The sequence below is a fragment of the Anomaloglossus baeobatrachus genome, chromosome 2 (assembly GCF_048569485.1).
Source record: "Anomaloglossus baeobatrachus isolate aAnoBae1 chromosome 2, aAnoBae1.hap1, whole genome shotgun sequence".
Taxonomy (NCBI): domain Eukaryota; kingdom Metazoa; phylum Chordata; class Amphibia; order Anura; family Aromobatidae; genus Anomaloglossus; species Anomaloglossus baeobatrachus.
This window is the reverse complement of record NC_134354.1, coordinates 659,664,809-659,808,987: the sequence shown is the minus strand read 5'-3', so window position 1 is coordinate 659,808,987 and position 144,179 is coordinate 659,664,809.

The window sequence follows — 144,179 nt, the reverse complement described above, 5'->3', positions numbered from 1 at the left end:
TTCTTCCCCTGGGTCAGCCAAGGGACGGGAAAGGCACGTGTATTTTTGAGAGTGCTTCATGCAAAGCATCTTTTTCTTTTTCAAAAGGGGGGGTCAACCGATGCCAGTCAAGTGGGGTGTGTGTGGCCCAGTTAGTGGCAACGAGGGAGACTGTGGTTGGAGTCCCCTCGCTGTGTCTCTAAAAGAACCAAGATGAACAAGTCATGGCTCTCAGAGGACTTTTCTTCCCCTGGGTCAGCCAGGGGACGGGAAAGGCACGTGTATTTTTGAGAGTGCTTCATGCAAAGCATCTTTTTCTTTTTCAAAAGGGGGCTCAACCCATGCCAGTCAAGTGGGGTGTGTGTGGCCCAGTTAGTGGAAACGAGGGAGACTGTGGTTGGAGTCCCCTCGCTGTGTTTCTAAAAGACCCAAAATGAACAAATCATGGCTCTCAGAGGACTTTTCTTCCCCTGGGTCAGCCAGGGGACGGGAAAGGCATGTGTATTTTTGAGAGTGCTTCATGCAAAGCATCTTTTTCTTTTTCAAAAGGGGGGGGCAACCGATGCCAGTCAAGTGGGGTGTGTGTGGCCCAGTTAGTGGCAACGAGGGAGACTGTGGTTGGAGTCCCCTCGCTGTGTCTCTAAAAGAACCAAGATGAGCAAGTCATGGCTCTCAGAGGACTTTTCTTCCCCTGGGTCAGCCAGGGGACGGGAAAGGCACGTGTATTTTTGAGAGTGCTTCATGCAAAGCATCTTTTTCTTTTTCAAAAGGGGGCTCAACCCATGCCAGTCAAGTGGGGTGTGTGTGGCCCAGTTAGTGGAAACGAGGGAGACTGTGGTTGGAGTCCCCTCGCTGTGTCTCTAAAAGAACCAAGATGAACAAGTCATGGCTCTCAGAGGACTTTTCTTCCCCTGGGTCAGCCAGGGGACGGGAAAGGCACGCGTATTTTTGAGAGTGCTTCATGCAAAGCATCTTTTTCATTTTGAAAAGGGGCATCAACTGATGTCATTCAAGAGGGGTGTGTGTGGCCCATTTAGTGGCAACGAGGGAGACTGTGGTTGGAGTCCCCTCGCTGTGTCTCTAAAAGAACCAAGATGAACAAGTCATGGCTCTCAGAGGACTTTTCTTCCCCTGGGTCAGCCAGGGGACGGGAAAGGCACGTGTATTTTTGAGAGTGCTTCATGCAAAGCATCTTTTTCTTTTTCAAAAGGGGGCTCAACCCATGCCAGTCAAGTGGGGTGTGTGTGGCCCAGTTAGTGGAAATGAGGGAGACTGTGGTTGGAGTCCCCTCGCTGTGTCTCTAAAAGAACCAAGATGAACAAGTCATGGCTCTCAGAGGACTTTTCTTCCCCTGGGTCAGCCAGGGGACGGGAAAGGCACGCGTATTTTTGAGAGTGCTTCATGCAAAGCATCTTTTTCATTTTGAAAAGGGGCATCAACTGATGTCATTCAAGAGGGGTGTGTGTGGCCCATTTAGTGGCAACGAGGGAGACTGTGGTTGGAGTCCCCTCGCTGTGTCTCTAAAAGAACCAAGATGAACAAGTCATGGCTCTCAGAGGACTTTTCTTCCCCTGGGTCAGCCAGGGGACGGGAAAGGCACGTGTATTTTTGAGAGTGCTTCATGCAAAGCATCTTTTTCTTTTTCAAAAGGGGGCTCAACCCATGCCAGTCAAGTGGGGTGTGTGTGGCCCAGTTAGTGGAAACGAGGGAGACTGTGGTTGGAGTCCCCTCGCTGTGTCTCTAAAAGAACCAAGATGAACAAGTCATGGCTCTCAGAGGACTTTTCTTCCCCTGGGTCAGCCAGGGGACGGGAAAGGCACGCGTATTTTTGAGAGTGCTTCATGCAAAGCATCTTTTTCATTTTGAAAAGGGGCATCAACTGATGTCATTCAAGAGGGGTGTGTGTGGCCCATTTAGTGGCAACGAGGGAGACTGTGGTTGGAGTCCCCTCGCTGTGTCTCTAAAAGAACCAAGATGAACAAGTCATGGCTCTCAGAGGACTTTTCTTCCCCTGGGTCAGCCAGGGGACGGGAAAGGCACGTGTATTTTTGAGAGTGCTTCATGCAAAGCATCTTTTTCTTTTTCAAAAGGGGGCTCAACCCATGCCAGTCAAGTGGGGTGTGTGTGGCCCAGTTAGTGGAAACGAGGGAGACTGTGGTTGGAGTCCCCTCGCTGTGTCGCTAAAAGAACCAAGATGAACAAGTCATGGCTCTCAGAGGACTTTTCTTCCCCTGGGTCAGCCAGGGGACGGGAAAGGCACGCGTATTTTTGAGAGTGCTTCATGCATAGCATCTTTTTCATTTTGAAAAGGGGCATCAACTGATGTCATTCAAGAGGGGTGTGTGTGGCCCATTTAGTGGCAACGAGGGAGACTGTGGTTGGAGTCCCCTCGCTGTGTCTCTAAAAGAACCAAGATGAACAAGTCATGGCTCTCAGAGGACTTTTCTTCCCCTGGGTCAGCCAGGGGACGGGAAAGGCACGTGTATTTTTGAGAGTGCTTCATGCAAAGCATCTTTTTCTTTTTCAAAAGGGGGCTCAACCCATGCCAGTCAAGTGGGGTGTGTGTGGCCCAGTTAGTGGAAACGAGGGAGACTGTGGTTGGAGTCCCCTCGCTGTGTTTTTAAAAGACCCAAAATGAACAAATCATGGCTCTCAGAGGACTTTTCTTCCCCTGGGTCAGCCAGGGGACGGGAAAGGCACGTGTATTTTTGAGAGTGCTTCATGCAAAGCATCTTTTTCTTTTTCAAAAGGGGGCTCAACCCATGCCAGTCAAGTGGGGTGTGTGTGGCCCAGTTAGTGGAAACGAGGGAGACTGTGGTTGGAGTCCCCTCGCTGTGTTTCTAAAAGACCCAAAATGAACAAATCATGGCTCTCAGAGGACTTTTCTTCCCCTGGGTCAGCCAGGGGACGGGAAAGGCACGTGTATTTTTGAGAGTGCTTCATGCAAAGCATCTTTTTCTTTTTCAAAAGGGGGCTCAACCCATGCCAGTCAAGTGGGGTGTGTGTGTGGCCCAGTTAGTGGAAACGAGGGAGACTGTGGTTGGAGTCCCCTCGCTGTGTTTCTAAAAGACCCAAAATGAACAAATCATGGCTCTCAGAGGACTTTTCTTCCCCTGGGTCAGCCAGGGGACGGGAAAGGCACGTGTATTTTTGAGAGTGCTTCATGCAAAGCATCTTTTTCTTTTTCAAAAGGGGGGGTCAACCGATGCCAGTCAAGTGGGGTGTGTGTGGCCCAGTTAGTGGCAACGAGGGAGACTGTGGTTGGAGTCCCCTCGCTGTGTCTCTAAAAGAACCAAGATGAACAAGTCATGGCTCTCAGAGGACTTTTCTTCCCCTGGGTCAGCCAGGGGACGGGAAAGGCACGTGTATTTTTGAGAGTGCTTCATGCAAAGCATCTTTTTCTTTTTCAAAAGGGGGCTCAACCCATGCCAGTCAAGTAGGGTGTGTGTGGCCCAGTTAGTGGAAACGAGGGAGACTGTGGTTGGAGTCCCCTCGCTGTGTTTCTAAAAGAACCAAAATGAACAAATCATGGCTCTCAGAGGACTTTTCTTCCCCTGGGTCAGCCAGGGGACGGGAAAGGCACGCGTATTTTTGAGAGTGCTTCATGCAAAGCATCTTTTTCTTTTTCAAAAGGGGGCTCAACCCATGCCAGTCAAGTGGGGTGTGTGTGGCCCAGTTAGTGGAAACGAGGGAGACTGTGGTTGGAGTCCCCTCGCTGTGTTTCTAAAAGACCCAAAATGAACAAATCATGGCTCTCAGAGGACTTTTCTTCCCCTGGGTCAGCCAGGGGACGGGAAAGGCACGTGTATTTTTGAGAGTGCTTCATGCAAAGCATCTTTTTCTTTTTCAAAAGGGGGGGTCAACCGATGCCAGTCAAGTGGGGTGTGTGTGGCCCAGTTAGTGGCAACGAGGGAGACTGTGGTTGGAGTCCCCTCGCTGTGTCTCTAAAAGAACCAAGATGAACAAGTCATGGCTCTCAGAGGACTTTTCTTCCCCTGGGTCAGCCAGGGGACGGGAAAGGCACGTGTATTTTTGAGAGTGCTTCATGCAAAGCATCTTTTTCTTTTTCAAAAGGGGGCTCAACCCATGCCAGTCAAGTGGGGTGTGTGTGGCCCAGTTAGTGGAAACAAGGGAGACTGTGGTTGGAGTCCCCTCGCTGTGTTTCTAAAAGACCCAAAATGAACAAATCATGGCTCTCAGAGGACTTTTCTTCCCCTGGGTCAGCCAGGGGACGGGAAAGGCATGTGTATTTTTGAGAGTGCTTCATGCAAAGCATCTTTTTCTTTTTCAAAAGGGGGGGTCAACCGATGCCAGTCAAGTGGGGTGTGTGTGGCCCAGTTAGTGGCAACGAGGGAGACTGTGGTTGGAGTCCCCTCGCTGTGTCTCTAAAAGAACCAAGATGAGCAAGTCATGGCTCTCAGAGGACTTTTCTTCCCCTGGGTCAGCCAGGGGACGGGAAAGGCACGTGTATTTTTGAGAGTGCTTCATGCAAAGCATCTTTTTCTTTTTCAAAAGGGGGCTCAACCTATGCCAGTCAAGTGGGGTGTGTGTGGCCCAGTTAGTGGAAACGAGGGAGACTGTGGTTGGAGTCCCCTCGCTGTGTCTCTAAAAGAACCAAGATGAACAAGTCATGGCTCTCAGAGGACTTTTCTTCCCCTGGGTCAGCCAGGGGACGGGAAAGGCACGCGTATTTTTGAGAGTGCTTCATGCAAAGCATCTTTTTCATTTTGAAAAGGGGCATCAACTGATGTCATTCAAGAGGGGTGTGTGTGGCCCATTTAGTGGCAACGAGGGAGACTGTGGTTGGAGTCCCCTCGCTGTGTCTCTAAAAGAACCAAGATGAACAAGTCATGGCTCTCAGAGGACTTTTCTTCCCCTGGGTCAGCCAGGGGACGGGAAAGGCACGTGTATTTTTGAGAGTGCTTCATGCAAAGCATCTTTTTCTTTTTCAAAAGGGGGCTCAACCCATGCCAGTCAAGTGGGGTGTGTGTGGCCCAGTTAGTGGAAACGAGGGAGACTGTGGTTGGAGTCCCCTCGCTGTGTCTCTAAAAGAACCAAGATGAACAAGTCATGGCTCTCAGAGGACTTTTCTTCCCCTGGGTCAGCCAGGGGACGGGAAAGGCACGCGTATTTTTGAGAGTGCTTCATGCAAAGCATCTTTTTCATTTTGAAAAGGGGCATCAACTGATGTCATTCAAGAGGGGTGTGTGTGGCCCATTTAGTGGCAACGAGGGAGACTGTGGTTGGCGTCCCCTCGCTGTGTCTCTAAAAGAACCAAGATGAACAAGTCATGGCTCTCAGAGGACTTTTCTTCCCCTGGGTCAGCCAGGGGACGGGAAAGGCACGTGTATTTTTGAGAGTGCCTCATGCAAAGCATCTTTTTCTTTTTCAAAAGGGGGCTCAACCCATGCCAGTCAAGTGGGGTGTGTGTGGCCCAGTTAGTGGAAACGAGGGAGACTGTGGTTGGAGTCCCCTCGCTGTGTCTCTAAAAGAACCAAGATGAACAAGTCATGGCTCTCAGAGGACTTTTCTTCCCCTGGGTCAGCCAGGGGACGGGAAAGGCACGCGTATTTTTGAGAGTGCTTCATGCAAAGCATCTTTTTCATTTTGAAAAGGGGCATCAACTGATGTCATTCAAGAGGGGTGTGTGTGGCCCATTTAGTGGCAACGAGGGAGACTGTGGTTGGAGTCCCCTCGCTGTGTCTCTAAAAGAACCAAGATGAACAAGTCATGGCTCTCAGAGGACTTTTCTTCCCCTGGGTCAGCCAGGGGACGGGAAAGGCACGTGTATTTTTGAGAGTGCTTCATGCAAAGCATCTTTTTCTTTTTCAAAAGGGGGCTCAACCCATGCCAGTCAAGTGGGGTGTGTGTGGCCCAGTTAGTGGAAACGAGGGAGACTGTGGTTGGAGTCCCCTCGCTGTGTCTCTAAAAGAACCAAGATGAACAAGTCATGGCTCTCAGAGGACTTTTCTTCCCCTGGGTCAGCCAGGGGACGGGAAAGGCACGCGTATTTTTGAGAGTGCTTCATGCAAAGCATCTTTTTCATTTTGAAAAGGGGCATCAACTGATGTCATTCAAGAGGGGTGTGTGTGGCCCATTTAGTGGCAACGAGGGAGACTGTGGTTGGAGTCCCCTCGCTGTGTCTCTAAAAGAACCAAGATGAACAAGTCATGGCTCTCAGAGGACTTTTCTTCCCCTGGGTCAGCCAGGGACGGGAAAGGCACGTGTATTTTTGAGAGTGCTTCATGCAAAGCATCTTTTTCTTTTTCAAAAGGGGGCTCAACCCATGCCAGTCAAGTGGGGTGTGTGTGGCCCAGTTAGTGGAAACGAGGGAGACTGTGGTTGGAGTCCCCTCGCTGTGTTTTACATGCTTTTAGAAGGGCATGACATGGCTTGGAGGTTGACTTTCATCATCTGCAAACTGTTGGCTACCAAAATGCTGCCTTTCCAACAACTGTGGTTATAGACAATGAGGAACATACTGATGAAGATGGGACGCAGATACCCGATTGGGATGACAACTTAAATATTCGGTCAGGGCAAGAAGAGGCTCGGTCTGAGGGGGAGGGGAGTGCAAACACAACAATTGATGATGAAGTCCTAGATCACACCTACTGTCAACCCACAGTCAGACACTCGAGGAGGTCAACAGAGGCGGTGGAGGAGGATGCAACCGACGTCGAAGTAACCTTGCGCCTTCCTGGACACAGTCGGAGCACTGGTAGCACGTCTACAACTGCATCCTCAGCCACCACTCTGCCTCTGAGCATTATTCGGGGTGGATCAACAGGTCGCATGGCCTCTAAGCCTTGCCTAGCCTGGTCCTTTTTTGACATAAAAAAAGATCGCCCTAATTATGTGATCTGTAACATTTGGCATGGTTATCTTAGTAGAGGTCAAAACCTCAGCAGTTTGACAACTTCTTCCATGAATCGTCACATGAATAAATATCATATGGCCTGGTGGGAAGCTCACCGTGCTGCAATGCGGCCTAGCGGAGCCAACCATCCACCGCCTGCCCCTTCCAGTGCATCCGCGCGCTCGTCATCTTCTAGGACTGTGGGGACAGCTGTCACACCTGTTTTTCCACCCACAACTTCCACCACTGTAACCACAACAGGCAGTTTGCTTGTTAGGTCGTCAGTTGGTTTGGAAGGGGAAACAAGTGATTGTGTACAGCTCTCTCAAACATCGATAGCACCAACGTTGGATGAAGGCAACATCATGTCTCCGCCTGCACTTTCCTCACAAACCTGCATTTTTCCAGGGACACCCTACTGAACACCGTCTACACACAGCAGCCAGATCTCTGTCCCTCAGATGTGGTCAAATAAAAGGCCACTTCCTCCGACCCATGACAAAGCTAAGAGGTTGACTCTATCCCTCTGTAAGCTGTTGGCTACAGAAATGCTGCCTTTCCGCCTAGTGGACACACAGGATTTTAGAGACCTTATGTCTGTCGCTGTGCCCCAGTACCAGATGCCTATTCGCCACTACTTCTCTAAGAAAGGTGTGCCCGCGCTACACCAGCATGTTGCACACAACATCACCGCTTCCTTGAGAAACTCTGTGTGTGAACGGGTGCATTTCACCACCAATACTTTGACCAGTAAGCATGGACAGGGACGTTACATGTCGCTGACTGGCCACTGGGTAACTATGGTGATAGATGGTGAAGGGTCTGCTGCACAAGTCTTGCCGTCCCCACGACTTGTGTGTCAATCCTCTGTCTGTCCAAGTTCCGCCACTGCTTCTGCATCCTCCACCTCATCTGGGTCCTCCACCTCCGCCCCAAGCCTGCCTGGTCAGGCCACCAGCGTTCTCACTGCGCAGAAGGAATCACGCAACCCTCATTACTATGCTGGCAGCAGAGCGCAACGGCATCAGGCGGTCTTTAGCTTGACATGTCTTGGGAATAAGAGTCACACAGCTGAGGAGTTGTGGTCAGCTCTGCGGTCCGAGTTTAATAAATGGTTGTCTCCACTCAACCTGCAGCCTGGTAAGGCCGTGTGCGACAATGCTGCAAACCTGGGTGCGGCCCTTCGCCTGGGCAAGGTGACACACGTACCTTGTATGGCTCACGTGTTGAACCTTGTCATCCAGCAATTTTTAACACACTATCCCGGCCTAGATGGCCTTCTGAACAGGGCACGAAAACTGTCTGCTCACTTCTGCCGTTCAAGCGCCGCAGCTGAGGGACTTGCATCGCTCCAGAAGTCTTTCGGCCTGCCGGTTCATCGCCTGAAATGCGATGTGGCGACACGCTGGAATTCAACTCTCCACATGTTACAGCGACTGTGGCAGCACCGCAGAGCCATCGTGCAATACGTCATGACGTATAGCCTGGGCCAACGAGATGCAGAGGTGGGGCAGATCACCCTGATGGAGTGGTCTCAGATCAAGGACCTATGCACCCTTCTGCACAGTTTCGACATAGCGACGAATATGTTTAGCGCTGACAATGCCATTATCATCATGACGATTCCAGTCATTTACATGCTGGAGCACACGCTAAACACTATTCGGAGTCAGGGGGTGGGACAACAGGAAGGGGAGGAACTACAGGAGGATTCATATGCGCAAGACACAACAACATCACCAAGGTCCAGACGTTCATCATCACCAACGCGGCAGGCATGGGACCATGGGGGACAGGGATCAACAAGGGCGCATGGTAGCAGGCGAGATGTTGAGGAAGGTGCAGGAGGACATGAAGATATGGAGGACGAACTGTCCATGGACATGGAAGACTCAGCAGATGAGGGGGAGCTTGGTCAAATTTCAGTTGAAAGAGGTTGGGGGGAGATGTCAGAGGAAGAAAGAACGGTTAGCACCTCTATGCCACAAACACAGCGCGTACTTGGTCCGCATGGCTGCGCAAGACATATGAGTGCCTTCTTGTTGCACTACCTCCAACATGACCCTCGTATTGTCAAAATTAGAAGTGATGATGACTACTAGCTTGCCACACTATTAGATCCCCGGTACAAGTCCAAATTTTGTGACATAATTCCACCCATAGAAAGGGACGCACGTATGCATGAGTATCAGCAGAAGCTGTTACTCGATCTTAGCTCGGCTTTTCCACCAAACAACCGTGCAGGTGAAGGGAGTGATTCTTCCAGTTGTAACTTGACAAACATGGGACGGCCTCGTCATCTTCAACAGTCTACCCGTACCAGTAGGACCGGATCTGGTGCTGGTAACAGCAATTTTATGGAATCTTTTAATAATTTTTTTAGACCCTCCTTTGCAAGGCCACCAGAGACAACAAGTCTGACACATAGTCAACGGATGGAGAGGATGATACAGGAGTATCTCCAAATGAACATCGATGCAATGACTTTTCAAATGGAGCCTTGCTCCTTTTGGGCTTCAAATCTAGAAAAATGTCCAGAGCTCTCCAGTTACGCCTTGAAGATTTTGTCGTGTCCAGCTGCCAGCGTTGTCTCTGAACGTGTCTTCAGTGCTGCTGGGTGTGTGCTGACAGATAAGCGCACGCGTCTGTCCAGTGACAATGTGGACAGACTGACGTTCATCAAAATGAACAAGTCATGGATCCACAAGGAATTTACTACCCCTGTGTCATCCTGGGGAGAGTAAATGCTTGTGGATTTGGAATGTGCTTGATGCAAATCAAAACATCCTGTTTGCAACTAGGTCACAAGTGCTGCCACTGAATGGGTGGGTGTGTGTGGGGCACAATTTTTGGAAAAAAGGGAGGCTCCGCTTGGAGTAACCCTTGCTTGCTGTGTTTTTTAAAAATGATACAAGATGAACAGATCTGAAGGCAAGATGAAGGCAACATCATGTCTCCGCCTGCACTTTCCTCACAAACCTGCATTTTTCCAGGGACACCCTACTCAACACCGTCTACAGACAGCAGCCAGATCTCTGTCCCTCAGATGTGGACAAATAAAAGGCCATTTCCTGCTACCCATGACAAAGCTAAGAGGTTGACTTTATCCCTCTGTAAGCTCTTGGCTACGGAAATGCTGCCTTTCCGCATGTTGGACACACAGGATTTTAGATACCTTATGTCTGTCACTGTGCCCCAGTACCAGATGCCTAGTCGCCACTACTTCTCTAAGAAAGGTGTGCCTGCGCTACACCAGCATGTCGCACACAACATCACCGCTTCCTTGAGAAACTCTGTGTGTGAACAGGTGCATTTCACCACCGATACTTGGACCAGTAAGCATGGATAAGAACGTTACATGTCGCTGACTGGGCACTGGCAAACTATGGTGAGAGATGGAGAAGGGTCTGCTGTACAAGTCTTGCCGTCCCCACGAGTTGTTTCAATCCTTGTTCTGTATGTAGAAGTTAATACACTGCTTCTGCCTCTTCAACCTCGTGTGGGTCCTCCACCTTGGCGCAAACCCTGTGTGGTCAGGCCACCCTTCCAAGCAACTGCGCACAAGGACTACCACACACCTCCTTACTATGCTGGCAGCAGAGCTCAATGCCATCAGGCGGTCAAAGTTTTACTTTGAAATGTATGGGAAATGTGAGTCACACCGCTATTCCAGAGAATAGGAGTCAGGCAGGGTCAAAACATTAATTGAGGAACAGGAACAGAATGGGACGGCCAGGACTTAATCAGAAAACAAGCAGAGGTGAAATGCGGATCGGCCAACAAGGTACATAAACAGCAAGCAGGAAAAGTAGTCAGGTAACAAGCACACAAAATCATAAAACTGAACTGGGGGTAAAATTAACCAGAGGTTCATAGCTATGTCTGGCAGTGGTCTGCAGACAGGATGGGCATAAAAAAGGGTGTGGTGTCTTCCCATTGGTTGTAGCTGAATGATGGTATTTCATCTGTGAGATACCCACCAGCTACATTCAGCCAGAGATTCTGCATCTGTCAAGGTAATGCAGCCCAGTGGGTGAGCATAACCTGCGTCCACCTGCGCCGCTGGCATGGACTCCTCTCCCATCATCAGCACTATTCATGAAAGGAACACGTTGTAACCTGGCGACCGTAGTACAAATTGACGGAGCGGACTCCGTTGGTGACTTAACAGCCGTGTGCGGCAATGATGCAAACCTGGCTGCGGGCCATCGTCAGGGCAATGTGACACACGTGCCTTGTATGGCTCACGTGTTGAACCTAATTCTGCAGCAATTTTTAAAACACCATCACGGCCTACATGGCCTTGTGCAGCGGGCACGCTCGCTATGTGCTCACTTCCATCGTGCGTACACAGCAGCTCAACAACTTTCGTCGCTACAGAAGTCTTTAGGTCTGGTGGTTAAATGCCTGAAATGCGATGTGCCCACACGCAGGAATTTGAATCTGCACATGTTGCAGCATGTGTGGCAGCACCGCAGAGCCCTGCTGAAATACGGTATGACATATAGCCTGGGATAACTTGATCAAGAGGTGGTGCAGATCACGCTGCTGGAGTGGTGTCAGATCAAGGACCTATGCACCCTGCTACACAGTTCACAAATGTCGACGAAGATGTTTAGCACTGGCAATGTCATTCTCAGCGTGACAATTCTGGTCATCTACATGATGGAGCACACTGTAATTATTATTCAGAGTCAGGTGTTGGGACAAGAGGAAGGGGAGGAAGTACAGGAGGAGTCATATGCGGAAGGGATAACAAGATCTACGAGGTCCAGATGGTCAGCGGCACCTATGCGGCAGTCATGGTGAGGGAGAGGGATTAACAAGGGCGCATAGTATCAGCAAAAAGTGTGGATGAAAGTGCAGGAGCCCATGAAGAAATGGAGGACGAACTGGCGATGGGCATGGAAGACTCAGCAGATGAGTGAGAGCTTGCTCACATTTCGGTTGTGCGAGGTTGTTGAGAGGGCAGAGGAAGGATGCACAATTCTCACCTCTCTGCCACCAACACACCAAGGACTTGGTCCTCCTGGATGCACAAGACACATGAGCGCCTTCTTGCTGCACTACCTACATAACCCTCGGATTGTATGAATTTGAAGTAATCCTGAATACTGGGTTGCCACACTGTTAGATCCCCGGTACAAGACAAAATTTGGCGAACTAATTCCTGCCATAGAAATAGACGCACGTATACAGGAGTATCTGCAGAATGTGGTACGCAATCTTAGATCTACTTTTTCACTAAACACCAGTGGTGCACAGAGTGAATCTCAACGCTTTGTCATGGATAGGAGGAAATGGTCTTTTACTTGTCCACATCGGAGGGACCGAGGGATGGCTGCTGTGCTGAGATGGCGTTGAGTACGGTGTCCCTGCACAGTTGCACTTTTGGTCATATCCCAAAATGAGTTGAAAAAGGACAGATGCTGTTAGAAAGGGGAACAGGTGTGTTGGAAAGGGGAAAAAAGTTTTGGTCCGTGGATTTGGTGGTTAAGCAACTGTAACATTTGCTGAAGAAACAACATCTGTTACAGTGGGACTGGCAGATTTGGATAAAGTGGTATATAATCTGTGACCGCTATATAACGAAAATTAATAAGAAAAGAAAGAGAAAGGTATATATCCCCATCAGCAGTCAGTGTCCACCGTACTCCCAGTTGGAAAAGGAGAGGTTGGCAACTTGAAGTTTTGGTGGAGGATACAGAGCTGTGTGGCTATGAAACTAATAGTAGCCTGAACCGAGTTAGACGCCATTCGGATCTGGAGACTGTGAGCCCTGTTAGCGTCACAGGGTCCACATGCCCACCCAGCCCAGGAACTCCCTGTTAACAACACAGGGGCCATTGAGTACGCTGACCGTGTGCGTAGGGGCCACACCTGTGGACAGCAGGCGCATCAGCAGCAGCAGGCCTGTTAATGCCACTGGGCTGCACAAGCAGGACTGTTAGGACAGGAGCTGGTCTTAACCGTTCTGCGTTACCAACTGTGGGGGTGGCCTGCATCCACCACCCTATCCCTGCCTACCTCTGGCCTAAAGCCGCAATGGGTTCAACACATGGAGGTGTGCTCTTTCGGAGCATAATAGAAGACTGCGCACCTCCTTGTTGGCTCCAGCCCCTTTTATAACCTGGGTCCGCCCCAAACCAGGGTGAACCACAATGCACCTCCTGGAGACAAAAGTAGAGTGACACGTCATGAGTGGCATAACTAGCGTCCTATTTGGAAACGCAACTTCAATGATGACCTCATGGCTGCCATGACCCAAACACCTCACCAGTCATCGTCTGACCATCAATAATGCGGTGACAAGTCATAGGTGTGGGCCTCTGCAAGCCATTTGGGAGGACACCTGATGCCCTGTGGTCTATATGGGACCCCCACATCAGTGCCAGGGCCAAAGAGTTCATTACCGGACCTAGTCTCTGATGCAGGAAGTGCCTGAGCATGCTCAGTAGCATGAAATACAGTCTCTGAAAAAAGACTATCAGCTTTAGCATGGTGTCTAGGCACAAAACAGGACTTAGACCCGGCACGTAATGCAAGCACCTGTGCAAAGAGGCTTTTCACACTTAGTGTGGGAGCATGCGCTGTATCCCGAAAAGAAGACTTAGCGTCAGGAATAACACAGTCAGGCTGAGCATACTCACTACGCGAAACACTGTAATTAGGCTGCAGCTGGGGTACATCGGCACACGCATGCGCACTAGCTGCCTCTCCACACTTAGACGTGGAGGGGAAATTTGTCTTGGAGATGCTGTCTATGAACAGAAGGAAAAGCTAAAGGAAGCCTGACTTTCTATCCCTCCGAATTATGAAATGCAGCAATGAATTCCATGAGTTTGCTATAACATTAGCGTAGCAAAATGTGCATGAGGGTGTGATGTAGAGGTGCTAGAAATAGCTTGTCACCAGTGGGGCACTAATGGAATACAACAGCCAGTTCTATGATGCCACTAAATGGCAGTATTTTGTGCTATCATTATAGCTTATTAAAAACAGAGCAGGAGGTTGTCATGCAGAGGTGCTGCACATAGATTTGCAGTAGTGTGAATAGACAAAAGTACAATAGCCACGTTTAGGATGCCACTAGGTACACTGAGTGTTTGCTAGTATAATGGCTGAGTTTAAAAAAGTTAGAGTGTGCAATGCAGGCAGACGTGCTGCAAATAACGTTCCAATACTGTGAATAGACAAAAGTACAATAGCCACGTTTAGGATACAACTAGGTACACTGAGTGTTTGCTAGTATAATGGCTGAGTTTAAAAAAGTTAGAGTGTGCAATGCAGGCAGACGTGCTGCAAATATCGTTCCAATACTGTGAATAGACAAAAGTACAATAGCCACGTTTAGGATACAACTAGGTACAGTGAGTGTTTGCTAGTATAATGGCTGAGTTTAAAAAAGTTTGAGTGTGCAATGCAGGCAGATGTGCTGCAAATAACGTTCCAATACTGTGAATTGACAAAAGTACAATAGCCACGTTTAGGATACAACTAGGTACACTGAGTGTTTGCTAGTATAATGGCTGAGTTTAAAAAAGTTAGAGTGTGCAATGCAGGCAGACGTGCTGCAAATATCGTTCCAATACTGTGAATTGACAAAAGTACAATAGCCACTGTGAGGTAAATCCGGAGATATGACGATAAATCATGATATTCAAGTTATGTCAGGAAGCCCTCTCCTGGTGTCACCCCCCCTTTCCTTCACACAACTTGTTTAGCAACCCCTCCCATGGCCATCTCCTGTGATATGGAAATTAGGTGATGTGGGAACAAAGGACACAGGATGACTCCCTGCCGTCACCCTGTAACAAGAGTTGTATCTCATTATAAGGCTCTGGAACTAGCCAGACAGAGCGACTCCAGTAAAAAATGGTTCATATCTCGCAAGCCATATTTCCGATAAATACGGCAACCATAAAAATGGTGTTTTCGCATGCGGACGATGCTGGCACACCTTTTTTATGGGAGCGGGAGCTTGGGAAATACCCCAGGCGTGATATCAGCCAATGTGGAACTAGTAGACAAGTCATGAAACCTCTCATTCTGTAGCTAAATTCATAACTGTCACAATGAGAGCATTGGCGTCCGCCTACGACGCTCCCAGGCCAAGTTATGGCCATATTCCATGTTGTGGATTTTGTCCATAACTCCAGCCAGGGGTGGAGCAGTGCTCCCTCTGAGGTCACGAAGGTAGGAGGGGACCTGGATTTGTCCAGGTTGATAACCCTACTTCGGCCATTTTCCAGTGTTCTTTCGCTGGGGGTCACGTGTAGGAAACATCTGTGGGAGTTCCTGGAAACCTGGTCTACAGCGCCCCCCTGTGGCCAGACGCACAAGGTAACTGATTGAATTGCATACCTGTTTGAAAACCATGCTTTATCTGTAACTGTACTCTGACATATGTATATTCTGTAGATTCCCTATTGTATATATTGTAGTTTCTAGTGTGCTTTAGGCTGATTAAATTATATAATTAATCTTGGGCTGTTCTGTTATCTCGATCTTGAATCCCACGTCCGTGTGTTCGGCTAATAGTTACCGTGAAGCGGTTGGTGGCAGCGAGTTGTGCCAAGGATTATTGTGGGGAGGCCAGTGAGATTCGGGAAGATATTATATATTCCGCCCGCGGAGGTCGGGGGAATATATACCCTACTCTCACCGGGGACCCTTCAATAATCGGCATAAGTAGTATAGCGGCCTCCTTGCTTATTGTCGGGCAATTCCATAATTGGCCTGACTATAAGAGGGGCGCTAGAGAGCGCGTCACGTGCTCTGTCTGTCGGTCGGGAGGTATAAAGGAGGGGTGACCCCCACTTGTTACCCCCCGATTGTGACGTACTGGTAGCCAGCGCGGGGGATTTCTGAGTGACCCCCCCGGTGGTTTGTGACATATTGGTGGCAAGCGGTGGGATCGAGATAATAGTGTGTGTGAGTGTGAGACCCATACTCCCAGACACTAAAGACTGCCTGCAGCAGCTGTGGCTGCTGGGGTCTTCAGACTAGCTCAACACTAGAGTGTCAGAGTGCAGATACTGTAAGGTGTGTGGAGGCATCAGGTGTCAGTTCTGTGTCAGTGACCAAAAGTCTGCAAGAATGGCTGATGGCACCAGGAGCAGAGCTAGGCAACTGGCCAATGCTAAAGCAGGAGCCGAAGAGAGGGAGGACGGTGCTGTGGACAGTAATGAGGAGGTTGCCCACGAGTCCTCCAGGAGCTCGACGCCAGAAAACAGCTCTGCAGAGGACATTGCACAACCTGGCACTGCTGGACAAGATGAGGAGCAGCTCACCCAAGGGTCCTCAACGAGCCAGATGCCAGCCCTCCGCTCTGCAATGGACAGTGAATCACCAGGCTCCGCAGCGGGCCGCAGATCACCACGTGCCATTCCACCGAGCCTGGGAGGCTCGGATAGCCTTCTTCAAATGGCTATGGCCCTTCTCCAGGCTGGAGACCAGGAGGGCTACAAGGGACTCCTGGCAGAGCGCAGGGCAGAGCGGCAGGCAGCGCGTGACGCTGAGGCTGCGGAGCGGCAAGCAGTGCGTGAGGCTGCGGAGCGGCAGGCAGCACGTGAAGAGCGACAGCAACAGGCCGAGCGTGACTACCAGCTGCAGCTAGCTCAGCTCCGGCCCTCATCAGCCACACGTGACCTTCAAGACACCAAACTTCCAAAGGTCCGTGTTGAGGACTTTCCCGTGCTGGAGAAGGATGGAGACTTGGACTCTTTCTTGACTGCTTTTGAACGGACTTGCTTGCAGCACCATCTGGACAAGGACCAGTGGGCCAAATACCTGACCCCCCGTTTAAGGGGTAAGGCCCTGGAAATCCTTGGGGACTTGCCTGCTGAGGCAGATCAGGGCTACGACACCATCAAGCGGGCCCTGATCCAACAGTACAACCTCACTCCAGAGTCCTACCGCAAGAAGTTCCGGAGCCTACAGAAGGGACCAAAGGACTCCTGGGCTGACCACCGGCGGGCACTTGCCCGAGCTGCCGACCACTGGACCCAAGGCCTGCAGCTTTCCACCGGACCGGAGATCCTGGACTTGTTCATCACGGAGCAACTCTTGTGGAACTGCCCTGAGGATCTCCGCCAGTTCATCCGAGACCAGAAGCCAAAGGGGTCCACGGCTACAGCTGCCCTGGCCGATGACTACACCAACAATCGGGCTCCTGAAGCCAGGAGAGCAGCCACCAGCAGCACCTGGAGAGGGGGTAAGATGAATTCTGCGACTGCCCCACCTGCCCCTAGACTGCAGGGGGTGTCCCCCTCAACTCCCCTCTCCAGGCCCGTGGCAGAACCAAGACGGTGCCACCAGTGCAACTTACCTGGACACTTCAAGGCCATGTGCCCTCAGCGTCCCAAGGCCCCGTCCCCGTCCCAAGGGCCGCCCAAGGTGTATTGTGTGGGTGGGGGTGGTGGTAGGTCCCTGGACAGCTTCCAACCTGTCACCGTCGGCCGGTCTGTGACCATGGGACTGCGAGACAGCGCCTCGGAGGTGACTCTGGTGCGGCCTGAGATGGTGTCCCCCCAAGACTTGATCCCTGGAAAAACCCTCGCTGTCTCCGGGATTGGAGGCATTGACCCGGCGCTGCCTGTTGCTGACATTTATGTGGACTGGGGCGCAGGGCGAGGGGTGAGGGAGGTGGGGGTAACTGATCGGATCCCCGCAAACGTGCTACTTGGGACAGATTTGGGGCAGATAACCTCCCAGTTTGGGCCCCAACCAAGGGCTGAACCTTCAGCCAGTACTGACATGCCTCCGGACAATGTTAATGTGTTATCTATGAATGATGTAAGGGAGGAGGGAGTGAACTCTGATATTTCTGCTTGCACAGACACCATAGACACACACACAGCTGCAGCTGTGACAGGGGAGGGGGTCAGAGAAAGGTGTGACAATGCCTCTACAAGTAACCAGCCTGTGAGCTGGGATCTGTTGCCCTCTGCAGGGATAAGCAGAGAGCAGGGTGCTGCAGGGGGAGGACCAGTGTGTGGGGTGGGGGCTACCACAGCAAATGTGGGGTCCCCAGAGATTTCACAGCGGGGTTCTGTTGCTGCAGGAGGGGAACAGGCAGGTGAGATTGGGGCCGGTCCAGGAGCGGAAGTGCTCCCAGGTAAGATCTCGGTGCATGGTTCCCCCACAACCGGGGTGTCAGGAAGCCAGGTAGGTCTGCCTGAACCGGCGACTTGGTCAGGAACGGAGGAGGAGCAGGCACGACCCACGGTCGCAGCGGCTGTGGCCGCTGTCACCCGCAGTGGGAGTGCTGGAAGCCAAGGGGCCTCCCGGAGGTCCGATAGCTCTTCCCCTTCTGACCAAGTGGCAGCCGAGTCAGGTGGAGGCCAGGACACAGGTCCCGGGGTACTGACCGAAGATGTGACAGTCTCGTCGATTCTGGCCACATCTAGTCAGGGGTTTCAGGCAGCGTTAGAAGCTGACGACAGCCTGAAAGCTCTTAAGGAGCAGGCGGCCCAGCCTCCCTCGGACTCGGACCCGGAGCGAGTGGTCTGGGACCAAGGACGGCTGTACCGGGCCACGGTCCAGCAGGGTTCACCGGAGGCGTGGCCCAGGGACCGACAGTTGGTGGTACCCTATCCGTTCCGGACGGAGTTGTTGCGGATCGCACATGAGATTCCGATGGCCGGACACCTAGGGATCGCTAAGACCAAGGCCAGGTTAAACCAGCATTTCTACTGGCCAAAAATGGGGGCCGATGTGGCTGCCTACTGCCGTTCGTGTGAAACCTGTCAGAGAGTGGGGAAGGCGGGGCCACGCCCCAAAGCCCCACTGGTATCTCTGCCAATCATCGATGAGCCTTTCAGGAGGGTGGCTGTGGATCTGGTCGGCCCGCTGGCCATCCCCAGCAGCTCCGGGAAACGCTTCATACTGACGGTAGTGGACTATGCCACCCGGTACCCAGAAGCAGTGGCCTTGTCGTCCATTCGGGCTGACAAGGTGGCCACCGCATTGCTGGAGATTTTCTCCCGAGTGGGTTTTCCCCAGGAAATGCTCACTGACCGGGGGACCCAATTCATGTCCCAGCTGATGGAGGCCCTCTGTAAGCAAGTCCAGGTGCGACATCTGGTGGCCAGCCCGTACCATCCACAGACTAATGGCCTGTGCGAGCGGTTCAATGGCACCTTAAAGCAGATGCTTAAGATGTTGGTCGACTCCCATGGGCGTGACTGGGAGCGGTATCTCCCACACCTGTTATTTGCTTACCGGGAGGTTCCACAGGCCTCAACAGGATTCTCACCGTTTGAGCTCCTGTACGGGCGACGTGTGCGGGGCCCCCTGGCTCTGGTGAAAGAGGCTTGGGAAGGGGATTTGGCCACCCCTGGAGTGTCGGTTATCGAGTATGTCATGCGCTTCCGGGACAAAATGCAGGCCTTGACGCAACTGGTACACGACAATATGGCTCAAGCCCAGGCCGATCAGAAGCGTTGGTACGACCAGAACGCTTGTGAGAGGACCTACCAAGTGGGTCAAGAGGTGTGGGTACTGGTCCCCGTACCACAGGACAAGCTTCAGGCAGCCTGGGAAGGCCCATACCTCGTGTACCAGCAGCTCAACCCTGTGACGTACCTGGTCACCCTGGACCCTGCCCGTGGAAGGCGGAAGCCCTTCCATGTGAACATGATGAAGGCACATCATGAGCGGGAGGCATGTGCGCTCCCCGTGTGCAACCTGCCCGAGGAGGGAGAAGCGGAAACCCTCTTGGATATGCTAGCCCAGGTTAGGGCAGGCGGATCCATTGAGGATGTGGAGGTTGGCCACCAGCTCTTGGAAGACCAACGGTCCCAGCTGTGGGCCACCCTCCTCCCCTTCCGGGGGTTGTTTACCAACCAGCCCGGAAGGACTGACTTGGCTGTCCATCACGTGGACACTGGGGATCATCCCCCGATCCGGCGTTCAGCATATCGGGTCTCCCTGGAGGTGCAGCAACACATGCGCCAGGAGATTGACGAGATGCTGAAGCTGGGGGTGATCCAGGCATCCAACAGCGCTTGGGCCTCGCCTGTAGTCCTCGTCCCTAAGAAGGACCGAACCACGCGGTTCTGCGTGGACTACAGGGGGCTCAATGCTGTCACGGTCGCCGATGCGTACCCAATGCCACGCATCGATGACCTGCTCGATCAGTTGGCCGGGGCTCAGTACCTGACCATCATGGACCTGAGCCGGGGATATTGGCAGATCCCCCTGACTCGCAAGGCCAGGGAACGCTCTGCCTTTATTACCCCATTTGGACTGTACGAGTCCACGGTGATGCCATTCGGGATGAGGAATGCCCCTGCCACTTTCCAGCGGATGGTCAACACCCTGCTCAAGGGACTTGAAGGGTACGCGGCCGCGTACCTGGATGACATTGCCGTCTTCAGTCCCACCTGGGAAGATCACCTAGAGCATCTAGCACAGGTGCTCAGGCGGGTCCACCGGGCAGGTTTGACCATCAAGCCGGGCAAGTGTCAGCTGGCCATGAGCGAGGTCCAGTACCTCGGTCACCGGGTAGGCGGGGGAACACTGAAGCCCGAGCCTGAGAAAGTGGAGGCCATCGCATCCTGGCCCACCCCCAGGACCAAGAAGCAGGTGATGTCCTTCTTGGGGACCGCTGGGTACTATAGGAGGTTTGTTCCATGCTATAGTAGCCTGGCAAAGCCCCTGACGGACCTCACCAAGAAGAAGCTGCCCTCTGCAGTCGATTGGACAATGGACTGCGAGACAGCCTTCCGGGCCCTAAAGGACGCCCTGTCCAGCCCGCCCGTGCTACAGGCAGCCGACTTCACGCGGCCGTTTGTAGTACAGACCGACGCCAGTGACTTCGGCCTCGGTGCGGTGCTCAGCCAGGTGGACTCTGCGAGCCAAGAGCACCCAGTCTTGTACCTGAGCAGGAAGCTGTTACCGAGGGAAGTGGCCTATGCCACAATGGAGAAGGAGTGCCTGGCCATAGTGTGGGCCCTGCAGCGTCTGCAACCCTATCTATACGGGCGCCACTTCATCGTGGAGACGGACCACAACCCCCTCAGCTGGTTGCACACCGTCTCTGGGACGAATGGGCGACTGTTGCGATGGAGCCTTGCGCTCCAGCAATACAACTTCACCATTCGCCACAAAAGGGGCCGTGACCACGGTAACGCAGACGGGCAGCCCCGACAAGGAGAGGTCGCGGACGGGCGCACGGGGGAACACCGGAGTGTGCTGCCCCCTAGCGCCCTCAAAAGGGGGGAGGTGTGAGGTAAATCCGGAGATATGACGATAAATCATGATATTCAAGTTATGTCAGGAAGCCCTCTCCTGGTGTCACCCCCCCTTTCCTTCACACAACTTGTTTAGCAACCCCTCCCATGGCCATCTCCTGTGATATGGAAATTAGGTGATGTGGGAACAAAGGACACAGGATGACTCCCTGCCGTCACCCTGTAACAAGAGTTGTATCTCATTATAAGGCTCTGGAACTAGCCAGACAGAACGACTCCAGTAAAAAATGGTTCATATCTCGCAAGCCATATTTCCGATAAATACGGCAACCATAAAAATGGTGTTTTCGCATGCGGACGATGCTGGCACACCTTTTTTATGGGAGCGGGAGCTTGGGAAATTCCCCAGGCGTGATATCAGCCAATGTGGAACTAGTAGACAAGTCATGAAACCTCTCATTCTATAGCTAAATTCATAACTGTCACAATGAGAGCATTGGCGTCCGCCTACGACGCTCCCAGGCCAAGTTATGGCCATATTCCATGTTGTGGATTTTGTCCATAACTCCAGCCAGGGGTGGAGCAGTGCTCCCTCTGAGGTCACGAAGGTAGGAGGGGACCTGGATTTGTCCAGGTTGATAACCCTACTTCGGCCATTTTCCAGTGTTCTTTCGCTGGGGGTCACGTGTAGGAAACATCTGTGGGAGTTCCTGGAAACCTGGTCTACAGCGCCCCCCTGTGGCCAGACGCACAAGGTAACTGATTGAATTGCATACCTGTTTGAAAACCATGCTTTATCTGTAACTGTACTCTGACATATGTATATTCTGTAGATTCCCTATTGTATATATTGTAGTTTCTAGTGTGCTTTAGGCTGATTAAATTATATAATTAATCTTGGGCTGTTCTGTTATCTCGATCTTGAATCCCACGTCCGTGTGTTCGGCTAATAGTTACCGTGAAGCGGTTGGTGGCAGCGAGTTGTGCCAAGGATTATTGTGGGGAGGCCAGTGAGATTCGGGAAGATATTATATATTCCGCCCGCGGAGGTCGGGGGAATATATACCCTACTCTCACCGGGGACCCTTCAATAATCGGCATAAGTAGTATAGCGGCCTCCTTGCTTATTGTCGGGCAATTCCATAATTGGCCTGACTATAAGAGGGGCGCTAGAGAGCGCGTCACGTGCTCTGTCTGTCGGTCGGGAGGTATAAAGGAGGGGTGACCCCCACTTGTTACCCCCCGATTGTGACGTACTGGTAGCCAGCGCGGGGGATTTCTGAGTGACCCCCCCGGTGGTTTGTGACAGCCACGTTTAAGATACAACTAGGTACACTGAGTGTTTGCTAGTATAATGGCTGAGTTTAAAAAAGTTTGAGTGTGCAATGCAGGCAGATGTGCTGCAAATAACGTTCCAATACTGTGAATTGACAAAAGTACAATAGCCACGTTTAGGATACAACTAGGTACAGTGAGTGTTTGCTAGTATAATGGCTGAGTTTAAAAAAGTTTGAGTGTGCAGTGCAGGCAGATGTGCTGCAAATAACGTTCCAATACTGTGAATTGACAAAAGTACAATAGCCACGTTTAGGATACAACTAGGTACACTGAGTGTTTGCTAGTATAATGGCTGAGTTTAAAAAAGTTTGAGTGTGCAATGCAGGCAGACGTGCTGCAAATAACGTTCCAATACTGTGAATAGACAAAAGTACAATAGCCACGTTTAGGATACAACTAGGTACAGTGAGTGTTTGCTAGTATAATGGCTGAGTTTAAAAAAGTTTGAGTGTGCAATACAGGCAGATGTGCTGCAAATAACGTTCCAATACTGTGAATTGACAAAAGTACAATAGCCACGTTTAGGATGCCACTAGGTACACTGAGTGTTTGCTAGTATAATGGCTGAGTTTAAAAAAGTTTGAGTGTGCAATGCAGGCAGACGTGCTGCAAATATCGTTCCAATACTGTGAATTGACAAAAGTACAATAGCCACGTTTAGGATGCCACTAGGTACACTGAGTGTTTGCTAGTATAATGGCTGAGATTAAAAAAGTTAGAGTGTGCAATGCAGGCAGATGTGCTGCAAATAACGTTCCAATACTGTGAATAGACAAAAGTACAATAGCCACGTTTAGGATACAACTAGGTACACTGAGTGTTTGCTAGTATAATGGCTGAGTTTAAAAAAGTTAGAGTGTGCAATGCAGGCAGACGTGCTGCAAATATCATTCCAATACTGTGAATAGACAAAAGTACAATAGCCACGTTTAGGATACAACTAGGTACACTGAGTGTTTGCTAGTATAATGACTGAGTTTAAAAAAGTTTGAGTGTGCAATGCAGGCAGATGTGCTGCAAATAACGTTCCAATACTGTGAATTGACAAAAGTACAATAGCCACGTTTAGGATACAACTAGGTACACTGAGTGTTTGCTAGTATAATGGCTGAGTTTAAAAAAGTTAGAGTGTGCAATGCAGGCAGACGTGCTGCAAATATCGTTCCAATACTGTGAATTGACAAAAGTACAATAGCCACGTTTAGGATACAACTAGGTACAGTGAGTGTTTGCTAGTATAATGGCTGAGTTTAAAAAAGTTTGAGTGTGCAATGCAGGCAGATGTGCTGCAAATATCGTTCCAATACTGTGAATTGACAAAAGTACAATAGCCACGTTTAGGATACAACTAGGTACACTGAGTTTTGCTAGTATAATGGCTGAGTTTAAAAAAGTTAGAGTGTGCAATGCAGGCAGACGTGCTGCAAATATCGTTCCAATACTGTGAATAGACAAAAGTACAATAGCCACGTTTAGGATACAACTAGGTACACTGAGTGTTTGCTAGTATAATGGCTGAGTTTAAAAAAGTTTGAGTGTGCAATGCAGGCAGACGTGCTGCAAATAATGTTCCAATACTGTGAATAGACAAAAGTACAATAGCCACGTTTAGGATACAACTAGGTACAGTGAGTGTTTGCTAGTATAATGGCTGAGTTTAAAAAAGTTTGAGTGTGCAATGCAGGCAGATGTGCTGCAAATATCGTTCCAATACTGTGAATTGACAAAAGTACAATAGCCACGTTTAGGATGCCACTAGGTACACTGAGTGTTTGCTAGTATAATGGCTGAGTTTAAAAAAGTTTGAGTGTGCAATGCAGGCAGATGTGCTGCAAATAACGTTCCAATACTGTGAATTGACAAAAGTACAATAGCCACGTTTAGGATACAACTAGGTACAGTGAGTGTTTGCTAGTATAATGGCTGAGTTTAAAAAAGTTTGAGTGTGCAATGCAGGCAGATGTGCTGCAAATAACGTTCCAATACTGTGAATTGACAAAAGTACAATAGCCACGTTTAGGATACAACTAGGTACAGTGAGTGTTTGCTAGTATAATGGCTGAGTTTAAAAAAGTTTGAGTGTGCAATGCAGGCAGACGTGCTGCAAATAACGTTCCAATACTGTGAATTGACAAAAGTACAATAGCCACGTTTAGGATACAACTAGGTACACTGAGTGTTTGCTAGTATAATGGCTGAGTTTAAAAAAGTTTGAGTGTGCAATGCAGGCAGACGTGCTGCAAATAACGTTCCAATACTGTGAATTGACAAAAGTACAATAGCCACGTTTAGGATACAACTAGGTACAGTGAGTGTTTGCTAGTATAATGACTGAGTTTAAAAAAGTTTGAGTGTGCAATGCAGGCAGATGTGCTGCAAATATCGTTCCAATACTGTGAATTGACAAAAGTACAATAGCCACGTTTAGGATGCCACTAGGTACACTGAGTGTTTGCTAGTATAATGCCTGAGTTTAAAAAAGTTAGAGTGTGCAATGCAGGCAGACGTGCTGCAAATAACGTTCCAATACTGTGAATTGACAAAAGTACAGTAGCCACGTTTAGGATACAACTAGGTACAGTGAGTGTTTGCTAGTATAATGGCTGAGTTTAAAAAAGTTTGAGTGTGCAATGCAGGCAGATGTGCTGCAAATAACGTTCCAATACTGTGAATTGACAAAAGTACAATAGCCACGTTTAGGATACAACTAGGTACACTGAGTGTTTGCTAGTATAATGGCTGAGTTTAAAAAAGTTTGAGTGTGCAATGCAGGCAGACGTGCTGCAAATAACGTTCCAATACTGTGAATAGACAAAAGTACAATAGCCACGTTTAGGATACAACTAGGTACAGTGAGTGTTTGCTAGTATAATGGCTGAGTTTAAAAAAGTTAGAGTGTGCAATGCAGGCAGACGTGCTCTGCAAATGTCTTTGCACTAGTGGGACTATAGCAAAGTCCAATAGCCACGTTTAGGATGCCACTAGGTACACTGAGTGTTTGCTAGTATAATGGCTTAGTTTAAAAAAGTTTGAGTGTGCAATGCAGGCAGACGTGCTCTGCAAATGTCTTTGCACTAGTGGGACTATAGCAAAGTCCAATAGCCACGTTTAGGATGCCACTAGGTACACTGAGTGTTTGCTAGTAAAATTGCTTAGTTTAAAAAAGTTTGAGTGTGCAATGCAGGCAGACGTGCTCTGCAAATGTCTTTGCACTAGTGGGACTATAGCAAAGTCCAATAGCCACGTTTAGGATGCCACTAGGTACACTGAGTGTTTGCTAGTATAATGGCTTAGTTTAAAAAAGTTTGAGTGTGCAATGCAGGCAGACGTGCTATGCAAATGTCTTTGCACTAGTGGGACTATAGCAAAGTCCAATAGCCACGTTTAGGATGCCACTAGGTACACTGAGTGTTTGCTAGTAAAATTGCTTAGTTTAAAAAAGTTTGAGTGTGCAATGCAGGCAGACGTGCTCTGCAAATGTCTTTGCACTAGTGGGACTATAGCAAAGTCCAATAGCCACGTTTAGGATGCCACTAGGTACACTGAGTGTTTGCTAGTATAATGGCTTAGTTTAAAAAAGTTTGAGTGTGCAATGCAGGCAGACGTGCTCTGCAAATGTCTTTGCACTAGTGGGACTATAGCAAAGTCCAATAGCCACGTTTAGGATGCCACTAGGTACACTGAGTGTTTGCTAGTAAAATTGCTTAGTTTAAAAAAGTTTGAGTGTGCAATGCAGGCAGACGTGCTCTGCAAATGTCTTTGCACTAGTAGGACTATAGCAAAGTCCAATAGCCACGTTTAGGATGCCACTAGGTACACTGAGTGTTTAGGCCCCGTCACACACAGAGATAAATCTTTGGAAGATCTGTGGTTGTAGTGAAATCATGGACATATTGTTCCATTTGTACACAGCCACAAACCTGGCACTGATTGTCCACAATTTCACTGCAACCACAGATCTGCCGCAGATTTATCTCTGTGTGTGACAGGGCCTTTAGCTAGTAAAATTGCTTAGTTTAAAAAAGTTTGAGTGTGCAATGCAGGCAGACGTGCTCTGCAAATGTCTTTGCACTAGTGGGACTATAGCAAAGTCCAATAGCCACGTTTAGGATGCCACTAGGTACACTGAGTGTTTGCTAGTATAATGGCTTAGTTAAAAAGAGTTGGAGTCTGCAATGCAGGCAGACGTGCTCTGCAAATGTCTTTGCACTAGTGGGACTATAGCAAAGTCCAATAGCCACGTTTAGGATGCCACTAGGTACACTGAGTGTTTGCTAGTATAATGGCTTAGTTTAAAAAAGTTTGAGTGTGCAATGCAGGCAGACGTGCTCTGCAAATGTCTTTGCACTAGTGGGACTATAGCAAAGTCCAATAGCCACGTTTAGGATGCCACTAGGTACACTGAGTGTTTGCTAGTAAAATTGCTTAGTTTAAAAAAGTTTGAGTGTGCAATGCAGGCAGACGTGCTCTGCAAATGTCTTTGCACTAGTGGGACTATAGCAAAGTCCAATAGCCACGTTTAGGATGCCACTAGGTACACTGAGTGTTTGCTAGTATAATGGCTTAGTTAAAAAGAGTTGGAGTCTGCAATGCAGGCAGACGTGCTCTGCAAATGTCTTTGCACTAGTGGGACTATAGCAAAGTCCAATAGCCACGTTTAGGATGCCACTAGGTACACTGAGTGTTTGCTAGTATAATGGCTTAGTTTAAAAAAGTTTGAGTGTGCAATGCAGGCAGACGTGCTCTGCAAATGTCTTTGCACTAGTGGGACTATAGCAAAGTCCAATAGCCACGTTTAGGATGCCACTAGGTACACTGAGTGTTTGCTAGTAAAATTGCTTAGTTTAAAAAAGTTTGAGTGTGCAATGCAGGCAGACGTGCTCTGCAAATGTCTTTGCACTAGTGGGACTATAGCAAAGTCCAATAGCCACAGATAGGATGCCACTAGGTACACTGAGTGTTTGCTAGTATAATGGCTTAGTTATAATGAGTTGGAGTGTGCAGAGGACAAGAGGGTACAGTGGCAGGATTGTGGTGCTCTGGGTAGAGGAATGGAAGCCTGCCTTTCTATTCCCTCCTAATGGTGAAATGCAGGGAGGAAATCCCTGACCTTGGCTACACAGACACTGTTGCTGTTTTCAGGACCTGTCACCTATGGCTCTCTGACCCTGCCGGTTTGAGCCCTTAAAAGGACTGCTATAAAGTGCTCTCCCTAAGCTGTCTAACGCTGTGTATGCAGCGCATACAGCTGTATCGGCTATAGGACTCAGGAGGACGGAGCTGCGACAGTGATGTCTGACATCAAAGACGCAGAAGGCAGATAATGGCGTCCTGGAAGAAAATGTCCGGTTTTATAATGCAGGGACATGTGACATGGACATCCTATCACACATGCCGTTGCTTCTCTGGCTCAAAGTCCACTTAGCTGTGTGTGTGTCTGGGATTGGCTGACATGCTGACCCGCCCCACAAGACGCGCGCGCTTAGGGAAGGAAGACAAGAAAAAAAAAAAAAAAATGGCGATCGCCATTATACAAACAGCAGTGATCTGAAGGCGCTGTTCACGCACACTATACACTGAAATGTCATAATAGTGTGATTCACAGAGTGACTTACACTATTACAGCAGAAACCAAGCTAGGATTTTGCTGTTTTTTTGCTGCTAGAACCGTTCTCGAACGTTTCTAGAACTATCGAGCTTTTGCAAAAAGCTCGAGTTCTAGTTCGATCTAGAACAGGCCCCAAAATCACTCGAGCCTAGAACTGGAGAACCACGAACCACGAACCGCGCTCAACTCTAGTTAGGAGCTGGGCTCCTCAGTTACTAGGTGGCAGACGTTGGTCTGGGCCTGGTAGAAGCTGGAACCCTGGTCGCAGGGGATTGTGTCAAGGGGCACAGAACTGCCGAGCAGGGCAGCCAGCAGCCTTGAGCCACCTCCGGGCAGGGGCAAGGGCACAGCGGGATACGTGGACCCTAGGCTGGGAAGTAGCTTCAAGCATCCTGGTAATTTACCCGAAGAGGGCAAAGACTTCATGATTCGTCCTCCAACCGCTCCAAAATTGGGGTACTAGCGCAACGAGGGGGATAGGACTTTCCCAATACACAGTACAGAAAATCCCAAGCGTGAACCCTGAGAGCAAGTGTGGCGCCCTGGACTAGCCAGGTTGTCACAGATAACACACAAACACCCCCACCCCCATTAGACACCAGCCAAACACAAAACCCTTGTTGCCTCCCTCCAGTGTCTGATGTCCACACCAGGTGGGGCGGAGCCAAGCGGTTGGCCCCACCCACCGAGGAGTTCACAGGCCTGGAGGCGGGAAAAAATTCAGTTTAGTCCAGGAGGTGGAAGTGAGAGGAGTAAACACTTGGTGTCTGGGTTTGTGGCCCAGGCACTGACAGCAAGGTTGGCAGACGGTGGTGGCTGTCTGCAAAAGTGGTGAAGCAACGCGGAACCAGAGGACAGGGGTCGGGCGTTGGCCCGCCGGTACCGACCGGGGAGCGAAGTGAAGCCAGCACACACAGGCAGGGCCATCGGACCCCGAAAAGGCTTGGAGCCGCTGACAATAGTCAAATCCGAATTGTGACCGGAACCCCAGGGGTTTCCTAACAACCAAAGACCCGATAGAAGGCAACCGCCCACACCTTGAGGGTATACAGCTACCGCCTAAGGCTAGAGACCCAAGGGCCAGCGCCTGTGGGCAAACGGGCTCCTCCGGCATCCATACACCGGGGAGCGGACTACCGTTGGGGATCCATAGTAGTCAAACGAGAACATCAAGGTGCAGGGAAAGACAGCCGCCATCACCTGTCCGGGGAGAGACACTGCAGTCGGCTGCGGGACCCATCCAACCAGCCGTTTGGTTTACCGAAGACTTTGTGCATGTCTTACTGAGTGAGTACACCCGTGCCATCCGGCAGCGCGCCGCGCTGTCCCTGCAACCCTGCACCTCACCAACCCTGCCTCCCCGTCACATCATCGGGCCCCGGGACCACCGACCCCTACCCACGGAGGGGGAAAACAACATCCCAGCTGCTCCCTACCATTGCTCCCGGGATCCCCGTCACCAGCAGCGGTGGTGCCCATCTTCACCTCGACCCGTGGGTGGCGTCACGGACTAAATCCCCCAAACCAACCACCCCTTTCACTCATGGGCGAGGAGCGCCTCTCGAGTCCCTGGATCCGGCCCACTGCTCGAGCCACCGAGCAGCAACAGCAATACCAGCGCCGGACCCGAGCGTTAGCGAGTGCGCAGCAGCGGCGGCGTCCTCCCCGCCCGCGACACAAGCTCAGTCAATTAGCCATACAGGAGAGCAAGACCTGACTAGTTTCACACTACAGGGGCCAACCAGTAAAGACTGTGCCAAGGAAAAGGTCACAGGCTAAAAAGCAACACCATCGGACAAGGGATCCCAGCGTGCTCCCTCCCTGCAACAGCGGTGCTAAGAATTCCAGTTTACAAGTTGTCGGTGTCAGCGTTATTGGACTGAGTGAGTACGCAGTGACCCTTTCCTCCCCAACGGAGCTCCCCTCTCACCATCACCAAGCCCTACCCACGGAGGGGTTAAACACCTAGCTGCCATACCATCGCCACCGGGCGCTCACCACAGCAGCGGTGGTCTTACACTTTACCACACACCGTGGGTGGCGTCACGAACTCTAACAATAAAACCCCTTCTAAGTACCCCTCTTTTATTTCGGGTGTCCGCGCGGCCCCTCCCGGGTCTGGAGGTCCCTCGAGCCACCGCGGATCCGGATCCGAGCAGCAGCCCAGCTGCTGGCGCTGTGGCGGTACAATATATTCTTTAAAGGGAATTGTCACCTGGATTTTAACACCTAATTTGAGAGAAGCATAAAGTAGAGACAGAGATTCTGATTCCAGTGATGTGTCACTTACAGGGCTGCTTAGTATAGTTTTGATAAAATCACTGATTCATCATCAGTAGATCATCATTAGAGGAATATTTGGCATGCTGCCTGTTCAAGAGCTCTGTATAACTGTGAGATCTACAGCAGAGAAAACATGGATTTTATCAAAATGACAGCAAACAGCTCAGTAAGTGACACATCGCTGGAATCAGCGTCTCTGTTTCTACATTATGCTGTGCTCAGATGGAGGAGCAAAAACCTAGTGTCAGATTCCCTTTAAATTGGAAATCCAGATTTTCAAAATAAATCCCACCAGTGAATGGTTATGTCCTGAGTTTCGTTCATTAACCAATGTTTGAGAAAAGCATCATCAAGAATTTTGGATATAAATAAGCCCCACAGGTAGATATGGCTACCACTAGAGTTTGTCAGCATTATATTTCGCTTATGCACATTCACGGTGGGGGAGGGAGTATAAAATAGAATCGGTCAAACAAACATTTGGCCAACAACTATCTAACATCTATGGCCATTTTAAAGACTGATGAATCTTTAACAATGATGAGTAAATATATTTGAGTGAAATTGAGTTTTACTAAAATATTACAATTGTTTGGTAATTCGTTTTCACGCAGATTCAGCAAAATGGCAGGTAATGGACACTTCTCTGAAAGGTAAATGAAAGTTAAAAAAGTTACAAAAGTTAAAAAAATTAAATAAAAACATACTCTTGTTAATGGTAATGCTCTGGCTCCCCTGCTCCTTACCTTCACTCGTCCAGTCATCGTTGCATCCTTAGGGTATGTGCGCACGTTGCTTTTTATCTGCTTTTTACCTGCTTTTTTGCTGCTTTTTCTTCTGCGCTGTTTAATGCCAAAATGGATGTGTTCTTCTATTCAAGCAAAGTCTATGGGAATTTGGGTTTCTTGTTCACACTATGTTGTTCAAAATGCTGCCTTTTTGTGGCAGAACTTTGGTCAAAAACTCAGCTTTGCAGTGCAAAACCCAAATGGCAAAAACAATTGACATGTTGCTTCTTTGAAAAGCTGAGTTTTTGACCAAAGTTCTGCCACAAAAAGGCAGCATTTTGAACAACATAGTGTGAACAAGAAACCCAAATTCCCATAGACTTTGCTTGAATAGAAGAACACATCCATTTTGGCATTAAACAGCGCAGAAGAAAAAGCAGCAAAAAAGCAGGTAAAAAGCAGGTAAAAAGCAACGTGCGCACATACCCTAACAGTCACCATGAGCATTGAAGCTCCTGGTTCTGCTCCTGTGCATTGAATGTCACGGCATACTATATGATGTAGTCACCTTTTGCACACTTTCTCAGATCCCTCCCAAGCCTAATCAGAGCCTTAGGCGGGCTTTGCACACTTCGACATCGCAGGCGCGATGTCGGTGGGGTCAAATTGAAAGTGACGCACATCCGGCATCGCAGGCGACATCGTAGTGTGTAAAGCCTAGATGATACGATTGACGAGCGCAAAAGCGTCGTTATCGTATCATCGGTGCAGCGTCGGCGTAATCCATAATTACGCTGACGCGACGGTCCGATGTTGTTCCTCGTTTCTGTGGCAGCACATATCGCTGTGTGTGAAGCCACAGGAGCGAGGAACATCTCCTACTGGCGTCACCGCGGCTTCCGTAGGATATGCGGAAGGAAGGAGGTGGGCGGGATGTTTACATCCCGCTCATCTCCGCCTCTCCGCACCTATTGGCCGCCTGCCGTGTGACGTCACAGTGACGCCATACGACCCGCCCCCTTAATAAGGAGGCAGGTCGCCGGCCAGAGCGACGCCCAAGGACAGGTGAGTGCATGTGAAGCTGCCGTAGCGATAATGTTCGCTACGGCAGCTATCACAAGGATATCGCAGTTGCGACGGGGGCGGGGACTATCACGCTCGGCATCGCAGCATCAGCTTGCGATGTCGCAGCGTGCAAAGCCGCCCTTACTGGAAACCAACCATAAGGATTTTCATATATGAAGTAAAGCCAGTGCTATACTGGAGCTATGATGCTGAATGTAAGGAAACCTTTTGTTCTGAGATTGGATGTTTTATTTCAGAAATATGTGCAAGTAAAGTTACAGCAATACACTGCTATTTGATTGACAAGTGCAACAGGAAGGGAATATGTGGGTCAGGTCTTGCTATCTATTCCCGCCCCTGAAGATCAGTCGGGTGATGATGAGAAGGCACTGAAGAGTTGACCAGTGAGGCGACTATACATTTTTTTGGGTTTTTTTACACCTGCTCTGGGGGTAGGCCTGTATGGACATTAAATTCACAAATTACATCACAGCAAATGGAATTTCCCGGGAAAATCTGTGCAAACAGGTAAATTCGAATTTTGCCTGATCTGCTCATCTCTAGTCTCTAATTATACGGTAATGTGAGGTTTTGCCATTGGTATGGATGCAACCATTTCGATTAAAGTTATAGATACAGTAGATTATTACCAATACACCATATTCCTCCCTGATAAACAGCCCCACATTCCATTATTAGGCAAAATATACACATTTCTGTCAGCGCACCATAGTCCTGCCCTCAAGCAGTGATTGCTATATTTAGCTGTCACCAATACTTCCAGTGTTGAATATGAAAAAATATATTTTATTCATGATGTGCAATTTTTTTCACACTCTTTGGCAGAATATAATCTTGTCTCTATAAAAGCCATTTCTTGTTTGCTTATTCTTTTGCCAAAGGCGTCTGATTCTAATTTCTTCACCTAAGTTATAAGAAAAAATTACATTTCTATAAAGGAAGCCACGATGTACACAAGACTGTGATTAACCAGTTTGACACTGAATGAATAGTTTATCCAGTCAACTAAGTTGATGACAAATAAACTTCTTGGTGCTTAGTTAAGAATAAAGGTCATTTTTACGTATGGGGTAAATCAAATGTTATCACTTGGTATAGAATCATTAACGTTAAAAACTACATTCAATTTATTTAACAATATTAATGAGATTTAAAAGGCTATTTTCAAAATCGCTGCGGGGTCCATCTGCTGGGACCCTGAGACATCCTGAGATTGGGAGATTGGATCCTGAGAACAGCGTTCTGCGCTGGTTTCTTGAATGGAACACAGGTGAGCATCCTAACCATTCATTGTCTATGGAATTGCCGGAGAAAGCTGATAGCGGTACTCTACAATTTTGGGTAGCGTCACGGAAAATGATTGGAATTCAGGTTGAACCTGTGACCTCCGCTCCAACAAAACGGAGTTTTAGAGCCCTATATTTGGAGATTGAGAGACCAGAACTCAGCATTGCTCTCCCGTGATTTGCAATTTAGCCATCTTATCTAAAAGAGTTGCAATTCCCCAATTTAGTTGTGGTGAAAAAAGTAATTTATTGTTATCTTCGGTACCACTACATTTTTCACCACAACTACATCGGATTTTTCCCTTTTTTGCAGGGACTCTAAAGAGAACCAATCACCAGAATTTTCATATATACGCTAAAGCCAGTGCTATACTGGCACTATCAGGATGATTCTATACATACCTGTAGTGGTCAGCTCAAATGTTTATGTTTTGAAATCGATAAAGTAAAGTTTATAAAATGAGCTCCTTGTTGAGTGACAGTTGCACTGGAGCAGATAATATATTCATAGTTATCCCCTCCCCCTGTTAGAATTAGCATAAGTATTATACAAACCATTCACTTTGTCTGTTGCAGGACCTGTGTGAGGTCCTACCCATCTGACCAGAAGGGGCGGGGTCTCAGCTAACAAAGCTGGATACCAGGTCACATGGGTATGCCCTCACACAGGTCCTGCAACAAAGTGAATTGTTTGTATAATACTTATGCTAATTCTAACAGGGGGAGGGGATAACTATGAATATATTACCTGCTCCATTGCAGCTGTCACTCAAGCAGCTGCTGATTTTTTTAAACTTTACCTTCTTGGAATTGAAAGCCTAAACATTCGAGCTCACCACTACAGGTATGTATAGAATCAGCCTGATAGTGCCAGTATAGCACTGGCTTTAGATTATTTACGAAAATCCTGGTGATTGGTTCCATTTAAGGTCATCAGGGAGGATTTTTTGTGCCCTGTACTGAGGACGGTGCTATCTTTTGGTTACATATACATTTATCTGATAGCAATTAGCTTGACAGTGTAAAATCTTATAAGAAAATAAGTATAGCATGTGAACATTCTATTCAAAAGTGATTAGCAAGAAACAGTTTGATAACTACATTGGAGACTGGAGCCAGAGAACGGCCGCAGAAAGTATATGAACGTCCAAAATAATTACAGTGCTTAGTGGTTAACTTTATAAAAATAGTGTATATACAAATATACTATATACGTATAATTTTTTTTCTTAGGTTATCCACTGAATAAGGTAGACTTATGTGTATAAAAACCCATGTGCATTTAGAGTGTTTATGGCATATCTGTGCTAGTATTTTTGGGGTTTTACACTATATGGATTTTTACAATTAATATTCCAGGAGTTATGTTATTAGGACATCATAAAACTTATCAGAAGTAGTCTTGTCTACAATGGAACAGCGTCAATACAGAATTAAGGATGATCATTCCCACAGCTGTCCCCAACTCTTCCCTACTCTTGTTACATGGCAATAGCCTATACACAGTTTTCCCCATATTTAAATTAATTTATATCAACAAAGAAATAGTATTCACAGAAAATGTAGATAACATAATGCCTCTTTCCAGTGCCCACTTGTGTGTACCTCTAAATGCCGCATTAAACATTTTTAATAAGATATATATATATATATATATATATATATATATATATATATATATAAAAGCCCCCTGAGTAGACAAGAGATATGACAAATGTAGGTAGAATATATCTTTGTATCGTGTTAGCCAGTAGAGATAAAAAAATTGTTTAAAAGAACTGAGAGTCCTCAGTGGTTGATACCTTTTAATAGCTAACTGAAAAGATGGTAATAATAGCAAGCTTTCCAGACTACTCAGGTCTCTTCATCAGGCTCAGCAAAGGCTCTGTCACACACAGAGAAAAATCTGCGGCAGATCTGTGGTTGCAGTGAAATTTTGGACAATCAGTGCCAGGTTTGTGGCTGTGTACAAATGGAACAATATGTCCATGATTTCACTGCAGCCACAGATCTGCCAAAGATTTATCTCTGTTTGTGACGGGGCCTTAACCGATACTGAGACTGATGAAGACACCCGAGTAGTCTCGAAAGCTTCCTATTATCACCATCTTTTCAGTTTGCCATTAAAAGGTACCAACCACTGACTTTCAGTTCTTTTAAACAATTTTTTTATGAGAAATGTAGTCATACATTAAAAAAATTGCATCAACCTTGGTCAAGGAGCAGTGATGTATCCACTTTATGGCATGCATAATAATATATGTCCATAAAATAAAGTATATACAGTACAGTACTACACAATAGTTTATTAAAAAAAAAAAATCTACAGTGAAATCTTTGCGATAACCACCCAAACTCCATCGGTAAGTGATTTTGATTCTATTCATTCAGTAGTGTGTGATCTTTGGATATTCACCAGGCCAGTTCTCGCCATGTTTCCCTGTGTTTATGGCTTGTTTTAATTGCTCGATGTTCAGTCCCGTGTTATTCTTGATGTATTCAGTCTTCGATCTTCATGGTTTCCTTTTACCATTGACCATTCCAAGTATCATCTAATTTTTTTTTATAAATTCACACTCATCACATGTCCATAATAGGTAATGATGGTCATACCTTCCAGGGGCAACTCTGGGGTTATATGATTAAGAACATCTTTGTTGGAGATCCTAGCTGTTCATGGGATTTCTAGAGGATTTCTCCAGCAACACAGGCATCAAATAATCATTTTTTCTTCTATTTACAGTTATGACTGCTGTCAATATCTCACACCTATTGGTAAGTAGGGGGTGATATTCTCAAACATATCGTATCGTGGAACTGAAAATCTGTTGCATGAAAATTTGTCTGGATACGAGTTGGTTTTCTCAAATAGGTTGATGTTTGTTGAAGTTTCACTGTATATGTGCTATACCACATATGTACATAAAGAGTAAATTATGAATACATCCAGCATTAGAACATTCTGTATCCAATGGAACCATCTGGATCGATTTATACAATCTTCTTAAATGTCATATATTGTAATTGACGACAAATGTGTTGTTGCCACACATTGAAAGTCTGTAAATTTTCATGTTAACTTTAGATTTAACCTCTTAATTGACCTCATAATAGTAACTCGAAAATTAATATGAAAGAAAAAAATGGAAAAACATCAATCTAGATTACTTTTTAAAACACTTCCTAAATTGGCAAATATTTCATTTCCTTGTGCATGGCATGCAATTAACCTGACAGCAAAACATCTTACGACAAAATGAGCATGTTAATATTCCATTCAGAAGTGATTAGAAAGAAACAGGTTTGATAACTGCGCTGGAAAATGAAGTCAGGAGATGACTGCAGAAAATATAAACGTCCAAAATGATGGCGCAGTCTGTGATGAGGTAATTGTGAGTTGCCTTTGGCTGATTGCTAACCACAATTACTAAGTTATAATGGCCCACTTCACTCAGTGTTGAGCTTTATTAAAAATGTTAGAACTTATCGAACCCAGTCAATCTCGGGCCTCAGTGGACATTTGCCATGCCTATAGGCATCATCACCGTGGTCAGTGATTTTGCTCCTGTGGTAACTCGCTTCACTGTAAACAAAGACTGATAGAGTGTGATATCTGGTGTAAATTATAGTAAATCAGATGGGAAGTGAATGAACCAGCCGCCTCATAAATATCACCAACATTTATTTTTCAAAAAGAGTCAAAAATAGCAAAAAAGAAAAAAAGACAAATTTTGGAGCTGTATTCTAGCACTAATCCTATGTGTCCCTAATGCTTTCTGTGAAGAAAACTAAACGTTTTCTGATTTTATGCAAACAAAACTCACAATTAAACAAGGTTTAAAAGATATCTCACCATTGTTATTATCTCTGACTAAGGGGTACTTTGCACGCTGCGACATCCCAAGCCGATGCTGCGATGTCGAGCGCGATAGTCCCCGCTCCCGTCGCAGATGCGATATCTTGTGATTGCTAGCGTAGCGAACATTATCGCTACGCCAGCTTCATATGCGCTCACCTGCCCTGCGACGTCGCTCTGGCCAGCGATCCGCCTCCATCCTAAGGGGGCGGGTCGTGCGGCGTCAGAGCAACGTCATACGGCAGGCGGCCAATAGCAGCGGAGGGGCGGAGATGAGCAGGATGTAAACATCCCGCCCACCTCATTCCTTCCGCATTGCAGCCGGGACGCAGGTAGGAGATGTTCCTCGCTCCTGTGGCTTCATACACAGCGATGTGTGCGGCCGCAGGAACGAGAAACAACATCGTACCTGTCGCTGCACCAGCATTATGGAAATGTCGGACCCTACATCGATGATACGATAACGACGCTTTTGCGCTCGTTAATCGTATCAAAAAGGATTTGCACACTACGATATCGACTGCGACGCCGGATGTTCGTCACTTTCGATTTGACCCCACCGACATCGCACCTGCGATGTCGTAGTGTGCAAAGTACCCCTAACAGTGACATGATTCTTGATTACATATAGTTGTATGTCAGTTGTTATAGGTTTTCATTATCTAAATAAGGCCCCCTTCACACGTCAGTGATTCTGGTACGTATGTTACAGTTTTTATATGTACCAGAATCACGGACATATGCAGACTCATTAAACTCAATGGGTCATTACACACATCAGTGATTTTTCACTGACCGCGTCTCCGTGCGGCGTACACGCGTGTCCATGATTTTCACACAGAGACATGTCCATTTTTTCTGGCATCACTGATGTCATACGGAACACATTTATGCACTGCACAGCCGACCCAGAAGTAGCTGCAGATGGGAGACAGCTGCAGCTGGACAAAGGAGAGCCGGAGATTCAGCATCACGGAGAGCAGGAGTGTGGACAGGTGAGTTTGGAATACCTGATCTCCATGTGTTATCACTGATCATGGATCACGGATAGCGCATGGAGAACACATGTGTGCCGTGAATCATGGCACATGGAGGGACATAAGCGTTTTCAACACGTCAGTGAAAAACATCTGTGTTTTTCACTGGCGTGTGAAAGAGGCCTAAGGGTATGTGCGCACGTTGCTTTTTACCTGCTTTTTACCTGCTTTTTTGCTGCTTTTTCTTCTGCGCTGTTTAATGCCAAAATGGATGTGTTCTTCTATTCAAGCAAAGTCTATGGGAATTTGGGTTTCTTGTTCACACTATGTTGTTCAAAATGCTGCCTTTTTGTGGCAGAACTTTGGTCAAAAACTCAGCTTTGCAGTGCAAAACCCAAATGGCAAAAACAATTGACATGTTGCTTCTTTGAAAAGCTGAGTAAACTTTATGTGGTGAATAATGAAACAATTCCACTCACCTATGAGTGTTGTACTACAGGTACAACACTGTCTGTTAGAACTGACAGAGAGATCCAGGTTACCCCTTGGCTGGCCGACACAGATCCTGCTGAGGATGATCACACAGCAGCCTTAGATTTCACTGCTGCTGGTACTCAGAGCTCCTGCAATCCTCCTGTTTGGGTCAGCGTCTCACTCCTGAATCAGTTAAGAGGAATTCCGTTCCCACAGAGCCAGGCTAATCTGATGTTTAAGTCAATGTAATTAGATTTCCTAAAGGCCCCGTCACACTAAGCAACATCGCTAGCAACATCGCTAGCAACATCGCTGCTAACGAACAACTTTTGTGACGTAGCAGCGATGTTGCTAGTGATGTCGCTGTGTGTGACATCCAGCAACAACCTGGCCCCTGCTGTGAGGTCGTTGGTTGTTGCTGAATGTCCTGGGCCATTTTTTAGTTGTTGCTGTTGTAAGGGGTGGGCAGACCCCTTACAAGGAAGCACAGGTTTTCTCTGAAGTGGTTAATGCTGTCCCCATAGAAACTGTACAGGAGGGAGGAGGAGCCGGCAGCTTAGGGGGAAAGGAAGTGTGTGCTGAAGGCAGTTGTGTCCGGGACAGGAGAGAAGAAACAGCCAGGGGCAGAGTGTGGAGCTGAGTGGGCAGAAAGAAAGAAAGAAAGAAGGGAGCTGGAAGAACAGGGAAGCCGGAGAGAAAAGGAGCGGGCGGAACCTCATAGTGCGAAGCAGTCCCGGTGTGGGTCCGGGCTGTGGGTAGCCATAAGTGGGAGCCAGGTGAAGTAGAGTAGCCGGGCACATCCCCACTGGAGGAGACGTCAGGGCAGGCTTTCCCCAGCTAAGAAAAGAACGTGAAGTCATCTGTAACTGCCGGTTTTTGGAAAGAGTTGTGAAATAAAGAATGTCTTTTATTTGCATCGAACCATGCCTGGAGAGTGTTTATACGTCGGACGACATCTGCACCACCACACTCTGCCCCACCAAGACATCTCCCGTCCCGATAGTGACGGCGGAGCCAGGGGTAAGCCTGACAGAAGGGGCCACGACTACAAGCCCAGAGGCGCCCCTGGCACCCCGTTACACTGTCCCGCTGTGAAGCACAGATCGCTGTGTGTGACAGCGAGACAGCAACAACTAAATGTGCAGGCAGCAGGAGCCGGCTTCTGCGGACACTGGTAACCACAGTAAACATCGGGTAACCAAGAAGCCCTGTCCTTGGTTACCCGATATTTACCTTTGTTACCAGCCTCCGCCGCTCTCACTGTCAGTGCCAGCTCTGTGCACATGTAGCTGCAGGACATATCGGGTTAATTAACCCAATGTGTGCTGTAGCTAGGAGAGCAGGGAGCCAGCGCTAAGCATTGTGCGCTGCTCCCTGCTCTGTGCACATGTAGCTGCAGTACACATCGGGTAATTAACCCGATGTGTGCTGTAACTAGGAGAGCAGGGAGCCAGCGCTCAGTGTGCGCTGCTCCCTGCTCTCTGCACGTGTAGCTCCGTGCGCTGGTAACCAAGGTAAATATCGGGTTGGTTACCCGATATTTACCTTAGTTACCAAGCGCAGCATCTTCCACGCGGCGCTGGGGGCTGGTCACTGGTTGCTGGTGAGCTCACCAGCAACTCGTGTAGCGACGCTCCAGCGATCCCTGCCAGGTCAGGTTGCTGGTGGGATCGCTGGAGCGTCGCAGTGTGACATCTCACCAGCAACCTCCTAGCAACTTACCAGCGATCCCTATCGTTGTTTGGATCGCTGGTAAGTTGCTTAGTGTGACTGGACCTTAAGGCTGAAGCTGCGGCACCCCGTGGACTCCCAAAGGAGAGATAAGGTATTCAAAGAAGAAGAAAAAAAGCCACAGTATAAAGGGCGCTGCTCACAAAGGAGATAGGAGATAAATAGTGAAGATTTATTTGAGCTACAACGCGTTTCAGGGATACAATAAAACAATAATAATTTCCCCCTAGCATATGCTACCTGAGGAAGGGGGAAATTATTATTGTTTTATTGTATCCCTGAAACGCGTTGTAGCTCAAATAAATCTTCACTATTTATCTCCTATCTCCTTTGTGAGCAGCGCCCTTTATACCGTGGCTTTTTTTCTTCTTCTTTGTATACTCATAACAAGTAACTCAGCAAAAAGGGGGGGAGCCAGCACTGCTTGAGAATGGCATGAAAAGAATTAAAGGGGAAAATTCACATATTATTCCAACTGCACTATAATGCAAAATGAGATATTTAGCAAATAATTGATCAATTTTTTTAGCCACCCCTGCCATGTCACGGCAAATCTCGATAGGGGGGTTTTACTCTATATTTAATATATATATTGGGCCATGCTGCCTCCTAAATTCATTAAAAGCAGAACCATATTAAAGCAACACATATGCCTGTAAAATTTCAGAAACTGCTCCCATGTTTTCAAGGAAAGGCAACTACGAATAAAGGCAATCCAGGTCCCAGCATGTGCAGTGAACACCACACATGCTGGGACAATGTCAGAACTGGCTCTCACAGTGCCAGACCAGGGTCCATGAATTTTCAGTTATTTATTTTTTACAAAATTTTAAAATAAGCAATAAATTTCATTCAACTTCACAATTGTGTCCCCCTTGTTGTTGATTCTTCACCACAGCATTAACATTTTTATCTTTATGTTTGAAGCCTGAAATGTGGGAAAAGGTTTGAAATTCAAAGGGGCGAATATGTAGTGGCCCGGTCCAGATTGTGTCTGTTTCTTTAAGTACATACACTTATATGTAATATTATGGTATATGTTATAAGTAAAGCATTTTTCATTTGTTGTGTTCTAACACCATCTACTGGTGAAAACTGTAAGAATCTGAAGTGTTCATTGGGTGTTATTGTCGCGGGCGGAGGAGGGGACGCCGCGATCTCCCACTGCTCGGGTCCGGCTGCCGCTGCGGCTGCTGCGGCCTGCTGCTGCTGCTCGGTGGCTCGAGCGATGGGCCGGATCCCGGGGACTCGAGCGGCGCTCCTCGTCCGTGAGTGAAAGGGGATTGGGATTTGGGATAGTTTATTGTCCGTGACGCCACCCACGGTTGTGGTGATTTGTTGACACCACCGCTGCTCTGAATGGGGATCCCGGGGACTGATGACAGGGAGCAGCAAAGTTGTTGGTTCTCCCCTCCGTGGGTAGGGGGGTTGTTGTCCCGGGGCCCAGTGATGAGCTGTGTGATGCAGGGCTTGGTGGGGTGCAGGGACGCGGGGGCAGCGCTGTGCCTTGCGGCACTGTGGTACTCACTCAGCCTGAGATGATGACACAGTTCTTGGTAAAACACACGGCTGGAAAGACGGTTCCCACGGACTGCTGCACTTGCTTTCCCCAGTAGTTGACGGTGACGGTCCCTTTTCCTGCACCTAAGTTGATGATGGTTGCGATGGGTTCCCACCGGTAACCCGCTCCCCGGCTTGGATATGGGCCGGAGGAGCCCTACTTTGCCCGTAGGCGCTGGCCCTGAGAAACTGGTGCCCTGGTGGTGGCGGTGTTTCTCTGTAACGGTTGGACTGTTGCCTTCAATCGGGACTTGCTTGTTGGGAGACCCAGAGGTCCCCTTCACTAACGGATTTGGCAAATTCACGGCGACTCCTAGCCTTGCCGGGATTCGAAAGGCCCCTGCCACTGGTGCTGACTGTTCTTCGTATACCGCTCCGGTACCACCGGGCCACCACCCGTCCGTGGTCCTTCCAGCAACCTCCAAACAGTCACCCCTGCAGACAGTCACCGCCGTCTGCTGACCTTGCTGTCTCAGTCTGGGGCACACACCCAGACCAGCTTCAGGCTGTCTTAACTGTCACTTTCCCTTTCTTCAGCTCCTCTCCTTAGCTCCTCTACCACTTCCTTCTACTTCTTCCTCCTAAACTGCACTGCCTGGTTCTCCCGCCTCCAGGGCTGTGAACTCCTCGGTGGGCGCAGCCAACCACCTGGCCCACCCCCTGGTGTGGACACCAGCCCCAGGAGGAAGGCAACAAGGATTTTAGGTTAGCCTTGGTGTTCCTAACTGGGGTGTAGGGTGTGGTGGTGTTATGACCTGTGACCCCTGGCTTGCCCAGGGCGTCACATTCCCCCTTAGCAAAATGCAGACCGTCTGCGGGCTGCCCGTCCAACACCGGTTTTATTTTCTGTAAATATATAAAAAGGTAAACATAATACAACTTATGACATCATCCCACATCGGGAGGTTCGGTACTTAAACGTTGCAAACGGTAACATTAAAACGGTTGCGGCTGCCGCTCTCCCACCCAAGTAACCTGGCCCTGATGCTGCCCCTAAAACCCAGGCAGCACCCCTTGACCCCAGTCCTGAACCTGTTACCCGAGCGGGATCTGTCCTTCCCCTCCAGAGGGTAGCCACCGGTTCCTGTGGTGGCTGGTCCCCAGCCTGCTCCACTGCGGGCCCTCCCTCCAGCCTGCCTCTCCGGAGGCGGTTACGGTTAGCTGCAACAACAGATTTTTATTTACAACCCACTTAACGTTTGTGGTTGCCCTGCAGGTTCACGGGCTTGTCCATAGGAGTTCCTATGCAAACAACTTTTCAAGCGGTCCCCACGGGGACAACGGTGCCGGCAACGGCCGGTTTCCAATCACGGTAGACAATCAGGTAAATCTTCGGTTATCATTCTCATTTTTGCAAAACTTTTTCAAACACACTTTAAACACACATGTTTTCTTGTGGTCCCAACGGGGACGGTGCAACGGTGCTCCGCTGCTCCGCTGCCCTTACTGTGCATTTTCGTCCTCCTCATCCGGCTCTGGCTGGAAGAACATGGGCACCAGCCCCTCCAGCGCATAGCAAGCGCGGCGAGGAAGGACCGCCCGATACCCGTTGTTTCCACTCCGGGGGATGTAAGTGGCCTCCGTGCCCTGCAGAGCGACGACTCCTTCATCTTCCTCCGAAACGGGCTCGGTGTAAGGGCCGGAATCACTATCGCCCGTCTCTGCACCAGGCGGGTTGCCGCCAGCTGCCGCAGCTTCCAGGCTTGCCACTCTCCCGGCCACTGTCACGAAGGGGTGTACGCCCGACGGGCCAGGCGCAGCGCGGTGCACGGGCAAGGAGGACAGAGGTGGCATGGGGGCCAGGGGTAGACCGGGTCCCTCAGCCGCAGCGGCCGGTCCCTCGGGGACATACGGGCGTGGGTCACTCACCAGCTCCTCCATCATGGCCTCCATTCCATACACTCGTGCAACTGCAGCTGCATCCTCCACCTCCGCGGTCCACTGTTCCATCAGCCGGCAGATCTGGTTCCGGTAGTGTCGGCAGATCCCTGCCGTCCGGGCCCTCAGCCATGCCGCTGTCCCGGGCACTGGTTCGGTAGCCTCTGCGTAGCTAGGGGGAGCGGACATTCTTTTCAGGGGGTCGGCGGATCGTGGGGTTCCAGCGTCCTTATCTGTATAGCCGCGGCTACATGCGACCAGTCGCCATTTCGTCCCCCTCAGCCTCTTTCCGGCCCCTCCTCTATCGGGGCGGGGTTTTGGCCTTCGCGCCTCTACTACTCGAGAAGACGCTCGAGCGGGAACTTTTCGCGCCAAAGATGGCGACTTCTGAAATTTTCCGGACGGATATCTCCTGCGGTCACAAGGCGCACCTCTACCCAACGGCAGAGCGGTAAGATCCAGATCGTGACGCCAAGTTGTCGCGGGCGGAGGAGGGGACGCCGTGCTCTCCCACTGCTCGGATCCGGCTGCCGCTGCGGCTGCTGCGGCCTGCTGCTGCTGCTCGGTGGCTCGAGCGATGGGCCGGATCCCGGGGACTCGAGCGGCGCTCCTCGCCCGTGAGTGAAAGGGGATTGGGATTTGGGATAGTTTATTGTCCGTGACGCCACCCACGGTTGTGGTGATTTGTTGATATCACCGCTGCTCTGTGTGGGGATCCCGGGGACTGATGACAGGGAGCAGCAAAGTTGTTGGTTCTCCCCTCCGTGGGTAGGGGGGGTTGTTGTCCCGGGGCCCAGTGATGAGGTGCGTGATGCAGGGCTTGGTGGGGTGCAGGGACGCGGGGGCAGCGCTGTGCCTTGCGGCACTGTGGTACTCACTCAGCCTGAGACGATGACACAGTTCTCGGTAAAACACACGGCTGGAAAGACGGTTCCCACGGACGGCTGCACTTGCTTTCCCCAGTAGTTGATGGTGACGGTCCCTTTTCCTGCACCTAAGATGATGATGGTTGCGATGGGTTCCCACCGGTAATCCGCTCCCCGGCTTGGATATGGGCCAGAGGAGCCCTACTTTGCCCGCAGGCGCTGGCCCTGAGAAACTGGTGCCCTGGCGGTGGCGGTGTTTCTCTGTAATGGTTGGACTGTTGCCTTCAATCGGGACTTGCTTGTTGGGAGACCCAGAGGTCCCCTTCACTAACGGAATTGGCAAATTCACGGCGACTCCTAGCCTTGCCGGGATCTGAAAGGCCCCTGCCACTGGTGCTGACTGTTCTTCGTATACCGCTCCGGTACCGCCGGGCCACCACCCGTCCGCGGTCCTTCCAGCAACCTCCAAACAGTCACCCCTGCAGACAGTCACCGCCGTCTGCTGACCTTGCTGTCTCAGTTCGGGGCACACACCCGGACCAGCTTCAGGCTGTCTTAACTGTCACTTTCCCTTTCTTCAGCTCCTCTCCTTAGCTCCTCTACCACTTCCTTCTACTTCTTCCTCCTAAACTGCACTGCCTGGTTCTCCCGCCTCCAGGGCTGTGAACTCCTCGGTGGGCGGAGCCAACCGCCTGGCCCACCCCCTGGTGTGGACATCAGCCCCTGGAGGAAGGCAACAAGGATTTTAGGTTAGCCTTGGTGTTCCTAACTGGGGTGTCGGGTGTGGTGGTGTTATGACCTGTGACCCCTGGCTTGCCCAGGGCGTCACATTATCCTATTGGCTAGCTTTTGGTCACATGGCTGAATAGGTGGGGCTATTCTTTAGCCTCTGTCTGGAAAGAACTGGAATGAGCTGGTTCTGGCGGAGTCTCCTCTGAGGGAAGACATTATGTGGAGAATCTCTTCACCACAAGACTCCTACTAGGCCTGAGGCCTAGAATTTCATAATTTCCTGATTTTTACAGCCAATATGCTGAAGGCTTCCTATCCTGAATCCTCACTGGCCAGATATACATTGTGCATCTCTTCAGACAGTTGGGCATACTGAGTATATACCAGACCCTACTGCATGTAGATTGGGGAAGTTTGAGGGTCTCCCACCCCACTGCAATATTAGTGGCTTGGATTCCATTGTCCACGCACCAGCCGTCTGGTCCCCGTAGCGCGCTGGGCAACTGTCTTCATTTGCTTACAAGTACTGCACGTGTCTGAACTAGCAGTGAAATTAACCCCAGGACTCCAGGTCTGTACAATCCTATCATATCTACCCTCTAAACTCAAGAGACTCTGAACGTAAAGCATACCAGTATTAATTCTGAAACAAATCGTGCACTTAAAGCTCCAGTACCCTAATTGCACTTCAGCATTCAACTCCAAGCTGTATTTGCCGTGGCCTACCCACAAGAGACTGTGAAACATATATTCCGTATTGATTTGCTTTGTTCCTGCTATATTAAAGCAACTGTTATCCCCAAGACCGTGTCTGTGGACTGTCCATCAGCTGTGGATACTGTGGGGGTGGATAGCAGGGAACATCTGGGCCCTTACAAAGGTCGAATTACAGGATCATTCTTCTGTGCCTATCTTCTCTTACTGCACTACAAGTCTCAGCATTGCTCATTAACTTCTATCCTGCCAGTGAATACTGCCAAAGACTGTTTCCTGTTTCGTGCTGGGGTTAACAGCACCTGCACCAGCTCTTCTACTCTGCTGCTTTTCAGGTTACTCAAATATGTGCAAATCCTCATTCACCGCAGTGCTATATTCAAGAGGGGGAGCCTTCCATCTCAGAGACTGTGTTGGTGCATAACAGTGAATCCCTTAAAGCTACAGTGTTATCATTATTCTTAAAGAGACAGTACTTGCATCATCACCAAAATGTCTGAACCTCTTCATAATGGCCAGGCCGAGTCTGTTAACTCTCTATCATCATCCTCATCAGCTAGTGCTCTAGTGGAACGGGCTAATGCCACCAACCCAGTTCCAGCCCCTGTCATGGCTACCGGCATGCCATTCTTCATTGGAACCTCTAGTCTCCCAAGCTACAGAGGAGATCCTCATACACTTGCTGGGTTCAAAGAAAAGATGATGCATACTCTTGAACTTTTCTCACTTTCTCCCCATCAGCAGGTACAACTTCTCCTGGGACAGCTTGATGGACCAGCTGCTGAGGAAGTCCGTTCCTGGCCATCTACTGAGAAAACCAATGTAGAACAGATCCTTACCCACCTGATCAAAGAATTTGAACACCAATCACCCACCGAGGTTCGTCTCAAATTTTACAACAGACGTCAAGGGACCAGGTGAGACTCATAGGGACTACGCACTAGCCCTTCAATCTGCATACAGGGCCTTACAGCAAATAGACACTATAGATCCTGCTGCTGCAGAAAACATAATCACCGACAGATTCATAGAAGGTGTGGACTCCAGGCTAGTACAAAGTCAACTCCACATGCTAGTGTGGCACCCTAGGACCTGGTCGCCACAACAGCATTGCCCCTACAAAGGGTTAATGCTGAGCCTGGAGGTAATTGGGGGAATCATTGGCCAGTAAGTTCAACATCCAACGCAGTTTCTCCCTCAGGCCAGCAGGGGGAGCTCTGAACCTGGAGTTCCAGGGAGCATTCCTCAAGTCTGACCTGAGGGAGGAGTTAGTGTTCAGTCTGTGAGGAGAGAGCAGAGAGAGCAGACGCAGAGTGTGCTGTCCTGTGGAACTGGGGCCTGGAGCTGGAATAGCTTGGCTCAGTGAAACAGGATTTGCAGAGAGGCACAGAAGAGACTTAGACATCGGAGTCTGTGGTTGCCAGGGTGTAAAATCCTTCCCTGGTAGCCGAATCCGGGGGGCAGGAGAGCTGCAAGCCCCCTGGCCCATAAGCAATCTGAAGGTACAGCTGCATCCCAAGAGCCCAGTGTGGACTCCAGCAGAGAAGCACCCGAGAGGGCCTGCGCAGCCTACCACACAGAAAACTGGACGAACCACCGGTCCCAGCAGCAAGAGGGCCATTGCTAAATTCAGAGTGCAGGGTCCTGTAGAAGAAAAGAAAGAGCAGGGAGTAGGCCTCATACTCAACTGGCCAAAGAGATCACCCCCAGGCACTTCCAGGCCGGCCGGATCATCTTTACCACCTGTGACGGTCTCCCAGGACTAAACTGTTGGCAAGTAAAAGAGGAGAAGGTAAAGAGACTACTGTTTGTGCCTGTTTCTTTCACTGCCCTGTCGGCCCTGCACCGTATTATTCACACAACATCACCATAGACTTCCATCACACCATAGACTCTTACGAGCACCAACTGTTGCCCTGGGGCACCGCTCCACCTGTGGGGAGCAGGACCATCCAAGCTGCCATTCCACCAGCCCCGGAGGCCCCATACAGCAGCGGCGGCTTAATAGCCGCAAACCACAGGAGGCGTCACGAATATAAACTTTAATCACCCCCAATACTGAAGCCATATTAATTGACTCCACCAGGGTACGGAGTCAGGCTCCGCCACCACTGACGACCCCCGGACTAGTCTGGCCCGGCACCGGGTGTCCCATAGCCCTGGGGTGGGCGAGTCAACTTTGGCGTCACGAACAGGATAACGTGCCCGGCGCCCACCGGGTACTGTGCGCCTTTGAAAAGACTGTGTGTTTTACTGAAAATTGCCGCCGCCATTAGCACTGCTGAGCGCAGGAAGAAGGGGGGCGTGCCCGAAAAAGAGCGCGAAGGGAGCGCGCCATCAGAGCGGAGGGTCGTTAACCCCGGGCTACCTAGAAGAGATTTTGAAAGGTGAACGGAGCCTGGTAAGGTTCACTAAGGGGGAGGAAGATGTCCGACACAGAGGGAGAGCAGGTGGCTGCCATAGCCGGGATGCCGCAGCACCGGCCCAAGTAATCCCAGTCGCCGTTGCCCCAGCCCCCGCTGTAGCGCCGGTAATGCCGATCACAATGCCGTACATCCCGGGAGCAGAATGGCTGCCGCAGTACTCCGGGGAGTCACATACCCTGAGCGACTTCAGAGAAAGGCTGCACAGCTTGTTTAGAGTGTATCCTCTGACTGAGAGCCAGAAGGTGGGCATATTAATGGGGCAGCTAGCCGGCACGGCCCATCGTGAAGTGAAGTCCTGGCCTGACACAGATAAAGGGACCGCAACCCATATACTGGCTAAGTTAAAGAGTACTTTTGACACCCGCACTGCGGCAGAAATGAAGATGAGATTCTTTGGGTGCAAACAACGGGCCACAGACAGCATATGGGACTATGCCTTAAACTTGCAGGAGGCCCTGAGAACAGTTAAACAGGTGGACCCAGAGAGTACGTGAAGAAGACAAGCTCCTAACTGAGCAGTTTATAGAAGGGCTCCTGTGAGACACCCACAGGACCCAGCTGCGTATCATGGTCCTGCAGAACCCTGCTCTGGACTTTGCAAAGTTTAAGGACCAGGCCATTCGGGTACTGAGGGAATCTACACCAAATGACCCAGTACCCCTCCGGCCACTTGCTATCACGTACCCGGAGGTATTGCCTGCAACACGAGCTGCTGCAGGGCTGAGGCGCAGTCCCTGGATAAAGATCCCGCTGCCGAGCTCAGACAACAGGTCCAGGAGCTGACCAAGACTGTGGCTGCCCTTGCAAAGACCGTGCAGTCTCTACAAGTGACCCCATCGCCTGCAAGAATAGAGTTGGCCTCCAGTCCAGATGACGTCCCGTGGATGCGGCAAAGGAGGATTCCGCCGACCCGAGGAAAAGACACAGACCGGTATGATTCAACTGGACAACCGATCTGCCGCCGCTGCAGCCAGGCGGGCCACATTGCAAGACACTGTCCTTTAAATGGGCCGAACCTGGGGCCAGGAGCCAACCCCCAGGTGTAAGGAAGCCCGGCTCAACTCCCAGTCGCAGCAAGTATGTGGGAGGATGACCGGTCCTTCCTATTGTGCTGGATGGGATCCCTTTGAATTCCCTCCTGGATACGGGGTCCCAGGTAACAACCATCCCTTATAAACTGTACAAACGATATTGGGCTGATTCAGACATTGACCATGGCCCAGATGATGATTTAACAATTGTGGCCAGTAATGGTCAGCCCTTGCCTCAAATTGGGTATAAGGAAGTAACCATTAAAGTGGGGCGGGTAGAATTGCCATATCAGGAGATGATAATTGTAGATATTGATCGCAAAGAATCTAACCCACTGCTAACCATTGGTGCAAATGTGATTGAAAATTGTCTTGCCGAAGTGATAATTTTGTTGCAGCAGGCATCCGAAAATGCCAGCTCCGGGCAGCAGCATGCCCTACAGAGGGAGATCAGAGCCCTGATGAGAAGGCAGCAGGTAGAGCTGGCCGGAGGAGAAATTGGCAGTGTAAGGGTAAGTGACCCTCTCCCCATTGCAATTCCCCCAAAAAGTGAAATGTTGATATGGTGTCGGGCAGCAATAGGCCTCATGGGTCAAGATTACCAGGCCCTGGTGGAACCTGTGTATTCAGACAGTAGGCCTGGAGTCCTGATAGCCAGAGGGGTAGCAGACGTCCGCAAGGGAAGAGTGCCCGTCCGCGTCCTGAATTGTAGGGAGGAGGAAGCCAAATTGCCCCGGTACGCCACTGTAGCAAAACTGTACACTGTCAGTAACAATACCATCAAAGCAGTGGAACCCTTGATCCCGTCCGACTAGGCGGAAGACAATGGCTCCAAGGGACAGCTGGAGTACTGGTGCCAAAAATTACATGTGGACATCAACTCCACCCCCTCACACCAAAAGCATGGGGTTTACCGGGTGGTACAGGAATACGAGCGGGTCTTCAGCAAACACCCCCTAGATTTTGGGCAGGTAAAAGTGGTTAAACATCAAATCCCCACTGGTGACCATCATCCCATTAAAGAGAGATACTGCACTGTACCCCCAGCACAGTATCAGCGTGCCAAAGAAATGTTATGGGAAATGAAGGAGGCTGGGGTTATCAGAGATAGTTGTAGCCCCTGGGCAGCTCCACTAGTGCTCGTAAAGAAAAAAGATGGTACAATGAGAATGTGCGTAGATTACAGACAAATTAACCGCATTACACATAAAGATGCTTATCCACTACCCAGAATAGAAGAGTCACTAACAGCCTTAAAATCAGCTAATTATTTCTCCACCCTGGATCTCACCAGTGGGTATTGGCAGGTTCCCATGGCAGAGGCGAACAAGGAGAAGACTGCATTCACGACACCAATGGGCCTCTGCGAGTACAATTGTATGCCGTTCGGGCTCTGCAACGCCCCAGGGACATTTCAGAGATTGATGGAGTGCTGCTTGGGCCATTACAACTTTGAAACCGTGCTATTGTACCTGGATGACGTCATAGTCGACTCCAAGACCTACGAAGACCACCTGAGGCACTTAGCAGAAGTGTTTGAGTCCTTGTCGGCATATGGTCTGAAGATAAAGCCGTCCAAATTTCACCTCTTGAAGCCAAAGGTACAGTACCTGGGTCATGTCGTCAGCGCAGAAGGTGTGGCACCTGATCCAGAGAAAGTCACAGTAATCAAGGACTGGCCAAGACACACCACGGTAAAGGAGGTGCGGCAGTTCCTTGGGCTGGTGGGCTACTACCGAAGGTTCATTGATGGTTTCACAAAGATAGCAGCGCCTCTTTAAGATCTCCTGGTGGGCCAGCCAAAGAAGGCTAAGAAGCAAAGCCCTCCATTTGAATGGAACAGCCAAATAGAAACATCTTTTGTCCGGCTGAAAGGGGCTCTCACGGGAGAAGAAATTCTGGCCTACCCTGACTACAGCCAGCCGTTTGTACTGTACACAGACGCCAGCAATGTGGGACTGGGAGCAGTTCTGTCCCAGGTGCAGGAAGGCAGAGAGAAGGTGATAGCTTATGCCAGTAGGAAGCTTCGTCCCACAGAAAGGAATCCAGAAAACTACAGTTCCTTCAAGCTGGAGTTCCTCACTATTGTTTGGGCAGTGACTGAACGCTTCAAGCACTATCTGGCATCGGCCAAGTTCACCATCTTCACAGACAACAATCCGTTGACACATCGTTCAACAGCCAAGCTAGGTGCGTTGGAGCAGCGATGGATGGCCCGGCTGTCTAACTTTGACTTTACCATCAAGTACCAGGCTGGCAAGAAGAATAACAATGCTGATGCGCTGTCCAGAATGCCTCACTTACCCGAGTCTGGAGAAGACCTGGATGAACTCGAAGAGATAGAGTTACCAGCTTTCCATCACCAAGGTGTCTCCCAGTGTGAGCATGCTGTAGGAGGGAAGCGCTCGAGCCAGCACGAGGTCTCGGTCAACCCATTACTCCACCGTAATTGGGAAGAGACACAGAACGGTGACCCGGCCGTGCGATTGGTCAAAGAAAAGCTAGCACAAGCTGAGACCCATCTCGGTCCAGATGCTCCACAAGAAGCCCAGCAGCTGTGGAAGGAGAGGGGACGACTGTTCACCTACCAAGGCAAGCTATGCAAGAGATATGTCAACTGGCGAACAAATGAACTCGTCTGGCAGATAGTGGTCCCACAGAGGGATGCTCCAATGGTCCTAGCAGCTTACCATGATAAAGCAGGACACTTCGGGTGGAAGAAGTTGGAGACCCTACTCCGCGATCGGTTCTACTGGGTGCACATGAGAAAGGCAGTTGAGAAGTGGTGCAGAGACTGTGGTCAATGTAACCTGAGGCGGAATGATGATACCAGCCAGAGGTCTCCCCTACAGCCAATTGTCACGAAGCAGCCCCTAGAGTTGGTGGCCCTGGACCACGTGAAACTAACACCAAGCCGGTCAGGCTATGTCTACGCCCTCACCATTGTGGACCATTACTCTCGTTTCCTGGTAGTAGTGCCTGTGAAAGACCAGACAGACAGAACAGCAGCTAGAGCATTTCAGGCATACTTTTGTCGACCTCACGGTTATCCTGAAAGGGTACTGACTGATCAAGGTCCTGCATTCGAGGCAGAAGTGTTTCAAGAGTTCTGTAACATGTACGGCTGTAAGAAAATCAGAACAACAGCGTACCACCCCCAAACCAATGGATTGTGCGAGAAGATGAACCATGTGGTTATTGATATGCTCAAGACTCTACCTCTAGAAGAAAGAAACCAATGGCCAGAGAAGTTACCAGATCTAGTGGACTTGTACAATAATATCCCAGTAAACTCGACCAACTGCAGCCCTGCTTACTTGATGCGAGCAAGACCTGGCAAGTTACCTGTAGACTTTGAGATGGGAACTGTGTCACCTGAAGCGGTTCAAGAGATAGAGGATTGGGATACAGAGCGACAACAGCAGTACCGGAAAGTTCAGGAATGCGTAGAAAAGAGCCTGTCCCAAGCAAGAATGAGACAAGAAAAGAACTACAATCAAATAGCCCCAGCAACTCCCTTAGCACCTGGAGAACAGGTCCTCAAGAAAAAGCGGAGGGCGCATAAATTAGATGATCAGTGGGAGAATGAACCCTACACCATTATTCCCTCCAACTTTGACAATAGTAAAGTATGTCTCATAAGCAAAGATGAAGGCAAGACCTATCAAGCAGTTTCTAGAGACCGCCTGAAAGCGTGCCCTGAACGGTGCAAAATCCAAAAGGAAGTAGAGGAAGTACAAGAAAGTCCCCAAATTCAAGAAAAAGAGGAAGAGATGATCCAAACAATACTTGGAAAATTCCCCAAAACTTGGACCCGAATAAATAATGCTATAGTGGTACCAGTCTTGACGTTCCCGCAATTGGTTGAGCCAGAAACAGAAGAGGTTCCAGATCCACCTAAGGAACTGTCCGTCCCAACACAAGATGACACGCCAGCAGTGGAACAGGAGAATCAACCCCCTGCCAGTGGTGAACCTGTTGTACCCTTGGCGAATCTCAGACCACGTAGGCAACCATCACGCATACCTATCAGGGTTAGGCCTACCAGTAGCACTGAGGTAGTGCATACACCAAGTAGTCGAGGACAAACACCATAGCTACGCAGGTCCCAATGCAGCACTCGGGGACAGCCCCCTCCAAGGTATAGAGAGTAAAAAGAAAAAGTACCTATTAGAATGTATATAGTTATTTAAAATGTCTGTAATGTTGTGTATAAAATACTTTTTTATTTAAATGATTAAGTATGTGGACAACTGGGTCACTGGACTATGAGTGGCCAAAAACTTCAATTGTTTATTGGTTGCACCTACTGTGCTCTTCACCCCTGAAGAAAAAACCCGTCTGGCGTGCATGGAGTGGGGTCATCAATGCTCTGACGCACGCCCATAGCCTACGTTGGGGGTTTTATCGCGGCGGGTCCCCCATGGAGCAGTGTATTGAACACCCGGCAGGGAGCCACACTGGACTCTTATAGTATTGTTTAAGTTTGTAACGTTTAAGAAAATGTGCCTCCCATAATGGGTTGAAATGTTCTAACATGTTATGTCTTTGTTTTTGTTTCTTCAGTCCGGGAGTACTGATTTTAACTAAGGGGGAGTGTGGCGCCCCAGGACCTGGTCGCCACAACAGCATTGCCCCTCCAAAGGGTTAATGCTGAGCCTGGAGGTAATTGGGGGAATCATTGGCCAGTAAGTTCAACATCCAACGCAGTTTCTCCCTCAGGCCAGCAGGGGGAGCTCTGAACCTGGAGTTCCAGGGAGCATTCCTCAAGTCTGACCTGAGGGAGGAGTTAGTGTTCAGTCTGTGAGGAGAGAGCAGAGAGAGCAGACGCAGAGTGTGCTGTCCTGTGGAACTGGGGCCTGGAGCTGGAATAGCTTGGCCCATTGAAACAGGATTTGCAGAGAGGCACAGAAGAGACTTAGACATCGGAGTCTGTGGTTGCCAGGGTGTAAAATACTTCCCTGGTAGCCGAATCGGGAGGGCAGGAGAGCTGCAAGCCCCCTGGCCCATAAGCAATCTGAAGGTACAGCTGCATCCCAAGGGCCCGGTGTGGACTCCAGCAGAGAAGCACCCGAGAGGGCTTGCGCAGCCTACCACACAGAAAACTGGATGAACCACCGGTCCCAGCAGCAAGAGGGCCATTGCTAAATTCAGAGTGCAGGGTCCTGTAGAAGAAAAGAAAGAGCAGGGAGTAGGCCTCATACTCAACTGGCCAAAGAGATCACCCCCAGGCACTTCCAGGCCGGCCGGATCATCTTTACTACCTGTGACGGTCTCCCAGGACTAAACTGTTGGCAAGTAAAAGAGGAGAAGGTAAAGAGACTACTGTTTGTGCCTGTTTCTTTCACTGCCCTGTCGGCCCTGCACCGTATTATTCACACAACATCACCATAGACTTCCATCACACCATAGACTCTTACGAGCACCAACTGTTGCCCTGGGGCATCGCTCCACCTGTGGGGAGCAGGACCATCCAAGCTGCCATTCCACCAGCCCCGGAGGCCCCATACAGCAGCGGCGGCTTAATAGCCACAAACCACAGGTGGCGTCACGAATATAAACTTTAATCACCCCCAATACTGAAGCCATATTAATTGACTCCACCAGGGTACGGAGTCAGGCCCCGCCACCACTGACAACCCCCGGACTAGTCTGGCCCGGCACCGGGTGTCCCATAGCCCTGGGGTGGGCGAGTCACTAGCAGCACAAAATCCAAACATGACTTTCTTAGACTTTAAAGCTCTAGCCCTGCGAGTAGTGGGTACTGACTCACCTTATACCAGCTATGTTTTTGCGCCTCGTTCCTCAGACCTTGCTGCTGGAACTTCTACTGTATCTCCTCTTTCACCTGTTTCCCATATGCAGGCCACACAGTCTGTGCAAGCCCCTACTCTCATTCATGCACCTCCTACCACGGATGCACTTGTCCAAGTCCTTGAATCCATATGCCAAGCCTTAAAGGAGCTAAAAGTCCAACCCCCAGCATCATGTGAATCATCTGTAAATCGGACGTTGTCCCAAGAGCCACATTCTAGTAGGTCAAGTCCTGATAGGCCCCCTCCTGGAACACCTCCATCTGGTGATTGTGTGTACTGTACTAATTGTGAGCGTCTTGGACACTACAAGTATCAATGTTATAAGTTAAACGGGACACCCCCGAGGCCAAGGGCCATCCCTCGGGAGGTGAATACAAGGGCCCAAAGGGACAATCACAATGGATTTCCCGGTTCATCTCCAAATGCCCGTATATAACCATATGGATATACCTCTAGAAGCTTTAGTGGACACTGGTTCACAAGTCACCACAATTGAGCGACGAGCCTTTGAAAAGAATTGGGACTTTGATGTCCTGAATCCATTGGGTAAAGCAAAGTTAGGCTTACTTGCAAGTAATGGTCAACCTATTTCCCAGCTAGGCTACTGGGAACCCACAATACAAATTGGTGATCGCAAGGTCAAGGTGTAATTGTTACTGAGGCTGAGGGAGATACAACAGCAGTAGTGTTAGGCATGAATGTCATTCGCCATGTGTTTACTGAATTGCTCGCTGCCTTGCATGCTTCTCTCCCTTCTGCTTCCTCCCCTTACAGGCAAGCTGTTTAGCGGACTATCAAAGTGCTCTGTGCCCAACAGAAGTTTGCCAACAGTAAAAGTGAGATCTGCCGTGTTCGAATCACCGATGCACGACCAGTTACCCTCTCAGCCAACAGCGAGACTCTAGTCTGGTGTCGAGCTCGACCAGGAATTGACAATGAGGACTATGTAGCTCTTCTTGACTCCATCCAGATTGAAGGACAGCCCCTGGTAAAAGCTGCCAGAAGTATTGTCACCGTCTCAAACAGTAGAGTACCAGTACGGCTAGTCAACCTAAGTGATATTCCCATCGAGCTATACAAGTTTAATTCAGTTGCTCAACTGTATAGTCTTGATCCAGAAGACATCATAGATGAAGAGACACTTGCTCATCAAAAGTCATTAAAAGCCACTCCCAAAGGCTCTAATACACCCACTACCTTCTGGTGGAATGAACTTAATGTCGGAGATGCTAACACTCCTATCGAATACATCAATGGTGTAACTAAACTTGCTAAGCGACACAGCCAAGCTTTCAGCAAACACCCCCTTGACTTCGGCAAGACTACTCTGATCCAGCACAAGATCAACACAGGTGATCATTCCCCTATCAAAGAAAGACACCGTCCAGTACCTCCTGCTAACTATCAACAAGTAAAGAAGCTGTTAAAAGAGATGAAAGATTCTGAAGTCATCCGAGAAAGTCAAAGCCCATGGGCTGCACCCATCGTCCTGGTGAAGAAAAAGGATGGTAACATCAGATTTTGTGTCGACTACCGAAAGTTGAATAATGTTACACACAAAGATGCCTATCCTCTTCCACGGATTGAAGAATCCATCACCGCTCTTGGCTCAGCTGCATAATTCTCCACTCTTGATTTAACCAGCGGTTACTGGCAAGTACCCATGGCTCCTAAGGATAGACAGAAGACAGCTTTCACCACCCCAATGGGACTCTTTGAGTTTAACGGTATGCCGTTTGGGTTATGCAACGCCCCTGCTACATTTCAGCGACTCATGGAAAGATGTCTTGGTCACCTCAACTTCCAGAGCGTTCTGTCATATATTGATGATGTTGTCATATACTCTCGCACTTATGAAGACCACCTATGCCACCTTGCAGAAGTATTCCAGGTACTTATTGAACATGGCCTGAAACTAAAACCGTCAAAGTGTCATCTGCTCAAGCCGAAAGTCAACTACCTGGGTCATGTTGTAAGTGCCGAAGGTATCCAGCCTGACCCTGAAAAGATCTCAGCTGTGAACAATTGGAACACCCCAAGAACCGTTAAAGAAATCAGAAGTTTCCTAGGTTTTGCGGGCTACTACCGCCGCTTCATACCTTATTTTGTGCAAATAGCAGACCCCTTACAGGGCTCCTACGAGGTTGCCCTAGAGAAAACTACGACAGAAGACTTCCAATTAATTGGTCTGAGTGACAAGAAACTGCCTTTCAGATGTTGAAAAGTCTATTGACTTCACCTCCAATTCTGGCGTACCCTGACTACCATCATCCTTTCCGTGTCTACACGGATGCCAGCCACCAAGGCCTCGGAGCGGTACTATCACAAGTCCAGGGTGACAAAGAGAGAGTCATTGCATATGCCAGCTGAAGCTTGAGAGGTGCAGAGAAAAACGATAGCAATTACAGTTCGTTCAAGTTAGAGCTGCTAGCTCTTGTGTGGGCAGTCACAGAGAAGTTCAAAGATTACCTCGCTGCTACACCCTTCACAGTTTACACGGACAATAATCCTCTCGCTCATCTCAATCCTGCACTGCTAGGTGCTCTTGAACAGAGATAGGCTTCAAGATTAGCGAATTTCTGCTTTGATATTAAGTGTCGCAGTGGCAAGATCAACATCAATGCTGATATGTTATCCCGTTTGCCCGAAGGAGAAGAGCCTCCTGAGGAAGATCTGTGGGAAGATGTTGAGATGCCTCCCTTCTATCAAAGGTTTGCTACACAAAATGCTGTTGCTGCTACACAAACTGATGATGTTTCTCCACAGAAACCTGACCTATTCCAAGATCCATCGAGATGGAAAACTCTTCAAAATGAGTCTCGTGTCCTAGGTGAGATCTATGATTACCTGACTACTGGGAGAATACCTGTCAGACGACGCAGAAGATGTCCTGATGTTGAGCTTAATCATCTCTGGAGACAGCGCAAAAGACTCTTCATTCAAAAAGGCTTGATCCTGCGCAATACCTTAGACCCGGTTTCAGGTGAAAGGCTACATCAGATTCTAATCCCACGGCGAGATGCCAGAATTGTTCTTGATGCCTACCACGACCAGTCTGGGCACTTTGGCGTGCACAAAACTGAAGCCACCATACGCCAACGCTTCTATTGGATTGGGATGCGGTCAGACATAGAAAATTGGTGTAGTGAATGTACAGCTTGCAACCTCACCAAAGCCGGTAAGAAAGATGCCAGAGCTCCTCTTCATCCAATCCATTCTCAGAAACCAAACGAGCTAGTCGCTCTTGATCATGTGAAGCTAGCACCAACTCGTTCAGGCTACATGTATGCCTTAACCATGGTGGATCACTATACTAAGTGGGTTGCTGTTGTGCCAGTAAAAGACCTTATAGCTCGGACTACAGCTATCACCTTCTACCGTGAATATGTGAGACATTACGGTTTGCCCTGAAGCAGTCCTCACAGATCGTGGATATGCCTTTGAGTCACAATTATTTCAAGAACTCTGCCAATTCCATGAGTGCAAAAAGCTGAGAACAACCGCCTATCATCCCCAAGGGAATGGCCTTTGTGAGAAAGTCAACCAGACCTTCATCAATATGCTGCGAACAGCATCTGTTACCAAACAAGCTGAATGGCCTCAATTGCTTGACGAGTTAGTGGAAATCTACAACAATACTGTCCACTGTTCTACAGGGTACTCGCCATATTATCTGATGTTTGGAAGACAAGGTCAGCTCCCAAAAGATCGTTCTCTTGGAATCCAAGTCCCTGACATGATCAATCCCCTGCCAAAAACTGATTGGGTCTCAGAGCATCAGCGAAGAATACACGAAGCCCATCAGATTGTTGATTACCGCATGGGTGAAGCTCACCGTCAACAAGAAGAGAGCTACAATCAAAGAGCTAATGCTTCCTCACTTCAAGTTGGAGACAAGGTATGGCTAAAGAAGTACTACCGTACAGGAATACTCGACTCACTCTGGGAAACAGAGCCATACACAGTTACAGCTATCCCATATCCTGAGTCAGATATCTATGAAGTGAATAAACCCGGAATGGCCCCACAGACAGTGCACAGGAACCACATGAAGCTATGCACCAAAGAGGATCTACTGGTGATGTCATCACCTCCTCCACAAGTCTTGCCGGTCTACACACCAATTCCTGCAATGGAAACACCAGCCAGACAACCTACTGTGGAAGAGTCCCTCTACAACACTCAATTTATCCTTCCATGCTATCAATATGTCCCCATCTCGGTTCCTGCTCCAGTTGCTGCTCCTCTGCCAACTTCACCTGAGCCAGCAAACCATATCTTTCCTGCTCAAGAGGAAGATCAAGTGTTGAGGCGTTCAGAGTGAAGCACAAAAGGAACACTTCCAGCCCACTACAGAGACTAAAAGGTCATATCCTTTTCCATGAGTATATAATCTTGTGTTTATTTATTTAGCTGGATGGTCAGTTTAGTAATGTTTAAGCCTCTGCACCTGGGTAATACCAAGCACCTTGTTTATTATTTGCACAATTTTCTGTATACAGCCATGGACTTATGGACTGGACCACTAAAGTGCCTTTCCAGAGCCTTTCATATGGACGATAGTATATTGCGGAAAGAGACTCTATCTCATATTGGCACTACCACATTCATGTTTTGCATTTGTTCATTGCCTATTGTTCTTCCGTCTGGCTGCATATTCTTGCCTTATTGTTACTGTGCCTTAAATATATATTTCCTTCCTTTCTTAGCAGTCCTCCACTCGCACAATCGCAGAGGACGGCTCACCTTCAGAGGGGGAGTATGTAGTGGCCCGGTCCAGATTGTGCCTGTTTCTTTAAGTACATTCACTTATATGTAATATTATGGTATATGTTATAAGTAAAGCATTTTTCATTTGTTGTGTTCTAACACCATCTACTGGTGAAAACTGTAAGAATCTGAAGTGTTTATTGGGTGTTATCCTATTGGCTAGCTCTTGGTCACATGGCTGAATAGGTGGGGCTATTCTCCAGCCTCTGTCTGGAAAGAACTGGAATGAGCTGGTTCTGGGAGAGTCTCCTCTGAGGGAAGACATTATGTGGAGAATCTCTTCACCACAAGACTCCTACTAGGCCTGAGGCCTAGAATTTCATCATTTCCTGATTTTTACAGCCAATATGCTGAAGGCTTCCTATCCTGAATCCTCACTGGCCAGATATACATTGTGCATCTCTTCAGACAGTAGGGCATACTGAGTATATACCAGACACTACTGCATGTAGATTGGGGAAGTTTGAGGGTCTCCCACCCCACTGCAATATTAGTGGCTTGGATTCCATTGTCCACGCACCAGCCGGCCGGTCCCCGTAGCGCGCTGGGCAACTGTCTTCATTTGCTTACAAGTACTGCACTAGCAGTGAAATTAACCCCAGGACTCCAGGTCTGTACAATCTTATCATATCTACCCTCTAAACTCAAGAGACTCTGAACCTAAAGCATACCAGTTTTAATTCTGAAACAAATCATGCACTTAAAGCTCCAGTACCCTAATTGCACTTTAGCATTCAACTCCAAGCTGTATTTGCCATGGCCTACCCACGAGAGACTGTGAAACATATATTCCGTATTGATTTGCTTTGTTCCTGCTATATTAAAGCAACTGTTATCCCCAAGACTGTGTCTGTGGACTGTCCATCAGCTGTGGATACTGTGTGGGGGTGGATAGCAGGGAACATCTGGGCCCTTACAAATACTTTCGCAAGGCACTGTAAATATTAAATATAGAGTAGGACTGCCCCCTATTGAGATTTGCCGTGATGTGGCAGAGGTGGCTCAAAAAATTGATCAATTATTTGCTAAAAATCTCATTTTGCATTATAGTACAGTTGGAATAATATGTGAATTTTCATTTTTAATTGTTTGCATGCCATTCTCAAGCAGTGCTGGCTCCCCACCTTTCTGTTGTTTATTGGTCCGGTTGCTGACCCCCACCATGACGTGCACGCCTGGTTTGGTTTGAAAATTCCTTCTGCTTCTATCAAAATTATATATTGGTGGCTGTTCACATTCAACCACATCCCCCTTGTCAACATGCTTTGTTAATTAAGCACCTTATACTTGGACCTGTTCCGCCTTCATGCATGGACTCTGGTCTGGCATTGTGAGGGCCAGTTCTGACATTGTCCCGGCGTGTGTGGCGTTCGCTGCACATGCTTGGACCTGGATTGCTTTCATTCACAGTTGCCTTTCCTTGAAAACATGGATGTGGTTTCTGAAATGTTACAGGTATATGTGTTGCTTCAATATGGTTCTGCATTTAATGAATTTAGAAGGCCAAATGGCACAATGTAAATATTAAATATAGAGTAGGACCCCCCTATTGAGATTTGCCATGATGTGGCAGGGGTGGCTCAAAAAACTGATCAATTATTTGCTAAAAATCTCATTTTGTATTATAGTACAGTTGGAATAATATGTGAATTTTCACTTTTAATTGTTTTATTCATTCCAAATAGCGTGTGCAATGCAAGTCAATGAGGAAAAACTCAGAAAGTAACGAATAACTCAAATGCCGCACTATTCATGCGAGGAGCAAATAGTGTGGAATTCGGGTTGCTCATTACATTGCGAGTATTCCCCATTGACTTTTGGATTATTATCCTGTGCTTTACGCTGAGCACTTATATCGGGGTTTCCATCTACATCTCCCAATAACATGATTCAGATGAAAAACCCGAGGGATCCATTCACTATAATGATGCAGCAGAGTTCCTCTAGACTGTGTATGCTCTCTGTTCAGTTTTATCCTTCTTTTCAGATGCACAAAAAACTGTTGTACCTTTTATGCATGCTTAAAAATAAGGACGCCATGAAATCATAGCACAAAGAGTCCAGATTGACTCCATCTCCCTCATTATAGGGAATGGGAATCTTCCATCAGAGGTTCTGTCTGAATCACATATTTCACAGATTTATACGTAATCTCCAGTGTAAGCACTCAGTGTAGAGCACTCAGTGTAGAGCACAGGATAAATGTGAGCTGAGCCTTACTGCGATCTTTGGGAGGAAGAATGAACAAATCAACAACAGGTCAAGACTAGTGATGAGCGAGCATGCTTGTAACTACTCGGTACTCGCACGAGTATCGCTGTACTCGGGCTGCTCGGCGGGGACCGAGTAATCTCGCGATACTCGTGCTGTACTCGTGGTCTTCATCCCTGCATGTTGGCGCTCTTTTGAGAGCCAGCCCTCATGCAGGGATTGGCTGGCAGACCACTGCAATGCCACAGCCCTGTTAGTTGTGGAATTGCAGTGATTGGCCGGCCTGCACAGCGTGACCGAGCCTTTATACCGGCCGGCGCGCTGTGCTCTGCTCACAGCTATCCAGACAGTGAGTGCAGGGAGAGTGTCGCTGATTCAGGGAAAGCTTTGCGGCCCTTTATAGCTTTTTCAGTTGCAGGGCTGCAAACAGTGTGACCAAAAGTCCTTCTCAGGACTATTCTAGTTGTATACAGGCAGGCAGGGTATAGCCAGGTCGGAGTAAAGTAGCAGAGTCCTTCTCAGGACTATTGTTGCTATATACAGGCAGGGTATAGCCAGGTCTGAATACAGGCTAGTGACCAGAAGAGTCCTTGTCAGGACTATTGTACCAGTATACAGGCAGGCAGGGTATATATAGCCATTCCTAGTGGTGACCGTATACCAGCCTTCATCATATCTGGGGCTGGTGTACACAGTGTAAAACAGTCCAGATAGTGTCTGACTTGTCTGTAATTGTCGCTCCCCAAAAAAACCTGTTAGGTTCTTATTGCGTCCGTGCTTGGTTTTTAAAACCGCACGTGTGTGCCTGTCGGTGGCAGCGTACAGGTGCACTTGTGTGCAATTTCCACAAACTTTGATATAACGCACAAGTAGTGAATATACACGTCAGCAGTGCACAGCATTGCAAAATGCACAAGGGCATTGGCAAGGAACAAGGAAGTGGACGTGATGGTGGTGCAGGCAGAGGCCGAGGTCGTGGGCAAGCTCTAATTTCGCCACAACAAAGGGCCACATCTAGTCGCTCGCACGTCCTGTCCCAAATTCTTGGGGACCGCAGCAGTACACCGCTCTTGAACCAAGACCAGTGTCAACAGGTTGTTAGTTGGATAGCAGATAATGCTTCCAGTCAGATTGGCACCACCACAAACACTCTGTCTTCCACACGGTCAAGTGTCAGTAGCCGTGATACTGCACCGCACATTTCTGAACCTGATCCTCCTTCCTACCACCAGGCTGAGTACACGTCCTCCTCGGACATTAATGATCCCACACTTGGACACTCGGAAGAGCTGTTCACGTTTACATTCACACATTCTGGCCTCTCGCCAACTCATATTGAAGTGGGTCATGAGGAGATCGTCTGTACAGATGGCCAAATATTTGAGCAGCCACGTTCTCACGAAGTTGGCAACGTGTCTCAACAAGTGGTGGACGATGATGAGACACAATTGTCAGGAAGTCAGGAGGAGGAGCAGGGTGCAGAAGAGGAAGACGACGTGGTGGATGATCCAGTAACTGACCCAACCTGGCAGGAGGATATGCAGAGCGAGGACAGCAGTGCACAGGGGGAGGGAGGCATAGCATCACAACAGGCAGTAAGAAGCAGGGTGGTGGCCCCAGGCAGAAGTCAGGCAACCGTTCCCCGGAACAACACGACGACACAAGGTGCCTGTACAAATGTTAGGTCTTCCCGAGTCTGGCAGTTTTTTAAGTTGGATCCAGATGATTCAAAAAAGGCCATTTGCAATACCTGCCGTGCCAGCATCAGCAGGGGTACCAAAACTAGCAGCCTGACCACCACCAGCATGATCAGGCACATGTCAGCCAAGCACCCGACTTTGTGGGAAGTACAACAGAGTCGAGGAGCAGTGCTTGCTGATGTCACTGCTACGTCTTCGCTGGTTGTGCATGCGAGCCAATCCCCTGTCCATGCTGCCTGCGAACAAGCCTCCTCCACTCCTGCACCTGCAGTTGCCTACGCAGAAAGAACACCATCATCAAGCACGTCCTTGTCCCAGCGCAGCGTTCAGTTATCCATTCAGCAAACCTTTGAACGCAGGCGCAAATACACTGCCAACACCCCACATGCCACAGTTCTAAATGCTAACATTTCGCGACTGCTTGCGCTGGAAATGTTGCCTTTTAGGCTGGTGGAGACAGAAGCATTCCGTGACCTGATGGCGGCAGCTGTCCCACGTTACTCGGTCCCCAGCCGCCACTATTTCTCCCGGTGTGCCGTCCCCGCGTTGCATAACCACGTGTCACAAAACATCACACGTGCCCTGAACAACGCTGTTTCACCCAAGGTCCACCTAACCACAGACACGTGGACAAGTGCCTGTGGGCAAGGCCGCTACATCTCGTTGACGGCACACTGGGTTAATATTGTGGAAGCTGGGACCCAGTCTGAGCGAGGGACGGAACACGTCCTTCCCACACCAAGGTTTGCAGGCCCTACCTCAGTCAGTGTTTCACCCACACTCTACAGCTCCGGAATGTCATGCTCTTCAGCCTCCTCCTCCTCCTGCGCATCCTCATCCACTGTACCCTCCACACCAGTCACAAGCTGGAAGCACTGCAGCACTGCCTCGGCGAAGCGGCAACAGGCTGTGCTGAAGCTAATCTGCATAGGTGACAAACCCCACAATGCAGAAGAGCTGTGGACAGCTCTGAAACAGCAGGCAGATCACTGGCTCACACCTCTGAACCTAAAGCCAGGAAAGGTCGTGTGTGACAATGGCCGGAACCTGGTGGCGGCTTTGAGGCGAGGCCAGCTGACACATGTTCCATGCGTGGCCCATGTGCTCAACCTCGTGGTTCAGCGGTTTCTAAAGTCATACCCAGAGCTGTCTGATCTGCTGGTAAAAGTTCGCCGCCTGTCTGCACATTTTCGAAAGTCACCTACTGCTTCAGCCGGCCTTGCCGGCTTTCAGCGCAGTTTGCATCTTCCGGCTCACAGACTGGTGTGTGATGTCCCCACGCGTTGGAATTCAACTCTGCACATGTTGGTCAGGATATGTGAGCAGAAGAGGGCAGTTGTTGAGTACCTGCATCACCTAAGCCGTCGGGAAATGGTTCAAATTCCACACATAACACCTGAGGAGTGGAGATGGATGTCAGACCTATGTACCATCCTCCAAAACTTTGAGGACTCCACCAAGATGGTGAGTGGTGATGACGCCATTATTAGCGTCACCATATTGCTACTCTGCCTTCTAAAACGGTCTCTGCTGAAAAACAAACATGATGCATTGCAGGCGGAGCGCGATGAGTTGCAGCAAGAAACAGTAGTGGGTGTGGGTGATGATAACACACAGCCCAGCCTCGTCTCATCACAACGTGCAGTGGAGGACTATGACGAGGAGGAGGATGAAGACATGGAGCAACTCTCCGGCCAAATTGAGGATATGACATGCACACCAGTCATATCCTCGGTTCAGCGTGGCTGGCCAGAGGACAGGGTAGATGAGGAGGAGGAGGAGGAGGACAGCATGTTCAGTCATCTTGTTGGTCAGGCTACTGAAGTCCTGGCTGTTAAGAGTCTGGCGCACATGGCTGACTTTATGGTAAGCTGCCTGTCTCGTGACCCTCGCGTTAAGAACATCTTGGCCGACAATCATTACTGGTTGGTAACACTGTTAGACCCACGCTACAAGGAGAACTTTTTGTCTCTTATTCCCGTGGAGGAGAGGTCAACCAAAATGCAGCAGTTCCGGAAGGCCATAGTCACGGAAGTAGGCAAAGTATTCCCCTCACAAAACGCTAGCGGCATAGGTCAGGAATCAGTGGACAACCGAGGCGTACAGCCGAGAGAGGCACAAGTCCAATCCGCCAGAGGTAGGGGAACAGTCTTTAAGATGTGGGACAGTTTTCTCAGCCCCTCATGTACCACAGCCCCTGAGGTGCGGGGTAGTGCCACAAGAAATCCTAAGTTTGCCCAGATGCTGAAGGAGTACCTTGCAGATCGAACAACTGTACTCCGACATTCCTCTGTGCCTTACAATTATTGGGTATCCAAGCTGGACACGTGGCATGAATTGGCTCTCTACGCCTTGGAAGTCCTGGCCTGCCCTGCTGCTAGCGTTTTGTCAGAGCGTGTTTTTAGTGCCGCAGGTGGAATCATTACAGATAAACGCACCCGCCTGTCAACTGAAAATGCTGACAGGCTGACTCTGATCAAGATGAACAAGGGTTGGATTGGGCCAGACTTCACCACACCACCAGCAAATGAGAGCGGAATTTAAAGTTTGCCATGTACCTCCACTCACCCATGGGTACACACTTCTGGACTTTGGATAATCGCTGGACTGCTCCTCCTTCTCCTCATGCGCCACCATGATGATGACCGTTACAAATTGCAATACTTAGGCCTTTGTTTCAGGTATACCCCCAGTGGTAAATTTTTTCGCCCATTCTTTGCAGAATGGACATTACAACGACAGGAGACCCGCTCCTTTGCAATGGGAACAATGTTTTGAGGCCCTCATGCACGTCTCTATCCAGGGACAACGTGGAGCCTCCCAATTTTTGGCTGCCCTGCCTAAGGGCTATACTATAATACACCCACTTCCTGACAATGGACACTTAATGTTTTGAGGCCCTCATGCACGTCTCTACCCAGGGACAACGTGGAGCCTCCCAATTTTTGGCTGCCCTGCCTAAGGGCTATACTATAATACACCCACTTCCTGACAATGGACACTTAATGTTTTGAGGCCCTCATGCACGTCTCTACCCAGGGACAACGTGGAGCCTCCCAATTTTTGGCTGCCCTGCCTAAGGGCTATACTATAATACATCCACTTCCTGACAATGGACACTTAATGTTTTGAGGCCCTCATGCACGTCTCTACCCAGGGACAACGTGGAGCCTCCCAATTTTTGGCTGCCCTGCCTAAGGGCTATACTACAATAGACCCACTTCCTTCCAATGGGCACTTCACGTTTACAGGCCCTCATGCACGTCTCTACCCAGGGACAACGTGGAGCCTCCCAATTTTTGGCTGCCCTGCCTAAGGGCTATACTATAATACACCCACTTCCTGACAATGGACACTTCAGGTTTACAGGCCCTCATGCACGTCTCTACCCAGGGACAACGTGGAGCCTCCCAATTTTTGGCTGCCCTGCCTAAGGGCTATACTACAATAGACCCACTTCCTTCCAATGGGCACTTCAGGTTTACAGGCCCTCATGCACGTCTCTACCCAGGGACAACGTGGAGCCTCCCAATTTTTGGCTGCCCTGCCAAAGGGCTATACTATAATACACCCACTTCCTTCCAATGGGCACTTCAGGTTTACAGGCCCTCATGCACGTCTCTATGCAGGGGCATTGGTGAACCTCACAATTTTGGACTGCCCTGGCAAAGGAAAATACTACAAAGACTCACTTCCTCAAAATGGGCACATTAGACTCAAGAGGCCTTCATGTACGTCTCTTCTCAGGGACATCGGAGTGCCACACAATGTTTTCACGTAAAATCTTTCATGTATTAATCTCAAAAAGTAACATACACCAGCTCTATCTCACTATTGGGTATGTGCCCTTAACATTTCTGCCATGAAAAATCATTTTGGGGTCATTTTGGAAGGTTTTCTGGTGAGTCCGTAAAAATGGCGTGAAACGCGGACAAAATTGTTCACAGCTGTGACTTTTGAGTGATAAATGCTTCAAGGGGTCTTCCCCATGCTGTTGCCATGTCATTTGAGCACTCTTCTGAGACTTTTGTGCCATTTTTAGGGTTTCTCCATGCTGCCGGGGGGTCATTTCACAAAAATACTCGGGTCTCCCATAGGATAACATTGGGCTCGTTGCTCGGGCCGAGTACACGAGTATCTTGGGAGGCTCGGCCCGAGCTTCGAGCACCCGAGCTTTTTAGTACTCGCTCATCACTAGTCAAGACTCATTAATTATTTTTTTTTTACATCGCTCACCTTGCGGTATAAGTGATTAGACTGCTTTATTTTTCAGGTCAGTGCAATTAAAGCGATACCAAATTTATATTTTTTTTAGGTTTTGCTACTATCACATATTAAAAAGACGCTTTTTTTATTTACAAAAAAATAGTTTCTGCATAGCCATATTTTAAGAGACATAATTTTTCTACATTGCTGCTGACAGTCATATGAGGGCTTTTTTTTGCGGGCCATTTTTAATCACCTTCTATTTCGATATTTGGGAGGCAGAATAAACAAAAATAAGCAATTAAGTAATTGTGTTTTTTTTTTATTTTGATTGTGTTCCCTATATAGGAAAATTGATAAAACCGCTTTATTCTTCGGGTCAGTACGGTTACAGTGATACCACATTTATATCGCTTTTTACATTTTGCCACTTCTACACAATAAAAACTATTTTACAAAAAAAAATAATTGTTTTTGCATTGCTTTATTATGAAAGCTGAAGTTTATATATTTGTCTTTCGACAGAGCTGAGTGGGGCTTTGTTTTTTGCTGTAAAAGTTCCTTGGATTTGAGGTGTCTAGAGTCATTGACTCCTGGTTGGTTCGTCATTCCCTGCAGTTTCTGGTGCACTGGCAGGGTTATGGTCTTTAGGAAGAACTTGGGTGCCAGCATCAGACATTCATGTAGAGCCCCTTGTCAGGGCTTTTCAATGTAGCATCCATGCCATGTTCTTTTTCCGGGGAATAACAAATGTCAATTTAGTGCCCATACATTTTGCTCCAATATATTGCAGTGCTCCCATGCATTGTGTCCAGCTCCTCTTTCGGTAGACACATACCACGTAAAATTTTGAGTTTGCTGCCCTACTACAATAATGGCACACACAAGATTGCTAACTGCAGTTTAAGCACAAGGGGCTCAAAAAGAGCAGTTTATTTAGATTTGAGAACACAGACGTCACTTGTTTTTTTGGGGGGATGGGAGCCATATCGCTTTTCCAGAGTGTTTGTTCTACCAGCATGGGAGCCCTGATATTTCCAGTGACAGATGATGCACCTGAGTGAAGGCTGGTTTTGTGGGGGTTAGTTAAAGGTTTTATTGGTAACATGCTGGGGTAGAGAATATTTTTTGTTTGCTTTCAGTATAAAACTGGGATCACATTTTTGTGTTCTGAGCACTAATGTGGGGTTTCCATGTAAATCCTTAAAAAATGGGATTCAGACGAAACCCTTGACGGAACCACTCACTCTAATGAGGCACAGGAAGACACTTTGGACTCCATTTGGCATCTGTTTCGATGGTGTCCATCTTTTTAGGCAAGTACAGAACTGTGTTCGTCCATATTTGTGGGCTAAAAAGACGCCTATAATTATGGGACACTGCCGGAAAAGAGAACAGACGGAGTAAAAAGTGTCTCCATCTGCTTCATTACAATGAATGGTTCTAACAGGGGCTCTGTCTGAATTGTGTTTTTTGGGATTTACAGGGAAACCCCTACGTAATTGCTTAGCGGACAGCGCAAGATAAATATCAGATGAGCCTTATTCAGATTTCTGTGACGTAGAATGCAGAAATAGACAGCAGTACAAAAATAGTTCTTATTTTTATTTTGGTGCCGTTCAACGTACGGTATTATTGATAGGACGGATTTATTCTGGTGGTTGGTGCGATTATAGTGAAAACAGATTTATATAGATTTTTTTTGTTTTATTTCTATTACACTGTAAAAATGCTCTTTTATAATAGATAATTTTTTCCATTGTAATATTCTGAGAGCTGTAACTTTTTTATTTTTTGGCAAACAGGACTGTATGAGGGCTTATTGTCACATGGTGTTCAGCTCTAAACTCACCAGGTGTCATGGTGACTTCTGAGCTGATCACACTCCAGAGTCTGACATGCTACCTAGTGCTTAGTCAAACTTGGGCGTTGACCTGTTGTGTGCTTACTAATGATCAGTCTAGCAGGAGTTAATTTCTGATGATTTGTGGATTACTGCTAGGGTCACAGGTTACTGGAGATCTATCGCAGCCGCCTCCGCCCTTTAAAAGATGGTAGAGTCTTTTCCTCTAAGCCAATTTTAGCTTAATTTGTGAATACTGGTCCTTGTGCTATGGTTAGCTAGTTCTGTTGATCTCCTGTGCGTTACTTGGTGTGCTGTGGAAATATCATTGTTGTTTTTTATTTTCTCCCTGTTTCTTTATTTCCCCCTGAGCACATATTGTCTTACCTCTGTGACTTAGTAATTGAGTTTGAGTTTTGTTTTTACCCTATTTGTGTGGGATAAACCACTCATCTCCCGGGCCCTCTCCAGGGGTGGGGGAGAGGGGTTATAGACCAGGGATATTCAGGAGCTAGGTTTAGGAAGGAGGCCCAAACATTGTCCCCACTAGATATATCTTTGGGAACTAGGACAGCAAGGCTCCTACTAGCCCTATGGCCAATATAGACACTAGAGTTGAGCGCGGTTCGCGGTTCGAGGTTCTCCAGTTCGCGGCTCGAGTGATTTTGGGGGCTGTTCTAGATCGAACTAGAACTCGAGCTTTTTTGCTAAAGCTCGATAGTTCTAGATACGTTCGAGAACGGTTCTAGCAGCAAAAAAAAAACTCTGTGACTCACACTATTATGACATTTCAGTGTATAGTGTGCGGGAACAGCGCATTCAGATCACTGCTGTATGTATAATGGCGATCGCCATTTTTTTTGTTTTTTCCTTGTCTTCCTTCCCTAAGCGCGCGCGTGTAGTGGGGCGGGCCAGCATGTCAGCCAATCCCAGACACACACACAGCTAAGTGGACTTTTAGCCAGAGAAGCAACGGCATGTGTGATAGGATGTCCATGTCACATGTCCCTGCATTATAAAACCGGACATTTTCCTCCAGCACGCCATTATCTGCCTTCTGCGTCCTTGGTGTCAGACATCACTGGCGCAGCTCCTATCGCCGATACTGCTGTATACGCTCCATACACAGCGCTGGTCAGCTTAGGGATAGCACTTTCTATCAGTCCTTTTAAGGGCTCATACCGGCAGGGTCAGAGCCATAGGTGACAGAGTTTAAAACAGAGTTTAACAGCTACACAAGATGACAGCGTCTGTGTAGCTAAGGTCAGGGATTTCGTCACTGCATCTCCCCATTAGGAGGGATAGAAAAGCAGGCTTCCTTTCCTCTACCCAGAGACCCACAACCCTGCCACTGTACCCTCCTGCCCTTTGCACACTCCAACTCATTGTTACTAAGCCATTATACTAGCAAACACTGAGTGAACTTAGTGGCATCCTAAACGTGGCTATTGGACGTCTGTATAGTCCCACTAGTGCAAAGATATTTGCAGCACGTCTGCCTGCATTGCACACTCCAACTCATTGTTACTAAGCCATTATACTAGCAAACACTGAGTGAACTTAGTGGCATCCTAAACGTGGCTATTGGACTTCTGTATAGTCCCAGTAGTGCAAAGATATTTGCAGCACGTCTGCCTGCATTGCACACTCCAACTCGTTGTTACTAAGCCATTATACTAGCAAACACTGAGTGAACTTAGTGGCATCCTAAACGTGGCTGTTTGACTGCTGTATTGCCCCAGTAGTGCAAAGATATTTGCAGCATGTCTGCCTGCATTGCACACTCCAACTCATTGTTACTAAGCCATTATACTAGCAAACACTGAGTGAACTTAGTGGCATCCTAAACGTGGCTATTGGACTTATGTATAGTCCCACTAGTGCAAAGATATTTGCAGCACGTCTGCCTGCATTGCACACTCCAACTCATTGTTACTAAGCCATTATACTAGCAAACACTGAGTGAACTTAGTGGCATCCTAAACGTGGGTATTGGACTTCTGTATAGTCCCACTAGTGCAAAGATATTTGCAGCACGTCTGCCTGCATTGCACACTCCAACTCATTGTTAGGCCGGTTTCACACATCCGGCTTTTTGCCGTTTTGCCGGATGCGGCGCTCTCCCGTACAGTTAATACAGTACAATGACAGCGCAACAAGCGCCGGTCACATGCTGTCATGTGACCGGCGCATGTGACCCGGAAGTTACAGCGCTGTCATTGTACTGTATTAACTGTACGGGAGAGCGCCGCATCCGGCAAAACGGCAAAAAGCCGGATGTGTGAAACCGGCCTTACTAAGCCATTATACTAGCAATTTATGCTGCCAGTTTAAGGGCCGAAGTTGCATTGTCAGGGATAATTATTCTTTATTATTCTGCTGTTAATAAAGCTAGACCACCGCTGCAATCTACACCACCTCTCAATTTTTACTACCACATTTTAAGTGCACAATCTTGTCACAATCAACATGAGTGGCAAAATGACAGATACTGGTGGAAAGGGAAAGAGGCGTGTTGGAAAAGGAAAAAAAGGGTTTGTCCGTGGGGAAGGTGGCAAAGCTCCATTAACATCTGCTGAAGATAGACCATCTACCAGCAAAAGTAAGATGTCTACTACTTACCGTGGACAATCCGATGTGCTCCCTTTTTTACTGACACGAACAACAGGAACAAAGGTAGATGATGGCCAAAAAAGGAAAATGCTTGAATGGATCTCAAGTGGTCCAACAAGTGCCCTCTCAGCCATCTCAACTACCGCATCCAAAAAACACCAGTCCTCTGAGTTGTCATCCCAATCAAACTTGCTTTCTCCCAGCTCTGAAGTCTCCATCCTCCCTGCACAGTATGGTGGAACTGAGATGGCTGAGTCTGCAGAACTGTTCAGTCACACTATAGCCTGGGAATCAGAGGTCTGCTCCCAAGCTACAGTGAGTACAGAACAGGAAATGGTCTGCAGTGATGCCCAGAACCTTTGTGACTCTGATTCAGGCCGTGAGGACCAAGTTTCTGAGCATAATGTTGACCCTTTGTCACAAACTGTAACACCTGTGGTTATAGACAATGAGGAACATACTGATGACGATGAGACACAGATACCAGATTGGGATAACAACTTAAATATTCGGTCAGGGCAAGAAGAGGCTCGGTCTGAGGGTGAGGGGAGTGCAAACACAACCATTGATGAGGAAGTTCTAGATCCCACCTACTGTCAACCCACAGTCAGGCACTCGAGGAGGTCAACAGAGGCGGTGGAGGAGGATGCAACCGACGACGAAGTTACCTTGCGCCTTCCTGGACAGAGTCGGAGCACTGGTAGCACGTCTACAACTGCATCATCAGCCACCACTCTGCCTCTGAGCACTAGTCGGGGGGGCTCAGCACGTCGCATGCCCTCTAAGCCTTGCCTAGCCTGGTTCTTTTTTGACATAGAAAAAGATCGCCCAAATTATGTGATCTGTAAAATTTGTCGTGATTCTGTTAGTAGAGGTCAAAACCTCAGCAGTTTGACAACTTCTTCCATAAATCGTCACATGAAAAAATATCATAGGTCCCAGTGGGAAGCCAACCGTGCTGCAATGCGGCCTAGCGGAGCGAACCATCCACGGCCTGCCCCTTCCAGTGCATTCGCGTGCTCTTCATCTTCTAGGACTGTGGGGACAGCTGTCACACCTGGTTTTCCACGCACAACTTCCACCACTGTAACCGCAACAGGCAGTTTGCTTGGTAGGTCGTCAGTTGGTTTGGAAGGGGAAACAAGTGCGTGTGTACAGCTCTCTCAGACATCGATAGCACCAACGTTGGATGAAGGCAACATCATGTCTCCGCCTGCACTTTCCTCACAAACCTGCATTTTTCCAGAGACACCCTACTCAACACCGTCTACACACAGCAGCCAGATCTCTGTCCCTCTGATGTGGACAAATAAAAGGCCATTTCCTGCGACCCATGACAAAGCTAAGAGGTTGACTTTATCCCTCTGTAAGCTCTTGGCTACCGAAATGCTGCCTTTCCGCCTGGTGGACACACAGGATTTTAGAGACCTTATGTCTGTCGCTGTGCCCCAGTACCAGATGCCCAGTCGCCACTACTTCTCTAAGAAAGGTGTGCCCACGCTACACCAGCATGTCGCACACAACATCATTGCTTCCTTGAGAAACTCTGTGTGTAAACGGGTGCATTTTGCCACCGATACTTGGACCAGTAAGCATGGACAGGGACGTTACATGTCGCTGACTGGGCACTGGGTAACTATGGTGATAGATGGTGAAGGGTCTGCTGCACAAGTCTTGCCGTCCCCACGACTTGTGTGTCAATCCTCTGTCTGTCCAAGTTCCGCCACTGCTTCTGCCTCCTCCACCTCATCTGTGTCCTCCACCTCCGCCCCAAGCCTGCCTGGTCAGGCCACCAGCGTTCTCACTGCGCAGAAGGAATCACGCACCCCTCATTACTATGCTGGCAGCAGAGCGCAACAGCATCAGGCGGTCTTTAGCTTGACATGTCTTAGGAATAAGAGTCACACAGCTAAGGAGTTGTGGTCAGCTCTGCGGTCCGAGTTTAATAAATGGTTGTCTCCACTCAACCTGCAGCCTGGTAAGGCCGTGTGCGACAATGCTGCAAACCTGGCTGCGGCCCTTCGCCTGGGCAAGGTGACACACGTACCTTGTATGGCTCACGTGTTGAACCTTGTTGTCCAGCAATTTTTAACACACTATCCCGGCCTAGATGGCCTTCTGACCAGGGCTCGAAAAATGTCTGCTCACTTCCGCCGTTCAAGCGCAGCAGCTGAGCGACTTGCATCGCTCCAGAAGTCTTTCGGCTTGCCGGTTCATCGCCTGAAATGCGTTGTGCCGACACGGTGGAATTCGACTTTCCACATGTTACAGCGACTGTGGCAGCACCGCCGAGCCCTGGTGCAATACGTCATGACGTATAGCCTGGGCCAACGATATGCAGAGGTGGGGCAGATCACCCTGATGGAGTGGTCTCAAATCAAGGACCTATGCACCCTTCTGCACAGTTTCGACATGGCGACGAATATGTTTAGCACTGACAATGCCATTATCAGCATGACAATTCCAGTAATTTACATGCTGGAGCAGACGCTAAACACTATTTGGAGTCAGGGGGTGGGACAACAGGAAGGGGATGAACTACAGGAGGATTCATATGCGCAAGACATAACAACATCTCCAAGGTCCAGACGTTCATCATCACCAACGCGGTAGGCATGGGACCATGGGGGACAGGGATCAACAAGGGCGCATGGTAGCAGGCGAAATGTTGAGGAAGGTGCAGGAGAACATGAAGAAATGGAGGACGAACTGTCCATGGACATGGAAGACTCAGCGGATGAGGGAGAACTTGGTCAAATTTCAGTTGAAAGAGGTTGGGGGGAGATGTCAGAGAAAGAAAGAACGGTTAGCACCTCTATGCCACAAACACAGCGTGGACTTGGTCCGCATGGCTGCGCAAGACACATGAGTACTTTCTTGCTGCACTACCTCCAACATGACCCTCGTATTGTCAAAATTAGAAGTGATGATGACTACTGGCTTGCCACACTATTAGATCCCCGGTACAAGTCCAAATTTTGTGACATAATTCCAGCCATAGAAAGGGACGCACGTATGCAGGAGTATCAGCAGAAGCTGTTACTCGATCTTAGCTCGGCTTTTCCACCAAACAACCGTGCAGGTGCAGGGAGTGAATCTCCCAGTTGTAACTTGACAAACATGGGACGGTCTCGTCATCTTCAACAGTCTACCCGTACCAGTAGGACTGTATCTGGTGCTGGTAACAGCAATTTTATGGAATCTTTTCATAATTTTTTTAGACCCTCCTTTGCAAGGCCAACAGAGACAACAAGTCTAAGACATAGTCAACGGCTGGAGAGGATGATACAGGAGTATCTCCAAATGAACATCGATGCCATGACTTTGCAAATGGAGCCTTGCTCATTTTGGGCTTCAAATCTTGAAAAATGGCCAGAGCTCTCCACTTACGCCTTGGAGATTTTGTCGTGTCCAGCTGCCAGCGTTGTCTCTGAACGTGTCTTCAGTGCTGCTGGGTGTGTGCTGACAGATAAGCGCACGCGTCTGTCCAGTGACAATGTGGACAGACTAACGTTCATCAAAATGAACAAGTCATGGATCCACAAGGAATTTACTACCCCTGTGTCATCCTGGGGAGAGTAAATGCTTGTGGATTTGGAATGTGCTAGATGCAAATCAAAACATCCTGTTTGCAACTAGGGCACAAGTGCTGCCACTGATGGGGTGTCTGTGTGGCCCAATTTTTTGAAAAAAGGGTGACTCCGCTTGGAGTAACCCTTGCTTACATTGTTTTTAAAAGGAGCCAAGATGAACAAGTCATGGTTCAGCAAAGACTTTGCTACCTACCCCGGTGTCATCCTGGGGACGGTTAAGAATGGCGTATTTTTGAATGTGCTTGATGCAAATCTAGCTGTGAAGTGTACAACTAGGGCACAAGTGCTGCCACTGAATAGGTGGGTGTGTGTGGGGCACAATTTTTGGAAAAAAAGGAGACTCCGCTTTGAGTAACCCTTGCTTGCTGTGTTTTTTAAAAATGATCCAAGATGAACAGAGCTGGGATCAGGAAAGACTTTGCTACCTACCCCGGAGTCATCCTGGGGACGGTTAAGTATGGCGTATTTTTGAATGTGCTTGATGCAAATCTAGCTGTAAAGTGTACAACTAGGGCACAAGTGCTGCCACTGAATGGGTGGGTGTGTGTGGGGCCCAATTTTTGGAAAAAAGGGAGACTCCGCTTGGAGTCACCTTGCGGTGTTTTACATGATTTTAGAAGGGCGTGCCATGCCTATATCTGTGTCTCGTCCTCTTTTTCCTCGTTACGCTCTTTTGTTTTCGCATGAGAATTTGTTCTTGTCACTTTCCCATGTGTTTGTGTTGTGTTGTGAGTTGTTTGTCACCTTTTGGACACCTTTGAGGGTGTTTTCTAGGTGTTTTTATGTGTTTGTGAATGCCTGCCATTGTTTGCTATGCGGTTCGAGTTCGGTTCGTCGAACGTTCGACGAACCGAACTCGAACGGGACCTCCGTTCGGCGAACCGACCTCGAGCCGAACCGCGACCGGTTCGCTCATCTCTAATAGACACCCCTATTCCAAGTTACCTCTTCCCACCCTGGGACATTATATTCGGCCCATTTAAATTTTTCCAAGAACCTCGATGCTTGTCTTGTGAGGCAGGCGCAGGTGCTGTCACACCAGGCAGCGGAATTGGTTCAGCAACAGGTTTAGTCTTCTACCTTGGCGCAGTCCAGGTTAGGTTCACCTGAACCTAAACTGCCTCTTCCTTAGCGGTGTGCTAGGGATCGCAGCCATTTAATCACCTTCCAGGAGGCATGTCAATTGTATATTCGCCTGTGTCCTCTTTCTTCCTGGAGTGAGGCACAGCATGTGGGTACTGTGGTCTTACTTCTGAGAGGTGACCCACAATATAAGGCATTTTCTTTGCCTCCTTATTCGCCTGTTTTTGTGTTTGTGGATATTATTTTTTCTGCGTTTGGTCTCTGCTACGATGATCCTAATAAGGTATCATTGGCCAAGTTTTAGATCCATTCACTTCAACAGGGGAATAAGCTGGCTGAGGATTACTGCAAAGAAATCCATTGCTGGTCGGTGGACACACAGTGGAAAACCCTGCTCTCAAAAACCATTTTTTTCAGGGCGTTTCTGAGAGGGTAAAAGAGGCCTTGGTTATGTATGAGACTTTCCCCTCTTTGGAGTGTGCCATGACTCTGGTAATCCATATAGATCATCGATTCTGTTAGTAATCTGTCTCATGATACCAAGTCTATCAGGGAGGGGGCAGCATCGCCTGCTTCATCTCTGGAGGCGTTGTCCATGCCCATGCAGCTTGGTGGGATGTCTCAGGTGAGGAGAAAGTCCCCTACTCCTAAAAGGGGAAGTGTATGCTTTTTCTAGGGTAAAAAGGGATATTTTATTAGTGCAAGCCCTTTGGTGCCTAAGAGTGGTTGGCTGTTAGAAAACTGTTAAACCAAGGGAATTGAGGATTCCAACCTGGGATTACATATCTCCTCCACCATGTTTTTTACCTGGCAAAGTAAAAATAAGGGGCCAAGAGGTCTCAAATAAGGTGTTTCTTGATTGTGATTCTGGGGCCACCATAATCATGAGTTTGCGCGCACTTCTGGGTTAAGGGTTGACGAGTTATCTAGTACTATACAAATTTTTTGCCATCAACTCATCACCTCATCTCCCAAGGAGTCTGCAAGTAGTGTGTACAGGGATTGGAACTTCACATTGGGGTACTCCATTCTGAGCATATTACTTGCCAGGTGCTCAAGGACCTATCTGCACAAATTGTGTTAGTATTCCCTTTGTTCACATTACACAACCCGCTAGCTGACTGGAAGTCCCAGGACAGTGTTCAGTGGAGCTCTTACTGTAAGAAACACTGTGTGGGGACCTGTGTCTCTACCATAACCTCTATTAGCCCTGATCCTTTTTAAGAGTTTAGTGATGTGTTATCTGAAAAGGATTGTCAGGAGCTGCCGCAGCACAGACCTTAGGATGGCACAATTAGGTTATTAGGTTAACACAAGGGGCCAAGTTGTCCAAGTGCAGGCTGTATAATCTGTCCTGCCTTCAGACAATTTCTCGAGGAATATATAACTGAGAGTTTGGCCAATGGTCACATTAGGCCATCTTTATCCCTGGAAGCAGCAGGATTTTTCTTTGTAAAAAAGAAAGATGGTGGACTACATCCATGTCTGGATTTCTGGGAGTTTAACCAGATTACAGTTCGTGATCCATATCCTATGCAGCTGATTCTGGACCTTTTTAACCAGATTTGTGGTGAAAAATGATGTCTCTCCAAATTCGACCTCAGGAAGGCCTATAATGTGATTCGGGTCTGACAGGGGCATGAGTGGAAAACGGCATTTCATACACCTGAGGGTCACTTTGAAAATCTGGTGATGTCCTTTGGTTTACCCAATGCACCTGTGGTATTTCAACACTTATGTATTTGCTCACCTGTTGGGGAAATTTGTTATATACCTGGATGACATTCTCATTAGGTCACACATGAAACATGCTAAACAGGTTTTGCAGATACTCAGGGCAAACAAGTTGTACAATAAGTTAGAGAAATGTGTATTCACCATTCAGGAACTGCTGTTTCTGGGTTACATTATTTCCGCCTCTGGTTTTAGGATGGATTCCTCCAAGCTGCAGGCTATTCTAACATGGGACAGCCCTGAGAATCTTAAGCCTCTGCAATGGTTCTTGGGTTTTGCTTATTATTACAGAAAGTGCTTGACACGTGTTTGACTGTCTGAAAAAATGCTTCTCGTCAGCACCTGTACTTTTACAGCCCAATGTGTCACTTCCTTTTACTGTGGAGGTTGATGCTTCTGAGGTAGAGGCTATTTTGTCTGGGGTTGTCGGTTAGTGAACTTCGCCAATGTGTCTTCTTTTGTAAGACGTTATCACCGGTCAAATGCAATCTGACATTGGTAATAGGGAACTACTCACCATCAAATTAGCATTTGAGGAATGGCAACACTTTTTGGAGGGAATTATTCACCCTCTCACTGTAATTACGTAGCAAAAAAAATTTCCTGTACCTTGAGTCAGCAAAGCGCCTTTCTTTGAGACAAGCTTAGTTGTCGTTCTTTAACAAGTGTAATTTTTTCGTTACCTACTGCCCTGGTTCTAATAACATTAAGGCAGATGCATTGTCCAGGAATTCTCCAGGTGGGGAACTTTGTGAGGAACTGGTGCCCGACTTGCAGAAATGAGTTGTGGTGTCCGCACTCAGTACACAGATTTATTCTGAGATTGCTGAGGCTCAAGATGAGGCCCCATCTGGAGTTCCAGCTAATAAGTCATTTGTTACCCTGAACCTTTGCCTTAAGGTTTTGGGGGAGCATCATGATTCTGTACTGGCTGGTCTCCCTGGGGTGAAGGGCATGCTGTATCTCCTGTTGCATCATTTTTGGTGGCCCAATCCGGAGAGATGTGGTTCCCTATGTGTCTGCTTGTACCACCTGTGCATGTTCTAAGACATCACACTCTCATCCATCTGGGTGTCTGCTGCCATTAAGTGTACCTAGCAAACCTTGGATGGATATTTTCATGGATTTCACTACAAATCTTTCACCTTCTGCTGGTAAATGTTATTTTTTTTTTTCTTTGTGGTTTTTCAGGTTTTCTAAAATTACACATTTTATAGCCTTGCCATCTTTACCTAATGCTAAGAAATTAGCTCAGGTATTTATATGTGAGATTGTCAGACTCCATGGACTTCCGTCTGACAATGTCTCCGATAGGGGTACTCAATATATTGCTAATTTCTGAAAGGCATTCTGCTCTCACTTAGGGATTAAATTGTCTCATTCATCAGCGTACCATAAACAGTCTAATGGGCAAAAAGAGCGCATGAATCAAAACCTAGAGCAATGTCTGCGCTGTTTTGTCACTAATAACAAGGAGAAGTAGTCCTTGTTCCTTCATCTGGCTGAGTCTGATATTAATAACCGCTGTCATAAGTCTTGGTGTGTCTCTCTTGTTTTGTGTCTATGAACAACATCCTCAATTCTGTACTTTTCTTAAAGGTCTGTCTTCCAGGATACCTGAAGGGGACCAATTAAGTTCAGTTTTATCATCTACATGGAGAAAAGTTCAGCAACACTTGCTTTCCATGGGCTCTAGTTATAAGCGCGTGGCATGTGCCTTATCCGGACCTGTGTGTAGATGATTTGGTGTGGTTATCCACTAATAAAATTAAACTTAAGATACATTCACTTGCTGTGTCATCGGTCCATTCAGAACTACTGCAATCATCAACCCGTTGGCCTTCCATTTAGCCTTACCTGCGGTATATAAAATCCACAATGTTTTTCATAAATCTCTATCAAAGATATTTGTGGGTTCAGGAAGTGTCCATCCATTCCCGGTTTAGGTTGCTGGTTCTTTGGAGTTTGAGGGGGTCAAGAGTTATTGATTCCTGAGTCGTTCGTCTTTCTGTGGTGCACAGGCAGGGTTATGGTGCTGAGGAAAGGACTTGGGTTCTAGCTGCAGATATCCTTGTGGACCGTCTGCTTAGGGCTTCCCATTGCCGTAATCCGGAGAGACCTGGTCCAGAGAGTCCAAAGGCACATTATAGAGCCAGGGGTAGTCACATGATGTTCAGCTCTAAATTCATCAGGTGTCATGGCATCTTCTGACCCTGCTCACACTGCAGAGTCTGACATGCTACCTGGTGCATTTGAGTTGCTCAGTAAGACTCGAGCATCGATCATTGTGTGCTTATTAGTGATCAGCAGGAGTTAATTTCTGATGGTCCGTGAATTGGTGCTAGGGTCACTGGTTACTGGAGACCTATCACAGCCACCTCAACCCTTTAAAAGATGGTGAAGCCGCTTCCTCCATGCTTATTATAGCTTCATTTGCTCATCCCGATCCTGCTGTGGTTAACTAGTTGTGGTGATCTCCTGTGCGTTACTTGGTGGGTTGTGGAAATATCCTTGTATGTTATTTCTTCCCTGTCTCTTTATTTCCTCCTGAGCACATATTGTCTTACCTCTGTGTGTGAGTGCAGTGAGTTGTAGTTTTGGTTGTTCTCTGTCTGTCTATATGTGTGAGATAAATCACTCCTCTCACAGCCTTCTCCGGGGGTGGATCAGAAGGGATACAGACCAGGGGTATTGAGGAGCTAGGGTTAGGAAAGCGGCCCAAACATTGTTACCACTGGGTATATCTTTGGCAACAGGGACAGGCAAAGCCCCCCTAGCCATAGGGCCATTGTGGGTGCCCCTATTCCAAGTTACCTCGTCACAACCCTGACACTTATTTTTTGCATGATGAGCTGGAGATGTTTTTGGTGCCATTTTAGGGACCATAACATTTTTTCATTGCATTTTATTCAGGTTATTCCGATGAAGAATGAAACAAAAGCAACAATTCACTTTTTTTTGTTGTTTTTTTTTGTGCGTTTCACTGTGCGGTAAAAGTGATAAGACCAATTTATTCTTAGTGTCAGTATGGTTTCACTGATACCTTATTGTTATTGTTTATTTCTGATTTCCTACTTTTACACACTAAAATTTATATTTTACAAACATTAATTTGTTTTTGCATCACCATATTCTGAGAGCTGGAACTTTTTTATTTTTTTTTTAATGAGCCATATTAGGGCTTGTTTTTTGCAGGACAGTTTGGCATTTCCATTTTTATGACATTTATTTACATTTGACTTCTTGATCACTTTTTATTCCATTTTTTGTGCTAGTATGTTGAAAAAATGCAATTTTTTGAGTTTTTTTAAAATTTTTATGGTATTCATTGTACGGAATAAGTAATATGCAATTTTTATAGATGGGTTATGTGGTGATACCTATTATGTATATATTTTTGAGCTGAGTTTTTAGTGGCGAAATTGGTTTTCGTGATTTGTGTGCGTTTTTTTTTGTTTTTTTTACACATCTTATTTTATTTACTTTTTTACATAGTACCACTGTGGAATATGATTTGTTTTTAATTTGATGACTGATATCACGTACTGCTGTACTCGTGTACGGCAGTACATGAGATTTGTGTCTCACTGACTGCGCCTGTAAGACCCACTTAGCTGAATAGCTGAATCTTACAGGCCACTATACCCTGGGGTCATCAGGGTACCATGGCAATGATCGGCACCTGTGATTATATTCTCAGGGGGCGATCCTACCATAGAGGATTTTTTAACCCCTTCACGATTGACAGCGGTATTTAAATGGTTAATCGGCCCTGAACTGTTTCAAATCTGGTCGACGCTGATCCATGCTGGTGTCTGCTGTCATGTACAGCTGTCACCCACAAGATTTTCAAGCGTGGCGTGGCTTGGCAGTATACACTTATTCCTTAGTGCAGTTAAAAAACGGCACCAGCGATTTTCCATTTTTCATTTTTGTTTTTTCCTCCCCTTCTACAAGAGCGATAACTTTTTTATTTTTCCATGAATATTGCCATATAAGGGCTTGTTTTTTACGGGATGAGATGTACTTTTGAACAAAACCATTAGTTTTACTAAATAATGTACTGAAAACCAGGAAAAAAATTCCAACGGCAGTGAAATAGCAATAAAAAGTGCAATTGCACGATTGTTTTGGGGGTCTTTTATTCACTCTGTTCACTATATGGTAAAACTGATATGTCAGTATGATCCCTTAGGTTGGTACGAATTTATAGATACCAAAGATGTATATTTGTACTATTATAAGGTGTTCAAAAACTCAGAAGTTTGTCCAAAAAAAGAATTACGCTTTTGTCGACATTTTACGAGACCCGTAGCATTCTCAGTTTTTGGGATCTGGGGCTCAGTGATGGCTTATTTTTTGCTTTGTCTTGAGCTGACATTTTTAATGATATCATTAAATGATACCATTTTCTGCAGATTTTACTTTTTGATTGCCTTTTATTGCATTTTAAAAAAATGTTGCAGCGAACAAAAAACATAGTTTTGGCATTTGGAATTTTTATCTCGCCACGCCATGTACCGATCAGATTAACTGATTTTATATTTTGATAGATTGGGCATTTTTGAATGTGGCAATACCAAATATGTGTATTTTTCTATTATTATTGCTTTATTTTCAGTTGGGCAAAAGGGAAGGGATTTGAACTTTTAGGTTTTTTAATTTTTTTCAGATTTTTTTAAATATTTTTTTACATTTTTATTGATTTTACTAGTCCCCCTAGGGGACTTTATCACTGTACTGTCTGATCGCCTGTTCATTTCTGAAATGCAGCATTCTTGTAAGTGCCTGTGCTCTGTCAACCCTCACAAGAAATACATCATGCTAGCATCAGGGGACATCAGCTGACCTCGCACTACAACGGCAACCCATTGACACACCGTGATCGCGTCATGGGGATGCTGATTGCAGTAGGGAATGGCGCAATCCCCGCCGTGGCCATTTAAATTGTACTGTCAGATTTTGACAGCGTGATCTAAGTGGTGAGTAGGCACGGGTGGATCTCTATTACACCTGTGCCTGTTAGCCGCATATGTGCAGGGATTACGTGCAAGCTCACCGCTGGAGCCCAAGATTGTGAAGGGGATAAAATGAGTATGGGTGGTCATTAAGGGGTTAATTTACCTCAGAACAGTCTGCAGAAAAGGTCTTGCAAAGCATCACAAAGGAGGAAACAGTGTTTGGGGGCGTCCATGGCTTCCAGACTTCAGGCAGTCATTGCCTACAAAGGATTTTCCACACAGTATTAACAATGAACATTTTATTTATGATAACATTTGTCTAATTACTTTTGAGCCACTGAGATGAGTAGACTTTGTAGAAAAATGGTTGCAATTCCTAAATGTTTCACAGTGGAATTACCTTGAGGGAAATGAAGGAAAAACAGTGCTTTCTGAGTGTAGTATGATTAGAATTTTATTAAAACCAATTATAGGAAATATTCTCACCTGATGACGTGGTTCACATATGGATACAACTCCAAAACTGCATGTAAAGAATCCAATAGATGTAGCTGACCTAGTGTGCTGTAGGAGAATCCTTCCAAGGCGATCCCAATGGTAGATAATTAGGGTAGGGATAACAGGCAATCCCATGGTTGCAAAGGTACAGAGAGAAAAAAATACCAGGGCGTGACAGATATCCTGTTTTTTTTTTTTTTTTTAAACATACAGATTTATGTCAGACCTTCTGTACCTTCGTTACCACTGGAGCGTCAATTTCTTATTATCCCCACTCTAAATGTATTACAGGATAGTTATATTCAACTCATTTAAACCAGAAGGTCTACACTTCAATTGCACGCAAGTTGTTGCATTTTAAATAAAAAATAATGGTATGCAGAGCCCAAATCACGAAGATTTGGTCACTGTCAAAATATTTCTTCACCTAACTGTAAAATTAGTAGAAATAAGGCATCTGTATAATACTGAAGCAACTTGGCTAGCCAGATGGAATCTCCATTGCAATAGAGTTAATGTTAACACTTTTACAACAGAAAAGCATATCAGAGTCTTTGGCAGTTGAGAGCAAAAAAGTGAGGTTTGCATGAGTCCTTAATTTTTGCAAGATCGTGGCAGACTAGGGTTGGAAAAGGTCATAAGAGATATTAACTACTAAACCACTCAAGCACACCTTTCCCAATTTAGAAACTGTTTTTAAGCTCAATCTAGACTAATATTTTTATGTATATTTTTATGCTTAAATCTGAGAGCATGCCCAGAAGGATTAATACAGTGTTGAAAGCCAAAAGTGGATTTACAAAATAAATAACAAAATAATAAAAATTAAAATTTAGATTTTAAGGATAACAACAGTAACAATGCAGTGACATGACAAGAATCTGCCTAACTAATCATATGCTAAATAATTGCAAATGAAATTTATGTATGAGATAGCCAAGGTTATTGTCTATAAAATGATGGTAGTCTCACGCTCAAAACTGTAGTGGATGGTGAGATATGGAGTCTGAAACTCAAAAGCTCAAAACGTTGGTATCCTTTTGTTCGTCAGTGTATGCTTTGATGATGCACATAAAATGTTTATGCTGCCATGATAAGTGTGATGCTATGACTGAAGTTGTAAATGAGGTGTGATATGTTGTGTGACAAAGTGATGAACACTGCATATGTGATTTAAGTGCTAGAGTGTTTAATGTAAAGAACGTCCCACGTCAGTTGTGCTTGTAAGAGTTTATATTAGTTACCAGTGACAAGGCTGGGTAAGAGGGGAGCATTTGGTTGGCATTAAAATGTGATCCACCCAACTGGTAATGTAAGAGATTCCATGTAAGGTCCTTCTAATAAGGTTGTGTAAAGTGTTGGAAGTGAACCCCACTAAAGATGTGTATACCAGTCATCGACCTTAATTCAATTTGTTACCCTATGTGGGATCAGTTCTAACCACAAAGCATTGTTACACACCAGTAGCTGATTAATGCGTCTCATTGCCCAAAATTCTCTTGAACTGTCTCTTCTACTTTTGCTTTATATCTCCTATTACTGAGTGGGGACACCACTCACCACTCTAATACCAAGGTTCATTGTATCCTTTAATCCCTTCAGCCCCCAGCCTATTTTGACCTTAATTCATAAATTTGGCAAAAAGTTTGAAAATTGCGCAATTTTCAAAATTTGAAATTTTAAGACCATAAATCTGAGAGATATGTGGGAAATGTTATTTAGGAACTATTTTGTGTGACATGTCTACTTTACACCAGCCCAATTTTCAAAACAATTTTTTTGTTGTTAGGAAGTTAGAAGGGGTCAAAGTTCATCAGCAATTTCTCATTTTTCCAACATTTACAAAAAACATTTTTTTAGGAACCACATCACATTTGGAGTGACTTTGAGAAGCCTAGGTGACAGAAAATACCCCAAAGTGACCCCATTCTAAAAACTGCACCCCTCAGGCTACTAAAAACCATATCCAGGAAGTTTATTATCCCTTTAGGTGCTTCACAGGAATCAAAGCAATGTGGAAGGAAAAAATGAAAATTTACTTTTTTTTATACAAAAATGTTACTTTAGCCATAAAATGTAGCATTTTCACAAGGGCATCAGGAAAAATTACACCATAAATTTATTGTGCAATTTCTCCTGAGTACACTGATACTGCATATGTGGAGGAAATCAATTGTTTGGGCGCACAGCAGGGCTCGGTAGGCAAGAAGCGCCATTTGACTTTTCAAACACAAAATTGTCTGGAATCGTTAGCGGATGCCATGTTGCGTTTGGAGAACCCCTGAGGTGCTTAAAGAATGGTGCTCCTCCACAAGTGACTCCATTTTGGAAACTAGACCCCTCATGGAATTCTTTTAGATGTTTAGTGAGCCCTTTGAACCCCTGGGGGCTTCACAGAAGTTTATAATGTGCACCCAAACAGTGGTTAATGACCACATATGAGGTATCTGTGTACTCAGGAGAAATTGCCCAACAAATTTTAGGATCCATTTTATCCTGTTGCCCATGTGAAAATAAAAAAATTGAGGCTAAAAGAAAATTTGTGAAAAAAAAAGTACTTTTTCATTTTTAGGGATCAATTTGTGAAGCACCTGGAGGTTCAAAGTGCTCACTATGCATCTAGATAAGTTCCTTTTGAGGTCTAGTTTCCAAAATGGGGTCACTTTAGGGGGAGCACCAATGTTTATGCACACAGGGGCTCTCCATACGCGACATGGTGTCTGCTAACAGTTTGAATGGAAAATTAGCTCCAATTATTTACAGACACCATGTGGCGTATGGAGACTATGTAGTGTATGTCAGGTTGCTATGTGTGTGTAGTATAGTATATGTCAGGTTGGTGTGTGTGGTGTTTACCACACAAACATCAGCCTGACGTACACTACACCCCACACCAAACTAACATACACTACACCACACATACACCAACCTGACGTAGTGTATGTCAGGTTGGTATGTGGTGTAGTGTAGGGCAGGTTGATGTGTGTGTGGTGTAGTGTACGTCAGGTTGGTATGTGTGGTGTAGTATACACCACACACACCATCCTGACATACACCACACACCAACCTAACATACACTAAGTCAGATTGGTGTACAGTTTGCTATAGTGTAGTGTAGTGTACATCAGGTTGGTGTGCAGTGTGGTATAGTGTAGTGTACGTCAGGTTGGTGTGCAGTGTGGTAAAGTGTAGTGTACGTCAGGTTGGTGTGCAGTGTGGTATAGTGTAGTGTACGTCAGGTTGGTGTACAGTGTGGTATAGTGTAGTGTACGTCAGATTGGTGTGTGTCAGGTTGATATATGTAGTGTAGTGTTAAGGACAAGATTATGAACTATTAGGAGTATATATGAAGATATCCAAAAACCAGGATTTAAGATGCTGTTTCAGACTGTGTACCGCACCTAGTTCTGCATTCAGACATAAGACTCAGACAGTCTGGGCTATTCATGTGATGAGTGAATCATGCTGACATTGCTTAATATAAATGAGGAAGCAAGCACATTACAGTATATTGTATATCACAGAATAAGCTGTTCTATTTTAGCCAATAGGAGATGTGTTACGTATTCTAGGCACCTAGCCAATAAGTCCGTTTAAATGTAATTTCACTTCCGGATTAAATCAGTCTTACTTTCTATTCATATCCGAGTACGTCTCTGGTGTGTGTGAAAGAGAGTGGTATGCATGCTACCACAAGTGACTCATAATTTGGACTGCAGACAGTTTAAAAGGGATGCATGACTAGATTGCATCAAAGTAAATTAATGGCCAACATTAACAGTGGCGCCCAACGAACCTTAGGACGGAGCTCTGGATGACGAACGGCCATGCTGACACCATTCGAAAGGCAACTACGCGAAAGGGGATGGAGATGCGCACTCCAAATGCAGGTGAGAACATTTGTATAATCTCACCTTGCAATCCTCATGCGTGTACTTACATTTCAAAAGGGGGGTTGGGCTGTCCCAGTCTAGACACCTAATGACCGCCATCTCGCATGAGATAAGCCGTCCTAAGAGATCCCACACCAAGGTGGTCAGGCTCACCTTAAGCTGTCTGTATAAATGTAATTCTAAATCACATGAAATGTAATGTGGTTTTGGGTTTTTGTCTGCTCTGGGAGAAAGCAGAAGTTTTAAGTTTCGTTTTTCTCTAACGGTAGAGGAAAATGAGGAAATTGTTATATACGCTGGTTATATGGATATGTATGGTTATATCTGCAGGTGAGATCAGCCACCTGGATGGCATATATAGTGTCCTTATTGTTATGTCATTGTGTTTACCTGTGTCTACCTGTTGAAATGTCTGTTTATTTGCAGGCTGGCTGCCTGAAACAGGAAGTCCTGTGTGCTTGCTTTGTTCGTACGGCAGAAAAAGGGGAAGTGTCACGATAATGTATAGAGCTGTCTTTTGAGTGAAAGAAAAAAAAAAAAAACGAGCAGCTTTACTTTGAGAAGGTTAACTGTTTATGTATACTGCTGTGTATACTGCGAGATACACCGATTTGTGACGACATGTCCGGTCAATAGTTGATGTTTGATTAGGCCTTGGACCTGATCTTCGGGAATAGAAGATTTGGAAGGGTTTTCTATGTACATGTGCAGTGTTATGAAAGGAGGGTGAGATAGCCCTGACTGTTACCTGGTACGGTTTTCCTGCTAAGCAGTGAGTTGAACGTTGTATGCGTACTCATTGGTCTTGTTTTAGTGGATGTCAATGTATTTGATTACCTAGGATTGAATACATTGGGGAAAATCCTAAATTTTGGTCTTAATCATGGTTATTGATGGTCTGGATGGACCGCACTTATGTGGTGTATATAAGGTGAACAGAGGTTACTAGTACTTGAAGTAAGATATAGTGAGGGTGAATTTAGTTTCTATCACCCACGTGACACTTCTTCTTGCTAGGACTGAGAGAGAAATCTATGTATTCTGTGGATGTGTATAGTTGCTGGTCCAGGAGAGGAAGTGCACCATGGCACAGACCAGACATCCAGGTTGACGTGTTAGTTTTAGGTTGTTTACCCTTTTGAATATGAGGTCTAATCAATCTACACCTGTCAAGTTAACGGCAGATGAATTAGTAAACGAGCAAAAAGGTAAAAAGTATGTTAAAAATATGAAGTCGCTCCTTCAGGAATCACTGCCAAGAGGGAGATTAGAGGAGCAGGAATGGAAAGATGTTGTGTTAAATAAGCGAGGGATTTTGAAAGATAAAGATCTCCTTATGGATGCTGAGGCATGGTATAGAATGTCAAAAGATGTTAGAAAATTGGCATGGAAAGAGGAATGGGATGGAGATAGTAGATATTTCTATATTGCACCAGCTCAGAAAATGGCACCTCAGGAAATGGCCAAGCCCCTTAGGAAGCAACGCCCCCCTCCTTATAAGTCGTTCCCAGAGGGTTGGACTTGTGTAGTTTGTCCCCCTGCCCACCAAACGCCCTCCCTAGCCTCTCCAGACATCATTTCAGGTCGGGCCGCACCTAGTTCCCATTTCCAGCCATCTTAAGTCCCAAGGCCACTGGCCTATTTGTTGCTGGAGCAACAGAAGCCACCGAGGGGGGGCAGGAAAATGACAATGATTTAACAATGATTCACCCCACCACCAAAACTGATTTGTATGGGCTCACCCAAATTAAAGCTGGGGATTCTTCCTGGCCAGTAATGGAACCAGGTTTACAGTGTTACAGTAGGGGTGGGTGGTGAGTGTACTTTATTATCACCCAAGTGACACTGGTGCTCTAGTTTTTCCTGGAAGATGTTTGTATGTATAATGTACACAGTTTTTGGTGTGGAACACCGTAGGGTTGAAATTGAAAAAAAAAAAAAGAGAAGTGTTAGTTTCTATTTCATGGGGGCTCGTCCTGTGAATGAAGTTCTGTGAAGTTTAATTGTAAATGACACACGTATGTTGAAAAAAGAGAATTCTCCCAAGGGGGAGATTAGATGAGAATTGATTTAAGGTACAGGATGTGATATTGAGATGATTTCAAGAGATGTAATTCTGAATCTAGCAACTACACTATGTGTATTTTACCGGTCTGTGAAAATGGCTTGTCCAAACCCATTATTAGAAATATAAGCTGATATATACAGTCAGGGCCAGAAATATTTGGACAGTGACACAAGTTTTGTTATTTTAGCTGTTTACAAAAACATGTTCAGAAATACAATTATATATATAATATGGGCTGAAAGTGCACACTCCCAGCTGCAATATGAGAGTTTTCACATCCAAATCGGAGAAAGGGTTTAGGAATCATAGCTCTGTAATGCATAGCCTCCTCTTTTTCAAGGGACCAAAAGTACTTGGACAAGGGACTCTAAGGGCTGCAATTAACTCTGAAGGCGTCTCCCTCATTGACCTGTAATCAATGAAGTAGTTAAAAGGTCTGGGGTTGATTACAGGTATTTGGTTTTGCATTTGGAAGTTGTTGCTGTGACCAGACAACATGCGGTCTAAGGAACTCTCAATTGAGGTGAAGCAGAACATTCCGAGGCTGAAAAAAAAGAAAAAATCCATCAGAGAGATAGCAGACATGCTTGGAGTAGCAAAATCAACAGTCGGGTACATTCTGAGAAAAAAGGAATTGACTGGTGAGCTTGGGAACTGAAAAAGGCCTGGGCGTCCACGGATGACAACAGTGGTGGATGATCGCCGCATACTTTCTTTGGTGAAGAAGAACCCGTTCACAACATCAACTGAAGTCCAGAACACTCTCAGTGAAGTAGGTGTATCTGTCTCTAAGTCAACAGTAAAGAGAAGACTCCATGAAAGTAAATACAAAGGGTTCACATCTAGATGCAAACCATTCATCAATTCCAAAAATAGACAGGTCAGAGTTAAATTTGCTGAAAAACACCTCATGAAGCCAGCTCAGTTCTGGAAAAGTATTCTATGGACAGATGAGACAAAGATCAACCTGTACCAGAATGATGGGAAGAAAAAAGTTTGGAGAAGAAAGGGAACGGCACATGATCCAAGGCACACCACATCCTCTGTAAAACATGGTGGAGGCAACGTGATGGCATGGGCATGCATGGCTTTCAATGGCACTGGGTCACTTGTGTTTATTTATGACATAACAGCAGACAAGAGTAGCCGGATGAATTCTGAAGTGTACCGGGATATACTTTCAGCCCAGATTCAGCCAAATGCCGCAAAGTTGATCGGACGGCGCTTCATAGTACAGATGGACAATGACCCCAAGCATACAGCCAAAGCTACCCAGGAGTTCATGAGTGCAAAAAAGTGGAACATTCTGCATTGGCCAAGTCAATCACCAGATCTTAACCCAATTGAGCATGCATTTCACTTGCTCAAATCCAGACTTAAGACGGAAAGACCCACAAACAAGCAAGACCTGAAGGCTGTGGCTGTAAAGGCCTGGCAAAGCATTAAGAAGGAGGAAACCCAGCGTTTGGTGATGTCCATGGGTTCCAGACTTAAGGCAGTGATTGCCTCCAAAGGATTCGCAACAAAATATTGAAAATAAAAAAATTTTGTTTGGGTTTGGTTTATTTGTCCAATTACTTTTGACCTCCTAAAATGTGGAGTGTTTGTAAAGAAATGTGTACAATTCCTACAATTTCTATCAGATCTTTTTGTTCAAACCTTCAAATTAACGTTACAATCTGCACTTGAATTCTGTTGTAGAGATTTCATTTCAAATCCAGTGTGGTGGCATTCAGAGCCCAACTCGCGAAAATTGTGTTACTGTCCAAATATTTCTGGACCTAACTGTAGGGTGGACTTGTGTGCTGTCTGTGGAGCACTGTGTCCACGTAAGCCCACCCCATTATTTCCTGTCCTGTCCTGAATGTAGATTTCTTTTTGTCACTCTGTGTTTTGCCCAGCCCTGGGTAGGGTATGGTATGGGGATATTATTGCAGGGGCTGACAGCAGATGAGGGCGAGTATAGGGTCCCTAGTTACAGGGTCAGCCCAAGGGTCCCTATATAATCCGTATTCCCAGTGACAGATTGAATGCCTCCTGAATGTAGATGTCACAATCCATGTCACTCCCTCCCAGGCCTCTTCAGATGCCATTTTTGGCCAACACCTACTTCCTCTTTTAGCGGCTGTTTCTTATCGGTAATTATCTTTAGCGGCCGTTTTAACTCAGACACTACATAGTTCATCTTTTGATGCCATTTTAGTCCAGCCGACACCCAGTTCCCCATTTTTGTTTCAGCAGCCAAAGCCACTACTCTGTTTATTGCTGATGTAGCAGGGACTGCAGGGGGAAGACATAGGGACCTGAAACACACACTCCGTTTTTGATCATATATGCAGTTGTGCCCCATTGTGTTTCCACTAATGAACCTTAGCAGAGGTTATTGCTGATAGTCCTGTGGAAACCTTTTCCCTTCACTTTTGCATGTTTGCTTTTGCTGTATCTAGTATACAGTTTAGTAGACCATATAGACTGCTCACTATTAGTCCTGGTGGACGGTGAATATTTTTCTGCCTATGGCAGTTGTTACTTAGTCTAGTTTGAGATATTCTCACTTGTATGTTATCCTGCCTGGTATCTTGCACAAGAGTTCCCTGATAGAGAGGATGGAGGATCATGTGGTCCCAAGGGGACCATCAGGAGTTGGCATATATTAGGGTTTTTGTTGGCAGCACCCAGTAATCCTTTGAGTCTTAGTTTGCAGGGTCTGACAGGAGAGAGGGATACGCTGGAGGCCCGACTCTGACCACCATCAGGTCTACCGTCGGGATGAGGGAGAGTGCAGGGCCCTCAGTTACAGGGTCAGCACAGGAGAGGTAGAGTAGATACGCTCCACTGCTTTTTCCTAGTTGTGTATATGTAGTCAGGGGGTGCTGCTTGGTAGTTTCCAAACCCTCTTGTGCTCTTTTCTCTTTCCCCGGGGTTTTAGGGAGTCTTAGTTTTTAGAATTTCAGTGTTCTCCTGACCCCAAGTTACACTCATTGCTCTTTCTTACAAACCTAGGTATAGTCCTTTGTATCAGGTCTCCGAGAGCCCATATGCAAACAACTACAGCTGGTAACTCCTGATTACAGAAGTGAAGGACCAAGATACCCTCCTTCAAGTGGCAAGATGTCTGGAGATGAATCTAGCAGCTTACAAGATCACCCCACATACAGATGTGCTGCATTCACAGTCACCTGAAGAGTATCGTCACGTCATCTCCAGCCCAGAAGTCATTCTACCCATTTGCCATGGAGGAAGACAGCAGCCCTTTGAATACTACTCAGCCAGATTGGACACCTACCTAAAGCACCAGTTGAAGATCAATGCCTGTATGACATCACTGCTCCCTGACAAAGTCACCATCTCCCGGTGTGCGGTCCTTAATCCTGCTAAACTTCTCCCTCTTCCAAGGGGGGAGTGTGCCACCTCTGACACCTTGGTGGAAGAGGTAGTCGACTCTGGCATAGCTGAGGAAGCTCTGGATTCGATACAGTGACGGATACACCTTTGGACCCTGACTTAACCCCTTTGCGGATGGATCAAGATGTGCATCAAGAAGACGGTTCCACATGGGTATGGTGGTGGTAGCAGAAGACGCTGTGCTGATAGAGCAGTCGCTACCCGCACGCCTGTCTGTGAAGAAGCAGATGTATGTGCTCTCGCTGAAGCCTGCAAGATGGCAGCCAGCATCTACTCTGTATGGAAGACAAGAGACTTGATCACTGTCAATGGAACTGTACGCCGCCATGAGGCCATAGAAGAATGGATGGAAGCTTTGCTATTGCCAGACAGAGTCGCGGTGAGCAGGGTTGAGGCCTACATTGGAGGAGTCAAGGGAAGCAGTAAGAAGTGGCCTCACTGACAGAACATCCAAAGAAGCCCCAAGACCACTTACCAAAGAAACAGTCAGTCAATCTGTGCTTTTTGAATGACCCCGATGTGAAGAAGAAAGTAAAGATGGAAAGTCTTGAGAAAACGTTGTCCTGACCCTACAAGAGCAAGTCTCAGAAGAAGAAGAGGACTGAGATAGGGTGCAGCTGTGGGCTCCCGGAGACCATAGAAAGTGGCTAGTGACCTGCTTTCACTGCCAGCCAAAGAGATATGGCAGGCCTTAGACACAGAACTGACTCTACACACCCCATACCAGCCACAGAATAGAGGGAAGGTTGGGAGGATGGGGCAGTGTAGAAAGCAAGGGCATGAGAGTCTTCCCCTTGAATTGTTCAGTGTCAGACACACCCCAGCAGGGATCACTAGGTTGAGACCCTATGAAATCCTGTTTAGAAGTATCCCAAGATACTTCAACTAAGCTTGTTGTTTGTTTAACTAAACATTTGCCTAATATACATTTTTGAGTTTTCTCCTCCAGATCCAACCAGATCTAGATTTTTCTCTTTTCTTTTTCTCTCTCTCCTCTTTTCCTCTTTCTCTCTCTTTCCTCAATCTTTCTCTCTCTTCCTCTCTTCTCAATCTTTCACTCTTTCTTCCTCTCTCTTCTCTCACTCTTTTTCTTTCGGACGAAGATCCATGCATTCCACAACAAAGAGATGTCGGACCTGAAACCAGGAGATGGCTGTCTTCTCTCTTAACCCGATACTTTGTGCCAAGACGATGATATCTATGCATGTGGACCAGAAGACGACTGCGCATCCCACCTTTGATGATGTCCCACCATTACCGCCTGAAGACTGAGGAGCAAGAGACTCTGAGTGAAACCAACCCTGATAAATATTAGCCAATTAGAGGACTACTGCCACGTTCCCCCTTCCTGAATAACATGTGCCAGTGGAATATAGCCATGAGGACAGTCTAGAGAATATGGTCAGGATCTGGCTTCCTATGCATAATCTGTTGGGTGGGGAGATTCATCCACAAGTGATGGGTTATCTCGTATGTGAGTGAGGTAACCATCGGCATTAGGACAGATCAATAGACCTGGGAAAGTAAGCAAAGACTTTTGGCTATCTACAAAGGGGGGACTGTTAAGGGCAAGATTATGAACTATTAGGAGTATATGTGAAGATATCCAAAGCCAGGATTTAAGATGCTGTTTCAGACTGTGTACCACACCTAGTTCTACATTCAGACATAAGACTCAGACAGTCTGGGCTATTCATGTGATGAGTGAATCATGCTGACATTGCTTAATATAAATGAGGAAGCAAGCACATTACAGTATATTGTATATCACAGAATAAGCTGTTCTATTTTATCCAATAGGAGACGTGTTACGTATTCTTGGCACCTAGCCAATAAGTCCGTTTAAATGTAATTTCACTTCCGGATTAAATCAGTCTTACTTTCTATTCATATCCGAGTACGTCTCTGGTGTGTGTGAAAGAGAGTGGTATGCATGCTACCACAAGTGACTCATAATTTGGACTGCAGACAGTTTAAGAGGGATGCATGACTAGATTGCATCAAAGTAAATTAATGGCCAACATTAACAGTAGTATACACCACACACACACACACACACACACACACACACTACCTGATGTACACTACGACACACACACCAACCTCATGTACACTATACCACACCACACACCAGCCTGACGTAGTGTATTTCAGGTTGGTGTGGTGTAATGTATATTAGTTTGGTGTGTGGTTTAGTGCACTAGAGCTAGGTTGAGGGTTACTCACACTTTACTGTGGGTCTCCCTCCATGGCCTCCGGCTCTTCTCCTCCCGCCCTCCGGCTCTTCTCCTCCTGGCCTCCGGCTCTTCTCCTCCCGGCCTCTGGACGATTTCTTGTCCTGTGACGTCGAATCTGTGTCACTGGAGGAGAAAGAGTGGGAGGAATAGAGAAAAGTGGGGTCCTCTACCTCACTATCAGCTTCGGAGGCACATGCCTCCTCAGCTGAGTACACCCTTTGTGACTGGGACGAGCGGGACATTTTGTGTGCTGTGTGCGTGTATAAAAAAATCTCCTAAACTTTATTATAGTGTGCGTGTGTATGTGCGAGTGTTTGGCAAAACATTCTACTGCAGGAGGGAGCTGTCAGGCGCGGGGAGGGCAGGCACGGGGAGCTGTCAGGTGGCGGCTGAGGAGATGCAGGAGCCAGCTGTAGCAGGGAGGGTGATCACAGGGCTGGGGGGGTGATTACTGGGGTAGGGAGGGTGATCACAGGGCTGGGGGTGAGATCACTGGGGCAGGGGGGTGATCACTGGGGCAAGGGGGTGATCACAAAGCTTGGTGGTTCGATCACTGTGGGAGGAGGGTGATCACAGGGCTGGGGATGAGATCACTGGGTCAGGGGGGTGATCACAGAGCTGGAGGGGTTGATCACTGTGGGAGGGGGGTGATCACAGGGCCGGGGGTGAGATCACTGGAGCAGGAGGGTGATCACTGGGGCACGGGGGTGATCACATAGCTGGGGGGGCGATCACTGTGGGAGGGGGGTGATCACAGGGCCGGGGGGGAGGAAAGATCATGGAGGTAGTGTGGGGGTGGAATTGGATGGCAGGGGGAGCGGAGGACAGCAGAAGCGAGCAAATATTACCTGGCAGCATGGTAATCGGTGGCGGCAGATCCTGGCAGCGCGTTGATTGCAGTGGCGGCGGCAGCAGGGGACCTCCCTCTTCACCCTCCATGGCCAGGATGAAGCTGAAGGGGGAGGGCACCCACTGGTAACACCGCCCCTCCACATCCGATTGGAGTGATAGTGTCACATGGACGCTAGCTCCAATCAGATCGGGGGGAGGTGATGACACAGAGGTCATTCTGTTCCAGCCAATCGCTGATGATATTGCATCATTAGCCATGGCTGGATTGTAATATTTCACCAAGTTTCATTGGTGAAATATTACAATTCTTCTGATTGAATGTGAAAGTGAAAATGACACTTTCAACAGCCAATCAACCGATCGTAGCCACGGGGGGGCAAAGCCTCCAACCTGGGCTCAACTACAAGTCTTCATGTACCTGCTGCGCTGGTGAAATTTCAGTGAACCCTGTCACCAGCGCTGAAGGAACGGAAACCCAACATGACGCATACGGTGCGTCAAAGGTCGGGAAGGCACAAACTTTCATGACACAGGTGGTGCGTCAAGGGTCGAGCAGCGGTTAATCTATACTGTATAAAGGGCATACCATCACATAAATACCCCTTACAACCTATTATACTTGGTGGCCAATGATGGCTAATTAGAATTATTGATGACGGCTATATAACGTACCTTTAAAGTCTTTTTTTAATCAAGATAGGTTAAATATTTTTATAGTGGTCAGAACTGTTTTCTGTCTACCTTACCGTGACATAACCATCCAATGAAATAATAACATTTCTGACTGCTTATAACCACCCAGGCACTAATTGGGGGTTTTTTTTTCAGCTGCTGTTAACAATAATAAATCAATATGTAGTAAGTGTCCCCAATGAAAATAGGAAAAAAATATTTTTTTTCTAAAAGGCTTGTCGGTTTGCTACTGGGTACTAGAAAACCTTATTAGGTAACTTGTTGTCCTTGAATTATGTGTGACATGAAGTTAAAACAAATCCATAAGGTACTTCCCTGAAGAATAAAACAGTCTTAGCACTTTTACCCCTCTGTGAATGGCATAAAAAAATATATAAAATAAATTTACCTGCTGTTGATTTGTTTATTCTGTCTCCCAAAGATCGCACTTAAGGCCCAGTCACACTAAACAAATTACCAGCGATCCCAACAACGATCCAACCTGATAGGGATCGCTGGTAAGTTGCTAGGAGGTTGCTGGTGAGATGTCACACTGCGACGCTCCAGCGATCCCACCAGCAAACTGACCTGGCAGGGATCGCTGGAGCGTGGCTACACGAGTTGCTGGTGAGCTCACCAGCAACCAGTGACCAGCCCCCAGCCAGCAGCGCCGCGTGGAAGCGATGCTGCGCTTGGTAACTAAGGTAAATATCGGGTAACCAACCCGATATTTACCTTGGTTACCAGCGCACACCGCTTAGCGCTGGCTCCCTGCTCTCCTAGCTACAGTACACATGGCGTTAATTACCCAATGTGTACTGCACCTACATGTGCAGAGAGCAGGGAGCCGTGCACACTGCTTAGCGCTGGCTCCCTGCTCTCCTAGCTACAGTACACATGGGGTTAATTACCCGATGTGTACTGCAGCTACATGTGCAGAGAGCAGGAGCCGGCACTGGCAGCGTGAGAGCGGCGGAGGCTGGTAACGAAGGTAAATATCGGGTAACCAAGGTAAGGGCTTCTTGGTTACCCGATGTTTGCTGTGGTTACCAGAGTCCGCAGAAGCCGGCTCCTGCTGCCTGCACATTTAGTTGTTGCTCTGTCGCTGTCACACACAGCGATGTGTGCTTCACAGCGGGAGAGCAACAACTAAAAAATGGCCCAGGACATTCATCAACAACCAACGACCTCACAGCAGGGACCGGGTTGTTGCTGGATGTCACACACAGCAACATCACTAGCAACATCGCTGTTACGTCACAAAAGTTGTTCGTTAGCAGCGATGTTGCTAGCGATGTTGCTAGCGATGTTGTTTAGTGTGACTGGGCCTTAAGACTGTTCTCACTGGGGTTTATGTGTAAATCTCTAGACGGAATATTCACTATAATGAAGCAGATGGAAACACTGTAGACTCTCTCTGGCCTATAATCTAGTGGTGTCTATCTTTTGAAACCTTCATAAAAGCATGGTTTGCTACAGTTTTGTGCACTTCTAAAGAGATGGACACTGCTGAACAGAGGTCAGGAGCCCAGAGTAACTCTGCTGCCTTAATATAGTATATTGATGCCTCAGGGGTGTCATGTGAATCATGTCATTTAGATGTAAACCTCCAATTAAATGCTTAGCATAGAGTGTGATGACTCATCATCTGGCCACTTGTGTGGAGAGGAGGGGGGGTTAGACTGTTCTTAATTAGTAGTGATGAGCGAATATACTTTTCACTATTCATTACTTCCACAAATATTAAGGTATGCGTAATATCTGTTACCAGAGGAGTATTTTAGTGAGTTTTGAGTCTCCTCCCCACATGTTTTGCACCTGATTTCAGCCACTAAATATGCAAGGATTGCCTACCAATCACAGTAATGCTGTAGCCATCTTTGCTACTGGCATTACTGTAATCGGGAGGTGCAGTGAAAAAAGAAATACTCCTTAAGACAGGAGAATTATACTTACTTAGTTTCCACGTGGCTGTCACGCTGATTACAGGTCCCATCATTAAAGTTCATGAATATGCAATGCTTCCCCCACCCACCCTCTCTAACAGTCTCTGTGATTGGTTGCAGCCCTGCTTCCCCGCCCACCCTCTGTAACAGTGTCTGTGATTGGTTGCAGGCCTGTTTCTCCTGCACACCTTCTATGATTGGTTACCCTCATACTAGCTGTCTGGGTCCCCGAAGTGGAGTGTAGAAATAAAAAAAATAATTGGAAAAAATGGCGCAGCGTGCCATGTATTTTGATACCCAGTGAAGATAAAGCAGCCAACTACAGGCTGCAGCCCCCAGCTGTGTGTGTAATGTTGGGTGTGTATCAAAGTATGAGGGACCCCATGAAGCTTTTTTAAAATTATTTAAATAAATAATTTAAAAAAACATTGCCAAGATACCTAGCCAAGATAAAGCAGACAGCTGGTGGCTGGTATTCTCAGTCTGAGGAGGCCCATGGTTATTGGGCCCTCCCCAGCCTAAAAATAGCAGAATGCAGCTGACCCAAAATTGGCACATCTATTAGATGAACCAATCCCGGCACTTTACCTGGCTCATCCCGATTGCCCTGGAGTGGGGGCGATCAGAGTAATATAAGGAGTTAATGACAGCTGTGATTTGTCAGAAAATCAGATCTGCCATCAAGCCTGAGGTTAGTAATGGGTTAACAAATACTCAACACATATAATCAGGCACTGCGTTCAATTACTTCACCTGAGGTCAAAGCTGGGGTTTTCATGGTACTCCAGCTGTGAACTTAGGTGAAATGACTTGAGATGAACTAATTGAACTCAGTGATTTCACTTCAGGGGAAGTTATTGAACTCAACAATCCCGGATTACTAGATTAGATGATGTGCACACATTCAGTATTTAGTTGCAAACATTTCTGCCCTAAATCTGCCTCTCCTAGCAAAAAAACATATCAAAACTGCATCAATACACATGCAATTTCCATGCGGGTTTTTCCAGGAGATGCAGATTTGGTGCTGAGATATCTGCAACCAAATACTGAACATATGGACATAGCCTAATCTGGTAATCCAGCATTGAGTTTAATTATTTCACCACAGGTCACAGTTGGGTTCCCATTGCAAAAAAGCGAACCAAAACCCAATCAAAACACATGTGGTTTTGATGTGTTTTTTGCAAAGAGAAATATCTGCAACCTAATACTCAATGTGCGCACATCGCCTAATCCTGTAATCTGACATTGACTTCAATTACTTCCCCTGATGTGAGATCACTGAGTTTAATGAGTACACCTAAGGTGAGTTCACCTCAGGTCACAGCTCTATCTGAGCAAGAAATAATGGCAGATATTGTCTGCATTCATCATCCTTTTTGGCCTGTATGAGTTCATCAGCATGCCATTAGGGGCAAAGAATGCATTAGCTACCTTCCAAAAGATGGTGTGCCAGTTATTAGAGGGATGTGAGAAGTATGCCCATGTTTACCTAGATGATATTGCTATTTTCAGTACCCAGAGCATCTTCAGCACTTGTCCCATTTGCTGCAGAGGGCAGCAAAAGCCCAACTCACCATTCGACCCTACAAATGCTAAATGGGGATGGTCGAGGTGCTATTCCTGGGACATTGGATGGGAAGTAGGTGCATTCATCTAGAACTAGCAAAATTAAAAGCCATTACTTAGTGGCCCCACCAGGCCCGGACTGACCATAGAGCAATTTTGGCAAATGTCCCTGTAGTGGGCCGGTGCCTGTAGTGGGCCGGTGCCTGTAGTGGGCCGGTGCCTGTTGTGGGCCGGGCAGCATTATCTGCCATGCGCACACTAGCTGCAGCAGGATAAGGAGGCAGTGCGGTGTTCTGTGCTGGCCCTGCTGTGTGATAGTGTGCCCGGTATGCACACACTCCTGAGGAGCGCAGTGGTGGCGGTGTCGGTGACCGCAGCTTCCTCCTTCCTTTTTAGATGTATTTGCATCTTTCAGACGTAAATACATTTGAACAGCGTAACACCAGGACTGGGCCCGCCCCCAACGTGCAGCAACGTGAAGAGATCAGCACCTTGCTGACGTCATCACAGTGCTACGGGTGCCACACAGGATACATCAGGCAGCGGTAAGTGCTCCATGGAGGAGCCGAAGATGAAAGGTTTAATTAATGGGGATAAGTGGGGAGATGCTGAGGACACATAATGGGGGAACATTTGTGAAGGAACACAGCTTTGTGACAGGCACGGGTGGTTACTGTATTTCGAGGGAGGGGGTGAGGCAGGAGTGTGTAGTGATGGAGTAGTGTATTTTGTGCGTGTGGGGGGGGTGATGGGGGCTGCTTTGTATTATGTCTGGGGAGGGGGTAATGGGGGTTACATTGTATTGTATGAGTGTGTTTGTAGGGGGTGATGGGGAGTGCATTTTATTGTGTGTGTGTGTGTGTGTGTGTGTAGGGGGTGTGCATTGTATTGTATTGTGTGTGTGTGTATGGGAGGGGGTGATGGGAGGTGCATTGTATTGTTTGTGGGGATGGGGTGATGGGTGGTGCATTGTATTGTGTGTGGAGAGGGGGTGATGGGTAGTGCATTGTATTGTGTGTGGGAAGGGGGTAATGGCGGGTACATTGTATTTGTGCATGTGGGGAGGAGTAGTGGTGGGTGCATTGTATTATGTGTGTGTGTGAGGGGAGTGGGTAACAGGGGTGCATTGTATTTGTGTGTGTAAGGGGTGATGGGTGGGTGCATTGTATTGTGTGTGGGGGAGGGGTAATGAACGGTGCATTGTATTGTGTGTGTGTGTGGAGAGGTAATGGGGGTGCAGTGTATTGTGTGTGTGTGTGTGTGGGGGGGGAGGAGTAATGTTGGGTGCATTGTAGTGTGTGTGTGTGTTTGTGGGGGGGATTACAAAAGAGCAGTTTGGGAGGGAATATATAAATAATAATAATAATAATAAGAAGAAGAAAGGGGCAATATGGGGAGATATTATGGAGAGAGGCAGTGTGGGGGTATATTATAAAGAGAGCAGTGTGGAGAGGCCATTATGGAGAGAAGCTGTGTATGGGAACATAATGGAAAGAGGCAGCGTGGGGGTATATTAAGGAGCGAGGCAATGTGGGAGGTATTTTGGATAAGGGCAGTGTGGGGGGATATTTTGTGAAGGAAGCACAGTAATTATTTATTCAGGGGCACAGCATCGGAGATATTTATATTTATGGGGCAGTATAATGATACTTTTATTTTTAAAGGTGCTGTGTGGGGAAGTGCTTCTGAAGAATAAAGAGGGAGGTCTTCAAGAAATGAGTAGTGGGTACGAAACCTCATCATGGCGTTTGTACTGCATAGAGATAAAAAGGATGGGATCGACTCAGAAGATGTCACCTATAAAGGTACCTGGATGTAAATGATTATTTGTGATATTGCCTGCGTCTTATCAGTACTGTGGTTCCTGTATGGTTAGCAGTCTGATAACAACTTCCAGCATATCCTTACTATTGTTAAGGACAAGCTGGGAGTTGTAGATTCCCGGCATCTTCCGAGCCTTCTCATTGATTTGCATTGTAAAATACAGAACATTTTCCAAGTGGAAAACACCAGAAGAATGGAGCAGTCACTTCTTTTAATCACTTGGTGGTTTTAGAAACCTGAAGTGGGTAAAAGATGCTCTAAAGCCTGATCGTGTGCACAGCGAGTAGAGGCATATGGTCATTCAAGGATTTTTCATAGTGGTTTCCATGGTGGGATCTGCCCCCAAAAAATGTCCTTGCACATACCCTAAGTGGTATGTGTCCAAAATTATTCCCAGTGAAAACAACAGCTTCCCTGATCACCTATCTGTAGAATAGGTCATCAATATTAGTTCAGGGGGATGTGATTTTGTATCCCTTCCCATCAGCTATGTGACGAGGCCGCAGCATTATGTGGAGAGCAGCATCCTCTTCATTATCTGTGAGACCCAGCTCTGTAGGGAAAATAGCGGCTTCACCAGGTCCTGCTACTAAGAGTGATAAATAGGCCTGAGCTGTAATACTGGATGCAGCCGTCACTACATGTTATATGGTCGTGTTACACAATCTACAAGTGCACAAAGATATTACACATTCACCATGCAAAAAGTGGGCCTGTGCACCTCCAAATGCCAGGGCTGAATTTTAGTCCCAGTCCGGCCCTGGGCCACACCAAGTCAACCAAAAACAGGTCCGTGCAGTCTTAGGAAAAGCAAGCTACTATAGAAAGTTTATCCATAATTACAGTACAGTAGCAAAGCCCCTCACTGACTTCACCACCAAAATGTATACCTACAACCTCATCTGGACCCCATAGAGTCTGCATTTCTCCAGCTGAAAACCCATCTATCCAACAGCCCAGTCCTGGCTGCTTCTGACATCCACCAACAGTTCATTGTCCAAACAGATGCACTGAATACCGGACTGGGAGCCGTAGTCAGCCAAGTGTGGACTGATGATCAGAAACACCCAACAGCTTTTCTCTCTCAGAAGCTGTTGGACTAAGAGAGAACCTACACCACAATAGAAAAAAATGCCTGGCCATAGTCTGAGCCCTGAATAAATTGCAGTCATATCTCTACAGTAAGAAGTTCAATGTCTTAACCAATCCCAATCCATTAGATTGGCTAATTTGGACTGCCAGGGACAACGGATGTTTACTCAGATGGAGTCTGGTCTTACAATTTTATAATTTTCTGTCTCACATAAAAAGGGCAAAATCATGGAAATGCTGATGGACTGTCCTAACATGTGCAGAAGGATGATTGGAGGCCTATCAGGTCTTGGAGCCCCAACAATAGTGACCCTCACCAGGATCCAGCAGTCTGTGGGGTTATCTAAAAAGTAGGAGGAATGTGATGACTCAACATCTGGCCACTTGTGAGCATGGTGAACTGTTCTTAACTAGGCCAGACATATTGATTGATCAATCAAGAAAAATTAGAAATTGTTACATGACAGACTGACTGGAGCCATTTTGTCTGCTAAATTGTGGATTTCCTGCTAAGTATGCATTGCCTCAGCCCCCTTTGACTAAATCATTCAAAGGACAATTATGAAGTTAGATTAAACTAGCGACCATTGATCAAACAGCCATCTCCCACCAATCCTGTAAGACACAATACCCTGAAATGAGAACTGAGGGTCTTGTTCCTGTCACCATCATCACTCTACTGGACTTCAGATTAGGAGCCATGGTTCCAGCTAGAGGATTATAGAACTGTTTCACTGGCCAACACAGCCCACAAATTATTTTAGAGAACCTAGGATGGAACAATACGGTCACCTTTCTACATACCTTACAATCCTCAGTCAGCTTTCTAAACGTGACCCTATCTCCTCTCAGTGGGTTACACCCTTGCAACTATGTCCTTTATTTAGAGGATTTTCATGTTACTGGTAACTCAAAGGCTCTGGGAAAGTGCATGGCTTCCCCCAGAAAGAAATCCACAAAATCTGCACTCCCAAATCCAAATGCCTTCCATTTTTACTAAGCCCCACAATGTGACTAAACCACATCCAGCATCCCCATGTTTTGCATTTCTGTAGTGAGGAGAGTCCCCAAAATTTACAGGGTGCATGTCTCCAGAAGCACAATGTATTGGCACTACAATGCCAGATTTGCAATCTGTTCTTCTGGCACTTAGGGACTCTGTATATGGAGTTTGCAAACTATTCTAGCAAATTCTGTGCTGCAAGGGCTAAATAGCGTTCCTTCCTTCCCTCGCACGTTTTGCCATGTGGCTAAGCATTACAGCCGCATATGGATTTATTGCCAAACTCAGAAGAAATTATGTGACACATGTTAATGCCATTGTTGTCTATTTTCCCATGTGAAAATGTAAGCTCTGGTGCTAAAACAACTATTTTGTGGTAAAAACAATTAGTTTTTCTTCCCCACCCAATGGTATAAAATTCTATGACACACCTGTAGTGTCAATATGAGCACTGCACCACTAGATGAACTCATTGAAAGGTGTATTTTGTAAAATTAGGTCATTTATGGGGAGTACTGCTGTTCTGGGACCTCAGGGACTCTGACAATGTGACATGACACTCACAAACCATTCCAGCAAAATCTGCACTGCGATATGACGCTATTTCTAGTCTGAGCTTTCCACTGTGCCTGTAAAGATGTTCCCGATTACGTGTATTGGTGCATTCAGAAGAAATTGCACAACAAACTGTGAGGTCCATTTTTTTCCTATTAGCCATTATTTTTATAATTATGGTACTCTTTCCTTTTAAAGCCCTGCTGTGCGCCAAACAGTAGTTTTCCAACACATATGAGTTATCTGTGTATCAGAAAAAAATCGAAAAATATGGTGTATGGTCAATCTTCTCTTGTTAAGGTGGCGTTGCACGCTACAATATATTGTGCGATCGCACCCGTCCCTGTCATTTGTGCGTCAAGGGCAATTCATTATCCGTGGCGCACAATGTCGTTAACCCCCGTCACACGTACTTATATCCCTAACGACGTCGCTGTGGGCGGCGAAAATCCAGGGGAGGGACGTTCGGCGTCACAGTGATGTCACACAGTGGCCGCCCAATAGAAGCGGAGGGGGGGAGATGAGCGGCCGGAACATCCCGCCCACCTCTTTCCTTCCTCATTGCCGGCGGGACGCAGGTAAGCTGTGTTCATCGTTCCCGGGGTGTCACACGTAGCGATGTGTGCTGCCTCAGGAATGACGAACAACCTGCGCGCAGAAGGAGGAACGACATTATGACAATGAACGACGTGTCAACGAGCAACGATATGGTGAGTATTTCTGCTCGTTAACAGTCGTTCGGACGTGTCATACGCTACAACATCTCTAACGATGTCGGATGTGCGTCACGAATTCCGTGACCCCGATGACATATTGTTAGATATATCGTAGTGTGTAACGCCGCCTTAACTCTTGGGAAAAAGAAAAATTTGGGGCAAAAGCAACTAGAGATGAGCGATGTTCGAGGTTCACAAATTTCATGTTCAAGTGATTTTGGGGGGTGTTCAAGCTCGAACTCAAGCTTTTTGCTAAAAGCTCGACAGTTCGAGTTACGTTCGAGAACGGTTTGATCACGATAAACGTGGTTTTTCACAGTAAGTGCACACATTTCTATCTGCATGCTTCCTGCGTCCCCAGCACAATTCGTCTCCCATGCCTACTCACCGATCACGGGCGCCTCGCTCCACGTCTGTCACAAATCTGCGGTGTCTTTTCCTCTTTGAAAATGGCTGCCGCTTCATTATTCAATCAGGTATTCAGTGCTTTCCTCACCCACTGGCGCCCATGATTGGTTGCAGTCAGACACGCCCCCTCGATGAGTGACAGCTGTCTCACTGCAACCAATCACAGCCGCCAGCGGGCGGGTCTATATCGTGCAGTAAAATAAATAAGTAATAAAAAAAATGTGGTTTCCCCCATTTGTGATATCAGCCAGGATAAAGCCACATGGCTGGAGGCTGGTATTGTCAGGATAGAGAGCGCCACGGTATGGGGAGCCCACCACCCTAACAATATCACCCAGCAGCCACTCGTAATAGCCGCATCCATTAGATGCGACTGTCCTGGGGGACTCCACCCAGCTCATCCCGAATTGCCCTGGTGCGGTGGCAATCGGGGTAATAATGAGTTTAATCATGCCAGGCGTCTCCCCGAGATACCGTCCATGATTAAACTTAAAGTGAAAGTAAAGAAACACACACACCAAAAAATCCTTCATCATCCATTTATCATTGGAAGCAGTAGACTAGTGGATAGAGCACTCGCATGAGAAGCATGAGGTCGTGAGTTCTAGTCCTGATAAAGATTTTTTTTTTTTTTTTTAAATTATAATTATTATCTATTTATAAAGTGAAAGTAAATAAACACACACCACGAAAAATCTTTTATTTGGAATAAAAGACATAAAAAACCCTGCTTCAGCATTTTATTAAAATCCTCCAATACTTCTCCAGGTCTGACGTAATCCACACGACACTTTCAGCTCTGCTACAGAACACGAATGCTCTATCAGCTCCACGTAGCAATCAAGTGAATCGCGTGGTCAGCTGAGACTTCAGCAATCCAGACTTCAAGATTACCAAATTACTGCTTATCTGTATCATAAGAGGCTGTAGCTGAGTGGATAGAGTGCTTGCCTATGAGGTTGCGAGTTCTGATCCCGGTAAAGCATTTATTTTATTTTTTTTTTCATTGTAATTATATTTATAATATATTTATAATTATAATTTAATTATGCGCTGAGGGGAGGAGCCGGACATCAGCTGTGAGCTCTCTCTCTCTTTCTCTCCTTTCTCTCCTTTCTCTTTCTCCTTTCTTTCTTGCCTTTCTTTCTCGCCTTTCTCTCTCTCCTTTCTTTCTCTTCTTTCTCTTCTTTAACTCTCTCTTCTTTCTCTCTCTTCTTTCTCTCTCTCTTCCTTCTCTCTTTTTCTTCTTTCTCCTCTTTCTCTCTCTTCTTTCTCTCTTTCTCTCTCTCTTCTTTCTCTCTTTCTCTCTCTCTCTCTTCTTTCTCTCTCTCTTCTTTCTGTCTTTCTCTCTCTTCTTTCTCTCTTTCTTTCTCTCTCTTCTTTCTCTCTCTCTCTCTCCTTTCTCTCTTTCTCTCTCCTTTCTTTCTCTCTCTCCTTCCTCTCTCTTCTTTCTTTCTCTCCTTTCTCTCACTCCTTTCTATTTCTCCTTTCTATCTCTCCTTTCTTTCTCTCCTTTCTCTCTCTCCTTTCTTTCTCTCTCTCTTTCTCTCTCTCTCCTTTCTCTCTCTCTCTTTCTCTCTCTCTCTTTCTCTCCTTGCTCTCTCTCTTTCTCTCCTTTATCTATCTCCTTTATTTCTCTCCTTTCTTTCTCTACTTTCTTTCTCTCCTTTCTCTCTCTTCTTTCTCTCTCTCTTCTTTCTCTCTCTTCTTTCTTTCTTTCTTTCTTTCTCTCCTTTCTCTCACTCCTTTCTTTTTCTCCTTTCTATCTCTCCTTGCTTTCTCTCCTTTCTCTCTTCTTTCTTTCTCTCTCTTTCTCTCTCTCTCTCCTTTCTCTCTCTCTCTTTCTCTCTCTCTTTCTCTCCTTTCTCTCTCTCTTTCTCTCCTTTATCTATCTCCTTTATTTCTCTCCTTTCTTTCTCTACTTTCTTTCTCTCCTTTCTCTCTCTTCTTTCTCTCTCTCTTCTTTCTCTCTCTTCTTTCTCTCTCTCTCTTTCTCTCTCTTCTATCTCTCTTTCTCTCTCTTCTATCTCTCTTTCTCTCTCTTCTATCTCTCTTTCTCTCTCTTCTATCTCTCTTTCTCTCTCTTCTTTCTCTCTTTCTCGCTTTCTTCTTTCTCTCTTTCTCGCTCTCTCTTCTTTCTCTCTTTCTCTCTCTTCTTTCTCTCTTTCTCTCTCTTCTTTCTCTCTTTCTCTCTCTCTTCTTTCTCTCTCTTTCTCAGACCTGGCGATGATTAGCTGATGCGGTCACCTGACGGAATCAGCTGACACTATAAGTCGAGCGGTGAGGCCGGCTTTTTACCGCCCGGCCGGCTAATCTATCAGCTGATGCCGTCGGACAGGAGTTTGCACTGAAGTGTGTAGTTTGTTTGTTTTTTTTTTTGCTCTGATGCATAAGCTGATTGTATAAAAGCCGTTTATACAATCAGCTGCTGTGTCATGTGATTCAGGCCCTTGAACCTGACACATCATCTGATCGCTTTGCCTTCCAGCAAACCGATCAGATGATATTGGATCCGGATTGGATGGCGCGGGACCCTTGACCCAGGATTACTGCAGAGGGGGGTTCTTTATTTCAATAAAGAAGGAGTCACTAATTGTGTTGTGTTTCATTTATAATAAAAATATTTTTCTGTGTGTTGTGGTTTTTTTTATCGGTACTGGAAATTCATGGTGGCCATGTCTAATATTGGCGTGACACCATGAATTTCGGGCTTAGGGCCAGTTGATAATATACAACCCAATTATTACCCAGCGAGCCGCCTGTCACCAGGGCAGCTGGAAGAGTTGGATACAGCGCCAGAAGATGGCGCGTCTATGAAAGTGCCCTTTTCTGGGGCGGCTGTGGACTGCAATTCGCAGCAGAGGGGCCCAGAAAGTTCAGGCAAACCTGTGCTGTGGATTCCAATCCCCAGCTGCTTAGTTGTACCTGGCTAGCATACAAAAATATGGCGAAGCCCACGTCATTTGTTTTTTAATTATTTCATGAAATTCATGAAATAATTAATAAAAAAAGGGCTTCCCTATATTTTTTGTTCCCAGCCGGGTACAAATAGGCAACTGGGGGTTGGGGGCAGCCCGTAGCTGCCTGCTGTACATGGCTAGCATAGAAAAACATGGCGAAGCCCACATCATTTTTTTGGGGGGCAAAAAACTCCTGCATACAGTCCTGCATGGAGTATGCTGAGCCTTGTAGTTCTGCAGCTGCTGTCTGTCTGTATGGAGGAGAGCAGACAGCAGCTTCAGAACTACAAGGCTCAGCATGCTCCATTCACTAGTGTATGCAGGAGAGCACACTGCAGCTGCAGAACTACAAGGCTCAGCATACTCCAGGACTGTATGCAGGAGTTTTTTGCCCCCCCCCCCAAAAATGACATGAGTTTCGCCATATTTTTGTATGCTAGCCAGGTACAGCAGGCAGGTACGGCTGCCCCCAACCCCCAGCTGCCTATTTGTACCCGTCTGGGAACAAAAAAAATAGGGAAGCCCCTTTTTTTAATTATTTCATGAATTTCATGAAATAATTGAAAAAAAATCGACATGAGCTTCGCCCCATTTTTGTTTCCAGCCAGGTGCAACTAGGCAGCTGGGGATTGGAATCCGCAGCACAGGTTAGCCCGAGCTTTCTTGGCCCCTCTGCTGTGAATTGCAATCCGCAGCCGCCCCAGAAAATGGCGCTCTCATAGAAGCGCCATCATCTGGCGCTGTATCCAACTCTTCCAACAGCCCTGGAGCCGGATGGCTTGATGGGTAATTATGAGTTAATACTAGCTTTGTTTTACTAGCTAGTATTAAGTCAGAGATTCTTAACACTAGAACTACTGAGGTAGTCATTTTGACTACTTTGCACCATGTATTTCTATATAGGTGTCACGAGTTCAGTAGTTCTAGTGTTGATGTCAGGCAAGTTTGACCCAGCCATTAAGAAATCTCCAATAAAGGGTTAAAAAAAAGACACCACACAGAGAAAAAATACTTTAATACAAATAAATACACAGACACACTTAGAGACTCCATGTTTAATACTCCCTCTTATCCCTCCACGATCCTGCTCTTCTGTCTTCTTTCTCCTTCAACTCATGCAGCTCTGCTACATCAGCAGCGCTGCATGGGAGGAAGACGCTGCTGTTCCCGTGTAGTCTTTTCACTCCATGAGTGACCAGAAGCTGCTGCCTGCAAGTGGTGACATCATCGCTGACAGGCGCTTTGCTATAGCAACGGTGATCTCCGTTATTGACTGGCTGTGGCAGCCGGTGAATAATGGAACTGGGAAGCAGAACGGGGAGTCGACCGTGTGCCAGAGCATGTTGCCGGTACACGGAGATACACAAACGATCACTGCGTACTGGAGAGATGCACTGACAGGTCCTAGCATGATGTCAAAGCCATGTGACCAGTCTGTAGCCAATGAGGTAATAGACACGTGACTGGTCACATGGCTATTTTGACGTCATGATAGGTCCTATGCTGGTTCTGGTTACCGGGAGGACGCAGCGATTATCGGAAGGAAAAGCGGCGGGAGACAGAGTACAGGAGGCATCGCGGGGACAGGTAAGTGTTATGGCAATGTTTATTAACTGTATGTGTACATTTATAATGTGTTTTTATGTGTTTGTGTTTGCCTCCCATTGGTTTCAGTGTGGTTTGAGAGATTCGTCGAACGGCTCGCTGAACCGAACCGAACTCGAGCCTCTAGAGGTTTGCTCATCTCTAAAAGCAACAAGTTTATGAAAAAATGTATTTTTTTAATTTACACAACTCAATGTTATAAAATTTTGTGACGCACTTGTGGGTTCATAGTGCTCACCGCACATTTACAGAAATTCCTTGCGTCGTCTAGTTTCCAAAATGGGGTTAACCACTTGTGGGGGGTTTCTACACAGCAAAAGCGATATGGTGTCTTCTATCTATTTCAGCCAATTTTGCACTCCAAGTCAGGCCCCCTTCACACGTCCGTGAAAAAAACGATCCGTTTTTTCACGTTCATGTTAAAGGGGTGGTTTGCTCCCCGTGTGCCGTGTTTGTGGCACATTCCTGTTCACCGTGTGTTATACATAATAACAAACAGAGAATGGAAAGCCCCGCCTTACCTGTTTCTTCCGGAGCTGTCTGTGGTGCTGAATGACAGCGTCCGGACAAAGCCACGCCCCGCTGACGCTGCTTCCGGCCCCCAGTGAAGAAGCGTTGTTGAAATTCACTAGGGGACAGATGCAAGTAACAGCCACAGCAGAGACTGCAGGTATGGTGGAGATGAGTATGTGTTTTTGATTTTTTAAAATGACACGTGTGTTTCTCCGGCGCGTGTCACGGCACACGTCTGCTCCACACGGAGGCACAGGCCACTGGCAAAACACGTGCGTGCACATATACCCATTGATTTTAATGGGTATACGTGTGTCCGTGTCTCCGGTACATATGGGCATGGACCTAGCACGTATCAGAGACACGGACGTGTGAAGGGGGCCTCAAATGGTGCTCCTTCCCTTCCAAGCCCTGCTGTGCACACAAACAGTAGTTTTCCACCACATATGGGGTATAAGTGATGTGGTCCCTAAAAAAAATTTGTTTTGTAATGTTTGTTGGAAAAATGAGAATCTGCTCATAATCATTTAACCCTTCTAATTTCTTAACAAAAAAAAATTATGACTATTTTGTGTGAGATAACGCTTTGGTTTAAGGGCATAAAAATGAAATCATACATTTGTTACATTTTCAATTTTTTTGCCCAAACTTCAATATTTTGACAAATAAAACATTTCAACATAAATTTACCACTAAGTTAGTACAATACACTGTGTGCAGAATTATTAGGCAACTTGTATTTTAGAGGATTTTTTTTTTTTATTATTGATCAACAAATATGTTCTCAATCAATCCAAAAGACTCATAAATATCAAAGCTTAATAGTGCAGTTGGAGTGATTTTTTTTTAGATTTGGCAATCTTAGGAGGATAGCTGTTTGTGCAGGTATCTATTACTGCGCAGAATTATTAGGCAACTTAATAAAAACCAAATATTTTCCCATCTCACTTGTTTATTTTCACCAGGTAAACCAATATAACTGCACAACATTTAGAAATAAACAGTCCAAGATGCTTGAGGTCTAGTGTGAAGTTTCCCCAATCAGTGATGGTTAGGGGAGCCATGTCATCTGCTGGTGTAGGTCCATTGTGTTTTATCAAGACCAAAGTCAGCGCAGCCATCTACCAGGAAATTTTAGAACACTTCATGCTTCTCTCTGCTGACAAAGCTTTTTGGAGATGGAAATTTGATTTTCAAGCAGGACTTGGCACCTGTCCACACTACCTAAAGTACCAATACCTGGTTTAATAACCACAGTATCACTGTGCTTGATTGGCCAGCAAACTCACTTGACCTAAACTCCATAGAGAATCTATAGGGCATTGTTAAGAGGAAGATGAAAGACACCAGATCCAACAATGCAGACGAGCTGAAGACTGCTATCAAAGCTTCCTGGGCTTCCATAACACCTCAGCAGTGTCACAGGCTGATCGCCTCCATGCCACGCCGCATTGATGCAGTTATTCATGCAAAAGGAGCTCCGAACAAGTATTGAGGCATTTACTGTACAGACTTTTCAGTAGGTGCCAACATTTCTGAGTTTAAAATCATTTTTTCAGTTGGTCTTATATAATATTCTAATTTTTTGAGATAATTACTTTTGGGTTTTCATTGGCTGTAAGCCATAATTATCAACATTAACAGAAATAAACACTTGAAATAGATCCCTCTGTGTGTAATGACTCTATATAATATATGTGGTTTCCTATTTGTATTGAATTACTGAAACAAATTAACTTTTTAATTATATTCTAATTTATTGAGATGCATGTGTGTTAGTATTGATTCCTGCTGGTAGCATTTATGATATTTCCACATCTGGGGCCTGATATCATTTTATGGTGTCTTGGTAAGCGTTCCTTTTTGCTTTCAGATTGAGCCTTTATTTTATACACATTAGAAACTGAATTACTTTTTGCTCCATTTGTTAAAGAAATATGTTCTCCATCACACAGGTTAATTGATTTTTTTATTGAGAAAATCTCAATGTCTCCATAAATAGGAGAACCTGAGGACAAGTCTAAAAAATGGAGAGGTGGTTTGTAAAGTTATGTCAGGGGATCACCTAACACCATACCTGTATATTTTATATATAAATAATGAGTCTACGGGGAAAAACAAATCAATAGAAATATGCTTAAAATGCAGTTTTGCACCTTATTCAGTGCATCCATTTAAACCATATTAAAATATTTTATTTTACATTCAACCAATGTTCGCTAATAGGATTTCACATTAACTTTGCTAAAATATGAACCAATATCTCAAGAACTAGAACAGTGATCTCAACTCTTGTAGTGCCATATAACATAGATTACATCTAGAATAAAGATCATATAGTAGTAAAACCATTTTGTAAAACTAAATACATCAAAACCAAGCAGGAAGAAGCTGTGCCAAATTTATCACAATTGCATACATACACAGTAGTGTATATTACTATGTACCCTTCTGTTCCTTATGCCACTTCTTGGTGACCTTAGCTATTAGTAAAACAGCACATTATTTTTTTGTGCTATTTTGACAAATAGAAGAGCTGATCTGTATCCATACTTGCTATCGAGCATTATAGTCTGATTACGTATTTCCCATATCGCCCAACTTTTGAAAAACAGAAACAAGGCCAAACTACAGGTGCATCTCAATAAATTAGAATATCATCAAAAAGGTATTTCAGTAATTCAATACAAAAATGGAAACACGTATATTACATAGTCATTACAAACAGAGTGATCTATTTCAAGAGCTTATTTCTGTTAATGTTGATGATTATGGCTTACATCCAATGAAAACCCAAAAGTCATTATCTCAGAAAATTAGAATATTATAAAAGACCAACTTAAAAAATTATTTTAAACTCAGAAATGTTGGCCTACTGAAAAGTCTGTACAGTAAATGCCTCAATACTTGCTTCGGACTCCTTTTGCATGAATTACTGCATCAATGCGGCGTGGCATGGAGGCGATAAGCCTGTGGCACTGCTGAGGTGTTATGGAAGCCCAGGTTACTTTGATAGCAGCCTTCAGCTCATCTGCATTGTTGGGTCAGGTGTCTCATCTTTATCTTGACAATACCAAATAGGTTGCATATGGGGCTTAGGTCAGGCAAGTTTGCTGGCCAGTCAAGCACAGTGATACTGTGGTTATTAAACCAGGTATTGGTACTATTGGCAGTGTGGAGAAGTGCAAAATCCTGCTGGAAAATGAAATTTTCATCTCCAAAAAGCTTGTCAGTAGAGGGAAGCATGAAGTGCCCTAAAATTTCCTGGTAGACGGGTGTGCTGACTTTCGTCTTGATAAAACATAATGGACCTACACTTTGTCTATTGGTCATAAGTGACTTGACACAAGGAATGTGACAGTTGTAGCCCATGTCCTGGATATGTCTGTGTGGGGTGGCTCTTGAAGCACTGACTCCAGCTATTGGGTTTTCATTGGCTGGAAGCCATAATCATCAACATTAACAGAAATAAACACTTGAAATAGATCACTCTGCATGTAATGACTCTCTTAAATATATTTGTTTCCTTTTTTGTACTGAATTACTGAAATAAATTAACTTTTTGATGATATTCCAATTTATTGAGATGCACCTGTATGTGGCACACTTAACATGTGGCAGCAATTTTGGCCACACCCCTAGCCAAACCCCAAACTACACCCATTTACTATTTCTTTCTACCCTGAAAGGGTATATTATGCAGCCACACGAGCAAGGACGACGAAGACCAAAATCCAGGACTTTGTGCTGTATTAAGGATTTTTGTTGCCTATGCTTTATCTTTCACAATCTGCTGTCCAGGAAGAAAGCAGTCATACATCCTGCCCACAAGGTGCGATTTGACAGATACAACAAACGTTAACCACATCCACTTTCTTGTACCAGCAAGGCATCCAGTTGTCCATGCCTGAGATCTTGGAAAGGAAACATAAATACCCAGCCATGCATCCACAGGCACAAAACCTAAACTCTCACATTGCAAAATTGCTAGCCGTGGAGATGTTGCCGTTTAGGCTGGTGGGAACACTGTGTTTCCGTGATTTCTAGGCTGTGGTGGCCCCACGATACAATGTTCCCAGTCGCTACTATTTTGCCTGTTGTGCCGTCCCTGCATTATACAAGCACGTGTTAAACAATCTCAAAAGTGCTCTGACCAACACCGTAAATGGGAAGGTCCACCTAACAACAGACACAAGGACAAGTTGTTGTGGGCATGGAAGATACATATCTGTCATGGCACACTGGATGAACCTGGTGGAGCTGGGACAAAGTCACAAACTGTAACATCACACATCCTACCCACGCCAAGAATAGCGGGACCTACTTCTACCGGCGTTTCTGCTTCATCATGTGCCATTTCCAGTCTCCCCTCCTCCTCCTCCTGCTCTGCATTCTCTGCTGAATTACCCTCCTCTTTACTGCCAAGTTTGGAGCTGTGCAGAAGCGCATTAGCAAAGCGGCAACATGCTATGCTGAAGCTGATCTGTTTAGGTCCCAAATCACACTCTGCAGCAAAGCTGTGGCAAGGTATAAAAGAGCAGAACCCGCAGCATCTCCAAACCAGTCTGGTCATTTGCGATAATGGGCGTAACCTCGAGCCGGCTTTAAAGGTCAGCAAGCTGGTACATGTGCCATGCATGTCTCATGTGCTGAAACTACTTGTTCGGAAATTTGTGAAAACATACCTACTTGAGAAGGTGCGCCGTATTAGTGCTATTTCCGCCATTCCTCCACTGCTTTTGCTGGTCTTACAGCTCAGTAAAAGTGCTTGACTCATGTGCGACCTGCTCACATGCAGTGGAACTCTACATATCGTATGTTGGCAAAGATTAGTGAGCAACAGAGGGCAGTAGCTGAATGCCAGCTTCATTATGCCCATCAGACTGGGAGTCAGCCACTACACATAACGGTCGAGTGGATGGGGATTGCTGACATTTGTGAGGTTCTTGAGAACTTTGAGTACTCCACCAAGCTTGTGAGTGGTGATCAGGCTACTACCCAGCCCAGCCAATATTCTGAATCAACATTGGGTGATAATGAGGAGGATGAGGAGGGATAGGACTTGTTTTTCTGTGCTACTGAGGGGACTCCTGATGTTACACAGGGAACTCTCAACCCCAGCTTCATGTCTGTCCAGCATGTATGGGCTGGAGAGAAGGAGGTGGAGGAGGAGGAGGCGAGTCAGCATGAGGAGAGTATGGGTATTGTTCCTCCAGGTGGGGACACAGAACTTTGCCTGTTTACAGCTTGGCCCACATGGCACAGTTCATGTGTAAGTGTCTGTGGCAAGACCCTTGCGTGATACACACTTTATCCTACAACCTATACTGGTTAGCCACCTTTCTGGACCCATGGTACAAGGAGAAATTTTCTTCTCTCCTTTTGGAGTCACGAAAGGGTTGCACAATGGAATCCTTCAAGAGGATCATTGTAGATCAGCTGCTGAAAACATCACCCTCAGACCACACTGGCAGCAGATTTACCGACTCTTCTCAACACCAAGGATTAATGGGGAGAGACACGACTACCAGGTCCAACAGAGGTGGGGGGAGAATGTGCGCAAACTGGGCCTTTTTCAATAAACCAGAACATCAGCAAGGGCTATCTGTGCCTGTAACAATGCCAAGGAGGGAGAAATTGCACAGTATTGTCAAAGGGTACTTAAGTAACCACACTTGTGTCCTTTCTGATTCTTCACTTCCCTTTAATTATTGGGTGTCCAAGCGGAATACTTTGCCCGACCTCTCCTTATACTCCTTAGAGGTACTGGACTGCCAGCTGCTACTGTGATATCAGAGCGTGTTTTCAGTTCTGCTGGGACAATCATCACTGATAGGTGCACACGCCTCTCCACAGAAAATGCAGACAGACTTACTCTGATTAAATTCAGCAAAAAATGGATTTCTCCACCATTTGTAATTCCTCCAGATGAGAGCAAGCCAAACTAAATGCCCCCAAAATGTTGATTTTGACTACTGCTGTTAAGGTCCACTCCTTCCCATATAAAGTCGTTTCCTTCCTGCGTCAACCATGACTCAGGCCATAGGGTTAATTTTTGAAAGCACTATGCACATGCAGTGGAGGACAAACCAGGAGAGTACTGCTAATCCAGCCTAACTACTATTTGTCATTGGGGGCCCTTGTGATGGTAACTCCCTGTGTCAACCATGACTCAGGCCATAGGGATAATTTTTGAAAATACTAGGCACATTGTGCAGTGGTGGGCAAATCAGGACAGTACTCCAAATTCAGCCTAACTACTATTCGTCATTGGAAACCCTTGTCGCGGGTTGTCTCACATTGTGTCTGATATAGGGGATACATATTTAATGGAAATCTACTGGTAGCCACCATAGCTGGCAAAAAAATCATCCCTGGGTTGTCCCACATTATGACTGAGATAGGGAATACATAATCGATAGAAATTTACAATGATTATTGATGAACAACTATTGGCCCTTTGAAAACTTGAATTGAGGGCTGCAGAGGAGGAGAGAAATGCCCAATGCTACAATGGGCGCATTGTAAACTGCTATGCAATATGTACTCCCCTACCTGAGTCTCAATGACGGATGGGCCACCCAAATGTATAAGTAAGAACACTCCCTCCCTAACATATGTTACTGGGCCACCTCTGGGTGCTCACCAAACTAAGGTTTCCTGACACCTGCAGGCTCTCTGAAAACTTGAATTGAGGGTCGAAGAATGACATGGAGGAGGAGGAGGAGCAGGGTATTACATTTGGCACATTGTAAACTGCTATGGAATATGTATAACACCATCTGAGTCTCATGGAGTGAGGCCCCACCCAAATGCATAGATGAGAGCCCTCCCAAACATATCTTACTGCACCACCTCAGGGCGCTCACTAAATTCAGGTTTCCTGACACCTTCAGGCCCTTTGAATGCTTGAGAAAGATGGACCACCCAAATTTATAAGTAACAGCAGTCCCTCCAAAACATATATGTTACAGGACCACTTGAGGCCCCTGAGGTCAAAGATCAACATACCAACGGACATATTCTAGCTGGCCTAGGAAAGTGCTGGGGATTAGCTAACTAAAAATTATGCATTCAAATATACAATTCACTGCACTCTTTAAATTTTTCATTCAAATGTGTTTCCTTTATTTACACTGACAGGTGATGGACAGGTGGGGATATGGGGAGATGCGAAACAGAAGACGTTTCGACCTATTTAGCTCTTTATCATAACGTCGCTGAAATAAAATAAAATAAACAATTTTCAGTATAACATAGATACAAACAGACAAGACTTCATATACATATTTACAAAGGAACATATATACATGTATAATATAGCAAAGTATAATGGGCAAGAAAACCATTGAAAGGTAACCACTAGGGTAAAATATTGAGATAGTCTCAGAATCAGGAGTAGGAAGATAGAGAATATTGAGAACAGAGTGTTTACCTCTTGTCTAATGATGCAGGGGTGCTCCCGCGCTTGTGTCCCAGCTGATCAGTCTGTGTGCTATGCAGGGTACTGACCGTTGTTTAAATAACCCGCCTCCCGGAAGTAGAGGGGGGATGCATGGCACTGTGTTGTGCGCAAGCGCCAGCTATGTAGACTGATGGCATTGGAGATGCATCGCACATGCATGGTATGCTTCAGGCCAGTGACTAATGCGGCGGGGATCTAGCGCCTGCATAGTGTGCTATGTAGAGAGCACGTGTGCGAATGTTGTATTGAACGCTAAACAAATGTACTGTGCATACATGTGAATGTTGTATTGAACGCTAAACAAATGTACTCCGCGTAGGCAGTCTGTGTACTCGGGTGAAAGCTAATACAGAGGATTTAGCACATGCACAGTGTGTTAAATGTCGGTCTTTGTTAGATCTCAGATTTCGTGAGAAGCGCGTGTATGTAAATAGTGATAAGCTTGTGGAGAGAAAGAATTAGAGGGAATGAGATGGATGGAAGTACGGACGAAGGTGTGTATATTAGGGGACTAACAAAGACCATGCAAATTGGTACATACGGTAGCAACTAGTACATAGCAAAATTAGTACATACATGGTACATCAACACAGTTGAGATACACTTGTTAATCCGACAAAGCATCATAACCTGTAACCCGAGCACATTTCAGCCACCGTATTCCTACCATGTAGCTGAAACTGTGATTGATTTAATTGTTAGAGATGTTAAACACTTGTTACATGAAAATAAACTTGGTTTCTACCCAATCCATTAGAACCTTACCACCATAGAAAAACAAGCTCTAAAATCTCTAGCCTCCAATAAAAGTATAGTGATAAAACCAGTCGACAAAGGAGGTTCCACTGTAATCCTGGACCACACCCTGTACTTACAGGAGGTCCATCGTCAACTATCGGACACTGAAACATACAAGAAAATTACACATGATCCTACCATACCATCAGGGACAAATTTAAATATACACTGGACACATATTTAAAAACCAACACAATAGATCAGAAAACAGCCACATTTCTTACAAATTCTCATCCAACCATACCGGTATTCTTTGTTCTTCCTAAAATACATAAATCACTGACTCAACTCCCCCAGCAGACCCATTGTGGCCTCTACAGATTCCATAATCTCCCCTCTATTCATCTTTCTTGAAAAAATCCTCACACCATTGACTAAAAAATTACGATCATTCATCTTAGACACAGGCCACTTTTTAGATAAAATCAACAACTGTGGGTCTATCTCTCCAGATAACCTCCTAGCCTCCTCAACGACAACAGCCTGTATACATCTCTCTCACATGACAAAGGCATGGAAGCGGTAAAGACCACTCTATCTACATCTGATCAGTCTCTATATGTCTCGCTGTGAAGACCGACACATCTATACTAATCACCTCTTCACGCAATACTCAGGGGCCCGGTACAGATACATCGATGATGTTTTCTGTATCTGGATGGGTACGGAAAACACACTTAACTCATTCCCTCTGTATCTCAATTCTATCAGACCAGAACTACAATTTTTAATGAAATACGATAGGTCCCTCATCGCCTTCCTGGACACTTTGGTCATTAAGAACCTCGATGGCAGTTTAGCTACAGACATTTACTCTAAACCAACTGACTGTAACAGTTTACTTGAGCTGCCACCCTAAATCCACTAAAACCAGTTTACCTAGGTTACCTTACCACAGGGTATCCCGTATTGTTTCGGACAGGTCTGTTTTAGACTCCCGACTTAAGGAAATAGCTATTAAGTTCAAGGAAAACCACTATCCTCCAAAAATACTCAGCGATGAGAAAACCAGGATCCTTTCCCAGACAATACAAGCCCCCCTTCGTATAACTAAACCGGAGCGTGTACCATTCGTACATACACCGATGCCTAAACTATACAAATCTAATCGTAAACACTGGTCTTTACTTTCTAAATTTTACCCTAATATTAAAGCTTTCCGTATCAAGGACAAATTAATCAGAGCAGACATCGGCAGCATTAAAAAAACTACCAAAACAATTGTTTCTTTATGTAGGGGAGACAACGTTAATGGCATCTGTAACGGGGTTATTGGTACCCACCTAAAGGACATTTATATTAGTGGGTGGTAAAATTTATCTGCCTTTTATCCAGTCTTGTTATATCTATACATAGATTGAGATGATCTGTGACATATTTTATATCACGGACTAACATTTGAGCTTAATTGTGCAGTACCTTTCATCTTACTGTGTGGCTGTATCATTGAATTGTTTTGGATCAGGGACTATAAAGGATGGATATATTTGTGTCCCCTTTAAGACATAAAAATTACCCCTCCTTTATCTAGTCGAGACGGTATCTTCCTATCCTCTCCTCCCCTCTTTTCCTCCCTTTATTTTAGGGTGAGTGAAGAGGGCAAGTCGACGTGGAACGGGGGCGCCCGGTAACTTAAGGTGTCACACCCTCCGTTGGTAGGTAGGGACACAGATATTATTGAGGGTCATCTGAGTTTTTTCCTCTAAGTAACCCCCCCCCTACCATCCCTTAGTTAGGTGTATCATTACTTGAGGGGTAACCTGACCCCGGTCACTATTTGTTTGTGTGGTTTTGTGGGATCATTTTAATATTACTAATAAAATTTATATTTTAATAAGGGTTTTGAGGTTTTCCTGTCATTCCGCTTTGTACTCTACCCGCATTCTGGATTTGTTTTTGTTAAACCTTTATGTAGGGGAGACAACGCAGCATGTCCAGGACCGTATAGCAAGCCATACGTCAACAATTCATTGTTCCAAAACCTGGCTACCATTACCGTCACATTTTAAAGAAGCCAGACACTCGATGGCACAAGTTATATGCCAGGTTTTAGAACAAGTGGCTCGCCCCCGATGGGGGGCAATCATGTCAAAATGCTGAAAGAAATGGAAACATATTGGATTTACACCCTACAAACTCTATCCCCTAAAGGTCTCAACAGAGAAATGGATTGGGTTATGTAAAGTATAAGATAGGTAATATATTATTATTCATTTACCCTTTATTCCCCCCCTCCTCCCCATAGGCACGTTGATACAACGAGCTATCAGATCCAGCACGTTGTTCCCTAGGGCCGATCTAGGTGAGTAGATCTACAATAATTTGCCCCCTATATAATTGTATACATAGTTGTATACAGATTATGATCAATTTATATTACTGTATAGCCATTCCCTGCTCAGGATTAGAGATGAGCGAACCGGTCGCGGTTCGGCTCGAGGTTGGTTCGCCGAACGGACCTCCCGTTCGAGTTCGGTTCGTCGAACGTTCGACGAACCGAACTCGAACTGCATAGGAAACAATGGCAGGCAATCACAAACACAGAAAAACACCTAGAAAACACCCTCAAAGGTGTCCAAAAGGTCACAAACAACTCACAACACATGGGAAAGTGACAAGGACATATACTCATGCGAAAACAAAAGAGCTGGACAAGGAAAAAGAGGAGGACACACAGATATATGAGTATATGCAAGGAAACATGCCATTATTGTGCAACTTGAGCCCTGCTCATTCTTGGCTTCCAATCTTGATAAATTGCCTGAGCTCGCCACGTACGTCTTGGGGATCTTGTCGTGTCCTGCAGCCAGCGTTCTCTCGGAACCTGTCTTCAGTGCTGCTGTGGGTCTGCTGGCAGATAAGCACACGTGTCTGTCCACTGACAATGTGGACATGGCTCTCAGAGGACTTTTCTTCCCCGGGGTCAGCCAGGGGACGGGAAAGGCACGCGTATTTTTGAGAGTGCTTCATGCAAAGCATCTTTTTCTTTTTCAAAAGGGGGCTCAACCGATGCCAGTCAAGTGGGGTGTGTGTGGCCCAGTGAGTGGCAACGAGGGAGACTGTGGTTGGAGTCCCCTCGCTGTGTTTCTAAAAGAACCAAGATGAACAAGTCATGGCTCTCAGAGGACTTTTCTTCCCCGGGGTCAGCCAGGGGACGGGAAAGGCACGCGTATTTTTGAGAGTGCTTCATGCAAAGCATCTTTTTCTTTTTCAAAAGGGGGCTCAACCGATGCCAGTCAAGTGGGGTGTGTGTGGCCCAGTGAGTGGCAACGAGGGAGACTGTGGTTGGAGTCCCCTCGCTGTGTTTCTAAAAGAACCAAGATGAACAAGTCATGGCTCTCAGAGGACTTTTCTTCCCCGGGGTCAGCCAGGGGACGGGAAAGGCACGCGTATTTTTGAGAGTGCTTCATGCAAAGCATCTTTTTCTTTTTCAAAAGGGGGCTCAACCGATGCCAGTCAAGTGGGGTGTGTGTGGCCCAGTGAGTGGCAACGAGGGAGACTGTGGTTGGAGTCCCCTCGCTGTGTTTCTAAAAGAACCAAGATGAACAAGTCATGGCTCTCAGAGGACTTTTCTTCCCCGGGGTCAGCCAGGGGACGGGAAAGGCACGCGTATTTTTGAGAGTGCTTCATGCAAAGCATCTTTTTCTTTTTCAAAAGGGGGCTCAACCGATGCCAGTCAAGTGGGGTGTGTGTGGCCCAGTGAGTGGCAACGAGGGAGACTGTGGTTGTAGTCCCCTCGCTGTGTTTCTAAAAGAACCAAGATGAACAAGTCATGGCTCTCAGAGGACTTTTCTTCCCCGGGGTCAGCCAGGGGACGGGAAAGGCACGCGTATTTTTGAGAGTGCTTCATGCAAAGCATCTTTTTCTTTTTCAAAAGGGGGCTCAACCGATGCCAGTCAAGTGGGGTGTGTGTGGCCCAGTGAGTGGCAACGAGGGAGACTGTGGTTGGAGTCCCCTCGCTGTGTTTCTAAAAGAACCAAGATGAACAAGTCATGGCTCTCAGAGGACTTTTCTTCCCCGGGGTCAGCCAGGGGACGGGAAAGGCACGCGTATTTTTGAGAGTGCTTCATGCAAAGCATCTTTTTCTTTTTCAAAAGGGGGCTCAACCGATGCCAGTCAAGTGGGGTGTGTGTGGCCCAGTGAGTGGCAACGAGGGAGACTGTGGTTGGAGTCCCCTCGCTGTGTTTCTAAAAGAACCAAGATGAACAAGTCATGGCTCTCAGAGGACTTTTCTTCCCCGGGGTCAGCCAGGGGACGGGAAAGGCACGCGTATTTTTGAGAGTGCTTCATGCAAAGCATCTTTTTCTTTTTCAAAAGGGGGCTCAACTGATGCCAGTCAAGTGGGGTGTGTGTGGCCCAGTGAGTGGCAACGAGGGAGACTGTGGTTGGAGTCCCCTCGCTGTGTTTCTAAAAGAACCAAGATGAACAAGTCATGGCTCTCAGAGGACTTTTCTTCCCCGGGGTCAGCCAGGGGACGGGAAAGGCACGCGTATTTTTGAGAGTGCTTCATGCAAAGCATCTTTTTCTTTTTCAAAAGGGGGCTCAACCGATGCCAGTCAAGTGGGGTGTGTGTGGCCCAGTGAGTGGCAACGAGGGAGACTGTGGTTGGAGTCCCCTCGCTGTGTTTCTAAAAGAACCAAGATGAACAAGTCATGGCTCTCAGAGGACTTTTCTTCCCCGGGGTCAGCCAGGGGACGGGAAAGGCACGCGTATTTTTGAGAGTGCTTCATGCAAAGCATCTTTTTCTTTTTCAAAAGGGGGCTCAACCGATGCCAGTCAAGTGGGGTGTGTGTGGCCCAGTGAGTGGCAACGAGGGAGACTGTGGTTGGAGTCCCCTCGCTGTGTTTCTAAAAGAACCAAGATGAACAAGTCATGGCTCTCAGAGGACTTTTCTTCCCTGGGGTCAGCCAGGGGACGGGAAAGGCACGCGTATTTTTGAGAGTGCTTCATGCAAAGCATCTTTTTCTTTTTCAAAAGGGGGCTCAACCGATGCCAGTCAAGTGGGGTGTGTGTGGCCCAGTGAGTGGCAACGAGGGAGACTGTGGTTGGAGTCCCCTCGCTGTGTTTCTAAAAGAACCAAGATGAACAAGTCATGGCTCTCAGAGGACTTTTCTTCCCCGGGGTCAGCCAGGGGACGGGAAAGGCACGCGTATTTTTGAGAGTGCTTCATGCAAAGCATCTTTTTCTTTTTCAAAAGGGGGCTCAACCGATGCCAGTCAAGTGGGGTGTGTGTGGCCCAGTGAGTGGCAACGAGGGAGACTGTGGTTGGAGTCCCCTCGCTGTGTTTCTAAAAGAACCAAGATGAACAAGTCATGGCTCTCAGAGGACTTTTCTTCCCCGGGGTCAGCCAGGGGACGGGAAAGGCACGCGTATTTTTGAGAGTGCTTCATGCAAAGCATCTTTTTCTTTTTCAAAAGGGGGCTCAACCGATGCCAGTCAAGTGGGGTGTGTGTGGCCCAGTGAGTGGCAACGAGGGAGACTGTGGTTGGAGTCCCCTCGCTGTGTTTCTAAAAGAACCAAGATGAACAAGTCATGGCTCTCAGAGGACTTTTCTTCCCCGGGGTCAGCCAGGGGACGGGAAAGGCACGCGTATTTTTGAGAGTGCTTCATGCAAAGCATCTTTTTCTTTTTCAAAAGGGGGCTCAACCGATGCCAGTCAAGTGGGGTGTGTGTGGCCCAGTGAGTGGCAACGAGGGAGACTGTGGTTGGAGTCCCCTCGCTGTGTTTCTAAAAGAACCAAGATGAACAAGTCATGGCTCTCAGAGGACTTTTCTTCCCCGGGGTCAGCCAGGGGACGGGAAAGGCACGCGTATTTTTGAGAGTGCTTCATGCAAAGCATCTTTTTCTTTTTCAAAAGGGGGCTCAACCGATGCCAGTCAAGTGGGGTGTGTGTGGCCCAGTGAGTGGCAACGAGGGAGACTGTGGTTGGAGTCCCCTCGCTGTGTTTCTAAAAGAACCAAGATGAACAAGTCATGGCTCTCAGAGGACTTTTCTTCCCCGGGGTCAGCCAGGGGACGGGAAAGGCACGCGTATTTTTGAGAGTGCTTCATGCAAAGCATCTTTTTCTTTTTCAAAAGGGGGCTCAACCGATGCCAGTCAAGTGGGGTGTGTGTGGCCCAGTGAGTGGCAACGAGGGAGACTGTGGTTGGAGTCCCCTCGCTGTGTTATACATGCTTTTAGAAGGGCATGACATGGCTTGGAGGTTGACTTTCATAAAATGCAAACTGTTGGCTACCAAAATGCTGCCTTTCCAACAACTGTGGTTATAGGCAATGAGGAACATACTGATGAAGATGAGACACAGATACCCGATTGGGATGACAACTTAAATATTCGGTCAGGGCAAGAAGAAACTCGGTCTGAGGGGGAGGGGAGTGCAAACACAACAATTGATGATGAAGTTCTAGATCCCACCTACTGTCAACCCACAGTCAGACACTCGAGGAGGTCAATAGAGGCGGTGGAGGAGGATGCAACCGACGTCGAAGTAACCTGGCGCCTTCCTGGACACAGTCGGAGCACTGGTAGCACGTCTACAACTGCATCCTCAGCCACCACTCTGCCTCTGAGCATTATTCGGGGTGGATCAACAGGTCGCATGGCCTCTAAGCCTTGCCTAGCCTGGTCCTTTTTTGACATAAAAAAAGATCGGCCAAATTATGTGATCTATAACATTTGCCATGGTTATCTTAGTAGAGGTCAAAACCTCAGCAGTTTGACAACTTCTTCCATGAATCGTCACATGAATAAATATCATATGGCCTGGTGGGAAGCTCACCGTGCTGCAATGCGGCCTAGTGGAGCCAACCATCCACCGCCTGCCCCTTCCAGGGCATCCGCGCGCTCGTCATCTTCTAGGACTGTGGGGACAGCTGTCACACCTGTTTTTCCACCCACAACTTCCACCACTGTAACCGCAACAGGCAGTTTGCTTGGTAGGTCATCAGTTGGTTTGGAAGGGGAAACAAGTGAGTGTGTACAGCTCTCTCAGACATCGATAGCACCAACTTTGGATGAAGGCAACATCATGTCTCCGCCTGCACTTTCCTCCCAAAGCTGCATTTTTCCAGGGACACCCTACTCAACACCGTCTACACACAGCAGCCAGATCTCTGTCCCTCAGATGTGGTCAAATAAAAGGCCACTTCCTTCGACCCATGACAAAGCGAAGAGGTTGACTCTATCCCTCTGTAAGCTGTTGGCTACAGAAATGCTGCCTTTCCGCCTAGTGGACACACAGGATTTTAGAGACCTTATATCTGTCGCTGTGCCCCAGTACCAGATGCCTAGTCGCCACTACTTCTCTAAGAAAGGTGTGCCCGCGCTACACCAGCATGTCGCACACAATATCACCGCTTCCTTGAGAAACTCTGTGTGTGAACGGGTGAATTTCACCACCGATACTTGGACCAGTAAGCATGGACAGGGACGTTACATGTCGCTGACTGGGCACTGGGTAACTATGGTGATAGATGGTGAAGGGTCTGCTGCACAAGTCTTGCCGTCCCCACGACTTGTGTGTCAATCCTCTGTCTGTCCAAGTTCCGCCACTGCTTCTGCATCCTCCACCTCATCTGGGTCCTCCACCTCCGCCCCAAGCCTGCCTGGTCAGGCCACCAGCGTTCTCACTGCGCAGAAGGAATCACGCACCCCTCATTACTATGCTGGCAGCAGAGCGCAACGGCATCAGGCGGTCTTTAGCTTGACATGTCTTGGGAATAAGAGTCACACAGCTGAGGAGTTGTGGTCAGCTCTGCGGTCCGAGTTTAATAAATGGTTGTCTCCACTCAACCTGCAGCCTGGTAAGGCCGTGTGCGACAATGCTGCAAACCTGGGTGCGGCCCTTCGCCTGGGCAAGGTGACACACGTGCCTTGTATGGCTCACGTGTTGAACCTTGTTGTCCAGCAATTTTTAACACACTATCCCGGCCTAGATGGCCTTCTGACCAGGGCACGGAAACTGTCTGCAGTGCTCACTTCCGCCGTTCAAGCGCCGCAGCTGAGCGACTTGCATCGCTCCAGAAGTCTTTCGGCCTGCCGGTTCATCGCCTGAAATGCGATGTGGCGACACGCTGGAATTCAACTCTCCACATGTTACAGCGACTGTGGCAGCACCGCAGAGCCCTGGTGCAATACGTCATGACGTATAGCCTGGGCCAACGAGATGCAGAGGTGGGGCAGATCACCCTGATGGAGTGATCTCAGATCACGGACCTATGCACCCTTCTGCACAGTTTCGACATGGCGACGAATATGTTTAGCGCTGACAATGCCATTATCAGCATGACGATTACAGTCATTTACATGCTGGAGCACACGCTAAACACTATTCGGAGTCAGGGGGTGGGACAACAGGAAGGGGAGGAACTACAGGAGGATTCATATGCGCAAGACACAACAACATCACCAAGGTCCAGACGTTCATCATCACCAACGCGGCAGGCATGGGACCATGGGGGACAGGGATCAACAAGGGCGCATGGTAGCAGGCGAGATGTTGAGGAAGGTGCAGGAGGACATGAAGATATGGAGGACGAACTGTCCATGGACATGGAAGACTCAGCAGATGAGGGGGACCTTGGTCAAATTTAAGTTGAAAGAGGTTGGGGGGAGATGACAGAGGAAGAAAGAACGGTTAGCACCTCTATGCCACAAACACAGCGTGGACTTGGTCCGCATGGCTGCGCAAGACACATGAGTGCCTTCTTGTTGCACTACCTCCAACATGACCCTCGTATTGTCAAAATTAGAAGTGATGATGACTACTGGCTTGCCACACTATTAGATCCCCGGGACAAGTCCAAATTTTGTGACATAATTCCACCCATAGAAAGGGACGCACGTATGCAGGAGTATCAGCAGAAGCTGTTACTCGATCTTAGCTCGGCTTTTCCACCAAACAACCGTGCAGGTGAAGGGAGTGATTCTCCCAGTTGTAACTTGACAAACATGGGACGGCCTCGTCATCTTCAACAGTCTACCCGTACCAGTAGGACCGTATCTGGTGCTGGTAACAGCAATTTTATGGAATCTTTTCATAATTTTTTTAGACCCTCCTTTGCAAGGCCACCAGAGACATCAAGTGTGTCACATAGTCAACGGATGGAGAGGATGATACAGGAGTATCTCCAAATGAACATCGATGCAATGACTTTGCAAATGGAGCCTTGCTCCTTTTGTGCTTCAAATCTAGAAAAATGTCAAGAGCTCTCCAGTTACGCCTTGAAGATTTTGTCGTGTCCAGCTGCCAGCGTTGTCTCTGAACGTGTCTTCAGTGCTGCTGGGTGTGTGCTGACAGATAAGCACACGCGTCTGTCCAGTGACAATGTGGACAGACTGACGTTCATCAAAATGAACAAGTCATGGATCCAGAAGGAATTTACTACCCCTGTGTCATCCTGGGGAGAGTAAATGTTTGTGGATTTGGAATGTGCTTGATGCAAATCAAAACATCCTGTTTGCAACTAGGGCACAAGTCCTGCCACTGATGGGGTGTCTGTGTGCCCAATTTGGGGAAAAAAGGTAGACTCCGCTTGGAGTAACCCTTGCTTGCTGTGTTTTTTAAAAATGATACAAGATGAACAGATCTGAAGGCAAGATGAAGGCAACATCATGTCTCCGCCTGCACTTTTCTCACAAACCTGCATTTTTCCAGGGACACCCTACTCAACACCGTCTACAGACAGCAGCCAGATCTCTGTCCCTCAGATGTGGTCAAATAAAAGGCCACTTACTGCGACCCATGACAAAGCTAAGTGGTTGACTCTATCCCTCTGTAAGCTGTTGGCTACCGAAATGCTGCCTTTACGCGTAGTGGACACACAGGATTTTACAGACCTTATGTCTGTCGCTGTGCCCCAGTACCAGATGCCCAATCACCACTGCTTCTCCAAGAAAAGCATGCCCGCGCTACACCAGCATGTCGCACACAACATCACCACTTCCTTGAGAAAATCTGTGTGCGACAGGGTGCATTTCAACACAGATACTTGGACCAGTAAGCATAGACAGGGTCATTACATGTCACTGACTGGGCACTGGCAAACTATGGTGAGAGATGGAGAAGGGTCTGCTGTACAAGTCTTGCCGTCCCCACGAGTTGTTTCAATCCTTGTTCTGTATGTAGAAGTTAATACACTGCTTCTGCCTCTTCAACCTCGTGTGGGTCCTCTACCTTGGCGCAAACCCTGTGTGGTCAGGCCACCCTTCCTTGCAACTGCGCACAAGGACTACCACACACCTCCTTACTATGCTGGCAGCAGAGCTCAATGCCATCAGGCGGTCAAAGTTTTACTTTGAAATGTATGGGAAATGTGAGTCACACCGCTATTACAGAGAATAGTAGTCAGGCAGGGTCAAAACATTAATTGAGGAACAGGAACAGAATGGGACGGCCAGGAAAGAATCAGAAAACAAGCAGAGGTGAAATGCGTATCGGCCAACAAGGTACATAAACAGCAAGCAGGAAAAGTAGTCAGGTAACAAGCACACAAAATCATAAAACTGAACTGGGGGTAAAATTAACCAGAGGTTCATAGCTATGTCTGGCAGTGGTCTGCAGACAGGATGGGCATAAAAAAGGGTGTGGTGTCTTCCCATTGGTTGTAGCTGAATGATGGTATTTCATCTGTGAGATACCCACCAGCTACATTCAGCCAGAGATTCTGCATCTGTCAAGGTAATGCAGCCCAGTGGGTGAGCATAACCTGCGTCCACCTGCGCCGCTGGCATCGACTACTCTCCCATCATCAGCACTATTCATGAAAGGAACACGTTGTCACCTGGCGACCGGAGTACAAATTGACGGAGCGGACTCCGTTGGTGACTTAACAGCCATGTGCGGCAATGATGCAAACCTGGCTGCGGGCCATCCTCAGGGCAATGTGACACACGTGCCTTTTAGGGCTCACGTGTTGAACCGAATTCGCCAGCAATTTTTAAAACACCATCACGGCCTACATGGCCTTGTGCAGTGGGCACGCTCGCTATGTGCTCACTTCCATCGTGCGCACACAGCAGCTCAACAACTTTCATCACTCCGGAAGTCTTAGGGTCTGGCAGTTAAACGCCGTAAATGCGATGTTTCGACACGCAGGAATTGGAATCTGCACATGTTGCAGCGTGTGTGGCAGCACCGCAGAGCCCTGCTGAAATACGGTAAGACATATAGCCTGGGATAACTTGATCCAGAGGTGGTGCAGATCACGCTGCTGGAGTGGTGTCAGATCAAGGACCTATGCACCCTGCTACACAGTTTTGAAATGTCGACGAAGATGTTTAGCACTGGCAATGTCATTCTCAGCGTGACAATTCTGGTCATCTACATGATGGAGCACACTGTAATTATTATTCGGAGTCAGGTGTTGGGACAAGAGGAAGGGGAGGAAGTACAGGAGGAGTCATATGCGGAAGGGATAACAAGATCTACGAGGTCCAGATGGTCAGCGGCACCTATGCGGCAGTCATGGTGAGGGAGAGGGATTAACAAGGGCGCATAGTATCAGCAAAAAGTGTTGATGAAAGTGCAGGAGCCCATGAAGAAATGGAGGACGAACTGGCGATGGGCATGGAAGACTCAGCAGATGAGTGAGAGCTTGCTCACATTTCGGTTGTGCGAGGTTGGGGGGAGAGGGCAGAGGAAGGATGCACGATTCTCACCTCTCTGCCACCAACACACCAAGGACTTGGTCCTCCTGGATGCACAAGACACATGAGCGCCTTCTTGCTGCACTACCTACATGACCCTCGGATTGTATGAATTTGAACTAATCCTGAATACTGGGTTGCCACACTGTTAGATCCCCGGTACAAGACAAAATTTGGCGAACTAATTCCTGCCATAGAAATAGACGCACGTATACAGGAGTATCTGCAGAATGTGGTACGCAATCTTAGATCTACTTGTCCACTAAACACCAGTGCTGCACAGAGTGAATCTCAACGCTTTGTCATGGATAGGAGGAAATGGTCTTTTACTTGTCCACATCGGAGGGACCGAGGGATGGCTGCTGTGCTGAGATGGCGTTGAGTACGGTGTCCCTGCACAGTTGCACTTTTGGTCATATCCCAAAATGAGTTGAAAAAGGACAGATGCTGTTGGAAAGGGGAACAGGTGTGTTGGAAAGGGGAAAAAAGTTTTGGTCCGTGGATTTGGTGGTTAAGCAACTGTAACATTTGCTGAAGAAACAACATCTGTTACAGTGGGACTGGCAGATTTGGATAAAGTGGTATATAATCTGTGACCGCTATATAACGAAAATTAATAAGAAAAGAAAGAGAAAGATATATATCCCCATCAGCAGTCAGTGTCCACCGTGCTCCCAGTTGGAAAAGGAGAGGTTGGCAACTTGAAGGTTTGGTGGAGGATACAGAGCTGTGTGGCTATGAAACTAATAGTAGCCTGAACCGAGTTAGACGCCATTCGGATCTGGAGACTGTGAGCCCTGTTAGCGTCACAGGGTCCACATGCCCACCCAGCCCAGGAACTCCCTGTTAACAACACAGGGGCCATTGAGTACGCTGACCGTGTGCGTAGGGGCCACACCTGTGGACAGCAGGCGCATCAGCAGCAGCAGGCCTGTTAATGCCACTGGGCTGCACAAGCAGGACTGTTAGGACAGGAGCTGGTCTTAACCGTTCTGCGTTACCAACTGTGGTGGTGGCCTGCATCCACCACCCGATCCCTGCCTACCTCTGGCCTAAAGCCGCAATGGGTTCAACACATGGAGGTGTGCTCTTTCGGAGCATAATAGAAGACTGCGCACCTCCTTGTTGGCTCCAGCCCCTTTTATAACCTGGGTCCGCCCCAAACCAGGGTGAACCACAATGCACCTCCTGGAGACAAAAGTAGAGTGACACGTCATGAGTGACATAACTAGCGTCCTATTTGGAAACGCAACTTCAATGATGACCTCATGGCTGCCATGACCCAAACACCTCACCAGTCATCGTCTGAGCATCAATAATGCGGTGACAAGTCATAGGTGTGGGCCTCTGCAAGCCATTTGGGAGGACACCTGATGCCCTGTGGTCTATATGGGACCCCCACATCAGGGCCAGGGCCAAAGAGTTCATTACCGGACCTAGTCTCTGATGCAGGAAGTGCCTGAGCATGCTCAGTAGCATGAAATACAGTCTCTGAAAAAAGACTATCAGCTTTAGCATGGTGTCTATGCCCAAAACAGGACTTATACCCGGCACGGAATGCAAGCACCTGTGCAAAGAGGCTTTTCACACTTAGTGTGGGAGCATGCGCTGTATCCCGAAATGAAAACTTAGCGTCAGGAATGGCACAGTCAGGCTGAGCATACTCACTAGGCGAAACACTGTAATTATGCTGCAGCTGGGGTACATCGGCACACGCATGCGCACTAGCTGCCTCTCCACACTTAGACGTGGAGGGGAAATTTGTCTTGGAGATGCTGTCTATGAACAGAAGGAAAAGCTAAAGGAAGCCTGACTTTCTATCCCTCCGAATTATGAAATGCAGCAATGAATTCCATGAGTTTGCTATAACATTAGCGTAGCAAAATGTGCATGAGGGTGTGATGTAGAGGTGCTAGAAATAGCTTGTCACCAGTGGGGCACTAATGGAATACAACAGCCAGTTCTATGATGCCACAAAATGGCAGTATTTTGTGCTATCATTATAGCTTATTAAAAACAGAGCACGAGGTTGTCATGCAGAGGTGCTGCACATAGATTTGCAGTAGTGTGAATTGACAAAAGTACAATAGCCACGTTTAGGATACAACTAGGTACAGTGAGTGTTTGCTAGTATAATGGCTGAGTTTAAAAAAGTTTGAGTGTGCAATGCAGGCAGACGTGCTGCAAATAACGTTCCAATACTGTGAATTGACAAAAGTACAATAGCCACGTTTAGGATACAACTAGGTACAGTGAGTGTTTGCTAGTATAATGGCTGAGTTTAAAAAAGTTTGAGTGTGCAATGCAGGCAGACGTGCTGCAAATAACGTTCCAATACTGTGAATTGACAAAAGTACAATAGCCACGTTTAGGATACAACTAGGTACAGTGAGTGTTTGCTAGTATAATGGCTGAGTTTAAAAAAGTTTGAGTGTGCAATGCAGGCAGACGTCCTGCAAATAACGTTCCAATACTGTGAATTGACAAAAGTACAATAGCCACGTTTAGGATACAACTAGGTACAGTGAGTGTTTGCTAGTATAATGGCTGAGTTTAAAAAAGTTTGAGTGTGCAATGCAGGCAGACGTCCTGCAAATAACGTTCCAATACTGTGAATTGACAAAAGTACAATAGCCACGTTTAGGATACAACTAGGTACAGTGAGTGTTTGCTAGTATAATGGCTGAGTTTAAAAAAGTTTGAGTGTGCAAGGCAGGCAGATGTCCTGCAAATAACGTTCCAATACTGTGAATTGACAAAAGTACAATAGCCACGTTTAGGATACAACTAGGTACAGTGAGTGTTTGCTAGTATAATGGCTGAGTTTAAAAAAGTTTGAGTGTGCAATGCAGGCAGACGTGCTGCAAATATCGTTCCAATACTGTGAATAGACAAAAGTACAATAGCCACGTTTAGGATACAACTAGGTACAGTGAGTGTTTGCTAGTATAATGGCTGAGTTTAAAAAAGTTTGAGTGTGCAATGCAGGCAGACGTCCTGCAAATAACGTTCCAATACTGTGAATTGACAAAAGTACAATAGCCACGTTTAGGATACAACTAGGTACAGTGAGTGTTTGCTAGTATAATGGCTGAGTTTAAAAAAGTTTGAGTGTGCAATGCAGGCAGACGTGCTGCAAATAACGTTCCAATACTGTGAATTGACAAAAGTACAATAGCCACGTTTAGGATACAACTAGGTACAGTGAGTGTTTGCTAGTATAATGGCTGAGTTTAAAAAAGTTTGAGTGTGCAATGCAGGCAGACGTCCTGCAAATAACGTTCCAATACTGCGAATTGACAAAAGTACAATAGCCACGTTTAGGATACAACTAGGTACAGTGAGTGTTTGCTAGTATAATGGCTGAGTTTAAAAAAGTTTGAGTGTGCAAGGCAGGCAGATGTCCTGCAAATAACGTTCCAATACTGTGAATTGACAAAAGTACAATAGCCACGTTTAGGATACAACTAGGTACAGTGAGTGTTTGCTAGTATAATGGCTGAGTTTAAAAAAGTTTGAGTGTGCAATGCAGGCAGACGTCCTGCAAATAACGTTCCAATACTGTGAATTGACAAAAGTACAATAGCCACGTTTAGGATACAACTAGGTACAGTGAGTGTTTGCTAGTATAATGGCTGAGTTTAAAAAAGTTTGAGTGTGCAAGGCAGGCAGATGTCCTGCAAATAACGTTCCAATACTGTGAATTGACAAAAGTACAATAGCCACGTTTAGGATACAACTAGGTACAGTGAGTGTTTGCTAGTATAATGGCTGAGTTTAAAAAAGTTTGAGTGTGCAATGCAGGCAGACGTGCTGCAAATAACGTTCCAATACTGTGAATTGACAAAAGTACAATAGCCACGTTTAGGATACAACTAGGTACAGTGAGTGTTTGCTAGTATAATGGCTGAGTTTAAAAAAGTTTGAGTGTGCAATGCAGGCAGACGTCCTGCAAATAACGTTCCAATACTGTGAATTGACAAAAGTACAATAGCCACGTTTAGGATACAACTAGGTACAGTGAGTGTTTGCTAGTATAATGGCTGAGTTTAAAAAAGTTTGAGTGTGCAAGGCAGGCAGATGTCCTGCAAATAACGTTCCAATACTGTGAATTGACAAAAGTACAATAGCCACGTTTAGGATACAACTAGGTACAGTGAGTGTTTGCTAGTATAATGGCTGAGTTTAAAAAAGTTTGAGTGTGCAATGCAGGCAGATGTCCTGCAAATAACGTTCCAATACTGTGAATTGACAAAAGTACAATAGCCACGTTTAGGATACAACTAGGTACAGTGAGTGTTTGCTAGTATAATGGCTGAGTTTAAAAAAGTTTGAGTGTGCAATGCAGGCAGACGTGCTGCAAATAACGTTCCAATACTGTGAATTGACAAAAGTACAATAGCCACGTTTAGGATACAACTAGGTAGAGTGAGTGTTTGCTAGTATAATGGCTGAGTTTAAAAAAGTTTGAGTGTGCAATGCAGGCAGACGTCCTGCAAATAACGTTCCAATACTGTGAATTGACAAAAGTACAATAGCCACGTTTAGGATACAACTAGGTACAGTGAGTGTTTGCTAGTATAATGGCTGAGTTTAAAAAAGTTTGAGTGTGCAATGCAGGCAGACGTGCTGCAAATAACGTTCCAATACTGTGAATTGACAAAAGTACAATAGCCACGTTTAGGATACAACTAGGTACAGTGAGTGTTTGCTAGTATAATGGCTGAGTTTAAAAAAGTTTGAGTGTGCAATGCAGGCAGACGTGCTGCAAATAACGTTCCAATACTGTGAATTGACAAAAGTACAATAGCCACGTTTAGGATACAACTAGGTACAGTGAGTGTTTGCTAGTATAATGGCTGAGTTTAAAAAAGTTTGAGTGTGCAATGCAGGCAGACGTCCTGCAAATAACGTTCCAATACTGTGAATTGACAAAAGTACAATAGCCACGTTTAGGATACAACTAGGTACAGTGAGTGTTTGCTAGTATAATGGCTGAGTTTAAAAAAGTTTGAGTGTGCAATGCAGGCAGACGTCCTGCAAATAACGTTCCAATACTGTGAATTGACAAAAGTACAATAGCCACGTTTAGGATACAACTAGGTACAGTGAGTGTTTGCTAGTATAATGGCTGAGTTTAAAAAAGTTTGAGTGTGCAATGCAGGCAGATGTCATGCAAATAACGTTCCAATACTGTGAATTGACAAAAGTCCAATAGCCACGTATAGGATGCCACTAGGTACACTGAGTGTTTGCTAGTATAATGGCTTCGTTATAATTAGTTGGAGTGTGCAACGCAGGCAGATGCGCTCTGCAAATGTCTTGGCACTAGTGGGACTATAGCAAAGTCCAATAGTCACGTATAGGATGCCACTAGGTACACTGAGTGTTTGCTAGTAAAATTGCTTAGTTTAAAAAAGTTGTAGTGTGCAATGCAGGCAGACGTGCTCTGCAAATGTCTTTGCACTAGTGGGACTATAGCAAAGTCCAATAGCCACGTATAGGATGCCACTAGGTACACTGAGTGTTTGCTAGTAAAATTGCTTAGTTTAAAAAAGTTGTAGTGTGCAATGCAGGCAGACGTGCTCTGCAAATGTCTTTGCACTAGTGGGACTATAGCAAAGTCCAATAGCCACGTATAGGATGCCACTAGGTACACTGAGTGTTTGCTAGTAAAATTGCTTAGTTTAAAAAACTTGGAGTGTGCAATGCAGGCAGATGTGCTCTGCTAATGTCTTTGCACTAGTGGGACTATAGCAAAGTCCAATAGCCACGTTTAGGATGCCACTAGGTACACTGAGTGTTTGCTAGTAAAATTGCTTAGTTTAAAAAAGTTGTAGTGTGCAATGCAGGCAGACATGCTCTGCAAATGTCTTTGCACTAGTGGGACTATAGCAAAGTCCAATAGCCACGTATAGGATGCCACTAGGTACACTGAGTGTTTGCTAGTAAAATTGCTTAGTTTAAAAAAGTTGTAGTGTGCAATGCAGGCAGATGTGCTCTGCTAATGTCTTTGCACTAGTGGGACTATAGCAAAGTCCAATAGCCACGTTTAGGATGCCACTAGGTACACTGAGTGTTTGCTAGTAAAATTGCTTAGTTTAAAAAACTTGGAGTGTGCAATGCAGGCAGATGTGCTCTGCTAATGTCTTTGCACTAGTGGGACTATAGCAAAGTCCAATAGCCACGTATAGGATGCCACTAGGTACACTGAGTGTTTGCTAGTAAAATTGCTTAGTTTAAAAAACTTGGAGTGTGCAATGCAGGCAGATGTGCTCTGCTAATGTCTTTGCACTAGTGGGACTATAGCAAAGTCCAATAGCCACGTATAGGATGCCACTAGGTACACTGAGTGTTTGCTAGTAAAATTGCTTAGTTTAAAAAACTTGGAGTGTGCAATGCAGGCAGATGTGCTCTGCTAATGTCTTTGCACTAGTGGGACTATAGCAAAGTCCAATAGCCACGTATAGGATGCCACTAGGTACACTGAGTGTTTGCTAGTAAAATTGCTTAGTTTAAAAAACTTGGAGTGTGCAATGCAGGCAGATGTGCTCTGCTAATGTCTTTGCATTAGTGGGACTATAGCAAAGTCCAATAGCCACGTTTAGGATGCCACTAGGTACACTGAGTGTTTGCTAGTAAAATTGCTTAGTTTAAAAAAGTTGTAGTGTGCAATGCAGGCAGACGTACTCTGCAAATGTCTTTGCACTAGTGGGACTATAGCAAAGTCCAATAGCCACGTATAGGATGCCACTAGGTACACTGAGTGTTTGCTAGTAAAATTGCTTAGTTTAAAAAAGTTGTAGTGTGCAATGCAGGCAGACGTGCTCTGCAAATGTCTTTGCACTAGTGGGACTATAGCAAAGTCCAATAGCCACGTATAGGATGCCACTAGGTACACTGAGTGTTTGCTAGTAAAATTGCTTAGTTTAAAAAACTTGGAGTGTGCAATGCAGGCAGATGTGCTCTGCTAATGTCTTTGCACTAGTGGGACTATAGCAAAGTCCAATAGCCACGTTTAGGATGCCACTAGGTACACTGAGTGTTTGCTAGTATAATGGCTTACTTAGAATGAGTTGGAGTGTGCAGAGGACAAGAGGGTACAGTGGCAGGATTGTGGTGCTCTGGGTAGAGGAATGGAAGCCTGCCTTTCTATTCCCTCCTAATGGTGAAATGCAGGGAGGAAATCCCTGACCTGGGCTACACAGACGCTGTTGCTGTTTGCAGGACCTGTCACCTATGGCTCTCTGACCCTGCCGCTTTGAGCCCTTAAAAGGACTGCTAGAATGTGCTCTCCCTAAGCTGTCTAACGCTGTGTATGCAGCGCATACAGCTGTATCGGCTATAGGACTCAGGAGGACGGAGCTGTGACACTGATGTCTGACACCAAAGACGCAGAAGGCAGATAATGGCGTTCGTGAAGAAAATGTCCGGTTTTATAATGCAGGGACATGTGACATGCAGATCCTATCACACATGCCGTTGCTTCTCTGGCTCAAAGTCCACTTAGGTGTGTGTGTGTCTGTGATTGGCTGACATGCTGGCCCGCCCCACAAGACGCGCGCGCTTAGGGAAGGAAGACAAGAAAAAAAAAAAAAAAAATGGCGATCGCCATTATAGAAACAGCAGTGATCTGAAGGCGCTGTTCACGCACACTATACACTGAAATGTGATAATAGTTTGATTCACAGAGTGACTTACACTATTACAGCAGAAACCAAGCTAGGATTTAGCTGTTTTTTGGCTGCTAGAACCGTTCTCGAACGTTTCTAGAACTATCGAGCTTTTGCAAAAAGCTCGAGTTCTAGTTCGATCTAGAACATGCCCCAAAATCACTCGAGCCGCGAACTGGAGAACCACGAACCACGAACCGCGCTCAACTCTACTCAGGATCTTATGCCTACTGGAGATGATTACGTTTTCAATCATTATTTGGTGTCTTTTTCCTGGTATTCAGTATTATATTATTTCTCTGCTATTACACTGTATTTTATGATGCTTTGTCTGATTAACATGTGTATCTTCTTACTGACTTTGTCACTGTACCATGTATGTACTAATTTTGCTATGTACTAGTTGCTATCTAGCAATTTACATAGTGTTTAGTTAGTCCCGAAATATATACACCTTGATCCATACTTCCATCCATCTGGTTCCCTCTAATTCTGTCTCTCCACAAGCTTATCACTATTTACATATACGCGCTTCTCACGAAATCTGAGATCTAACAAAGACTGTCATTTAACACACTGTGCATGCGCTAAATTCCCGCTGTATTAGCCATCAGCTGGGTACACAGATACACAGACTGCGCATGTATAGTACATTTGTTTAGTTTTCAATACAACATTCGCAAGCATGTGCAGTACATTTGTTTAGCGTTCAATACAACATTCGCACGCATTTGCTGTCTACATAACACACTACGCAGGCACTAGATTCCTGCCGCATTAGTCACTGGCCTGACGCATACCACACATGCGCAATGCATCTCCAACACCATCAGCCTACATACCCGGCGCCTGCGCACAACACAGTGACACGCATTCACTCTCTACTTCTAGGAGGCGGGCTATATAAACACCGATCAGTACCCTCCATAGCACACAGACTGATCAGCTGGGACACAGGCGTGGAGCGCCCCTGCATCATTATACGAGAGGTAAAAACTCTGTTCTCAATATTCTCTTTCTCCCTACTCTTGATTCTGAGACTATCTCCATACTTTACCCTAGTGGTTACCTTTTAATGGTTTTCTTGCCCATCATACTTTGCTACAGTATATTCTACATGTATCTGTTCCTTTGTAAAGATGTAAAGATGTATATGAACTCTTGTCTTTTTGTATCTATGTTGTACTGAAAATTGTTTATTTTATTTTATTCCGGCGACGTTATGATAAAGAGCTAATTAGGTCGAAACATCTTCAATGTCGCATCTCCTTATATCCCCACCTGGCCATCACCTGTCAGTGTAAGTAAAGAAAACACATTTGCATGAACAATTTAAAGCGTGCGGTGACTTGTATATTTGAATACTACTGGGGAATTTACTTCCAATCTACCAGCACCTCTAATCCAGTTGTGTACACACTAATTTATCTTGACTAAAAAGTACCGTACTTTTCGGACTATAAGACGCACCGGACTATAAGACGCACCCTGGTTTTAGAGGAGGAAAATGGGAAAATAAAACTTTAAGCAAAAAATGTGGTCATGACACACTGTTATAGGGTGAGGATCTGCTGCTGACACTGTTATGGGGGTAATGTCCCCAAATTCTCTACTAAGGTACCCCATCCTGGTAATGATCCTCCTGCCTTGTATATGATCCTGCTATAAACCCCCATCCAGCCTGTTCACATACCCCCCCCATCCAGCCTGTTCACATACCCCCCCCATCCAGCCTGTTCACATACCCCCCCCATCCAGCCTGTTCACATACCCCCCCCATCCAGCCTGTTCACATACCCCCCCCATCCAGCCTGTTCACATACCCCCCCCCATCCAGCCTGTTCACATACCCCCCCCATCCAGCCTGTTCACATACCCCCCCCCATCCAGCCTGTTCACATACCCCCCCCATCCAGCCTGTTCACATACCCCCCCCATCCAGCCTGTTCACATACCCCCCCCATCCAGCCTGTTCACATACCCCCCCCATCCAGCCTGTTCACATACCCCCCCCATCCAGCCTGTTCACATACCCCCCCATCCAGCCTGTTCACATACCCCCCCCCCATCCAGCCTGTTCACATACCCCCCCCATCCAGCCTGTTCACATACCCCCCCCATCCAGCCTGTTCACATACCCCCCCCCATCCAGCCTGTTCACATACCCCCCCCATCCAGCCTGTTCACATACCCCCCCCCATCCAGCCTGTTCACATACCCCCCCCATCCAGCCTGTTCCACATGCCCCCCCCATCCAGCCTGTTCACATGCCCCCCCCATCCAGCTGTTCACATGCCCCCCCCATCCAGCCTGTTCACATGCCCCCCCCATCCAGCCTGTTCACATGCCCCCCCCATCCAGCCTGTTCACATGCCCCCCCCATCCAGCCTGTTCACATGCCCCCCCCATCCAGCCTGTTCACATGCCCCCCCATCCAGCCTGTTCACATGCCCCCCCCCATCCAGCCTGTTCACATGCCCCCCCCATCCAGCCTGTTCACATGCCCCCCCCATCCAGCCTGTTCACATGCCCCCCCCATCCAGCCTGTTCACATGCCCCCCCCATCCAGCCTGTTCACATGCCCCCCCCATCCAGCCTGTTCACATGCCCCCCCCCATCCAGCCTGTTCACATGCCCCCCCCATCCAGCCTGTTCACATGCCCCCCCCATCCAGCCTGTTCACATGCCCCCCCCATCCAGCCTGTTCACATGCCCCCCCCCATCCAGCCTGTTCACATGCCCCCCCCATCCAGCCTGTTCACATGCCCCCCCCATCCAGCCTGTTCACATGCCCCCCCCATCCAGCCTGTTCACATGCCCCCCCCCATCCAGCCTGTTCACATGCCCCCCCCCATCCAGCCTGTTCACATGCCCCCCCCCATCCAGCCTGTTCACATGCCCCCCCCCATCAGCCTGTTCACATGCCCCCCCCATCCAGCCTGTTCACATGCCCCCCCCCATCCAGCCTGTTCACATGCCCCCCCCCATCCAGCCTGTTCACATGCCCCCCCCCATCCAGCCTGTTCACATGCCCCCCCCCATCCAGCCTGTTCACATGCCCCCCCCCCATCCAGCCTGTTCACATGCCCCCCCCCCATCCAGCCTGTTCACATGCCCCCCCCCATCCAGCCTGTTCACATGCCCCCCCCATCCAGCCTGTTCACATGCCCCCCCCCATCCAGCCTGTTCACATGCCCCCCCCCATCCAGCCTGTTCACATGCCCCCCCCCATCCAGCCTGTTCACATGCCCCCCCCCATCCAGCCTGTTCACATGCCCCCCCCATCCAGCCCTGTTCACATGCCCCCCCCATCCAGCCTGTTCACATGCCCCCCCCCATCCAGCCTGTTCACATGCCCCCCCCCATCCAGCCTGTTCACATGCCCCCCCCCATCCAGCCTGTTCACATGCCCCCCCCCCATCCAGCCTGTTCACATGCCCCCCCCCATCCAGCCTGTTCACATGCCCCCCCCCATCCAGCCTGTTCACATGCCCCCCCCATCCAGCCTGTTCACATGCCCCCCCCCATCCAGCCTGTTCACATGCCCCCCCCCCATCCAGCCTGTTCACATGCCCCCCCCCATCCAGCCTGTTCACATGCCCCCCCCCATCCAGCCTGTTCACATGCCCCCCCCTCCCCCATCCAGCCTGTTCACATGCCCCCCCCCATCCAGCCTGTTCACATGCCCCCCCCCATCCAGCTGTTCACATGCCCCCCCCCATCCAGCCTGTTCACATGCCCCCCCCCATCCAGCCTGTTCACATGCCCCCCCCCATCCAGCCTGTTCACATGCCCCCACCCCATCCAGCCTGTTCACATGCCCCCCCCCATCCAGCCTGTTCACATGCCCCCCCCCATCCAGCCTGTTCACATGCCCCCCCCCATCCAGCCTGTTCACATGCCCCCCCCCATCCAGCCTGTTCACATGCCCCCCCCCCATCCAGCCTGTTCACATGCCCCCCCCCATCCAGCCTGTTCACATGCCCCCCCCCATCCAGCCTGTTCACATGCCCCCCCCCATCCAGCCTGTTCACATGCCCCCCCCATCCAGCCTGTTCACATGCCCCCCCCATCAGCCTGTTCACATGCCCCCCCCCATCCAGCCTGTTCACATGCCCCCCCCCATCCAGCCTGTTCACATGCCCCCCCCCATCCAGCCTGTTCACATGCCCCCCCCCCATCCAGCCTGTTCACATGCCCCCCCCCATCCAGCCTGTTCACATGCCCCCTCCCCCATCCAGCCTGTTCACATGCCCCCCCCCATCCAGCCTGTTCACATGCCCCCCCCCCATCCAGCCTGTTCACATGCCCCCCCCCATCCAGCCTGTTCACATGCCCCCCCCCATCCAGCCTGTTCACATGCCCCCCCCCATCCAGCCTGTTCACATGCCCCCCCCCATCCAGCCTGTTCACATGCCCCCCCCCATCCAGCCTGTTCACATGCCCCCCCCCATCCAGCCTGTTCACATGCCCCCCCCCATCCAGCCTGTTCACATGCCCCCCCCCATCCAGCCTGTTCACATGCCCCCCCCCATCCAGCCTGTTCACATGCCCCCCCCCATCCAGCCTGTTCACATGCCCCCCCCCATCCAGCCTGTTCACATGCCCCCCCCCATCCAGCCTGTTCACATGCCCCCC